Source organism: Rutidosis leptorrhynchoides, chromosome 11 (genome assembly GCF_046630445.1).
Source record: "Rutidosis leptorrhynchoides isolate AG116_Rl617_1_P2 chromosome 11, CSIRO_AGI_Rlap_v1, whole genome shotgun sequence".
Lineage (NCBI taxonomy): Eukaryota > Viridiplantae > Streptophyta > Magnoliopsida > Asterales > Asteraceae > Rutidosis > Rutidosis leptorrhynchoides.
The window spans coordinates 5,537,957-5,682,135 of NC_092343.1; the positions used below are offsets into that span (position 1 = coordinate 5,537,957).

The 144,179-nt window shown below is 33.5% G+C and overlaps 1 non-coding gene across 1 annotated transcript; it reads left to right on the top strand.

Moving 5' to 3' along the window:
• Positions 1-107,395: 107,395 nt before the first annotated feature.
• On the top strand, positions 107,396-107,502 carry LOC139879292 (small nucleolar RNA R71). The gene has a single exon (XR_011770140.1). It is a non-coding gene; the product is annotated as a small nucleolar RNA R71 (small nucleolar RNA).
• The last annotated feature ends 36,677 nt before the right edge of the window (positions 107,503-144,179 follow it).

The following is a 144,179-nucleotide window of genomic DNA, read 5'->3' on the forward strand; positions in this document are numbered from 1 at the left end:
TCGGGTCTACCACCTCATCGACCGGTAGAATTCCAAATCGATCTTATTCTGGGAGCTGCACCCGTAGCACGTGCACCGTATAGACTTGGTCCCTCCAAAATGCAAGAATTGCAAAGTCAAATTCAAGAACTACTTGACCGTGGTTTTATCCAACCTAGCCATTCACCATGGGGCGCTTCGATTTTGTTTGTTAAAAAGAAAGATGGATCCCTACGAATGTGCATCGATTATCGTGAACTAAATAAATTGACGGTTAAAAACTGATATCCTCTTCCACGCATCAATGACCTCTTTGATCAATTACAAGGATCTTGTGTATATTCGAAAATCGATCTCCGCTCGGGCTATCATCAACTAAGGGTTAAGGGGGAAGATGTCTCCAAAACCGCTTTTTAGACTCGTTATGGTAGTTATGAATTTCTTGTTATGCCATTTGGTCTCACTAACGCACCGGTGGTGTTCATGGACCTTATGAACCGCGTGTACAAACCGTATCTCGATAAATTTGTTATTGTGTTCATCGATGACATCTTGGTCTATTCTAAAAGCTAAGAAGAGCACGAACAACACCTTCGACTCGTACTCGAAATCCTTAGACAAGAACAACTCTACGCCAAATTCTCTAAGTGTGAATTTTGGTTGAAGGAAGTTCAATTTCTTGGTCATGTTGTAAGCGATCAAGGTATTAAGGTCTGTCCTTCAAAAATCGAAGTCATTAGCAAATGGGAGACTCCTATTACTCCTACTCACATACGTCAATTCTTGGGTCTCGCCGGGTACTATCGTAGATTCATTGAAAATTTCTCTTTGGTTGCTCGTCCCCTAACCGCGTTAACTCACAAGGGAAAGAAATTTATTTGGGCAACCGAGCAAGAATCCGCATTCCAAATCTTGAAGACAAAGCTAACCACCGCTCCTATTTTGTCACTTCCCGAAGGCAATGATGATTTTGTTGTATATTGCGATGCCTCTAAACATGGTTTTGGGTGTGTATTGATGCAATGAAAGAAAGTCATTGCTTATGCCTCTCGACAATTGAAAATTCAGGAACGGAACTACACGACACATGATCTCGAACTTGGAGCCATTGTCTTTGCACTTAAAATGTGGAGGCACTACCTTTATGGAACCAAAAGTACCATCTTCACTGATCACAAAATCCTTCAACACATCTTCGATCAAAAACAACTAAACATGAGACAACGATAGTGAATTGAAACATTGAACGATTATGATTACGAGCTTCGTTACTATCCTGGAAAGGCAAACATAGTAGCCGATGCCTTAAGTCGAAAGGAAAGAGCGGTGCCTCTTCGCGTCCGAGCTTAAAACATCACCATCTACACCAATCTTAATAATCAAATTCGTGTAGCCCAAGATGAGGCTCTCAAGGATGAAAACATCTCTCTCGAACACTTGAACGTCCTCACCTCTCGATTCGAAGTTAAAGAAACTGGACTCCGATATTTCGCCAGAAGAATTTGGGTACCTAGTTATGGGGACTTACGAAGCCTTATTTTAGATGAAGCCCATAAGTCAAGATATTCGATTCACCCTGGTGCCAATAAGATGTACCACGACCTCAAGGAAAAATATTGGTGGCCGAACATTAAGAGGGACATTGCTACTTATGTTGGAAAGTGCCTAACTTGCTCCAAAGTCAAAGCCGAACATCAAAGACCGTCCGGTCTACTTCAATAACCCGAGATCCTGCAATGGAAGTGGGAAAGGATAACGATGGATTTTATCACCAAACTACCAAAGACGGTGGCCGGTTATGATACTATTTGGGTTATTGTTGACTATCTTACCAAATCCGCACATTTCATCGCTATGAAGGAGACCGGCAACATGGAAAAACTTGCACAACTTTACATTAAAGAGATCGTGGCCCGTCACGGTGTACCTTTATCGATAATTTCTGACCGAGATGGCCGTTTTGTTTCTAGATTTTGGCGTACTTTACAAGAAGCGTTGGGAACGCGTTTAGACATGAGCACCGCATATCATCTACAAACCGATGGACAAAGCGAACGCACAATTCAAACTTTGGAAGATATGCTATGAGCTTGAGTTACCGATTTCGGAAAATCTTAGAACAAGCACTTGCCTCTTGCCAAATTCTCCTACAACAATAGTTACCACGCGAGTATCAACGCCGCATCTTTCAAAGCGTTATATGGCCTAAAATGTCATTCACCTCTTTGTTGAGCTGAAGTAGGCGACACACAAATCACCAGACCCGAACTCATTCATGAAACAACCGAAAAGATCGCTCAAATCCGAGATAGGTTTAGGATGGCCCGTAGTCGTCAAAAGAGCTATACCGACACTAGATGCAATGACCTCGAATTCCAAATCGGTGATCACGTAATGTTAAAAGTCGCACCTTGTAAAGGTGTAATCCGTTTCGGGAAACGCGGGAAACTAAATCTACGGTATATTGGTCCTTTCGAAATCTTGGAGTGTGTTGGAACCGTTGCTTATCGTTTAGATCTTCTGCCTCAATTGAGCTCCGTGCATCCTACTTTCCATGTCTCAAATTTGAAGAAGTGTCTCGCCAAACCCGAAATCGTCATCCCTCATGAGGAGCTTACTATTGATGACAAACTTCATTTTGTGGAGGAACCGGTTGAAATTGTGGACCACTCCGTCAAAACGCTAAAACAAAGCCGAATTCCAATTGTCAAGGTCCGTTGGAACGCCAAAAGGGGACCCGAGTTTACTTGGGAGAGACTAGATCAAATGAAAAGGAAATACACTCATCTATTCGTGAATTCGAAAATGCAAGATCCCAAGGAAGAAACAACGACTACTACGCCTACCTAAATTTCGGGACGAAATTTCTTTTATGGAGTAGGTAATGTAACATCCCGCCTTTTTCCGTTTACCTTCCGTTATACTATTTTAAAGTCCATTATATAATTATAACATCTTCCGTTAATACGCGTATTAAAATATCTCGTTTAGGTAATTCAAGCACCCGCTTTTTAAACTTGAGGGACTAAACTTGCCAAGATGCCAAAGTTTTGACTAGGTCAAAGTGGTCAACGCATTCTCCTCCATTCATTCATCCTCCTCTTTTTCTCTTACTTCCAAACTTTTGCTCTCAAACCCTTAAACAAAGAATCTTCATCTAAATCCGATCTAGCAAGCGTTCATCAAAACAAATTACATATTCGGAATCCTTGCATCTTCCTCTTCGAATTCATACCAACTTTATTGCATTTGGGTAACTTTCTAAAAATACTAGATTTTGTGTTCTTGATGTTTTTAACTTATAGAAGTGTTAATTAGTGTCTATGGCTCAAGTCTAACATGATTATGTGATTTATATGCTCGATCTCGTTATTTTAGTGTAACTAGCATGAACTTGAAAAGTGTGTGTTTGATCTTGAGTTTTGGATGATTAAATTTTGTTGATATGCTAAAGTGCAAGTATTAATTGTGTTACTAGCATCAATAGCTTCATTTTGATGTGTAGGTTGATTGAGAAAACTTCAATAACATGATTTATGAGTTTATGATTTTTGGTTAGGGTTTGGTGGTCTTCAATGTGAATTTTGATACATTAAATGCTTGACAATGTTGCTTGTAAGTGTTTAGTTGCATGTGTGATTAATTACCTTCGAAACGGCATATCATTTATGTAAAATGGCTCACCGAATCATGAAATGAGAGTTATGAACTTGGATGCAATTAATGATGAGCATTAAATGTGGTTTTGGTTGTTGTAAGTGGTAGATTGACTGATGAAATGTGTTTAGTTGTTTTCCTCGTCAAATTACCTTTCCAACGGTATAAGATACATGTTTTGATTGTTTGCGGATCATAAAATGTGTTTGTTTGGGTTTTGGTTCGTGCACTTGTGCAAAATTAGCAATCAGACCTGAGCACTGATCTGGACGCCATCCAGATTCCTGGATGCCATCCAGGCCTTCACATCTGGACGCCGTCCAGCCAATCTGGACGCTGTCCAGATGAACTGTCAGGTTCTGATTTAGTTGGTCATTTTTCATTTAATTCTAAGTATATGCTACGCACCTCCGATTCACATGTAACTTGTTCTAACATGCTTATATATGATTAAAAACCTCAGAAAAATAGTTCGGGACCCGACCCGAACGTGTTGACTTTTTCGTTGACTTTGACCCGGCCAAAGTTGACTTTTGATCAAACTTAACCAAATACTTATGCAATCGTTCTAACGTGCTTTCATACTTGTATCTTGCATAAAACTTGACAACGTAACTTACATGCTATATCATCAAGTCGTAACGAGCCATAGGACTAATTGAACACTTTGACCGACTGTGTTTACCGATATTGATACGAACCTATTTGTTTAGGTCAATACTAGCATTCCTTCTTTCACACGTTACTTTGTAAAGTACATTATACTATTCGTGAAACCAAGGTGAGATCATAGTCCCACCTTTTCAACAACTTTTACTCTTTAAACTATGGGATGAGAAACATATACGTATTATACTTTTATGCTTTGAACACAAGTACGAAAATAAACATTCCACGTGCGAGTTAGAGCAAAAAGGCCTCAATTCAATTATCATTAGTTACACTTGCAGGGTGTAAACGTGAATTTAGGTTATGTGATCACATGGGCTTGACAAGCCCTCATTCGGACGGTTCGCTACCATGTAAGACCCGAATATTTTCCTTGTTCATATGTGTAATTAGGTTGAATGAATTGTGGGGTTTCTTTGTATATTTTAAAAAAGAGAAAAGAGTTCTGCCCAGGCTATCTGCGCGCCGCGCAGGATTATGGCGCGCCGCGCCATCTGCTGTGACAGCTCACCCTTATCTTTTTAAATTAGATATTTTGAGGGCTTTTTGGTAATTACACATGGGGGCCCGAATTAAAGGCCCTAGATCAGTCCTGGAGCTTCATTTACTCCATCTTCAACAACCCTTATCACCTCCATTTAATATCTAGAGAGAGAGTAAGATTCTAGTGTGAGAAAACTCATTTTGGAGAAGAAGAAGAAGAAGGAATCTTGCTTAAGCTCAGGTTATAAAGTTGTTCATCTACTTCCTAGCTACATTTTGAGTGTAGTGGTATGCTTTAATCTTAATTTCCATGTTATTTTGATTAAGGGTTAGGGTTTGGGGTAAATGATGAACTTAAAAGCCATTTGTGGGTGAATTGGGTGTTTTGGGTGAAATTGGGTCATGTAGACTCAAAGATGACTAACTAGGGTTTTCAAAGTGTTAGATTGATGTTTATGAACTTAAATTAGTTAGTAAATTGCTAGCACACCTATATATATGTAAGTGGGCGTTGTGTGGGTTAGTGGATGACCCGAAATGGGTGTGTTGACTTTAAATTGGTCAAATGGGTCAAAATGGACCTAAGTTAGTTAATGTTTGTGATTAATGCATAAACCTTGTGTTGAAATGTGTTTTAAACCTATCTTGGTTAATGTTAGGGTTTTGGTCTGAGTTGACCCGATTTTAGGGTTAAGTGTCCAAATGGGTCAAAATGACCTAGTAATGGTGAGTGTTGTGAGTTTGACCAACTTGAATGAATGTTTGATTATATGTACATTGTAACAGGTGTGTTACCTTGAAGTTTCAAGCTTGGTTTATTGATTCACCGAAGACTTTGAGGTGAGTGGAATAAGTATACATGTACGTATATGATGTGTTTATTTGTATGAATGGATATGTGTTATCCAAGATTAGTGATATATGCGTTGTACACTAACGGTTTTATGGATGGATATGTGTTGTCCAATTTAGTGCTATATGTGTTGTACACTAATGATTTTGATGAATGGATATGTGTTGTCCAGGGGTTAGTGATATATGTGTTGTGCACTAATGGTTGTTATGAATGCCGGTGGGAAATTGGAGTACCATTCCTCTTACGATTGGTTAACCATGGTTGTGTGAGTTGTGCATTAGCATATTCAATTGTGAACTATATGATATTGTGGTCGCTAGCTTATTATGTATTGCGGATATTGGTTTGTGCATGATGGTTGCATATTTGTGAAATTGCTAGCTTGTTATCCGGTATTGTGTAAGTGAATGCAAGTAGATAGATTATATATGCATATGTATAATTATTGCATTCACTAAGCTTTGCTTACCCTCTCATTGTTTACCTTTTTATAGGTTCGATTGTGGACAAGGGTAGGGGCATTATCTTGGGTTAGAGATCCCGCTTTGTTGTTGGGGGACGCTATTTGGATGAGTTAGCTTTTGTATTTCGACCGAGACTTGGGTAGTTTAACCCCAAACACCATGCTCGTAGTTTCGTTTGGAAATTAAACTAATGTGGCCGAAACTCAAACTTTTGTATGAAACTCGTAAAACGGCCGATGTGGGCCAAGCTTTGTAAAACTCATTTTATGTTTGAATCGTGTTAGTTTTACATGTTTGAATATGTTGTTAAAAGCGTTTCGTCTAAATGTGTCGGGAAGTGGGCGATCTTTTTCACAAAAAAGGAAAAGTTGGACAGAACGTTTTGGGGCGCCGCGCAGGCCTTTGGAGCGCCGCGCCACTATGCTGAACAAAATAATTTTTTTTTATTTTGCATATTTTTGACTGCGATTTGATTTGGGTTGTTACAATTGGTATCAGAGCATGGTCTAAGGGATTTAGGCGACTTGAGATAGGTGCCTAGACTTAGACTTTCTTGTGTGTGCGCGTTATGCGGGACTTGTAGGACTTTGGGTCGTAACGGGAATTGCTAGTGCTAGTTTTTATGTGAATTAACCTTGCACTAACTGTTTTGTGTTGTTTTAGCAATCATCAAGCGAGATAGACGTTGTACTAGCGAATTAATGCGACGTGATTGATAGTTAAAGCTAAGGGGTATAAAATACTATTAATTTTTAGCAGAAAATACTATTAAATACGATACAATTTTACACAAGATATTTATTTATTTATAGAATGGATATACTTAAACCTTGCTACAACACTTATAGGCAGTGTACCTAATCGTACAGTAGTGTAGTTTTTAGTAAGTCCGGTTCGTTCCACAGGGAAAATCTTTAAACAAAGCTTAACGCTATATTAGTTTACTTTTATAAAAATACAAATATATATATAAGTAATATTATTATTATAAAGGGGGGTTTTTACTGTTTAATGACCGGTTTGTCGATTTTAAAACTTTAGTCGCAGTTAAAACCAAATGTAAAATAATAAATAAATACAAGACTTAATTTAAAGCGTAAAGTAAATAACGATAATGAAATTGCGAATAATAAAAGTGCGATAAAATAAACTTGCGATAATTAAAAAGTACGATAATTAAAAGTGCAATTAAATACAATAACAATAAAAATGCGATAATTAGAAGTGCAATTAAATATAAAATAAAAGAAATTAAATATGAAATAAAAGAATTATGCTTATTTAAACTTCCGTAACCATGATGTTTGACGTGTTGATTTTAGTTTTATGCCCATGGGTTAATTGTCCTTTGTCCTGGATTATTTAATATGTCCCTCTGGTTTTTGTCCATAACAGTCCATCAGTCATAAATATAAAGTGCGAGTGTCCTCGTCAAATTATCCTTATACCCGAAGTTAAATATTCCAACTAATTGGGGATTCGAATTGTAACAGGGTTTTAATACTTTGTTTAATGAATACACCAGGTTATCGACTGCGTGTAAACCAAGGTTTTACTACTTTGTTAACAATTACACCAATTACCCTTGAATGTAATTCACCCCTGTTTCAACAAGTCTATTAACTATTAATCCAGTTCCGTATCCGGTAAAATGAATAATTATTGGTATTTATAGATATCCCGCCCACCGTACCCAGTCAGGCGTATGTGGTTATATATAAATACGTCGAATTATAAGTTTGTATATTAAATTAACAAGGTATTGTTTAGTTAATATAAAACCCATTAATAGCCCATAGTCTAATTTCCATAAGTGTCGTTCTTTTATCCAAACCCCAATTATGGTACAAAGCCCAATTACCCAATTTTAGTAATTAGCCCAACATCATGATTACTTCGGTATTAAATAAGCATAATAATAACTTAGCTATGAGACATTAAATTAAAAAGTTTGAACATAACTTACAATGATTAAAAATAGCGTAGCGTTACACGGACAGAATTTCGACTTACACCCTTACAACATTCGCTAACATACCCTTATTATTAGGATTAAAATTAAAATTAAAATTAAAATATAAATTATAAATATAAATATTACGTATATAGATAGAGAGATTGATGGATATTGGATAATTTTTGCGATCAGAATTCGTTTGCTTTTATAGGGAGTTTCAGTTTTTGGGGCTCCGCGACTTGCGGCAATTTTTGCCTTCAAACTCTGCGACTCGCGGAGTTTGAAAATACAGCTCACCCTCCTTTGGCTTCTTTCTTGCCGACGATTTATAAATATATTATAATATATATATTAATTTTAAGAATTAATTATATATTATATTATATTTATGTACATAGTTGACTCGTAATTTTTAGTCCATTGCGTCGAGCGTTGAGAGTTGACTCATGTCCCGGTTCCGGATTTTCGAACGTCCTTGCGTACAATTTAATATCTTGTACTTTACGTTTTGAATCTTGTACTCTTGTAATTTCGAGACGTTTCTTATCAATAATTGGAACCTCTTTGATTGTCTTTTGTACTTTTGAGCTTTTTGGTCGTTTGCGTCTTCAATTCGTCAAATCTGTCTTTTGTCTTCACCTTTTATTATTTAAACGAATATCACTTGTAAATAGAACAATTGCAACTAAAAGCTTGTCTTTCTTGAGGAATAATGCTATGAAATATATGTTCGTTTTTAGCATTATCAAATATTCTCACACTTGAGCGTTGCTTGTCCTCAAGCAATATCGTCTTGAAATACTAGAATCACTTCTTTATTCTTCACACTTTGTACATCAGTGATTTCTATACGGCGGTATAAACAATTGTAGTAACGATATGGTTTACAGTCCCACATGACTATAAAAATTTAGATCCATTAAGGAAATTGGATCTTTATGAAAACATTTGATCTTTTGAAAATTAAATCTAGTTTTTACCCTAGATAAGTTTTCCGGAATAACCCTTCACCGGTGTTTGCAAAATATTTTTGTGGGTTTGGTGGGTTTCAGATTTGAAAATTTTAGCTCAAAACTTATGGTTTTGTGTCACCCACTTGCTAACCTTGTATTTGGAAAGCAACACGTCCAGTTTACTTGTCCCGTATATTACCTTTCGGTAAACTACCGTCCTGTTGTAAAGGAAAGCTTTGAACAAGCAACTGTGAGGGCAATGTCCCCTGACATGCTTTTAATTATGGTCTATAACGTGTCAGACGCAATTACTATCCTTGGTAGGAGCAATAGTAAAGCTCACCCTTATAATTTGTAGGTTTGGCACAAGGTCCTGTCTTTGACCACTATGCGACCACCGTTCTTACGGTTGACACCCAATTTGGTTCAGGTGACCTAATGAATTCCAGGTGAATTCCTAGGATTTTACGTTCAATGGTAATGAACGCATTGAAAATGGGTTTTTAGAAAACAAATCGGTTTGTAATTTTGATCAAAATATTTTCTCGTTCAGGCTCGAGTTTGGATATCATTGAATTCCATGAGTTTGTAATTCTCAATCTTTAAGGTCAATCTCAAGGATTGAGTAATATCAGGCTTAAAAGCTGATTTTTGATCTTTTAAGGAGATTATCCTTTCTGGGGATCTGATTCATTAGTCTTATCCAGCTAATTTGCATGGTGCCCCCCATTGTACGAGATAAATCCTTCTCATGGTTAGGATAAATCTGACCACTTGGCGACCCTGTTTAATGCTGAGGTCCGTGGATTTCCTGCTGATTTTAGTGATGACTTTTCTAGGTTTTTCGTCAACCTACAGTTGGTCTGGACGACAACTTCCTGACCTAAATCAAGAAGCGCGTTTCTTTTTCGGAAGACTTTACTTCCTTTTAATGATGGAATTGATTCATCGTGTAGATCCATCTCTTCTTTTCTTTCATCGGGTAAAACAGTTTAGTTTAGTCCAAAGCAAAAGTGTTTTCAGTTATTTGTACAAAAATATGTGACATATGTTTTGAATAACTTGGAGAATTTTCCCACACTTGGCTTTTATTTTCCTTTTTATTGTCCTCTATTCCATTTTAAATGAATTTTAACATTTTGGTTTGTTTATCAATTTATGTCCTTTCCGAGGTAACAATAATTTCGGTGTTAAAACCTAGTTTTATCATTCATAAATATGTATAAACATGATTTTGAGTTCATTTAATTAAAAATTTTGAAAATTTTTACTAGAATTGGGTAGTCAGTATATAAGACTAGGGCTGTTCTTTATTATCAGAGAGCACTAGATTCTAATACAACTACTACTTTACTAGTATTTCTAATGGTAACCAAGTGTATAAAGTAAAAATTTTAAAATCCGAAAGAATTTAACCCCTTCCCACACTTAAGATCTTGCAATGCCCTCATTTGCAAGAAATCAGTAACAATTTAAATTATTGAGGGTGATTTGTGTGAAAATGATTAAATTTTACCAAAGTTTCCAAACATTTTTGTGTTTGTTTGCTGAATGATAAATGGTGCACATCATTTGTTCATTCCGTCTTGTTGTTATTTCACATATATTTTGCATCTTGTCGTCAAAATTAGTTGCTTTTGCTGAACTTAATGCCAGTCTTTGAAAATGCGTTGTTTTACCCTATTGTGTACATAAGATAAACTGCATACATATATACATATTTTTGAAGTTTGGTATATTACCCTACATTCAAAAATTATTAAAATCTAAGAATAAAAGTTAGAAAATTATAAAAACTATTACAATATTAAATAAGTATTAAACGTATCAACATTACAAATTACAAAATAAATAAAACTAAGTAGACTAGGGATGATACTGATACCAGTAGGGGTTCCATGCATAACCATAGGTGCTATAAAATGCTTCGGCTGGGTTATACGTAGGATACGGTGGTTGAATCTCTATAGACCAGGGAGGGAATATGGGCTTTGGAGTAGGAATATAGTTTCTACCTATATGTTGGCAATAAGCTATGATTTGGTTTTGATGAACTTGCCAATATTCAAATGCTCTATGTCTAGCATTTTCGTACTCCTGTGAAGCTATAAACCTTTGTATTTCTTGCATTTCATTTCCCCCTCCTACATTACCTTGCTGTTGGTTTCTCTCAACCTGTGGATGTCTACCATGGTATTGTACTGCGGCGTTATTTCGCCTCTTCAAAAACTTTCGCACCATGGTATACATTTAAACCTATTGTATCGCGGGGTTCTGGTTCTTCGACTAATAATCCCCCCCGACTTATATCCACACCGAGATATTCAGCAATCAAAGTAATAAATATACCACCTCCTATTATGCTATGCGGTCTCATCCCCCTAACCATAGCTGATAAATAATAACCCATACAATAAGGTATACTTACAGCGCTTTGTGGGTCTCGAATACACATATGGTAAAACAAATCCTGTTCATTTACCTTTTCCTTGTTCTTACCTCTTTGTGTAATCGAATTAGCTAAAAACCTATGAATTACTCTTAATTCAGCTCTATCTATATCCAAATAAGAGTAATTTTCCCCTTTGAATCGGTGATGGCTTGTCATTTGACTCCATACACCATGTGTATCAAAATTTTCATCTATCTTTCTACCATTTAGTATCAACCCTCTACAATCGGCAGATGCTAACTTCTCAGGCATATATATACGTAAAGCCTGAGCCATGTCTAGTAAAGACATGTGGCGCATCGAACCTCCTAACAAAAATCTAATAAAAGATCGATCGGTTAAACTAGCTACCCGATCATTTAATTCTATACTACACAACAATTCTTCACACCATACTTTATATACAGGTCTACGCATGGTGAATAAACGTACCCAGTCGTTAAAAGTAGAATTACCATACCTCTGTGCAAGTAATTCCCTAATTGGCCCGGCCAATTCTACAGCTTCTAATGGTCCCCATTCTATGACCCTAGGTACCTCAACAACTTTAGAATGAAGAGTATGCAAACCCCTTTGGTATTTTGGATAATCTATCCAAAGTCTGTCAAATCTCAGGTTTGGGTGCAAATCTTCCAAGTGCATATCAGAAAATGTCATGACTGGATGAGGTATATCTTGTTTGTAGTAGTTATCCACCTCCCGTTGTTCCGCATTCTCAGCAGGAGCATTGCGAGTTTGGGATGAAGATTCACCCCTTTCAGTCTGCAAAACACATCAAACACAATTTTTGTGCATCCAATTATGCATTAGTGTCAGCAAAATCATCAATAAAAATACTTACAATGACATGATCAATTTATATCAAACTTAAGCTCATTTTCACATTTTTATCACATCTACACTTTTTCAAATAAGCATATACGAAAATGTTCACCAAGTTCATAAGCATTCAACTCAAATAACATGTCAAAATAATCATCACTAGCAATTAAACAAGTTTCAAATGACATTATCTCTCAAAAATCAAGTTCATGAATTTTAGACTTGAAAAAGTCCACTTTAATTCTCAAAATCATGTTTAGGCTCAAAGTTTGGATCATTTAACTACCTAAACATGTTACACTACTTAATTTAGCAACAATTCATGACAAAAATCGGCCATAACCTGTTTATATCAAAAAGCCCCAAATTTGCTCAAGAACACAAACCCTAGATTACTCAAAATTTGAAGTTTAAGGCTTCTAATCATGTTAAATAGCATCAATCTAGGTTATACAAGCATAATACATAAACAATTGAAGCATAATTACACTAAAAAGCATCAAAATCGAATTGGGTATAAAATTGCTCAAGAACACTAATTTTCGGATTAAATGGTGTTTAGGTGTAGAAATTTACCGTTTTTCTTGAGTAATTCCTTGATAGCATCCTTCTCAACATGATTTTAGTAAAAGATTTGATGATTAATGGTGAAAAAATTCGATTTTTGTGTGATATTTTCGGGTTTTTTCGCAGTATGTTTTGTGGGTATTGTGTGGACTGAGCTGTTCCAGCTCCTTTATTTTTTTCTGTAATTCGGTCCCTCCGCGAGTCGCGGAGTTTGTATTTTTTTTTTTAACATCTTATACTAATTAAAACAATTAAGTAATTAATTTTAAAATTTTGTTTCCCTTGTTATTTAGTACGATGTCGTTTCGGATCGATGTCCTAGTCCGTCCTTCGACAAAATTTTAAAATTTGTCTTTTTGTAGCGATTGTTTTAAAAGCTAAGATTTTTGGGGTTTTTTTTTAATGTTTTTGATATACTTTAATTCAATAAGATTAAAAATAATGATAATAAAAGTTCTCGTCCCTCCCTTGGGTAAAGCAATTTCGGTTCAAAGACCTAGTCTTCAACTTACGACGAATTTTAAAAATCATATTTTTAACTTAATGAGATAAAGTAAATTTTTGTTTTTAAATTCACACAATTTAAATATAAAATTTAAAATTAATATTAAAAATTCACACCAAACTTACAATTTAAAATGCATAAAAATAAAATTCATATTTTAAAAATTAAAAATTCACACCAAACTTAATTTAAAAATTCATATTATAAATTCACACCAAACTTATATTAATTTTTCAAATATTTACAATTTTAAATATATTATTTTTACAAAGTTTACAATATTAATTTAAGATTTATATATTAATTTTAAAAACATGGTAAAAATAAAATTAAAAATCTTTTTGGCTTTTTATCCCACTTTAATCAATCAAATATTATCAAAAATATGCGCCCCTCTTTTCGGTAAAGTAATTTCGGTTCCAAGACCTAATTTAACTCATGACGAATTTTTGAAATATTTTGGGTTGATTGATTAAAGATATTTATACCTTAAGAATAAACGTTAAATTTCGCAGTGATGTAATAAATTTTTGTATGATATCAATAATTTCGGTCGCCAAACCTAATTTTATTCAATACCAATTTAATACTTTATAGCGAACAAATTAGCGTTTATTATCAAAAGGTTAAAAAAAAAATTAAAAATAAAAACTGTACAGACTTACCTGTGATATAGTATTCTTAGTTATACGATCTATCACATTCATAAGATAGTCGGTTTAATTGGTTTTCCATGGCTACATAGGCGTAACCTCGAGCATTCAGTGTTTTTTCTTCTAAACATATGAACGGTCCGTCTCTGCATAAAGTAACAAATTCGGTATTTGAATAGGTTTGATTATTTGAACATTTACCTCCATGTGACCATTTTCCGCATTTGTGACATCTTTCTAGGTGTCGTGCTCTTCTTTTCGCTGCGGATTTTGATGTTCCTTTACCAAATTGTAACTTATTATCTTCGCATCTGGATTCTTTTCTTACTCCGTCCAATCTTTCTCCAATCTTTTCTTACTCCGTCCAATCTTTTCTTACTACGTTTAGTGATCAAAGCGTGTAGCATTAGACCATGGTTTAGTTCACAGGCAGTCTTCATTTTGTAAAAACCTAAAAAAATAAAAATTCAGAATGGGGGGAGAAGACTAGTTCTTTAGGGCCTGCTAGGGAAAGACCATTCGGGTTCCATTTTCGAGAACTACACGAAAACAGACAATGTAACTCTAACAGAAATACATATTATCCTTTAAAGACTTGATTCTCCCCACACTTAGTTAGCTGTGGTGTCGAAATTGTGATTAACTTCGTTGTCAACTTCCATCGGACCATGTATGTAATGTTTAACTCTGTGACCATTAACTTTAAATTCAATCCCATTTGAATTTATTAATTCTATCGTTCCGTATGGAAAAACTCTTTTAACTATGAATGGTCCAGACCATCTTGATTTCAATTTTCCAGGAAATAGCTTAAATCGTGAATTGAAAAGAAGAACTCTGTCTCCTTCTTTAAATTCTTTTGAACTTCTGATTCTTTTATCATGCCATTTCTTCATTCTTTCTTTATAGATTAACGAATTTTCGTATGCTTCATGTCTTAATTCTTCTAATTCGTTTAGTTGACTTAATCGTAGACGTCCGGCTTCATGTAAATCAAGATTACATGTCTTCAAAGCCCAAAATGCTTTGTGCTCAATTTCTACTGGAAGATGACATGCTTTTCCATAAACAAGTCTAAAAGGTGTGGTTCCAATTGGAGTTTTGTAGGCTGTTCTAAAAGCCCAGAGTGCATCCTCCAATTTAATGGACCATTCCTTCGGATTTGATCCTACGGTTTTCTCTAGAATACGTTTTAAAGCTCGGTTGGTATTTTCAACTTGTCCACTTGTTTGTGGATGATATGCGGTGGAGATTTTATGAGTTACTCCATATCTTTTAAGAACTTTCTCAAGTTGATTATTACAGAAATGAGTACCCCGATCACTTATTAAAGATTTCGGTGTTCCAAACCTTGCAAAAAGACGTTTTAAAAAGTTGACTACAACTCGTGCATCGTTAGTTGGGAGAGCTTGTGCTTCCGCCCATTTAGATACATAATCAATGGCTACGAGAATATAGAGATTATTATGAGATTTTGGAAATGGACCCATAAAGTCAATACCCCAAATGTCAAATACTTCACATACTTGGATTGAAATGTCCCGTTCTTAATGATTAAAAACGTTCCATATTAATTGATTTCGTTGCGAGGTTTTGACCTCTATATGAGACGTTTTTCAAAGACTGCATTCATTTTAAAACAAACCATAACCTTTATTTCATCAATAAAGGTTTAAAAAGCTTTACGTAGATTATCAAATAATGATAATCTAAAATATCCTGTTTACACACGACCATTACATAATGGTTTACAATACAAATATGTTACAACAAAATAAGTTTCTTGAATGCAGTTTTTACACAATATCATACAAGCATGGACTCCAAGTCTCGTCCTTATTTAAGTATGCGACAGCGGAAGCTCTTAATAATCACCTGAGAATAAACATGCTTAAAACGTCAACAAAAATGTTGGTGAGTTATAGGTTTAACCTATATATATCAAATCATAATAATAGACCACAAGATTTCATATTTCAATACACATCCCATACATAGAGATAAAAATCATTCATATGGTGAACACCTGGTAACCGACATTAACAAGATGCATATATAAGAATATCCCCATCATTCCGGGACACCCTTCGGATATGATATAAATTTCGAAGTACTAAAGCATCCGGTACTTTGGATGGGGCTTGTTGGGCCCGATAGATCTATCTTTAGGATTCGCGTCAATTAGGGTGTCTGTTCCCTAATTCTTAGATTACCAGACTTAATAAAAAGGGGCATATTCGATTTCGATAATTCAACCATAGAATGTAGTTTCACGTACTTGTGTCTATTTTGTAAATCATTTATAAAACCTGCATGTATTCTCATCCCAAAAATATTAGATTTTAAAAGTGGGACTATAACTCACTTTCACATATTTTTTACTTCGTCGGGAAGTAAGACTTGGCCACTGGTTGATTCACGAACCTATAACAATATATACATATATATCAAAGTATGTTCAAAATATATTTACAACACTTTTAATATATTTTGATGTTTTAAGTTTATTAAGTCAGCTGTCCTCGTTAGTAACCTACAACTAGTTGTCCACAGTTAGATGTACAGAAATAAATCGATAAATATTATCTTGAATCAATCCACGACCCAGTGTATACGTATCTCAGTATTGATCACAACTCAAACTATATATATTTTGGAATCAACCTCAACCCTGTATAGCTAACTCCAACATTCACATATAGAGTGTCTATGGTTGTTCCGAAATATATATAGATGTGTCGACATGATAGGTCGAAACATTGTATACGTGTCTATGGTATCTCAAGATTACATAATATACAATACAAGTTGATTAAGTTATGGTTGGAATAGATTTGTTACCAATTTTCACGTAGCTAAAATGAGAAAAATTATCCAATCTTGTTTTACCCATAACTTCTTCATTTTAAATCCGTTTTGAGTGAATCAAATTGCTATGGTTTCATATTGAACTCTATTTTATGAATCTAAACAGAAAAAGTATAGGTTTATAGTCGGAAAAATAAGTTACAAGTCGTTTTTGTAAAGGTAGTCATTTCAGTCGAAAGAACGACGTCTAGATGACCATTTTAGAAAACATACTTCCACTTTGAGTTTAACCATAATTTTTGGATATAGTTTCATGTTCATAATAAAAATCATTTTCTCAGAATAATAACTTTTAAATTAAAGTTTATCATAGTTTTTAATTAACTAACCCAAAACAGCCCGCGGTGTTACTACGACGGCGTAAATCCGGTTTTACGGTGTTTTTCGTGTTTCCAGGTTTTAAATCATTAAGTTAGCATATCATATAGATATAGAACATGTGTTTAGTTAATTTTAAAAGTCAAGTTAGAAGGATTAACTTTTGTTTGCGAACAAGTTTAGAATTAACTAAACTATGTTCTAGTGATTACAAGTTTAAACCTTCGAATAAGATAGCTTTATATGTATGAATCGATTGATGTTATGAACATCATTACTACCTTAAGTTCCTTGGATAAACCTACTGGAAAAGAGAAAAATAGATCTAGCTTCAACGGATCCTTGGATGGCTCGAAGTTCTTGAAGCAGAATCATGACACGAAAACAAGTTCAAGTAAGATCATCACTTGAAATAAGATTGTTATAGTTATAGAAATTGAACCAAAGTTTGAATATGATTATTACCTTGTATTAGAATGATAACCTACTGTAAGAAACAAAGATTTCTTGAGGTTGGATGATCACCTTACAAGATTGGAAGTGAGCTAGCAAACTTGAAAGTATTCTTGATTTTATGTAACTAGAACTTGTAGAATATATGAAGAACACTTAGAACTTGAAGATAGAACTTGAGAGAGATCAATTAGATGAAGAAAATTGAAGAATGAAAGTGTTTGTAGGTGTTTTTGGTCGTTGGTGTATGGATTAGATATAAAGGATATGTAATTTTGTTTTCATGTAAATAAGTCATGAATGATTACTCATATTTTTGTAATTTTATGAGATATTTCATGCTAGTTGTCAAATGATGGTTCCCACATGTGTTAGGTGACTCACATGGGCTGCTAAGAGCTGATCATTGGAGTGTATATACCAATAGTACATACATCTAAAAGCTGTGTATTGTACGAGTACGAATACGGGTGCATACGAGTAGAATTGTTGATGAAACTGAACGAGGATGTAATTGTAAGCATTTTTGTTAAGTAGAAGTATTTTGATAAGTGTCTTGAAGTCTTTCAAAAGTGTATGAATACATATTAAAATACTACATGTATATACATTTTAACTGAGTCGTTAAGTCATCGTTAGTCGTTACATGTAAATGTTGTTTTGAAACCTTTAGGTTAACGATCTTGTTAAATGTTGTTAACCCAATGTTTATAATATCAAAAGAGATTTTAAATTATTATATTATCATGATATTATGATGTACGAATATCTCTTAGTATGATATATATACATTAAATGTCGTTACAACGATAATCGTTACATATATGTCTCGTTTCAAAATCATTAAGTTAGTAGTCTTGTTTTTACATATGTAGTTCATTGTTAATATACTTAATGATATGTTTACTTATCATAATATCATGTTAACTATATATATAACCATATATATGTCATCATAAAGTTTTTACAAGTTTTAAACGTTCGTGAATCACCGGTCAACTTGGGTGGTCAATTGTCTATATGAAACCTATTTCAATTAATCAAGTCTTAACAAGTTTGATTGCTTAACATGTTGGAAACATTTAATCATGTAAATATCAATCTCAATTAATATATAAACATGGAAAAGTTCGGGCCACTACAGTACCTACCCGTTAAATAAATTTCGTCCCGAAATTTTAAGCTGTTGAAGGTGTTGACGAATCTTCTGGAAATAGATGCGGGTATTTCTTCTTCATCTGATCTTCACGCTCCCAGGTGAACTCGGGTCCTCTACGAGCATTCCATCGAACCTTAACAATTGGTATCTTGTTTTGCTTAAGTCTTTTAACCTCACGATCCATTATTTCGACGGGTTCTTCGATGAATTGAAGTTTTTCGTTGATTTGGATTTCATCTAACAGAATAGTGAGATCTTCTTTAGCAAAACATTTCTTCAAATTCGAGACGTGGAAAGTGTTATGTACAGCCGCGAGTTGTTGAGGTAACTCAAGTCGGTAAGCTACTGGTCCGACACGATCAATAATCTTGAATGGTCCAATATACCTTGGATTTAATTTCCCTCGTTTACCAAATCGAACAACGCCTTTCCAAGGTGCAACTTTAAGCATGACCATCTCTCCAATTTCAAATTCTATATCTTTTCTTTTAATGTCAGCGTAGCTCTTTTGTCGACTTTGGGCGGTTTTCAACCGTTGTTGAATTTGGATGATCTTCTCGGTAGTTTCTTGTGTAATCTCCGGACCCGTAATCTGTCTATCCCCCACTTCACTCCAACAAATCGGAGACCTGCACTTTCTACCATAAAGTGCTTCAAACGGCGCCATCTCAATGCTTGAATGGTAGCTGTTGTTGTAGAAAAATTCTGCTAACGGTAGATGTCGATCCCAACTGTTTCCAAAATCAATAACACATGCTCGTAGCATGTCTTCAAGCGTTTGTATCGTCCTTTCGCTCTGCCCATCAGTTTGTGGATGATAGGCAGTACTCATGTCTAGACGAGTTCCTAATGCTTGCTGTAATGTCTGCCAGAATCTTGAAATAAATCTACCATGCCTATCAGAGATAATAGAGATTGGTATTCCATGTCTGGAGACGACTTCCTTCAAATACAGTCGTGCTAACTTCTCCATCTTGTCATCTTCTCTTATTGGCAGGAAGTGTGCTGATTTGGTGAGACGATCAACTATTACCCAAATAGTATCAAAACCACTTGCAGTCCTTGGCAATTTAGTGATGAAATCCATGGTAATGTTTTCCCATTTCCATTCCGGGATTTTGGGTTGTTGATGTAGACCTGATGGTTTCTGATGCTCAGCTTTGACCTTAGAACACGTCAAACATTCTCCTACGTATCTAGCAACATCGGTTTTCATACCCGGCCACCAAAAATGTTTCTTGAGATCCTTGTACATCTTCCCCGTTCCAGGATGTATTGAGTATCTGGTTTTATGAGCTTCTCTAAGTACCATTTCTCTCATATCTCCAAATTTTGGTACCCAAATCCTTTCAGCCCTATACCGGGTTCCGTCTTCCCGAATATTAAGATGCTTCTCCGATCCTTTGGGTATTTCATCCTTTAAATTTCCCTCTTTTAAAACTCCTTGTTGCGCCTCCTTTATTTGAGTAGTAAGGTTATTATGAATCATTATATTCATAGATTTTACTCGAATGGGTTCTCTGTCCTTCCTGCTCAAGGCATCGGCTACCACATTTGCCTTCCCCGGGTGGTAACGAATCTCAAAGTCGTAATCATTCAATAATTCAATCCACCTACGCTGCCTCATATTCAGTTGTTTCTGATTAAATATGTGTTGAAGACTTTTGTGGTCGGTATATATAATACTTTTGACCCCATATAAGTAGTGCCTCCAAGTCTTTAATGCAAAAACAACCGCGCCTAATTCCAAATCATGCGTCGTATAATTTTGTTCGTGAATCTTCAATTGTCTAGACTCATAAGCAATCACCTTCGTTCGTTGCATTAATACACAACCGAGACCTTGCTTTGATGCGTCACAATAAATCACAAAATCATCATTCCCTTCAGGCAATGACAATATAGGTGCCGTAGTTAGCTTTTTCTTCAATAACTGAAACGCTTTCTCTTGTTCATCATTCTATTCAAATTTCTTCCCTTTATGCGTTAATGCAGTCAAGGGTTTTGCTATTCTGGAAAAGTCTTGGATGAACCTTCTGTAGTAACCAGCTAGTCCTAAAAACTGGCGTATGTGTTTCGGAGTTTTTGGGGTTTCCCACTTTTCAACAGTTTCTATCTTTGCCGGATCCACCTTAATACATTCTTTGTTCACTATGTGACCGAGGAATTGAACTTCTTCCAACCAAAATGCACACTTTGAAAACTTAGCGTACAATTCTTCCTTCCTCAATACTTCTAACACCTTTCTCAAATGTTCACCGTGTTCTTGGTCATTCTTTGAGTAAATAAGTATGTCATCAATGAAAACAATGACAAACTTGTCAAGGTATGGTCCACACACTCGGTTCATAAGGTCCATGAACACAGCTGGTGCATTAGTTAAACCAAACGGCATGACCATAAACTCGTAATGACCGTAACGTGTTCTGAAAGCAGTCTTTGGAATATCATCTTCTCTCACCCGCATTTGATGATACTCGGAACGTAAGTCAATCTTTGAATAAACAGACGAGCCTTGTAGTTGATCAAATAAGTCGTCGATTCTCGGCAGTGGGTAGCGATTCTTAATGGTAAGTTTGTTCAACTCTCGGTAGTCGATACACAACCTGAATGTACCATCTTTCTTCTTGACAAACAAAACAGGAGCTCCCCACGGTGATGTGCTTGGTCGAATGAAACCACGCTCTAAAAGTTCTTGTAATTGGCTTTGCAGTTCTTTCATCTCGCTGGGTGCAAGTCTGTAAGGAGCATGAGCTATTGGTGCAGCTCCTGGTACAAGATCTATTTGAAATTCAACGGATCGTTGTGGGGGTAATCCCGGTAATTCTTTCGGAAATACATCGGGAAATTCTTTTGCAATGGGAACATCATTGATGCTCTTTTCTTCAGTTTGTACTTTCTCGACGTGTGCTAGAACAGTATAGCAACCTTTTCTTATTAGTTTTTGTGCCTTCAAATTACTAATAAGATGTAGCTTCGTGTTGCCCTTTTCTCCGTACACCATTAAGGGTTTTCCTTTTTCTCGTATAATGCGAATTGCATTTTTGTAACAAACGATCTCTGCTTTCACTTCTTTCAACCAGTCCATACCGATTATCACATCAAAACTCCCTAACTCTACTGGTATCAAATCAATCTTAAATGTTTCGCTAACCAGTTTAATTTCTCGATTCCGACATATATTATCTGCTGAAATTAATTTACCATTTGCTAATTCGAGTAAAAATTTACTATCCAAAGGCGTCAATGGACAACTTAATTTAGCACAAAAATCTCTACTCATATAGCTTCTATCCGCACCCGAATCAAATAAAACGTAAGCAGATTTATTGTCAATAAGAAATGTACCCGTAACAAGCTCCGGGTCTTCTTGTGCCTCTGCCGCATTAATATTGAAAACTCTTCCGCGGCCTTGTCCATTCGTGTTCTCCTGGTTCGGGAAATTTCTAATGATGTGGCCCGGTTTTCCACATTTATAACAAACTATATTGGGATAACTTGCTCCGACACTACTTGCTCCGCCATTACTCGTTCCGACACCATTTGTTCCTTTCGTTCTATTAACCCCTGGTCCGTAGACCTCACACTTCGCCGCACTATGACCATTTCTTTTACACTTGTTGCAAAATTTGGTGCAGAACCCCGAGTGATACTTTTCACACCTTTGGCATAGCTGCTTCTGATTGTTGTTGTTGTTGCGGTTATTATTGTTGTTGGGATGATTGTTGTAGTTGCTGCTGTTGTTGTTGTTGTTGTTGTTGTTGTTGTTGTTGTTGTTGTTGTTGTTGTTGTTGTTGGGCCGTTTGTTGTAGTTGCGATTGATGTTGCGATTGCTGGGATAATTGTTGCGATTATTGTTGTAATTGCTGTTGTTGTTGTATTGGTGATTCTTATCACCGTTTTCCTCCCATTTTCTTTTAACTTGCTTCACATTGGCCTCTTCAGCAGTCTGTTCTTTAATTCTTTCTTCAATCTGGTTCACTAGTTTGTGAGCCATTCTACATGCCTGTTGTATGGAGGCGGGCTCGTGTGAACTTATATCTTCTTGGATTCTTTCCGGTAATCCTTTCACAAACGCGTCGATCTTCTCTTCCTCATCTTCGAATGCTCCCGGACACAATAGGCACAATTCTGTGAATCGTCTTTCGTACGTGGTAATATCAAATCCTTGGGTTCGTAACCCTCTAAGTTCTGTCTTGAGCTTATTGACCTCGGTTCTGGGACGGTACTTCTCATTCATCAAGTGCTTGAATACTGACCACGGTAGTGCGTACGCATCGTCTTGTCCCACTTGCTCTAGATAGGTATTCCACCATGTTAACGCAGAACCTGTGAAGGTATGCGTAGCGTACTTTACTTTGTCCTCTTCAGTACACTTACTTATGGCAAACACCGATTCGACCTTCTCGGTCCACCGTTTCAATCCGATCGGTCCTTCGGTTCCATCAAATTCCAAAGGTTTGCAGGCAGTGAATTCTTTGTAGGTACATCCTACACGATTTACAGTACTGCTAGATCCAAGGTTATTGTTGGTATGTAGCGCAGCCTGTACTGCGGCTATGTTTGAAGCTAGAAAAGTACGGAATTCCTCTTCATTCATATTCACGGTGTGTCGAGTAGTCGGTGCCATTTCCTTCAAAATAGTCAAATGGAACAAGTTAATCATATAGAATATTAAGAGTAGTTAATAGTATTTCGTAGCATAATATGAACTCATTTATAAAAGTTTTTTCTTCATATTAGCGTTTTATAAGTTTAAATTCGGGTAGTACCTACCCGTTAAGTTCATACTTAGTAGCTAATATACAATTCAACTACTACAATTCTATATGAAAAACTGATTATAATAATATTTCGCGTTCAAACTTTTATACAATATTTTACAAACTTACAATACCGCTTATTTTACATAAAGAATGAAATATAGCACACAATAACTTTGATACAAGATAGTTGTGAAGATAATTCTAGCTAGTACACAAGTCGTTCAGCAAAGGCAATAAAGACACGTAATTCATACGTCCAGAAACAAGTCATGCATTCTGGTTTTACTAGGACTACTTCCCATCCTTGGTCTTGTGGAACATAACCGTTATGGCCGTTGATAAGACAGCGTGTTGTAACGTCGTCAAAGGGACGAGGGTTACGTAATGTCCAACAGTCCTGTAACAATCTAAAAACCTCATTTCTTACCCCAATTACCGACTCCGTCACTTGTGGGAACGTTTTGTTTAATAGTTGTAGGCCGATGTTCTTGTTCTCACTTTGGTGAGAAGCGAACATTACTAATCCGTAAGCATAACATGCTTCTTTATGTTGCATGTTAGCCGCTTTTTCTAAATCACGAAGTCCAATATTCGGATATATTGAGTCAAAATAATTTCTTAACCCATTGCGTAAAATAGCATTTGGGTTCCCCCCAATATATGCTTCAAAGTAAACACATCGTAACTTATGGATTTCCCAATGTGATATCCCCCATCTTTCGAACGAAAGCCTTTTATAAACCAAGGCATTCTTGGAACGTTCTTCGAATGTCTTACAAACTGATCTCGCCTTACATAGTTGTTCCGAAGAATGCTGACCGACTCTAGACAAGATTTCATCAATCATGTCTCCGGGTAGGTCTCTTAAAATATTGGGTTGTCTATCCATTTTGTGTTTTTATACTGTAAAATAGACAAGAGTTAGATTCAAAAAAAAAAAAATATACTTATTAATACAAGTAATTTTTACATATATCATAAAGCATAAGCACACTATATTACATATATTACACCACACGAATACAACTATCTTATTCCGACTCGCTTGTTTCTTCTTCTTCTTCGGTTTTGGTTCGTTTTGCCAAGTTTCTAGGGATATATGAAGTTCCCCTAATACGAGCCGTAATTTTCCACATTGGTTTAGAAAAACCCGGTGGTTTAGAGGTTCCCGGGTCATTGTTACAACTTAAGGACTTCGGGGGTTGACGATACATATAAAGTTCATCGGGGTTGGAATTAGATTTCTCTATTTTTATGCCCTTTCCCTTATTATTTTCTTTTGCCTTTTTAAATTCAGTTGGGGTAATTTCTATAACATCATCGAAATTCTCGTCGGAATCCGATTCATCGGAGAATTGGTAATCCTCCCAATATTTTGCTTCCTTGGCGGAAACACCATTGACCATAATTAACCTTGGTCGGTTGGTTGAGGATTTTCTTTTACTTAACCGTTTTATTATTTCCCCCACCGGTTCTATTTCTTCATCCGGTTCCTCCTCTTCCGGTTCTGATTCTTCTTCCGGTTCCGACTCTTCTTCCGGTTCCTCTTCGGGAACTTGTGAATCAGTCCACGAATCATTCCAATTTACATTTGACTCTTCATTATTATTAGGTGAGTCAATGGGACTTGTTCTAGAGGTAGACATCTATCACATAATATCAAACGCGTTAAGAGATTAATATATCACATAATATTCACATGTTAAAAATATATAGTTTCCAACAAAATTTGTTAAGCAATCATTTTTCAAGTAAACACGGTCGAAGTCCAGACTCACTAATGCATCCTAACAAACTCGATAAGACACACTAATGCAAAATTCTGGTTCTCTAAGACCAACGCTAAGATACCAACTGAAATGTCCCGTTCTTAATGATTAAAAACGTTCCATATTAATTGATTTCGTTGCGAGGTTTTGACCTCTATATGAGACGTTTTTCAAAGACTGCATTCATTTTAAAACAAACCATAACCTTTATTTCATCAATAAAGGTTTAAAAAGCTTTACGTAGATTATCAAATAATGATAATCTAAAATATCCTGTTTACACACGACCATTACATAATGGTTTACAATACAAATATGTTACCACAAAATAAGTTTCTTGAATGCAGTTTTTACACAATATCATACAAGCATGGACTCCAAATCTCGTCCTTATTTAAGTATGCGACAGCGGAAGCTCTTAATAATCACCTGAGAATAAACATGCTTAAAACGTCAACAAAAATGTTGGTGAGTTATAGGTTTAACCTATATATATCAAATCATAATAATAGACCACAAGATTTCATATTTCAATACACATCCCATACATAGAGATAAAAATCATTCATATGGTGAACACCTGGTAACCGACATTAACAAGATGCATATATAAGAATATCCCCATCATTCCGGGACACCCTTCGGATATGATATAAATTTCGAAGTACTAAAGCATCCGGTACTTTGGATGGGGCTTGTTGGGCCCGATAGATCTATCTTTAGGATTCGCGTCAATTAGGGTGTCTGTTCCCTAATTCTTAGATTACCAGACTTAATAAAAAGGGGCATATTCGATTTCGATAATTCAACCATAGAATGTAGTTTCACGTACTTGTGTCTATTTTGTAAATCATTTATAAAACCTGCATGTATTCTCATCCCAAAAATATTAGATTTTAAAAGTGGGACTATAACTCACTTTCACAGATTTTTTACTTCGTCGGGAAGTAAGACTTGGCCACTGGTTGATTCACGAACCTATAACAATATATACATATATATCAAAGTATGTTCAAAATATATTTACAACACTTTTAATATATTTTGATGTTTTAAGTTTATTAAGTCAGCTGTCCTCGTTAGTAACCTACAACTAGTTGTCCACAGTTAGATGTACATAAATAAATCGATAAATATTATCTTGAATCAATCCACGACCCAGTGTATACGTATCTCAGTATTGATCACAACTCAAACTATATATATTTTGGAATCAACCTCAACCCTGTATAGCTAACTCCAACATTCACATATAGAGTGTCTATGGTTGTTCCGAAATATATATAGATGTGTCGACATGATAGGTCGAAACATTGTATACGTGTCTATGGTATCTCAAGATTACATAATATACAATACAAGTTGATTAAGTTATGGTTGGAATAGATTTGTTACCAATTTTCACGTAGCTAAAATGAGAAAAATTATCCAATCTTGTTTTACCCATAACTTCTTCATTTTAAATCCGTTTTGAGTGAATCAAATTGCTATGGTTTCATATTGAACTCTATTTTATGAATATAAACAGAAAAATTATAGGTTTATAGTCGGAAAAATAAGTTACAAGTCGTTTTTGTAAAGGTAGTCATTTCAGTCGAAAGAACGACGTCTAGATGACCATTTTAGAAAACATACTTCCACTTTGAGTTTAACCATAATTTTTGAATATAGTTTTATGTTCATAATAAAAATCATTTTCTCAGAATAACAACTTTTAAATCAAAGTTTATCATAGTTTTTAATTAACTAACCCAAAACAGCCCGCGGTGTTACTACGACGGCGTAAATCCGGTTTTACGGTGTTTTTCGTGTTTCCAGGTTTTAAATCATTAAGTTAGCATATCATATAGATATAGAACATGTGTTTAGTTAATTTTAAAACTCAAGTTAGAAGGATTAACTTTTGTTTGCGAACAAGTTTAGAATTAACTAAACTATGTTCTAGTGATTACAAGTTTAAACCTTCGAATAAGATAGCTTTATATGTATGAATCGAATGATGTTATGAACATCATTACTACCTTTAGTTCCTTGGATAAACCTACTGGAAAATAGAAAAATGGATTTAGCTTCAATGGATCCTTGGATGGCTCGAAGTTCTTGAAGCAGAATCATGACACGAAAACAAGTTCAAGTAAGATCATCACTTGAAATAAGATTGTTATAGTTATAGAAATTGAACCAAAGTTTGAATATGATTATTAACTTGTATTAGAATGATAACCTACTGTAAGAAACAAAGATTTCTTGAGGTTGGATGATCACCTTACAATATTGGAAGTGAGCTAGCAAACTTGAAAGTATTCCTGATTTTATGAAACTAGAACTTTTGGAATTTATGAAGAACACTTAGAACTTGAAGATAGAACTTGAGAGAGATCAATTAGATGAAGAAAATTGAAGAATGAAAGTGTTTGTAGGTGTTTTTGGTCGTTGGTGTATGGATTAGATATAAAGGATATGTAATTTTGTTTTCATGTAAATAAGTCATGAATGATTACTCATATTTTTGTAATTTTATGAGATATTTCATGCTAGTTGTCAAATGATGGTTCCCACATGTGTTAGGTGACTCACATGGGCTGCTAAGAGCTGATCATTGGAGTGTATATACCAATAGTACATACATCTAAAAGCTGTGTATTGTACGAGTACGAATACGGGTGCATACGAGTAGAATTGTTGATGAAACTGAACGAGGATGTAATTGTAAGCATTTTTGTTAAGTAGAAGTATTTTGATAAGTGTCTTGTAGTCTTTCAAAAGTGTATGAATACATATTAAAACACTACATGTATATACATTTTAACTGAGTCGTTAAGTCATCGTTAGTCGTTACATGTAAATGTTGTTTTGAAACCTTTAGGTTAACGATCTTGTTAAATGTTGTTAACCCAATGTTTATAATATCAAAAGAGATTTTAAATTATTATATTATCATGATATTATGATGTACGAATATCTCTTAATATGATATATATACATTAAATGTCGTTACAATGATAATCGTTACATATATGTCTCGTTTCAAAATCATTAAGTTAGTAGTCTTGTTTTTACATATGTAGTTCATTGTTAATATACTTAATGATATGTTTACTTATCATAATATAATGTTAACTATATATATAACCATATATATGTCATCATATAGTTTTTACAAGTTTTAAACGTTCGTGAATCACCGGTCAACTTGGGTGGTCAATTGTCTATATGAAACCTATTTCAATTAATCAAGTCTTAACAAGTTTGATTGCTTAACATGTTGGAAACATTTAATCATGTAAATATCAATCTCAATTAATATATATAAACATGGAAAAGTTCGGGTCACTACATGGATGATATTTTGTGGCATTTCATCACGTTGACTTATTTTTTCGGCCCTTTGACAAGCATCACATGATTTGCAAAGAAGGTGTGCGTCTTTGTAAATTGTAGGCCAATAGAATCCAGCATCATAAACTTTTCTTGCTGTTAGTTGAGGCCCATAATGCCCTCCTGTTGGTCCTGTGTGACAATGGTTTAAAATTTTACTAGCTTCATCTCCAAATACACATCGGCGTATTATTCCATCGGGACAACTTTTAAACAGATGTGGATCTTCCCAAAAATAGTGTTTTATATCACTGAAGAATTTCTTTCGTTTTTGGTACGATAATCCTTTTTCAAGGAATCCACAAACTAAGTAGTTTGCATAGTCTGCAAACCATGGAATTTCTTTATAATCTATCTTCATTAGATATTCATCAGGAAAGTTGTCTTGTATGGCCGATTCATTTAGAACTTCTAATTCGGGATTTTCAAGACGAGAAAGATGATCAGCGGCGAGATTTTTTGCTCCTCTTTTATCTCGGATTTCAATATCAAACTCTTGTAAGAGTAAGATCCAACGAATTAATCTTGGTTTAGCATCTTGTTTCGAAAATAGGTATCTAAGAGCAGAATGGTCGGTATAGACCACCGTTTTTGCTAGAACGAGATATGATCAAAATTTGTCAAACGCAAAGACAATAGCAAGGAGTTCTTTTTCAGTAGTTGTATAGTTCGTTTGTGCTCCTTGTAACATCTTACTAGCATAATATATAGGTTGAAATCATTTTTCAATCCTTTGTCCTAAAACGGCTCCCATTGCAAAATCACTTGCATCGCACATTAGTTCAAATGGTAGATTCCAATTTGGTGTTATCATGATCGGCGCATTAGTGAGTTTCTCTTTAAGAATATTAAAAGATTTGATACACTCATCTGAAAAGATGAATGGAGCATCCTTTTCTAGGAGTTTATTCATAGGAGTGGCAATTTTAGAAAAATCTTTTATGAAACGTCTGTAAAAACCGGCATGCCCTAGAAAACTCCTAACTCCTCTAACATTGGTGGGATGTGGAAGTTTAGCAATTACATCTACTTTAGCTCTATCCACTTCAATTCCTTCTTTTGAAATTTTATGTCCAAGAACGATGCCTACTTTAACCATGAAATGGCATTTCTCCCAATTAAGTACTAGATTTGATTGTTCGCATCTAATAAGCATTCGTTCCAGATTAACTAGACATGATTCAAATGTATCACCGAAGACTGAAAAGTCATCCATGAAAACTTCCATGCATTCTTCTATCATGTCGTGAAAAATCGCCATCATACACCTTTGAAAGGTTGCAGGGGCGTTGCAAAGTCCAAATGGCATGCGTTTGTAAGCAAAAGTACCATAAGGGCACGTGAATGTGGTTTTCTCTTGATCTTCGGGTGCTATTGGAATTTGAAAATATCCGAAAAATCCATCTAGAAAACAATAGTAACTATTTCCGGCTAATCTTTCCAACATTTGATCAATAAAAGGTAAGGGAAAGTGATCTTTTCTGGTGGCGTCATTTAATTTTCTATAATCAATACACACACGCCATCCTGTTACAGTCCTAGTAGGAATAAGCTCATTTTTCTCATTTGTAATGACAGTGATGCCACCCTTCTTAGGCACGCATTGAACTGGGCTTACCCATGGACTATCAGAGATTGGATAAATTAGACCTGCGTCTAGCAGTTTAATAATTTCTTTTTAACTACATCTTGCATATTAGGATTTAGTCTTCAATAGCGTTGCACATACGTTTTATGACCTTCTTCCATAAGGATTTTATGTGTGCAATACGAAGGACTTATTCCTTTAATATCATGAATCTTCCATGCAATGGCTGGTTTATGAGCTTTCAACACAGAAATGAGCTGTGATTTCTCATTTTCAGTAAGAGAAGACGATATTATTACAGGTAATTCAGATTCACCATGTAAATAAGCGTATTCCAAATGGTTTGGAAGTGGCTTTAATTCTAATTTCGGTGGTTCTTCTATTGATGATTTATATCGATATCTGTCTTCTTCCTTTAGCATTTAAATTTCTTCTATTGTTGGTTCATATCCATTAGCTATAAGTGTAGCTAACATTTCAGCTTCATCAATTGGTTCATTACCTTCTCCTAAAGAACATTCTCCTGTTCCTTGTAATTCTGGAAATTCTTCTAATAATTCTGCATGTGCATCTATAATTTGAATATAATAACATGTATCATCTGCAGATTGTGGTTGTTGCATTGCTCTATCAACTGAAAAGGTAACACTCTCGTCCTCTATACTTAGGGTCAATTTCTTACCGAACACGTCTATCATTGCTTTAGCCGTATTTAAGAATGGTCTTCCTAATATGAGAGGAACTTGAGAATCTTCTTCCATGTCTAGAGCAACAAAATCTACTGGAAATACTAAAATACCAACTTTAACTAGCATGTTCTCCATTATCCCTCTAGGATATTTTATTGATCGATCGGCTAGTTGTATACTTATTCTAGTTGGTTTCAATTCTCCAAGGTCTAGTTTAGCGTATAGTGAATACGGCATTAAATTTATACTAGCACCTAAGTCTGCCAATGCTTCTATTGAACTAAGGCTACCCAGAAAACATGGAATTGTGAAACTTCCTGGATCAGATAATTTTTCTGGTATCTTATTCAACAGCACTGCTGAACAATTAGCGTTCATAGTAACAGCCTAGAGTTCTTCCATTTTCTTTCTATTCGAGATTAGATCTTTCAAGAATTTAGCATATCTAGGCATTCCTGAAATCACATCAATGAAAGGAAGATTTACATTTATTTGTTTAAACATATCCAAGAATTTGGATTGCTCGGCTTCAAGTTTCTCTTTCTTCATTTTACTCGGATAAGGAAGTGGTGGTTGGTATGGTTTAACATAAGGTTTAGCCTTAACTGTGTTATCTTCATTAACCTTTTCAACTACCGGTTCTTTTTCCTTATCTTGATCAGGTTGTGGTTCTTGTGGAGTAGGAATAGCTTCATCAGAAGTTACAAGTATTTCAGGTGGTTTAAGTGTTGTACCACTTCTTGTGGTAATGGCTTTAGCTGTTTCATTCCGGGGGTTAGCATTTGTATCACTAGGTAGACTTCTCGGTTTTCTTTCACCTATTAACCTTGCTAGGTTACTTACTTCTTGTTCCAGATTTTGAATAGAAGCCTGTTGATTTCTAAATGCTTGAGCATTTTGTTCATTAGTTTGTTTCTGAGATGTGAAAAACTGCGTTTGAGTTTCAACTAGCTTCGTCATCATATCTTCTAAATTCGGCTTTTTATCATCGGTTTGTTGTGGTGGTTTGTTTGGAAAATTAGGTCTTTGCTGGTTGTAAGTATTATTGGATACTTGTTGATTGCTAGGACCTTGTTGGTTGTTGTATAGAATATTTCGGTTATAATTCTGGTTTTGATTGTAAATGGGTCTTGGCGGTTGATAATTATTCTGATAATTATTTCCAGGCCTTTGGTTTATGTATGAAATATTCTCTCTTTGTTCCATTGTTAATTCAATACTGAGACAATCTTTTGTCAAATGTGGTCCTCCACACTGCTCACAACTAATTCGTATTGAGTGAATATCTTTAGTCATCTTTTCCATTCGTCTCTCAACAGCATCTATCTTTGCGGAAATGGAATCTAAGTCATGGCTAGAATCGGCTCTAGCTGCTTTAGATGATCTAACGATATCTTTTTCTTGGTGCCACTCATGTGAGTGGGAAGCAGTGTTATTAATAATTTTGTAAGCATCAGTTTCGGTTTTCTTCATAATAGAACCACCAGCTGCTATATCTATGTCTTTCCTTGTAGTGATGTCGCATCCTTGGTAGAATATTTGTACTATTTGACAGGTGTCTAAACCATGTTGCGGACATCCTCTTAATAACTGATAATGCTAAAAAAGAACATATATTTCATAGCATTATTCCTCAAGAAAGACAAGCTTTTAGTTGCAATTGTTCTATTTACAAGTGATATTCGTTTAAATAATAAAAGGTGAAGACAAAAGACAGATTCGACGAATTGAAGACGCAAATGACCAAAAAGCTCAAAAGTACAAAAGACAATCAAAGAGGTTCCAATTATTGATAAGAAACGTCTCGAAATTACAAGAGTACAAGATTCAAAATGCAAAGTACAAGATATTAAATTGTACGCAAGGACGTTCGAAAATCCGGAACCGGGACCAGAGTCAACTCTCAACGCTTGACGCAACGGACTAAAAATTACAAGTTAACTATGTATATAAATATAATATAATATATAATTAATTATATATATATATATTTAATTATATATATATATATATTATATTTATATAATAAACCGTCGGTAAACAAAGAGCCAAAATGGAGTGAGCTGTATTTACAAACTCCGCGACTCGCGGAGTTTGAAGAAGGAATGGGCCGCGAGTCGCGGAGCCCCAAAAACTGAAACTCCCTATAAAGCCCAACGAATTCTGATCAATTTTGAATCCAATATCCATCAATCTCTCTATCTATATACGTAATATTTATATTTATAATTTATAATTTAATTTTAATTTTAATTTTAATCCTAATAATAAGGGTATGTTAGCAAATGTTGTAAGGGTGTAAGTCGAAATTCTGTCCGTGTAAAGCTACGCTATTTTTAATCATTGTAAGTTATGTTCAACCTTTTCAATTTAATGTCTCGTAGCTAAGTTATTATTATGCTTATTTAATCCGAAGTAATCATGATGTTGGGCTAATTACTAAAATTGGGTAATTGGGCTTTGTACCATAATTGGAGTTTGGACAAAAGAACGACACTTGTGGAAATTAGACTATGGCTATTAATGGGCTTTATATTTGTTTAACTAAATGATATTTTGTTAATGTTAATATAAAGATTTACAATTGGGCGTCCCTATAAATTACCATATACACTCGATCGGACACGATGGGCGGGGTATTTATATGTACAAATAATCGTTCATTTAACCGGACACGGGAATGGATTAATAGCCACTAGAATAATTAAAACAGGGGTGAAATTATGTACAAGGACACTTGGTATAATTGATAACAAAATATTAAAACCTTGGGTTACACTCAGTCGACATCCTGATGTAATTATTAAACAAAGTATTAAAATCTTGTTACAGTTTAAGTCCCCAATTAGTTGGAATATTTAACTTCGGGTATAAGGATAATTTGACGAGGACACTCGCACTTTATATTTATAACTGATGGACTGTTATAGACAAAAACCAGACGGACATATTAAATAATCCAGGACAAAGGACAATTAACCCATGGGCATAAAACTAAAATCAACATGTCAAACATCATGATTACGGAAGTTTAAATAAGCATAATTATTTTATTTCATATTTAATTTCCTTTATTTTATATTTAATTGCACTTCTAATTATCGCATTTTTATTATTGTATTTAATTGCACTTTTAATTATCGCATTTTTATTATTGTATTTAATTGCACTTTTAATTATCGTACTTTTTAATTATCGCAAGTTTATTTTATCGCACTTTTATTATTCGCAATTTCATTATCGTTATTTACTTTACGCTTTAAATTAAGTCTTTTATTTATTTAATATTTTACATTTTGTTTTAACTGCAACTAAAGTTTTAAAATCGACAAACCGGTCATTAAACGGTAAAAACCCCCTTTATAATAATAATATTACTTATATATATTTGTATTTTTATAAAAGTAAACTAATATAGCGTTAAGCTTTGTTTAAAGATTTTCCCTGTGGAACGAACCGGACTTACTAAAACCTACACTACTGTACGATTAGGTACACTGCCTATAAGTGTTGTAGCAAGGTTTAAGTATATCCATTCTATAAATAAATAAATATCTTGTGTAAAATTGTATCGTATTTAATAGTATTTCCTGCTAAAAATTAATAGTATTTTATACCCCTTAGCTTTAACTATCAAGTATTTTTGGCGCTGCTGCCGGGGATTCGCTTAAAAACCGGAAGCGCAACGCTAATATAAAAAAAAAGATTTTTATTTTTAGTTTACTTTTATAAAAATACGTTTTTGTAAAAAAATACGTTTTTAATTATTCGAAAATATAAAAAGAAAATAAAAATATAAATATTTTTAAGAGTTTGTTAAATATTTAAGTTTTATAAAGTTTCTTTATTTTTATTTTATAAAAATATAAGTTTTATTTAAATATTTTGTGTTTATTTAGAACATAAAAAAAAACCGAAAAAAAAATTTAATATATATATAAATCTATTTTTAAGATATTTTTAAAATTATAAAGTAGTTCTATTTTTATTTTAGTTTTTAAATATAAGTTTTTATTATATAAATATTTTGATTTAAACAGAAAATATAAAACAGAAAAAAAAAGTCGAATTAAAAAACTGTACCAGAGTTGAATTTTGAAACCCCGCGACTCGCGGAGTTTGCAGCCTCGAATACCGCGACTCGCTGAGACAGTCTGACACGGGTACACAGAAGCCGTAGCAGCATTAATTACAGGTTTTTTATTAATTATATTTAAACTTAAACCCTAATTAGGGTATATTTATTATAATATTTAGTTTTTATTAGTTTATTTTGTTTTAATTAGTTTAATAAAATATAAAATTAATAGTTTTAATAAATAATTAATATAAAAATAATATTTTTATAAAAATTGTACTTTTTGCAACTTTTTGTATATTTTTATATTTTGTCCCTTTTTAATCGTTTTAGCGTAATATTTGTATTTTTCGCTCGTATTTAGTTTTAATTCATAGTTTTTGCCATAGTTATTTTTATTTATAGATTTTTAGGCTTTGCCTTAAAATCCCTTAAGTGTTTTTCTTTAGACTAAGATTTAGGTACTTTAGAATTTTGCGATACCTTTTTAAGTTTTAGTTTCTTTTTAAGTTATTGCAATTTGGGATATAGTTTTTCTTGTAAGCTTTAATATTTTTAGACACCTTTTACTATGTATCAATTATCATTCCAATTAGTAATCTCAATTTGCGATTATAATTTTAAGTTAGTGGTAGTAATAAGGTTGGGTTATTCTAGTGTTTTTAAGTTCTATAAGTCACTCTTTTTCTTTCTTATTTTTATTTTTCGATCTTTTTCCGACACGCTCTTTTTCTTTCTTATTTCTCGCTATTCTAGTTTTTAGGACATAGATTTTTATTCTACTTCTTATCTAAATTTCTTAAAATTACGAAAATTTATTTTAAGTGGTTAAATTGATAGACATCAAAATTTTCTGGTTCGTAGTAATAGTTGGATTTGTACGTGGACCGGGTTATTGGACCCAAACAGTCCTCAATTATATTGAGACCAAACGAATCCTGCCCCTCTGCTGCATCTTTTGGCTATTCGAAACGTGGGCAAAATCAGAAAAGTCTATTGATTGGATAACTTATTATAATTTTTCTTTCCTTTTAAAAACTAATAGGATATTCAGTGAATGCACCGAGCAAGACGTTCACCACCTTTTGTACGTTCACCACCTGTAACTAGATCAAGACATTTAGCAAATATTACTGCCGTTGATTTTTCTTTAGAATCGTCATCCAATCGACCAAGTACTCCAGTTCAAATTTCCGATAATCCATTTTTTGAACCCGACCTCACAATTGAGAATCCGGAGAATATTCAGGGACGATTCGTAGATCCTGAACCACTAAACTTTCCTCCGGAACCACCAATCATTCAAACAGAGATTGTTGAGGAACGAACCATTAAATCAGAATCCTCTAGTGATTCCGATTCAACAAATTCAATTATGGAAGTAACAGAACCATTAAGTATGGAAGACCGAATGAGAGCTAAACGCACTGGCCAAGGTCACGCAATTACTCATCCAGACATTAATGCGCCAGATTATGAAATCAAAGGACAAATTCTACACATGGTGACTAATCAATGCCAATTTAGTGGTGCGCCGAAGGAAGATCCAAATGAACATCTACGTACCTTTAATAGGATCTGCACACTATTTAAAATCCGAGAAGTGGAGGATGAACAGATATATCTCATGTTATTTCCCTGGACTTTAAAGGGAGAAGCCAAAGATTGGTTGGAATCGTTACCTGAAGGGGCGATTGATACATGGGACGTTTTAGTTGAAAAATTTCTTAAACAATTCTTTCCTGCATCTAAAGCCGTAAGACTTCAAGGAGAAATTGTTACATTCACACAGAAGCCGAATGAAACTCTATATGAGGCATGGACTAGATTTGGAAAGTTGTTAAGAGGATGTCCGCTACATGGTTTAGACACCTGTCAAATAGTACAAATATTCTACCAAGGATGCGACATCACTACAAGGAAAGACATAGATATAGCAGCTGGTGGTTCTATTATGAAGAAAACCGAAACTGATGCTTACAAAATTATTGATAACACTGCTTCCTACTCACATGAGTGGCACCAAGAAAAATATATCGTTAGATCATCTAAAGCAGCTAGAGCCGATTCTAGCCATGACTTAGATTCCATTTCCGCAAAGATAGATGCTGTTGAGAGACGAATGGAAAAGATGACTAAAGATATTCACTCAATACGAATTAGTTGTGAGCAGTGTGGAGGACCACATTTGACAAAAGATTGTCTCAGTATTGAACTAACAATGGAACAAAGAGAGAATATTTCATACATAAACCAAAGGCCTGGAAATAATTATCAGAATAATTATCAACCACCAAGACCGACTTACAATCAAAACCAGAATTATAACCGAAATATTCCATACAACAACCAACAAGGTCCTAGCAATCAACAAGTATCCAATAATACTTACAACCAGCAAAGACCTAATTTTCAAAACAAACCACCACAACAAACTGATGATAAAAAGCCGAATTTAGAAGATATGATGACGAAGCTAGTTGAAACTCAAACGCAGTTTTTCACATCTCAGAAACAAACTAATGAACAAAATGCTCAAGCATTTAGAAATCAACAAGCTTCTATTCAAAATCTGGAACAAGAAGTAAGTAACCTAGCAAGGTTAATAGGTGAAAGAAAACCGGGAAGTCTACCTAGTGATACAAATGCTAACCCCCAGAATGAAATAGCTAAAGCCATTACCACAAGAAGTGGTACAACACTTAAACCACCTGAAATACCTGTAACTTCTGATGAAGCTATTCCTACTCCACAAGAACCCCAACCTAATCAAGATAAGGAAAAAGAACCGGTAGTTGAAAAGGTTAATGAAGATAACACAGTTAAGGCTAAACCTTATGTTAAACCATACCAACCACCACTTCCTTACCCGAGTAAAATGAAGAAAGAGAAACTTGAAGCCGAGCAATCCAAATTCTTGGATATGTTTAAACAGATAAATGTAAATCTTCCTTTCATTGATGTGATTTCAGGAATGCCTAGATATACTAAATTCTTGAAAGATCTAATCTCAAATAGAAAGAAAATGGAAGAACTCTCGGCTGTTACCATGAATGCTAATTGTTCAGCAGTGCTGTTGAATAAGATACCAGAAAAACTATCTGATCCAGGAAGTTTCACAATTCCATGTTTTTCGGGTAGTCTTAGTTCAATAGAAGCATTGGCAGACTTAGGTGCTAGTATAAATTTAATGCCGTATTCACTATACACTAAACTAGACCTTGGAGAATTGAAACCAACTAGAATAAGTATACAACTAGCCGATCGATCAATAAAATATCCTAGAGGGATAATGGAGAATATGCTAGTTAAAGTTGGTACTTTAGTATTTCCAGTAGATTTTGTTGTTCTGGACATGGAAGAAGATTCTCAAGTTCCTCTCATATTAGGAAGACCATTCTTAAACACGGCTAAAGCAATGATAGACGTGTTCGGTAAAAAATTGACCCTAAGTATAGAGGATGAGAGTGTTACCTTTTCAGTTGATAGAGTAATGCAACAACCACAATCTGCAGATAATACATGTTATTATATTCAAACTATAGATGCACATGCAGAATTATTAGAAGAATTTCCAGAATTACAAGGAACAGGAGAATGTTCTTTAGGAGAAGGTAATGAACCAATTGATGAAGCTGAAATGTTAGCTACACTTATAGCTAATGGATATGAACCAACAAAAGAAGAAATTCAAATGCTAAAAGAAGAAGACAGATATCGATATAAATCATCAATAGAAGAACCTCCGAAATTTGAGTTAAAGCCACTTCCAAACCATTTGGAATACGCTTATTTACATGGTGAATTTGAATTACCTGTAATAATATCGTCTTCTCTTACTGAAAATGAGAAATCACAACTCATTTCTGTGTTGAAAGCTCATAAACCAGCCATTGCATGGAAGATTCATGATATTAAAGAATAAGTCCTTCGTATTGCACACATAAAATCCTTATGGAAGAAGGTCATAAAACGTATGTGCAACGCCAACGAAGACTAAATCCTAATATGCAATATGTAGTTAAGAAAGAGATTATTAAACTGCTAGATGCAGGTTTGATATATCCAATCTCTGATAGTCCATGGGTAAGCTCAGTTCAATGCGTGCCTAAGAAGGGTGGCATGACTGTCATTACAAATGAGAAAAATGAGCTTATTCCTACTAGGACTGTAACAGGATGGCGTGTGTGTATTGATTATAGAAAATTAAATGACGCCACCAGAAAAGATCACTTTCCCTTACCTTTTATTGATCAAATGTTGGAAAGATTAGCCAGAAATAGTTACTATTGTTTTCTAGATGGATTTTTCGGATATTTTCAAATTCCAATAGCACCCGAAGATCAAGAGAAAACCACATTCACGTGCCCTTATGGTACTTTTGCTTACAAACGCATGCCATTTGGACTTTGCAATGCCCCTGCAACCTTTCAAAGGTGTATGATGGCGATTTTTCATGACATGATAGAAGAATGCATGGAAGTTTTCATGGATGACTTTTCAGTCTTCGGTGATACATTTGAAACATGTCTAGCTAATCTTGAACGAATGCTTATTAGATGCGAACAATCAAATCTAGTACTTAATTGGGAGAAATGCCATTTCATGGTTAAAGAGGGCATCGTTCTTGGACATAAAATTTCAAAATAAGGAATTGAAGTGGATAGAGCTAAAGTAGATGTAATTGCTAAACTTCCACATCCCACCAATGTTAGAGGAGTTAGGAGTTTTCTAGGGCATGCCGGTTTTTACCGACGTTTCATAAAAGACTTTTCTAAAATTGCCACTCCTATGAATAAACTCCTAGAAAAGGATGCTCCATTCATCTTTTCAGATGAGTATATCAAATCTTTTAATATTCTTAAAGAGAAACTCACTAATGCGCCGATCATGATAACACCAAATTGGAATCTACCATTTGAACTAATGTGCGATGCAAGTGATTTTGCAATGGGAGCTGTTTTAGGACAAAGGATTGAAAAATGATTTCAACCTATATATTATGCTAGTAAGACGTTACAAGGAGCACAAACGAACTATACAACTACTGAAAAAGAACTCCTTGCTATTTTCTTTGCTTTTGACAAATTTCGTTCATATCTCGTTCTAGCAAAAACGGTGGTCTATACCGACCATTCTGCTCTTAGATACCTATTTTCAAAATAAGATGCTAAACCAAGATTAATCCGTTGGATCTAACTCTTACAAGAGTTTGATATTGAAATCCGAGATAAAAGAGGAGTAGAAAATCTCGCCGCTGATCATCTTTCTCGTCTTGAAAATCCCGAATTAGAAGTTCTAAATGAATCGGCCATACAAGACAACTTTCCTGATGAATATCTATTGAAGATAGATTATAAAGAAATTCCATGGTTTGCAGACTATGCAAACTACTTAGTTTGTGGATTCCTTGAAAAAGGATTATCGTACCAAAAACGAAAGAAATTCTTCAGTGATATAAAACACTATTTTTGGGAAGATCCACATCTGTTTAAAAGTTGTCCCGATGGAATAATACGCCGATGTGTATTTGGAGATGAAGCTAGTAAAATTTTAAACCATTGTCACACAGGACCAACAGGAGGGCATTATGGGCCTCAACTAACAGCAAGAAAAGTTTATGATGCTGGATTCTATTGGCCTACAATTTACAAAGACGCACACCTTCTTTGCAAATCCTGTGATGCTTGTCAAAGGGCCGGAAAAATAAGTCAACGTGATGAAATGCCACAAAATGTCATCCAAGTATGTGAAGTATTTGACATTTGTGGTATTGACTTTATGGGTCCATTTCCAAAATCTCATAATAATCTCTATATTGTCGTAGCCATTGATTATGTATCTAAATGGGCGGAAGCACAAGCTCTCCCAACTAACGATGCACGAGTTGTAGTCAACTTTTTAAAATGTCTTTTTGCAAGGTTTGGAACACCGAAAGATTTAATAAGTGATCGGGGTACTCATTTGAAAGGACCCGTCCTAATCCACCTGGACGAAGTCATCAACATTTGGTCTCATTGCGATGATCGGCTCCAAGTAGTGTCCTTATATTGAGCAAATGCACAGCGGAAGACTTAAATAGTACCTGAGAATAAACATGCTTTAAAGTGTCAACCAAAAGGTTGGTGAGTTCATAGGTTTATCGTAACAATCATTTCAATATGTTAATAGACCACAAGATTTCATAATCATAAACATAATACATCGCAAGTGTATGTAAAGCATTCTAAGTGGTTGAGCACTTGGTAACCATACTTAACATTTAATCAACGTCGCATATTCCCTTTATTATGAAATCTCACTACACCGTACCAAGTGTAGTCACCAAAACGAAGTACTGTGCAACCGTTGAATACTGGTCGTCCAGTCCGGTTGGGGTTGTCAGGCCCGATAGATCTATCAACAGGATTCGCGTTTACAATACCCATGTAAATAGTAGTTACCAAGCTACAGGAAAATATGCCAGTGGTACAACTCAACGTAGAATATATTTTTAAGTACTTGTGTCTATTTTGTAAACATTTATAAAAGCAGCGCATGTATTCTCAGCCCAAAAATATATATTGCAAAAGCAAATAAAAAGGGAGCAAATGAAACTCACTTTTGTCTTGAAGGTATTTAATTCGACTTGGTCTCCGATAGATATCACGAACCTAACCATATATATATAATATATCAACATATTTTCTTTTTAAGTAATCGTTACATATATATATACTTTTAATATTTTCTTAGTCCGTAGTTAGCAGTTCGATGTTAGTGGTCCACAATTAGTTGCTTAAATAAAATAAATAAAGACCCCATCGTATTCGTATTGATCAGAATTAATCTCGACCCATGGTACCATGTTGTCAAATGACGTGTTGCGTACATAAAGTACCGTGTTGTCAAATGACGTGTTGCGTACAATCATGAGGTCTTATGATTAATCTTCTCGTGTTGTTTACGGGTGGTCCTGAAATATATAAAATCAAATCATAAGTAATTATATATAAAATATCATATTAATTAGAAAAGATATGATTAATTTACTTTTTCTCCAAATATTTTCGTAGCTAAACTAGCTTCGGATACCCAATCTTGTTTTAGTTGTAGTTTCTTCATTACAACTCCGTTTTTGTTGGTTCAACTTGCCACTTCCTTGGATCGAGTCAAATTTTAAGAATATGAACTGAAAATACCTTAGTTTGTATTCGAAATCATAGGTTATAGGTCAAACTTTGGTGAAACTTATGAAAGTGATCATTTTCCATTATAAAAACAACATTTAATGATCATTTTTCTAAAAATACTTACACTTTGAGTTAAACCATGAAATTTTTATGTGTTAACATATTCATAAGAAATATGATTTTTCCAGAACATGAACTTCCAATTTAAAGTTCAAGATGGTTTTTAATTATCCAACCCAAAACAGCCCCCGGTTGCACTCCGACGACGTAGATTCAGTTTTTAAGATGTTCTTTGTAAAACCAAGTTATATCTTGTTAGTTTAGCATATCATTATGATATATTACAGGTCTTAAAGTGTTTTAAAAGTCAAGTTAGAAGGATCTATTTAGTTTACGAACAAGTTTGAAATCATTCAAACTATGTTCTTGTTGTTAAAATTTTATACCACAAAATAAGATAGCTATATGAATATGGATTGAATAAGATTATGAACAAGGTTACTACCTCAATTTACTTGGACAAAGTTACTGCAAAAGATAAGAAATAATCTTGGAATCAAAGAGTGGTGGAGTTAGATCAAAAGGTTGGAAGTAAACTTCTTCAAATGGGTGGTTATTTTGATATGTTCTTGAAAGAGTTTTCTTATGGTGTTTAAGGCTTGTAATTGAAGCTAAATGATGGGGAAAATGCTTAGAGATGATCAAGTATGAAGTTAGGAGTATTTTGAGAGAGAAATGAGGGTGTAGGTATGAGAAAATGGAGTGAAGAAATGGTGTTCATTTATAAAAACGTTTTAGTTTATAAAGAAAGAAAAGGATTCCTAATTTTGTTTTCTTACTAATAATTCATACTACTTGACAAATCCTAGTTACCTCATATCTAGGGCAGTAATAATGTTGATTAGGATGTTGATTTGATGTGTATATACCAATAGTAAATACGTATAGAAGCTGGGTATGATACAGGTACATATACCCTAGATATACGTATAGAAATCTTGAGGAAACGGAACGAGAATTCAAATATAGCTATCTTTTGTGAATATACTTATATTGTTTTATGTATTTAAGTCCTTAAAAAGTGATTAAATACATTATATATACGATACATGTATAAGCATTATAGATTATAAGTATATATATCAAAGAATGTTAAGTATAGTTATCGTTTTGAAAACTTAAGTTAGTAGTTTCAAAATATACTTATAACTCATTGTCATTAGTACACAATGAGATGTTAAACCATCCTTAGATCATGTTAAATATATATATATACATATATATACACAAACGTATAATTATCGTATGTTATATAGTTCGTGATATCATCGGTCATATTGGACGGTCAAACGTTGTGTAAATCTCTTTTCAAAAACACAAGTCTCAACAATTTGGATTGCTTATCATGTTGGTATGGTTTAATTTATGTAAATATTAATATCATAAGTATAGTTTGGTCGGAAAATTCTAGGTCATTACAGTACCTACCCGTTAAAGAAATTTCGTCCCCGAAATTTGATAGAGGTTGTTATGGATAACAATAAGAAGGTTTTCATGACAAATATAAGGTGATAATGGAGTTTTATCATCATTGAGTAATGTAGATAAAATGATTCGATTATGCGAAGAATATAAATGAGACTATCGTAAAAGAGTGAGATGCGTAAAATATATTCGTCTTAATCGATGACGTAGTTATGATTGATTTCCGAAATTTAAGGGATTTAAAGAGAATCTTACGTAATAAGATTTGGTTCTTTGGTGATTAAGGAAATCAGGATCTTCTTTGATTATATGCAATAATCTGTTTAGATTGCTCTGTCGGATATTTCACTATAAATTCACCCCTTCGTTTCCTTATTTTCCACGACTCACACCTTCTATTCTTTCTCCCTTGATTCTTACTTTAAAGCATTCATCAATACGCTCCTTCCAGTCCTGATTCTTGATATACTCCTAACTTTTATATCTGTCATTCTTCTTTTTCATCTACCACCAGAAGAATCTATTTACTTCTACTATACTCTTGTATTTATAGTGTTTCTAATTCTCCCGTGTCTCTATATTGCTATCTGCATCGATATACACTGTGTGTAATTTCGGGGTTATTATCGGAGTTTATATTCTTTATTATTTTTCGGAGCTTCATGCTTTCGTTTTCTCTTCCCGACTTCGAGTCAAGCGAGTAATGGTCCGGAATTCGTAGATATTAAATTCAGAATGAACATAGCTAATGCTCTAAGAAGAAAATGGTAATAGAATGATTTTGATTTGTTAAATTACCAGAATACCCTGGAGAAGACCGGGTCATCCAGAAAAATATTCTCTTGATATGTTTAGAGATTAGATAGAATATAAGAGTCGTGTAAATGGAACATGATGACGGTACTGTGAATCATCATGCTTCATTAGAAACTCAGCATGACTTACTGTAATATAATGACGTTGATCAAGTGTCATTATATTATACTAATCCATGCTTCAGTTCTCAACACTACTTCAAAACATTCATATTTTAAACTTGAAGGTTTCAGAATTTAGAAACTAACACAGTTTCTTTTATGTTGTAGATATTACGGAGAGATAAATGATCTCAGATAAGAATAGTTGTGAAAATATCGCCAGAAATATGGAGGATATTTATAATAGAACATACGAGAATATCTTAGAATTTCTAATATCAATGGATGATGAAGAAGATTTGTCTGTGAAGGTTTAGAATGAGAAATAAGATGTTTGCTAACGATTTCAGCAGGCACAGAATCATTTGGATTCTTTGAAGGCAAACTTATTCTTTGTGATTTGTCCACGGCTTTCTTCATAGTTTCGCATAATCCACTTTTCGGTACTAAATTTTCTATCAAGCGTTCCTAACACTCCTTTCTTTATCATCCAACTTTTGGCCATTAAGATCATCTACAACATGCTGCTTCGTCAGCATTTTCAAAGTTAACTGATCTGGGTCATCGGTTATCAAACCGAGGTAGATTCAGGAGAATTGTGTTTTTAGAATGATTAATCACTGATGGTAATATTGTGGAATATAAAAGGTTCCCCAGTAACAATAAAGAGTACGCATATATATTGCGGTTATAATAAAGTTGTTTCGGATGAAAAGTCGGAGTTGACTTGCTGGAGCTGTAACAAAATTAGCTACTTTGGAAAGGGATTGCAAAACGATCTTCGGTAATAACAATGGCAAAGGAACTAGAACAGATACGTGTCAAACGTTTACTCAGTTTCCGAGAGTTTTTCAGGTGCATAACTATATGCATCAATATTTTCTTCCGTAGATGAAGTGCGGTTGGTTTATCCTCTCGATTGAGGTGTTTTTAAGAATCATGATAGATTTGAACGCTGATTGCAATCGTCGAGATACAATGAGGTTTAAGATGAAATCAAGTGGCAATCTTGAAGAAATGTTTAGTTTCCTATGTTATAATCAATATTTTAATTCATTTTAATTGTCCAATGTCATTAGTCCACAGTCGATAGTCCACAGTAACAGTCCAATAATTCATATATAGTTTAATATATAATATACGAATTAATTAATACATGTCGTGACCCGTATACGTCTCAGACTCGATCACAACTCAAACTATATATATTATTGTAGAATCAACCTCAACCCTGTATAGAGAACTCGATCATTACTGCATATAGAGTGTCTATGATGATTCCAAATAATATATATAGATGCGTCGATATGATATGTCAAAACATTGTATACGTGTCCCGATATTTAAAGTGCGTAAAATAATTACAGAAATTAAATGACGATAAATAAAAGTACGATAATTAAATTGCGATAAATAAACTGCGATAAATAAAATGTAATCAGTTAGCTAGGAACAGTTAGCTGGAACAGTTAGCGTGGATTCTTAACAAAATTTTTCATAGTTAATTTGTTTGTTTCTAACAGATTTTATTTTGTCATATGTTTTCTTCATATGCTACTTGTTGGATTCTGGGAAGTGAAAATCCAAATATGAATTGAATAAAAATGGTTATTCTGCGGTGAACGGATACATATATCGGTGGTTGTAAGTAGGATAGTAAATGACTGTTGAATCAGCTTCGGCGAATGTACAATGTAACTTATTAAGATGAAATCTAATTATTCCTCGGGTATTACCTACCCGTTAAAAAAAAAATTTCACCATTAATATTTTGTACAAAAGAACTTTTAATTACAATCTTTATGAAAACATATATACATATATATTTTCTTCAGATGAAATCATGAATTTAATGAGTTAATATGATATTAATCTCATTTGCTTTTCGGTTTGAGCTAGAATAAGAAATCTCTAAAACTTTTTGAAACCACATATTCTTCGCAGAATATCAATGAAGTTATGGATCAATACTTCATCGTTCATTATTGTTGGTACTCCTGGTTATCTATGGTGCGTATGATGTTGATGTTTGTGGGACAGATTATGATGTCGAGACGTGTGATGCGGATGTTGTTTGTTAGTGGTGATGATGGTATTGTTGATGTTATTGATGGTGGTGCTGATTATACTGCTGGTGCTGCTGCCGGTGTTTGCAACCTTCGCACCATGTTCTCCAAAGCCATCACGCGAGCGCGAAGTTCGTTAACTTCTGCTAGTACACCGGGATGATTGGCGGTTGGAGTGAGCGAATGAACAAGATTTGTAATATGGGATAGTATATAATCGTGACGAGATACTCTAGAAATGAGAGAAAAAAATGGTGTTTCGAATAGGTTCGCCGGTAAGTGCTTCAGGTTCATCGCCAAGAGGGAAATTTGGTGGATGGAATGGATCACCTTCTTCTTGTCTCCAGTGATTTAGTATATTACGAACCCATCCCCAATTCATCCAGAATAGATGATGGGAAATTGGTTGATCCATTCCGGTGACACTGCTTTCGGAGCCCGAATGGAAATTCATATCGGCATAACTGTCGGAATCTGAAGAATTCGAACTAGTTGCGGAATCCATCTTGTATAATGGGGAAAATGAATTTTTGGTATGGAATAGATTATAGGAGTTAGATTTGGTACTCTTTAATACATAATTTACATATGTATATATAATACCAAAATCCCGTAAATTACGGAGAATCTTTGAAAAGATATCAGTCAAAGTTCGCAATAACAGATATGCTAAGATAAGAATTCATCTATACACTATCAATGCAGTAAATGCAGTAAAACATGTCTAGACTTATGAATGATAAGCAGGTAATTTCCTAAGGATGATAAGCAGATTATTTTCGACTAGAAATGATAAGCAAAACTTTTGACATGTAGACATGGTCGAAGTCCAGACTCATTAATGCATCCTAACAACTACTAGTTAGACACACTAATGCAAGACCTGGTTCGTTACGACCACCGCTCTGATACCAACTGAAAGTTGGGGATGCATCCCACTCAGTGCCTTCTCAGCTAACCGCCTGTGACCACTAAGCGTACCTCAGACACTGATTTTATGGCCCGCCTCTCGACAGTACAGCCAACCCTAATAGGGACCGCGAGGAGTAAGAGCCAATGCTTCGTCACAGGTAACACTGTGAGAACCCCCTCTACGATTAACCCGCTAATAAACGGCATTAAACCAGCTCTGATACCAACTGAAAGGACCCGTCCTAATCCACCTGGACGAAGTCATCAACATTTGGTCCCATTGCGATGATCGGCTCCAAGTAATGTCCTTATATTGAGCAAATGCACAGCGGAAGACTTAAATAGTACCTGAGAATAAACATGCTTTAAAGTGTCAACCAAAAGGTTGGTGAGTTCATAGGTTTATCGTAACAATCATTTCAATATGTTAATAGACCACAAGATTTCATAATCATAAACATAATACACTCGCAAGTGTATGTAAAGCATTCTAAGTGGTTGAGCACTTGGTAACCATACTTAACATTTAATCAACGTCGCATATTCCCTTTATTATGAAATCTCACTACACCGTACCAAGTGTAGTCACCAAAACGAAGTACTGTGCAACCGTTGAATACTGGTCGTCCAGTCCGGTTGGGGTTGTCAGGCCCGATAGATCTATCAACAGGATTCGCGTTTACAATACCCATGTAAATAGTAGTTACCAAGCTACAGGGAAATATGCCAGTGGTACAACTCAACGTAGAATATATTTTTAAGTACTTGTGTCTATTTTGTAAACATTTATAAAAACAGCGCATGTATTCTCAGCCCAAAAATATATATTGCAAAAGCAAATAAAAAGGGAGCAAATGAAACTCACTTTTGCCTTGAAGGTATTTAATTCGACTTGGTCTCCGATAGATATCACGAACCTAACCATATATATATAATATATCAACATATTTTCTTTTTAAGTAATCGTTACATATATATATATATATATATACTTTTAATACTTTTAATATTTTCTTAGTCCGTAGTTAGCAGTCCGATGTTAGTGGTCCACAATTAGTTTCTTAAATAAAATAAATAAAGACCCCATCGTATTCGTATTGATCAGAATTAATCTCGACCCATGGTACCATGTTGTCAAATAACGTGTTGCGTACATAAAGTACCGTGTTGTCAAATGACGTGTTGCGTACAATCATGAGGTCTTATGATTAATCTTCTCGTGTTGTTTACGGGTGGTCCTGAAATATATAAAATCAAATCATAAGTAATTATATATAAAATATCATATTAATTAGAAAAGATATGATTAATTTACTTTTTCTCCAAATATTTTCGTAGCTAAACTAGCTTCGGATACCCAATCTTGTTTTAGTTGTAGTTTCTTCATTACAACTCCGTTTTTGTTGGTTCAACTTGCCACTTCCTTGGATCGAGTCAAATTTTAAGAATATGAACTGAAAATACCTTAGTTTGTATTCAAAATCATAGGTTATAGGTCAAACTTTGGTGAAACTTATGAAAGTGATCATTTTCCATTATAAAAACAACATTTAATGATCATTTTTCTAAAAATATTTACACTTTGAGTTAAACCATGAAATTTTTATGTGTTAACATATTCATAAGAAATATGATTTTTCCAGAACATGAACTTCCAATTCAAAGTGCAAGATGGTTTTTAATTATCCAACCCAAAACAGCCCCTGGTTGCACTCCGACGACGTAGATTCAGTTTTTAAGATGTTCTTTGTAAAACCAAGTTATATCTTGTTAGTTTAGCATATAATTATGATATATTAAAGGTCTTGAAGTGTTTTAAAAGTCAAGTTAGAAGGATCTATTTAGTTTGCGAACAAGTTTGAAATCATTCAAACTATGTTCTTGTTGTTAAAATTTTATACCACAAAATAAGATAGCTATATGAATATGGATTGAATAAGATTATGAACAAGGTTACTACCTCAAGTTACTTGGACAAAGTTACTGCAAAAGATAAGAAATAATCTTGAAATCAAAGAGTGGTGGAGTTAGATCAAAAGGTTGGAAGTAAACTTCTTCAAATGGGTGGTTATTTTGATATGTTCTTGAAAGAGTTTTCTTATGGTGTTTAAGGCTTGTAATTGAAGCTAAATGATGGGGAAAATGCTTGGAGATGATCAAGTATGAAGTTAGGAGTATTTTGAGAGAGAAATGAGGGTGTAGGTATGAGAAAATGGAGTGAAGAAATGGTGTTCATTTATAAAAATGTTTTTAGTTTATAAAGAAAGAAAAGGATTCCTAATTTTGTTTTCTTACTAATAATTCATACTACTTGACAAATCCTAGTTACCTCATATCTAGGGCAGTAATAATGTTGATTAGGATGTTGATTTGATGTGTATATACCAATAGTAAATACGTATAGAAGCTGGGTATGATACGGGTACATATACCCTAGATATACGTATAGAAATCTTGAGGAAACGGAACGAGAATTCAAATATAGCTATCTTTTGTGAATATACTTATATTGTTTTATGTATTTAAGTCCTTAAAAAGTGATTAAATACATTATATATACGATACATGTATAAGCATTATAGATTATAAGTATATATATCAAAGAATGTTAAGTATAGTTATCGTTTTGAAAACTTAAGTTAGTAGTTTCAAAATATACTTATAACTCATTGTCATTAGTACACAATGAGATGTTAAACCATCCTTAGATCATGTTAAATATATATAAATACATATATATACACAAACGTATAATTATCGTATGTTATATAGTTCGTGATATCATCGGTCATATTGGACGGTCAAACGTTGTGTAAAACTCTTTTCAAAAACACAAGTCTCAACAATTTGGATTGCTTATCATGTTGGTATGGTTTAATTTATGTAAATATTAATCTCATAAGTATAGTTTGGTCGGAAAATTCTGGGTCATTACATCATTTCTGTAATAATCAACTTGAGAAAGTTCTTAAAAGATATGGAGTAACTCATAAAATCTCCACCGCATATCATCCACAAACAAGTGGACAAGTTGAAAATACCAACCGAGCTTTAAAACGTATTCTAGAGAAAACCGTAGGATCAAATCCGAAGGAATGGTCCATTAAATTGGAGGATGCACTCTGGGCTTTTAGAACAGCCTACAAAACTCCAATTGGAACCACACCTTTTAGACTTGTTTATGGAAAAGCATGTCATCTTCTAGTAGAAATTGAACACAAAGCATTTTGGGCTTTGAAGACATGTAATCTTGATTTACATGAAGCCGGACGTCTACGATTAAGTCAACTAAACGAATTAGAAGAATTAAGACATGAAGCATACGAAAATTCGTTAATCTATAAAGAAAGAACGAAGAAATGGCATGATAAAAGAATCAGAAGTTCAAAAGAATTTAAAGAAGGAGACAGAGTTCTTCTTTTCAATTCACGATTCAAGCTATTTCCTGGAAAATTGAAATCAAGATGGTCTGGACCATTCATAGTTAAAAGAGTTTTTCCATACGGAACGATAGAATTAATAAATTCAAATGGGATTGAATTTAAAGTTAATGGTCACAGAGTTAAACATTACATACATGGTCCGATGGAAGTTGACAACAAAGTTAATCACAATTTCGACACCACAACTAACTAAGTGTGGGGAGAATCAAGTCTTTAAAGGATAATATGTATTTCTGTTAGAGTTAGATTGTCTGTTTTCATGTAGTTCTCGAAAATGGAACCCGAATGGTCTTTCCCTAGCAGACCCTAAAGAACTAGTCTTCTCCCCCCATTCTGAATTTTTATTTTTTTAGGTTTTTACAAAATGAAGACTGCCTGTGAACTAAACCATGGTCTAATGCTACACGCTTTGATCACTAAACGTAATAATGACACACTACCAAGTGAAATAGTATCGGTAATCAGAGAAAGATTGGACGGAGTTAGAAAAGAATCCAGATGCGAAGATAATAAGTTACAATTTGGTAAAGGAAAATCAAAATCCGCAGCGAAAAGAAGAGCACGACACCTAGAAAGATGTCACAAATGCGGAAAATGGTCACATGGAGGTAAATGTTCAAATAATCAAACCTATTCAAACACCGAATTTGTTACTTTATGCAGAGACGGACCGTTCATATGTTTAGAAGAAAAAACACTGAATGCTCGAGGTTACGCCTATGTAACCATGGAAAACCAATTAAGGATAAACCTTATGTCACAGGTATGTTTGTACAGTTTTTATTTTTTTTTATTTTTATTTTTAACCTTTTGATAATAAACGCTAATTTGTTCGCTATAAAGTATTAAATTGGTATTGAATAAAATTAGGTTTGGTGACCGAAATTATTGATATCATTTAAAAATTTATTACATCATTGCGAAATTTAACGTTTATTCTTAAGGTATAAATATCTTTAATCAATCAACCCAAAATATTTCAAAAATTCGTCATGAGTTAAATTAGGTCTTGGAACCGAAATTACTTTACCGAAAAGAGGGGCGCATATTTTTGATAATATTTGATTGATTAAAGTGGGATAAAAAGCCAAAAAGATTTTTAATTTTATTTTTACCATGTTTTTAAAATTAATATATAAATCTTAAATTAATATTGTAAACTTTGTAAAAATAATATATTTAAAATTGTAAATATTTGAAAAATTAATATAAGTTTGGTGTGAATTTATAATATGAATTTTTAAATTAAGTTTGGTGTGAATTTTTAATTTTTAAAATATGAATTTTATTTTTATGCATTTTAAATTGTAAGTTTGGTGTGAATTTTTAATATTAATTTTGAATTTTATATTTAAATTGTGTGAATTTAAAAACAAAAATTTACTTTATCTCATTAAGTTAAAAATATGATTTTTAAAATTCGTCGTAAGTTGAAGACTAGGTCTTTGAACCGAAATTGCTTTACCCGAGGGAGGAACGAGAACTTTTATTATCATTATTTTTAATCTTATTGAATTAAAGTATGCCAAAAACATTAAAAAACTAAAAAAATCTAAGCTTTTAAAACAATCGCTTGAAAAAGACAAATTTTAAAATTTTGTCGAAGGACGGACTAGGACATCGATCCGAAACGACCTCGTCCTAAATAACAAGGGAAACAAAATTTTAAAATTAATTACTTAATTGTTTTAATTAGTATAAGATATAAAAAAATAAATAAATACAAACTCCGCGACTCGCGGAGTTTGATGGGTCAAACACCGCGACTCGCGGAGGGACCGAAATACAGAAAAAAATAAAACGCCAGAACAGCTCAGTTGCACACCACAACACAGAAAATACTGCGAAAACAAACCGCAAAAACCCGAAAAAACACCCCCAAATTCACAATTTTTGACCGTTAATCATCAAATCTTTTACTAAAATCATGTTGAGAAGGATGCTATCAAGGAATTACTCAAGAAAAACGGTAAATTTCTACACCTAAACACCATTTAATCCGAAAATTAGTGTTCTTGAGCAATTTTTTGCCCAATTTGATTTTGATGCTTTTTAGTGTAATTATGCTTAAATTGTTTATGTATTATGCTTGTATAACCTAGATTGATGCTATTCAACATGATTAGAAGCCTTAAACTTCAAATTTTGAGTAATCTAGGGTTTGTGTTCTTGAGCAATTTGGGGCTTTTTGATATAAACAGGTTATGGCCGATTTTTGTCATGAATTGTTGCTAAATTAAGTAGTGTAACATGTTTAGGTAGTTAAATGATCCAAACTTTGAGCCTAAACATGATTTTGAGAATTAAAGTGGACTTTTTCAAGTCTAAAATTCATGAACTTGATTTTTGAGAGATAATGCCATTTGAAACTTGTTTAATTGCTAGTAATGATTATTTTGACATGTTATTTGAGTTGAATGCTTATGAACTTGGCAAACATTTTCGTATATGCTTATTTGAAAAAGTGTAGATTTGATGAAAATATGAAAATGAGCTTAAGTTTGATATAAATTGATCATGTGATTGTAATTATTTTGATTGATGATTTTGCTGACACTAATGCATATTTGGATGCACAAAAATTGTGTTTGATGTGTTTTGCAGACTGAAAGGGGTGAATCTTCATCCCAAGCTCGCAATGCTCCTGCTGAGAATGCGGAACAACAGGAGGTGGATAACTACTACAAACAAGATATACCTCATCCAGTCATGACATTTTCTGATATGCACTTGGAAGATTTGCACCCGAACCTGAGATTTAACAGACTTTGGATAGATTATCCAAAATACCAAAGGGGTTTACATACTCTTCATTCTAAAGTTGTTGAGGTACCTAGGATCATAGAATGGGGACCATTAGAAGCTGTAGAATTGGCCGGGCCAATTAGGGAATTACTTGCACAGAGGTATGGTAATTCTACTTTTAACGACTGGGTACGTTTATTCACCATGCGTAGACCTGTATATAAAGTATGGTGTGAAGAATTGTTGTGTAGTATAGAATTAAATGATCGGGTAGCTAGTTTAACCGATCAATCTTTTATTAGATTTTTGTTAGGAGGTTCGATGCGCCACATGTCTATACTAGACATGGCTCAGGCTTTACGTATATATACGCCTGAGGAGTTAGCATCTGCCGATTGTAGAGGGTTGATACTAAATGGTAGAAAGATAGATGAAAATTTTGATACACATGGTGTATGGAGTCAAATGACAAGCCATCACCGATTCAAAGGGGGAAATTACTCTTATTTGGATATAGATAGAGCTGAATTAAGAGTAATTCATAGGTTTTTTAGCTAATTCGATTACACAAAGAGGTAAGAACAAGGAAAAGGTAAATGAACAGGATTTGTTTTACCACATGTGTATTCGAGACCCACAAATCGCTGTAAGTATACCTTATTGTGTGGGTTATTATTTATCAGCTATGGTTAGGGGGATGAGACCACATAGCATAATAGGAGGTGGTATATTTATTACTTTGATTTCTGAATATCTCGGTGTGGATATAAGTCGGGGGGGATTATTAGTCGAAGAACCAGAACCCCGCGATACAATAGGTTTAAATGTATACCATGGTGCGAAAGTTTTGAAGAGGCGAAATAACGCCGCATTACAATACCATGGTAGACATCCACAGGTTGAGAGAAACCAACAGCAAGGTAATGTAGGAGGGGGAAATGAAATGGCAGAAATGCAAAGGTTTATAGCTTCACAAGAGTAAGAAAATGCTAGACATAGAGCATTTGAAGATTGGCAAGTTCATCAAAACCAAATCATAGCTTATTGCCAACATATAGGTAGAAACTATATTCTTACTCCAAAGCCCATATTCCCTCCCTGGTCTATAGAGATTCAACCACCGTATCCTACGTATAACCCAGCCGAAGCATTTTATAGCACCTATGGTTATGCATGGAACCCCTACTGGTATCAGTATCATCCCTAGTCTACTTAGTTTTATTTATTTATTTAGAGAATGGATATACTTAAACCTTGCTACAACACTTATCGGCAGTGTACCTAATCGTACAGTAGTGTAGTTTTTAGTAAGTCCGGTTCGTTCCACAGGGAAAATCTTTAAACAAAGCTTAACGCTATATTAGTTTACTTTTAAAAAAAATACAAATATATATATAAGTAATATTATTATTATAATGGGGGGTTTTTACCGTTTAATGACCGGTTTGTCGATTTTAAAACTTTAGTCGCAGTAAAAACCAAATGTAAAATATTAAAAATAAATACAAGACTTAAATTAAAGCGTAACGTAAATAACGATAATGAAATTGTGAATAATAAAAGTGCGATAAAATAAACTTGCGATAATTAAAAAGTACGATAATTAAAATTGCAATTAAATACAATAACAATAAAAATGCGATAATTAGAAGTGCAATTAAATATAAAATAAAGGAAATTAAATATGAAATAAAAGAATTATGCTTATTTAAACTTCCGTAATCATGATGTTTGACGTGTTGATTTTAGTTTTATGCCCATGGGTCAATTGTCCTTTGTCCTGGATTATTTAATATGTCCATCTGGTTTTTGTCCATAACAGTCCATCAGTCATAAATATAAAGTGCGAGTGTCCTCGTCAAATTATCCTTATACCCGAAGTTAAATATTCCAACTAATTGGGGACTTAAATTGTAACAAGATTTTAATACTTTGTTTAATAATTACACCAGGATGTCGACTGAGTGTAACCCAAGGTTTTAATATTTTGTTATCAATTATACCAAGTGTCCTTGTACATAATTTCACCCCTGTTTTAATTATTCTAGTGGCTATTAATCCATTCCCGTGTCCGGTTAAATGAACGATTAAGCGTTACACCCAATTACCCCGCCCATCGTGTCCGATCGAGTGTATATGGTAATTTATAGGGATGCCCAATTGTAAATCTTTATATTAACATTAACAAACTATCATTTAGTTAAACAAATATAAAGCCCATTAATAGCCCATAGTCTAATTTCCACAAGTGTCGTTCCTTTGTCCAAACCCCAATTATGGTACAAAGCCCAATTACCCAATTTTAGTAATTAGCCTAACATCATGATTACTTCGTTTTAAATAAGCATAATAATAACTTAGCTACGAGACATTAAATTAAAAAGGTTGAACATAACTTGCAATGATTAAAAATAGCGTAGCGTTACACGGACAGAATTTCGACTTACACCCTTACAATATTCGCTAACATACCCTTATTATTAGGATTAAAATTAAAATTAAAATTAAAATTAAAATATAAATATAAATATTTACGTATAGATATAGAGAGGATGGATATATATGTTGGTTTTTGCGATCAGAATTCGTTTGCTTTTATAGGGAGTTTCAGAATTTGGGGCTCCGCGACTCGCGGCCCTTTTTGCCTTCAAACTCCGCGAGTCGCGGAGTTTGTAAATACAGCTCACTCCATTTTGGCTCTTTGTTTACCGACGGTTTTAAATATAAATATAATATATTAAATAATTATAAGAATTATTTAAATATTATATTATATTTATGTGCATAGTTGACTTGTAATTTTTAGTCCGTTGCGTCGAGCGTTGAGAGTTGACTCTGGTCCCGGTTCCGGATTTTCGAACGTCCTTGCGTACAATTTAATATCTTGTACTTTGCGTTTTGAATCTTGTACTCTTGTAATTTCGAGACGTTTCTTATCAATAATTGGAACCTCTTTGATTGTCTTTTGTACTTTTGAGCTTTTTAGTCTTTTGCGTCTTCAATTCGTCGAATCTGTCTTTTGTCTTCACCTTTTATTATTTAAACGAATATCACTTGTAAATAGAACAATTGTAACTAAAAGCTTGTCTTTCTTGAGGAATAATGCTATGAAATATATGTTCGTTTTTAGCATTTTCAAATATTCCCACACTTAAGCGTTGCTTGTCCTCAAGCAATATCGTCTTGAAATACTAGAATCACTTCTTTATTCTTCACACTTTGTACATCAGTGATTTCTATACAGCGGTATAAACAATGGTAGTAACGATATGGTTTACAGTCCCACATGACTATAAAAATTTAGATCCATTAAGGAAATTGGATCTTTATGAAAACATTTGATCTTTTGAAAATTAAATCTAGTTTTTACCCTAGATAAGTTTTCCGGAATAACCCTTTATCGGTGTTTGCAAAATATTTTTGTGGGTTTGGTGGGTTTCAGATTTGAAAATTTTAGCTCAAAACTTGCGGTTTTGTGTCACCCACTTGCTAACCTTGTATTTGGAAAGCAACACGTCCAGTTTACTTGTCCCGTATATTACCTTTCGGTAAACTACCGTCCGGTTGTAAAGGAAAGCGTTGAACAAGCAACTGTTAAGGCAATGTCCCCTGACATGCTTTTAATTATGGTCTATAACATGTCGGACGCAATTACTATCCTTGGTAGGAGCAATAGTAAAGCTCACCCTTATGATTTTTCGGTCTGGCACAAGGTCCTGTCTTTGACCATTATGCAACCACCGTTCTTACGGTTGATACCCGATTTAGTTCAGGTGACCTAATGAATTCCAGGTGAATTCCTAGGATTTTACGTTCAATGGTAATGAACGCATTGAAAATAGGGTTTTCAGAAAACAAATCGGTTTGTAATTTTGATCAAAATATTTTCTCGTTCAAGCTCGAGTTTAGATATCATTGAATTTCATGAGTTTGTAATTCTCAATCTTTAAGGTCAATCTCAAGGATTGAGTAATATCAGGCTTAAAAGCTGATTTTTGATCTTTTAAGGAGATTATCCTTTCTGGGGATCTGATTCATTAGTCTTATCCAGCTAATTTTCATGGTGCCCCCCCATTTTACGAGATAAATCCTTCTCATGGTTAGGATAAATCTGACCACTTGGCGACCCTGTTTAATGCTGAGGTCCGTGGATTTCCTGCTGATTTTAGTGATGACTTTTCTAGATTTTTCGTCAACCTACAGCTGGTCTGGACGACAACTTCTTGACCTAAATCAAGAAGCGCGTGTCTTTTTCGGAAGACTTTACTTCCTTTTAATGATGGAATTGATTCATCGTGTAGATCCATCTTTCTTACAGTAAATCAGGTAAAACTTTTTAGTTTAGTCCAAAGCAAAAGTATTTTCAGTTATTTGTACAAAAATATGTGATATATGTTTTGAATAACTTGGAGAATTTTCCCACACTTGGCTTTTATTTTCCTTTTTATTGTCCTCTATTCCATTTTAAATGAATTTTAACATTTTCGTTTGTTTTTCAATTTATGTCCTTTCCGAGGTTACAATAATTTCGGTGTTAAAACCTAGTTTTATCGTTCATAAATATGTATAAACATGATTTTGAGTTCATTTAATTGAAAATTTTGAAAATTTTTACTAGAATTGGGTAGTCAGTATATAAGACTAGGGTTGTTCTTTATTATCAGAGAGCACTAGATTCTAATACAACTACTGCTTTTCTAGTATTTTTAATGGTAACCCAGTGTTTAAGATAAAAATTTTAAAATCCGAAAGAATTTAACCCCTTCCCACACTTAAGATCTTGCAATGCCCTCATTTGCAAGAAATCAGTAACAATTTAAATTATTGTGGGTGATTTGTGTGAAAATGATTAAATTTTACCAAAGTTTCCAAATATATTGGCGTTTGTTTGCTGAATGATAAATGATGCACATCATTTGTTCATTCCGTCTTGTTGTTATTTCACATATATTTTGCATCTTGTAGTCAAAATTAGTTGCTTTTGCTGAACTTAATGCCAGTCTTTGAAAATGCGTTGTTTTACCCTGTTGTGTACATAAGATAAACTGCAAACATATATATATATATATTTTTGAAGTTTGGTATATTACCCCACATTCAAAAATTATTAAAATCTAAGAATAAAAGTTAGAAAATTATAAAAACTATTACAATATTAACATAAGTATTAAACGTATCAACATTACAAATTACAAAATAAATAAAACTAAGTAGACTAGGGATGATACTGATACCAATAGGGGTTCCATGCATAACCATAGGTGCTATAAAATGCTTCGGCTGGGTTATACGTAGGATACGGTGGTTGCATCTCTATCGACCAGGGAGGGAATATGGGTTTTGGAGTAGGAAAATAGTTTCTACCTATATGTTGGCAATGAGCTATGATTTGGTTTTGATGAACTTGCCAATCTTCAAATGCTCTCTGTCTAGCATTTTCGTACTCCTGTGAAGCTATAAACCTTTGCATTTCTTGCATTTCATTTCCCCCTCCTACATTACCTTGCTGTTGGTTTCTCTCAACCTGTGGATGTCTACCATGGTATTGTACTGCGGCGTTATTTTGCCTCTTCAAAACTTTCGCACCATGGTATACATTTAAACCTATTGTATCGCGGGGTTCTGGTTCTTCGACTAATAATCCCCCCCGACTTATATCCACACCGAGATATTCAGCAATCAAAGTAATAAAAATACCACCTCCTATTATGCTATGCGGTCTCATCCCCCTAACCATAGCTGATAAATAATAACCCACACAATAAGGTATACTTACAGCGCTTTGTGGGTCTCGAATACACATATGGTAAAACAAATCCTGTTCATTTACCTTTTCCTTGTTCTTACCTCTTTGTGTAATCGAATTAGCTAAAAACCTACGAATCACTCTTAATTCAGCTCTATCTATATCCAAATAAGAGTAATTTCCCCCTTTGAATCGGTGATGGCTTGTCATTTGACTCCATACACCATGTGTATCAAAATTTTCATCTATCGTTCTACCATTTAGTATCAACCCTCTACAATCGGCAGATGCTAACTCCTCAGGCGTATATATACGTAAAGCCTGAGCCATGTCTAGTAAAGACATGTGGCGCATCGAACCTCCTAACAAAAATCTAATAAAAGATCGATCGGTTAAACTAGCTACCCGATCATTTAATTCTATACTACACAACAATTCTTCACACCATACTTTATATACAGGTCTACGCATGGTGAATAAACGTACCCAGTCATTAAAAGTAGAATTACCATACCTCTGTGCAAGTAATTCCCTAATTGGCCCGGCCAATTCTACAGCTTCTAATGGTCCCCATTCTATGACCCTAGGTACCTCAACAACTTTAGAATGAAGAGTATGTAAACCCCTTTGGTATTTTGGATAATCTATCCAAAGTCTATCAAATCTCAGGTTCGGATGCAAATCTTCCAAGTGCATATCAGAAAATGTCATGACTGGATGAGGTATATCTTGTTTGTAGTAGTTATCCACCTCCTGTTGTTCCGCATTCTCAGCAGGAGAATTGCGAGCTTGGGATGAAGATTCACCCCTTTCAGTCTGCAAAACACATCAAACACAATTTTTGTGCATCCAAATATGCATTAGTGTCAGCAAAATTATCAATCAAAATAATTACAATGACATGATCAATTTATATCAAACTTAAGCTCATTTTCACATTTTTAGCAAATCTACACTTTTTCAAATAAGCATATACGAAAATGTTCGCCAAGTTCATAAGCATTCAACTCAAATAACATGTCAAAATAATCATTACTAGCAATTAAACAAGTTTCAAATGGCATTATCTCTCAAAAATCAAGTTCATGAATTTTAGACTTGAAAAAGTCCACTTTAATTCTCAAAATCATGTTTAGGCTCAAAGTTTGGATCATTTAACTACCTAAACATGTTACACTACTTAATTTAGCAACAATTCATGACAAAAATCGGCCATAACCTGTTTATATCAAAAAGCCCCAAATTGCTCAAGAACACAAACCCTAGATTACTCAAAATTTGAAGTTTAAGGCTTCTAATCATGTTAAATAGCATCAATCTAGGTTATACAAGCATAATACATAAACAATTTAAGCATAATTACACTAAGAAGCATCAAAATTAAATTGGGGAAAAAATTGCTCAAGAACACTAATTTTTGGATTAAATGGTGTTTAGGTGTAGAAATTTACCGTTTTTCTTGAGTAATTCCTTGATAGCATCCTTCTCAACATGATTTTAGTAAAAGATTTGATGATTAACGGTTAAAAATTGTGATTTTGGGGGTGTTTTCTCGTGTATTTTCGGGTTTTATTTTCGCAGTATTTGGTTTTGTGGTGTGTGGACTGAGCTGTTCGTTCAGCTTTTATTTTTTTCTGTATTTTGGTCCTCCCGCGAGTCGCGGGGTTTAAACCTTCAAACTCCGCGAGTCGCGGAGTTTGTTATTTTTTTTATATATCTTATACTAATTAAAACAATTAAGTAATTAATTTTAAAATTTTGTTTCCCTTGTTATTTAGGACGAAGTCGTTTCGGATCGATGTCCTAGTCCGTCCCTCGACAAAATTTTAAAATTTGTCTTTTTGTAGCTATTGTTTTAAAAGCTAAGATTTTTGGTTTTTTAAAGTTTTTGGCATACTTTAATTCAATAAGATTAAAAATAATGATAATAAAAGTTCTCGTCCCTCCCTTGGGTAAAGCAATTTCGGTTCAAAGACCTAGTCTTCAACTTACGACGAATTTTAAAAATCATATTTTTAACTTAATGAGATAAAGTAAATTTTTGTTTTTAAATTCACACAATTTAAATATAAAATTCAAAATTAATATTAAAAATTCACACCAAACTTTAAAATTTGAAATGCATAAAATTAAAAATTCATATTTTTAAAAATTAAAGATTCACACCAAACTTAATTTAAAAATTCATATTATAAATTCACACCAAACTTATATAAAATTTTCAAATATTTACAATTTTAAATATATTGTTTTTACAAAGTTTACAATATTAATTTAAGATTTATATATTAATTTTAAAAACATGGTAAAAATAAAATTAAAAATCTTTTTGGCTTTTTATCCCACTTTAATCAATCAAATATTATCAAAAATATGCGCCCCTCTTTTCGGTAAAGTAATTTCGGTTCCAAGACCTAATTTAACTCATGACGAATTTTTGAAATATTTTGGGTTGATTGATTAAAGATATTTATACCTTAAGAATAAACGTTAAATTTCGCAGTGATGTAATAAATTTTTGAATGATATCAATAATTTCGGTCTCCAAACCTAATTTTATTCAATACTATTTAATACTTTATAGCGAACAAATTAGCGTTTATTATCAAAAGGTTAAAAATGAAAATAAAAATAAAGACTGTACAGACTTACCTGTGAAATAGATTTCTTAGTTATATGATCTATCTCATTCATAAGATAGTCGGTTTAATTGGTTTTCCATGGCTACATAGGCGTAACCTCGAGCATTCAGTGTTTTTTCTTCTAAACATACGAACGGTCCGTCTCTGCATAAAGTAACAAATTCGGTATTTGAATAGGTTTGATTATTTGAACATTTACCTCCATGTGACCATTTTCCGCATTTGTGACATCTTTCTAGGTGTCGTGCTCTTCTTTTCGCTGCGGATTTTGATTTTCCTTTACCAAATTGTAACTTATTATCTTCGCATCTGGATTCTTTTCTAACTCCGTCCAATCTTTCTCTGATTACTGATACTATTTCACTCGGAAGTGTGTCATTATTACGTTTAGTGATCAAAGCGTGTAGCATTAGACCATGGTTTAGTTCACAGGCAGTCTTCATTTCCTAAAAAAAATAAAAATTCAGAATGGGGGGAGAAGACTAGTTCTTTAGGGTCTGCTAGGGAAAGACCATTCGGGTTCCATTTTCGAGAACTACACGAAAACAGACAATCTAACTCTAACAGAAATACATATTATCCTTTAAAGACTTGATTCTCCCCACACTTAGTTAGCTGTGGTGTCGAAATTGTGATTAACTTCGTTGTCGACTTCCATCGGACTATCTATGTAGTGTTTAACTCCGTGACCATTAACTTTAAATTCAATCCCATTTGAATTTATTAATTCTATCGTTCCGTATGGAAAAACTCTTTTAACTATGAATGGTCCAGACCATCTTGATTTCAATTTTCCAGGAAATAGCTTGAATCGTGAATTGAAAAGAAGAACTCTGTCTCCTTCCTTAAATTCTTTTGAACTTCTGATTCTTTTATCATGCCATTTCTTCGTTCTTTCTTTATAGATTAACGAATTTTCGTATGCTTCATGTCTTAATTCTTCTAATTCGTTTAATTGACTTAATCGTAGACGTTCGGCTTCATGTAAATCAAGATTACATGTCTTCAAAGCCCAAAATGCTTTGTGTTCAATTTCTAATGGAAGATGACATCCTTTTCCATAAACAAGTCTAAAAGGTGTGGTTCCAATTGGAGTTTTGTAGGCTGTTCTAAAAGCCCAGAGTGCATCCTCCAATTTAATGGACCATTCCTTCGGATTTGATCCTACGGTTTTCTCTAGAATACGTTTTAAAGCTCGATTTGTATTTTCAACTTGTCCACTTGTTTGTGGATGATATGCGGTGGAGATTTTATGAGTTACTCCATATCTTTTAAGAACTTTCTCAAGTTGATTATTACAAAAATGAGTACCCCGATCACTTATTAAAGCTTTCGGTGTTCCAAACCTTGCATAAAGACGTTTTAAAAAGTTGACTACAACTCGTGCATCGTTAGTTGGGAGAGCTTGTGCTTCCGCCCATTTAGATACATAATCAATGGCTACGAGTATATATAGATTATTATGAGATTTTGGAAATGGACCCATAAAGTCAATACCCTAAATGTCAAATACTTCACATACTTGGATGACATTTTGTGGCATTTCATCACGTTGACTTATTTTTTCGGCCCTTTGACAAGCATCACAGGATTTGCAAAGAAGGTGTGCGTCTTTGTAAATTGTAGGCCAATAGAATCCAGCATCATAAACTTTTCTTGCTGTTAGTTGAGGCCCATAATGCCCTCCTGTTGGTCCTGTGTGACAATGGTTTAATATTTTACTAGCTTCATCTCCAAATACACATTGGCGTATTATTCCATCGGGATAACTTTTAAACAAATGTGGATCTTCCCAAAAATAGTGTTTTATATCACTGAAGAATTTCTTTCGTTTTTGGTACGATAATCCTTTTTCAAGGAATCCACAAACTAAGTAGTTTGCATAGTCTGCAAACCATGGAATTTCTTTATAATCTATCTTCAATAGATATTCATCAGGAAAGCTGTCTTGTATGGCCGATTCATTTAGGACTTCTAACTCAGGATTTTCAAGACGAGAAAGATGATCAGCGGCGAGATTTTCTGCTCCTCTTTTATCTCGGATTTCAATATCAAACTCTTGTAAGAGTAAGATCCAACGGATTAATCTTGGTTTAGCATCTTGTTTTGAAAATAGGTATCTAAGAGCAGAATGGTCGGTATAGACCACCGTTTTTGCTAGAACGAGATATGATCGAAATTTGTCAAAAGCAAAGACAATAGCAAGGAGTTCTTTTTCAGTAGTTGTATAGTTCGTTTGTGCTCCTTGTAACGTCTTACTAGCATAATATATAGGTTGAAATCGTTTTTCAATCCTTTGTCCTAAAACGGCTCCCATTGCAAAATCACTTGCATCGCACATTAGTTCAAATGGTAGATTCCAATTTGGTGTTATCATGATCGGCGCATTAGTTAGTTTCTCTTTAAGAATATTAAAAGATTTGATACACTCATCTGAAAAGATGAATGGAGCATCCTTTTCTAGGAGTTTTAAAATTGCTAAAATATAATAGCTATTTCCGTGTAACGCTACGCTATTTTTAATCATTGTAAGTTATGTTCAACCTTTTTAATTTAATGTCTCGTAGCTAAGTTATTATTATGCTTATTTAAAACGAAGTAATCATGATGTTGGGCTAATTACTAAAATTGGGTAATTGGGCTTTGTCCAAACCCCAATTATGGTACAAAGCCCAATTACCCAATTTTAGTAATTAGCCCAACATCATGATTACTTCGTTTTAAATAAGCATAATAATAACTTAGCTACGAGACATTAAATTAAAAAGGTTGAACATAACTTACAATGATTAAAAATAGCGTAGCGTTACACGGACAGAATTTCGACTTACACCCTTACAATATTCGCTAACATACCCTTATTATTAGGATTAAAATTAAAATTAAAATTAAAAATAAATATAAATATTTACGTATAGATATAGAGAGGATGGATATATATGTTGGTTTTTGCGATCAGAATTCATTTGCTTTTATAGGGAGTTTCAGAATTTGGGGCTCCGCGACTCGCGGCCCTTTTTGCCTTCAAACTCCGCGAGTCGCGGAGTTTGTAAATACAGCTCACTCCATTTTGGCTCTTTGTTTACCGACGGTTAATTATATAAATATAATATATATATAATTTATATAATTAATTATATATTATATTATATTTATATACATAGTTAACTTGTAATTTTTAGTCCGTTGCTGATGTGGTAGCGGAGTAGTATATAAAATAGCTTATATTTTTACAGAAAATACTATTAAATACGATACAATTTTACACAAGTTATTTATTTATTTATAGAATGGATATACTTAAACCTTGCTACAACACTTATAGGCAGTGTACCTAATCGTACAGTAGTTTAGTTTTTAGTAAGTCAGGTTCGTTCCACAGGGAATCTTTTTAAACAAAGCTTAACGCTATATTAGTTTACTTTTATAAAAATACAAAAATATATATATATATATATATATATATATATATATATATATATATATATATATATATATATATATAAGTAATATTATTATTATAAAGGGGGGTTTTTACCATTTAATGACCGGTTTGTCGATTTTAAAACTTTAGTCGCAGTTAAAACCAAATGTAAAATATTAAAAATAAATACAAGACTTAAATTAAAGCATAAAGTAAATAACGATAATGAAATTGCGAATAATAAAAGTGCGATAAAATAAACTTGCGATAATTAAAAAGTACGATAATTAAGAGTGTAATTAAATACAATAACAATAAAAATGCGATAATTAGAAGTGCAATTAAATATAAAATAAAGGAAATTAAATATGAAATAAAAGAATTATGCTTATTTAAACTTCCGTAATCATGATGTTTGACGTGTTGATTTTAGTTTTATGCCCATGGGTTAATTGTCCTTTGTCCTGGATTATTTAATATGTCCGTCTGGTTTTTGTCCATAACAGTCCATCAGTTATAAATATAAAGTGCGAGTGTCCTCGTCAAATTATTCTTATACCCGAAGTTAAATATTCTAACTAATTGGGGACTTAAACTGTAACAAGATTTTAATACTTTATTTAATAATTACACCAGGATGTCGACTGAGTGTAACCCAAGGTTTTAATATTTTGTTATCAATTATACCAAGTGTCCTTGTACATAATTCACCCCTGTTTTAATTATTCTAGTGACTATTAATCCATTCCCGTGTCCGGTTAAATGAACGATTATTCGTACATATAAATACCCCGCCCATCGTGTCCGATTGAGTGTATATGGTAATTTGTAGGGACGCCCAATTGTAAATCTTTATATTAACATTAACAAACTATCATTTAGTTAAATAAATATAAAGCCCATTAATAGCTCATAGTCTAATTTCCACAAGTCTCATTCTTTTGTCCAAACCCCAATTATGGTACAAAGTCCAATTACCCAATTTTAGTAATTAGCCCAACATCATGATTACTTCGGATTAAATAAGCATAATAATAACTTAGCTACGAGACATTAATGTAAAAAGGTTGAACATAACTTACAATGATTAAAAATAGCGTAGCGTTACACGGACAGAATTTCGACTTACACCCTTACAACATTCGCTAACATACCCTTATTATTAGAATTATAATTAAAATATAAATTATAAATATATATATATATATATATATATGTATATATATGTATATATATATATATATATATATATATTACGTATGAATGAGGAGAAGAAAAAGATTATATTTTTACGATCAGAATGCGCGAGCTTTATAGGGAGTTTCTGAAATTGGGGTTCCGCGACTCGCGGCCATTTTGGCCTTCAAACTCCGCGAGTCGCGGAGTTTACTTTTACAGCTCACACAAGCTTGGCTCTTTGTTTACCGACGGTTTTAAATATAAATATAATATATTAAATAATTATAAGAATTATTTAAATATTATATTATATTTATGTGCATAGTTGACTTGTAATTTTTAGTCTGTTGCGTCGAGCATTGAGAGTTGACTCTGGTCCCGGTTCCGGATTTTCGAACGTCCTTGCGTACAATTTAATATCTTGTACTTTGCGTTTTGAATCTTGTACTCTTGTAATTTCGAGACGTTTCTTATCAATAATTGGAACCTCTTTGATTGTCTTTTGTACTTTTGAGCTTTTTGGTCGTTTGCGTCTTCAATTCGTCGAATCTGTCTTTTGTCTTCACCTTTTATTATTTAAACGAATATCACTTGTAAATAGAACAATTGCAACTAAAAGCTTGTCTTTCTTGAGGAATAATGCTATGAAATATATGTTCGGATTTTAAAATTTTTTACTTTATACACTTGGTTACCATTAAAAATACTAGTAAAGCAGTAGTTGCTTGTCCTCAAGCAATATCGTCTTGAAATACTAGAATCACTTCTTTATTCTTCACACTTTGTACATCAGTGATTTCTATACGGTGGTATAAATAATAGTAGTAACGATATGGTTTACAGTCCCACATGACTATAAAAATTTAGATCCATTAAGGAAATTGGATCTTTATGAAAACATTTGATCTTTTGAAAATTAAATCTAGTTTTTACCCTAGATAAGTTTTTCGGAATAACCCTTTACCGGTGTTTGCAAAATATTTTTGTAGGTTTGGTGGGTTTCAGATTTGAAAATTTTAGCTCAAAACTTGCGGTTTTGTGTCACCCACTTGCTAACCTTGTATTTGGAAAGCAACACGTCCAGTTCACTTGTCCCGTATATTACCTTTCGGCAAACTACCGTCCGGTTGTAAAGGAAAGCGATGAACAAGCAACTGTTAAGGCAATGTCTAATGACATGCATTTGATTATGGTCCAAAAACGTGTCGGATGCTATTACTATCCTTTGTAGGAGCAAAAGTAAAGATCATCCTATGATTTTTCGGTATGGCACAAGGTCCTGTCTTTGACCACTATGCAACCACCGTTCTTACGGTTGACACCCGTTTTAGTTCAGGTGACCTAATGAATTCCAGGTGAATTCCTAGGATTTTACGTTCAATGGTAATGAACGCATTGAAAATAGGGTTTTCAGAAAACAAATCGGTTTGTAATTTTGATCAAAATATTTTCTCGTTCAAGCTCGAGTTTAGATATCATTGAATTTCATGAGTTTGAATTCTCAATCTTTAAGGTCAATCTCTAGGATTGAGTAATATCAGGCTTAAAAGCTGATTTTTAATCTTTAAGGAGATTATCCTTTCTGGGGATCTGATTCATTAGTCTTATCCAGCTAATTTGCATGGTGCCCCCCCATTTTACGAGATAAATCCTTCTCATGGTTAGGATAAATCTGACCACTTGGCGACCCTGTTTAATGCTGAGGTCCGTGGATTTCCTGCTGATTTTAGTGATGACTTTTCTAGATTTTTCGTCAACCTACAGCTGGTCTGGACGACAACTTCATGACCTAAATCAAGAAGCGCGTTTCTTTTTCGGAAGACTTTACTTCCTTTTAATGATGGAATTGATTCATCGTGTAGATCCATCTCTTCTTTTCTTTCATCGGGTAAAACAGTTTAGTTTAGTCCAAAGCAAAAGAATTTTCAGTTATTTGTTACAGATATATGTGACATATGTTTAAGATAACTTGGTAAATTTTCCCACACTTGGCTTTTATTTTTCTTTTTATCGTCCTCTATTCCATTTTAAATGAATTTTAACATTTTGGTTTGTTTCTCAATTTATGTCCTTTCCGAGGTAACAATAATTTCGGTGTTAAAACCTAGTTTTATCGTTCATAAATATGTATAAACATGATTTTAAGTTCATTTAATTGAAAATTTTGAAAAATTTTACTAGAATTGGGTAGTCAGTATATAAGACTAGGGCTGTTCTTTTTTATCAGAGAGCACTAGATTGTTTTAAAAGCTAAGATTTTTGGGTTTTTTTTATTGTTTTTGGCATACTTTAATTCAATAAGATTAAAAATAATGATAATAAAAGTTCTCGTCACTCCCTCGGGTAAAGCAATTTCGGTTCAAAGATCTAGTCTTCAACTTACGACGAATTTTAAAAATCATATTTTTAACTTAATGAGATAAAGTAAATTTTTGTTTTTAAATTCACACAACTTAAATATAAAATTCAAAATTAATATTAAAAATTCACACCAAACTTAAAATTTGAAATGGATAAAATTAAAAATTCATATTTTAAAAATTAAAAATTCACACCAAACTTAATTTAAAAATTCATATTATAAATTCACACCAAACTTATATTAATTTTTCAAATATTTACATTTTTAAAAATATTGTTTTTACAAAGTTTACAATATTAATTTAAGATTTAAATATTAATTTTAAAAACATGGTAAAAATAAAATTAAAAATCTTTTTGGCTTTTTATCCCACTTTAATCAATCAAATATTATCAAAAATATGCGCCCCTCTTTTCGGTAAAGTAATTTCGGTTCCAAAACCTAATTTAACTCATGACGAATTTTTGAAATATTTTGGGTTGATTGATTAAAGATATTTATACCTTAAGAATAAACGTTAAATTTCGCAGTGATGTAATAAATTTTTGAATGATATCAATAATTTCGGTCGCCAAACCTAATTTTATTCAATACTAATTTAATACTTTTTAGCGAACAAATTAGCGTTTATTATCAAAAGGTTAAAAATAAAATAAAATAAAAACTGTACAGACTTACCTGTGAAATAGATTTCTTAGTTATATGATCTATCCCATTCATAGGATAGTCGGTTTAATTGGTTTTCCATGGCTACATAGGCGTAACCTCAAGCATTCAGTGTCTTTTCTTCTAAACATATGAACGGTCCGTCTCTGCATAAAGTAACAAATTCGGTATTTGAATAGGTTTGATTATTTGAACATTTACCTCCATGTGACCATTTTCCGCATTTGTGACATCGTTCTAGGTGTCGTGCTCTTCTTTTTGCTGCGGATTTTGATTTTCCTTTACCAAATTGTAACTTATTATCTTCGCATCTGGATTCTTTTCTAACTCCGTCCATTCTTTCTCTGATTACTGATACTAATTCACTCGGGAGTATGTCATTATTACGTTTAGTGATCAAAGCGTGTAGCATTAGACCATGGTTTAGTTCACAGGCAGTCTTCATTTTGTAAAAACCTAAAAAAAATAAAAATTCAGAATGGGGGAAGAAGACTAGTTCTTTAGGGTCTGCTAGGGAAAGACCATTTGGGTTCCATTTTCGAGAACTACACGAAAATAGACAATCTAACTCTAACAGAAATACATATTATCCTTTAAAGACATGATTCTCCCCACACTTAGTTAGCTGTGGTGTCGAAATTGTGATTAACTTCGTTGTCGACTTCCATCGAACCATGTATGTAATGTTTAACTCTGTGATCATTAACTTTAAATTCAATCTCTTTTAAATTTATCAATTCTACCGTTCTGTATGGGAAAACTCTTTTGACTATGAATGGTCCAGACCATCTTGATTTCAATTTTCCAGGAAATAGCTTGAATCGTGAATTGAAAAGAAGAACTCTGTCTCCTTCTTTAAATTCTTTTAAACTTCTGATTCTTTTATCATGCCATTTCTTCGTTCTTTCTTTATAGATTAACGAATTATCGTATGCTTCATGTCTTAATTCTTCTAATTCGTTTAGTTGACTTAATCGTAGACGTCCAGCTTCATGTAAATCAAGATTACATGTTTTCAAAGCCCAAAATGCTTTGTGTTCAATTTCTACTAAAAGATGACATGCTTTTCCATAAACAAGTCTAAAAGGTGTGGTTCCAATTGGAGTTTTGTAGGCTGTTCTAAAAGCCCAGAGTGCATCCTCCAATTTAATGGACCATTCCTTCGGATTTGATCCTACGGTTTTCTCTAGAATACGTTTTAAGGCTCGGTTGGTATTTTCAACTTGTCCATTTGTTTGTGGATGATATGCGGTGGAGATTTTATGAGTTACTCCATATCTTTTAAGAACTTTCTCAAGTTGATTATTACAGAAATGAGTACCCCGATCACTTATTAAAGCTTTCGGTGTTCCAAACCTTGCAAAAAGACGTTTTAAAAAGTTGACTACAACTCGTGCATCGTTAGTTGGGAGAGCTTGTGCTTCCGCCCATTTAGATACATAATCAATGGCTACGAGTATATATAGATTATTATGAGATTTTGGAAATGGACCCATAAAGTCAATACCCCAAATGTCAAATACTTCACATACTTGGATGACATTTTGTGGCATTTCATCACGTTGACTTATTTTTCCGGCCCTTTGACAAGCATCACAGGATTTGCAAAGAAGGTTTGCGTCTTTGTAAATTGTAGGCCAATAGAATCCAGCATCATAAACTTTTCTTGCTGTTAGTTGAGGCCCATAATGCCCTCCAGTTGGTCCTGTGTGACAATGGTTTAAAATTTTACTAGCTTCATCTCCAAATACACATCGGCGTATTATTCCATCGGGACAACTTTTAAACAGATGTGGATCTTCCCAAAAATAGTGTTTTATATCACTGAAGAATTTCTTTCGTCTTTGGTACGATAATACTTTTTCAAGGAATCCACATACTAAATAGTTTGCATAGTCTGCAAACCATGGTATTTCTTTATAATCTATCTTCAATAGATATTCATCAGGAAAGTTGTCTTGTGTGGCCGATTCATTTAGAACTTCTAATTCGGGATTTTCAAGACGAGAAAGATGATCAGCGGCGAGATTTTCTGCTCCTCTTTTATCTCGGATCTCAATATCAAACTCTTGTAAGAGTAAGATCCAACGGATTAATCTTGGTTTAGCATCTTGTTTTGAAAATAGGTATCTAAGAGCAGAATGGTCGGTATAGACCACCGTTTTTGCTAGAACGAGATATGATCGAAATTTGTCAAAAGCAAAGACAATAGCAAGGAGTTCTTTTTCAGTAGTTGTATAGTTCGTTTGTGCTCCTTGTAACGTCTTACTAGCATAATATATAGGTTGAAATCGTTTTTCAATCCTTTGTCCTAAAACGGCTCCCATTGCAAAATCACTTGCATCGCACATTAGTTCAAATGGTAGATTCCAATTTGGTGTGATCATGATCGGCGCATTAGTGAGTTTTTCTTTAAGAATATTAAAAGATTTGATACACTCATCTGAAAAGATGAATGGAGCATCCTTTTCTAGGAGTTTATTCATAGGAGTGGCAATTTTAGAAAAATCTTTTATGAAACGTCGGTAAAAACCGGCATGCCCTAGAAAACTCCTAACTCCTCTAACATTGGTGGGATGTGGAAGTTTAGCAATGACATCTACTTTAGCTCTATCCACTTCAATTCCTTCTTTTGAAATTTTATGTCCAAGAACGATGCCTTCTTTAACCATGAAATGGCATTTCTCCCAATTAAGTACTAGATTTGATTTTTCGCATCTAAGAAGCATTCGTTCCAGATTAACTAGACATGATTCAAATGTATCACCGAAGACTGAAAAGTCATCCATGAATACTTCCATGCATTCTTCTATCATGTCGTGAAAAATCGCCATCATACACCTTTGAAAGGTTGCAGGGGCGTTGCAGAGTCCAAATGGCATGCGTTTGTAAGCAAAAGTACCATAAGGGCACGTGAATGTGGTTTTCTCTTGATCTTCGGGTGCTATTGGAATTTGAAAATATCCGGAAAATCCATCTAGAAAACAATAGTAACTATTTCCGGCTAATCTTTCCAACATTTGATCTATGAAAGGTAAGGGAAAGTGATCTTTTCTGGTGGCGTCATTTAATTTTCTATAATCAATACACACACGCCATCCTGTTACAGTCCTAGTAGGAATAAGCTCATTTTTCTCATTTGTAATGACAGTCATGCCACCCTTCTTAGGTACGCATTGAACTGGGCTTACCCATGGACTATCAGAGATTGGATAAATTAGACCTGCATCTAGCAGTTTAATAATCTCTTTCTTAACTACATCTTGCATATTAGGATTTAGTCTTCGTTGGCGTTGCACATACGTTTTATGACCTTCTTCCATAAGGATTTTATGTGTGCAATACGAAGGACTTATTCCTTTAATATCATGAATCTTCCATGCAATGGCTGGTTTATGAGCTTTCAACACAGAAATGAGTTGTGATTTCTCATTTTCAGTAAGAGAAGACGATATTATTACAGGTAATTCAGATTCACCATGTAAATAAGCGTATTCCAAATGGTTTGGAAGTGGCTTTAATTCTAATTTCGGAGGTTCTTCTATCGATGATTTATATCGATATCTGTCTTCTTCTTTTAGCATTTGAATTTCTTCTGTTGTTGGTTCATATCCATTAGCTATTAGTGTAGCTAATATTTTAGCTTCATAAATTGGTTCATTACCTTCTCCTAAAGAACATTCTCCTGTTCCTTGTAATTCTGGAAATTCTTCTAATAATTCTGCATGTGCATCTATAGTTTGAATATAATAACATGTATCATCTGCAGATTGCGGTTGTTGCATTGCTCTATCAACTGAAAAGGTAACACTCTCATCCTCTATACTTAGGGTCAATTTCTTACCGAACACGTCTGTCATTGCTTTAGCCGTGTTTAAGAATGGTCTTCCTAATATGAGAGGAACTTGAGAATCTTCTTCCATGTCCAGAACAACAAAATCTACTGGAAATACTAAAGTACCAACTTTAACTAGCATGTTCTCCATTATCCCTCTAGGATATTTTATTGATCTATCGGCTATTGTATGCTTATTCTGGTTGGTTTCAATTCTCCAAGGTCTAGTTTAGTGTATAGTGAATACGGCATTAGATTTATACTAGCACCTAAGTCTGCCAATGCTTCTATTGAACTAAGACTACCCAGAAAACATAGAATTGTGAAACTTCCTGGATCAGATAGTTTTTCTGGTATCTTATTCAACAGCACTGCTGAACAATTAGCATTCATAGTAACAGCCGAGAGTTCTTCCATTTTCTTTCTATTTGAAATTAGATCTTTCAAGAATTTAGCATATCTAGGCATTCCAGAAATCACATCAATGAAAGGAAAATTTACATTTATCTGTTTAAACATATCCAAGAATTTGGATTGCTCGGCTTCAAGTTTCTCTTTCTTCATTTTACTCGGGTAAGGAAGTGGTGGTTGGTATGGTTTAACATAAGGTTTAGCCTTAACTGTGTTATCTTCATTAACCTTTTCAACTACCGGTTCTTTTTCCTTATCTTGATCAGGTTGTGGTTCTTGTGGAGTAGGAATAGCTTCATCAGAAGTTACAGGTATTTCAGGTGGTTTAAGTGTTGTACCACTTCTTGTGGTAATGGCTTTAGCTGTTTCATTCCGGGGGTTAGCATTTGTATTACTAGGTAGACTTCCTGGTTTTCTTTCACCTATTAACCTTGCTAGGTTACTCACTTCTTGTTCCAGATTTTGAATAGAAGCTTGTTGATTTCTAAATGCTTGAGCATTTTGTTCATTGGTTTGTTTTTGAGATGTGAAAAACTGTGTTTGAGTTTCAACTAGCTTCGTCATCATATCTTCTAAATTCGGCTTTTTATCATCGGTTTGTTGTGGTGGTTTGTTTTGAAAATTAGGTCTTTGCTGATTGTAAGTATTATTGGATACTTGTTGATTGCTAGGACCTTGTTGGTTGTTGTATGGAATATTCCTGTTATAATTCTGGTTTTGATTGTAAATCGGTCTTGGCGGTTGATAATTATTCTGATAATTATTTCCAGGCCTTTGGTTTATGTATGAAATATTCTCTCTTTGTTCCATTGTTAATTCAATACTGAGACAATCTTTTGTCAAATGTGGTCCTCCACACTGCTCACAACTAATTCGTATTGAGTGAATATCTTTAGTCATCTTTTCCATTCGTCTCTCCACAGCATCTATCTTTGCGGAAATGGAATCTAAGTCATGGCTAGAATCGGCTCTAGCTGCTTTAGATGATCTAACGATATCTTTTTCTTGGTGCCACTCATGCGAGTGGGAAGCAGTGTTATCAATAATTTTGTAAGCATCAGTTTCGGTTTTCTTCATAATAGAACCACCAGCTGCTATATCTATGTCTTTCCTTGTAGTGATGTCGCATCCTTGGTAGAATATTTGTACTATTTGACAGGTGTCTAAACCATGTTGCGGACATCCTCTTAACAACTTTCCATATCTAGTCCATGCCTCATATAGAGTTTCATTCGGTTTCTGTGTAAACGTAACAATTTCTGCTTGAAGTCTTACGGCTTTAGATGCAGGAAAGAATTGTTTAAGAAAATTTTCAACTAAAACGTCCCATGTATCGATCGCCCCTTCAGGTAACGATTCCAACCAATCTTTGGCTTCTCCCTTTAAAGTCCAGGGAAATAACATGAGATATATCTGTTCATCCTCCACTTCTCGGATTTTAAATAGTGTGCAGATCCTATTAAAGGTACGTAGATGTTCATTTGGATCTTCCTTCGGCGCACCACTAAATTGGCATTGATTAGTCACCATGTGTAGAATGTGTCCTTTGATTTCATAATCTGGCGCATTAATGTCTGGATGAGTAATTGCGTGACCTTGGCTAGTGCGTTTAGCTCTCATTCGGTCTTCCATACTTAAAGGTTCCAGATTCTCCATAATTGAATTTGTTGAATCGGAATCACTAGAGGATTCTGATTTAATGGTTCGTTCCTCAACAATCTCTGTTTGAATGATTGGTGGTTCCGGAGGAAAGTTTAATGGTTCAGGATCTACGAACCGTTCCTGAATATTCTCCGGATTCTCAATTGTGAGGTCGGGTTCAAAAAATGGATTATCGGAAATTTGAACTGAAGTACTTGGTCGACTGGATTACGATTCTAAAGAAAAATCAACGGCGGTTATATTTGCTAAATGTCTTGATCTAGTTATAGGTGGTGAACGTACAAAAGGTGGTGATCGTCTTGCTCGGTGCATTCACTGAATATCCTATTAGTTTTTAAATGGAAAGAAAAATTATAATAAGTTATCCAATCAATAGACTTTTCTGATTTTGCCCACGTTTTGAATAGCCAAAAGATGCAGCAGAGGGGCAGGATTCGTTTGGTCTCAATATAATTGAGGACTGTTTGGCTCCAATAACCCGGTCCACGTACAAATCCAACTATTACTACGAACCAGAAAATTTTGATGTCTATCAATTTAACCACTTAAAATAAATTTTCGTAATTTTAAGAAATTTAGATAAGAAGTAGAATAAAAATCTATGTCCTAAAAACTAGAATAGCGAGAAATAAGAAAGAAAAAGAGTTCGTCGAAAAAGATCGAAAAAGAAAAATGGTTGAAAAATAAAAGGTGATGGAAAAATTAAAGAAACTTATAAAACTTAAAAGTACTTGACTAACCTAACCTTATTACTACAACTAACTTAAAATTATAATCGCAAATTGAAATTACTAATTGGAATGATAATTGATACATAGGTAAAAGGTGTCTAAAAATATTAAAGCTTACAAGAAAAACTATATCCCAAATGGAAATAACTTAAAAAGAAACTAAAACTTAAAAAGGCGTCGCAAAATTCTAAAGTACCTAAATCTTAGTCTAAAGAAAAAGTACTTAAGGAATTCTACGGCAAAGCCTAAAAATCTAGAAGTAAAAAACTAAATATGAGCTAAAAATACAAATATTACGCTAAAACAATTAAAAAGGGATAAAATATAAAAATATACAAAAAGTTGTAAAAAGTACAATTTTTATAAAAATATTATTTTTATATTAATTATTTATTTAATAAAACTACTAATTTTACAATTTAATTAAACTAATTTAACTAAATTAAACAAATTAAATAAAAAATAAAACTTAAAATAAAACTAATTATAATAATAATAATAATTAGGGTTAATAATAATAATAATAATTAATTACCCGTAATTAATTTCAGTTTAGGGTTTCTGTCAGTGTCATAGAAACTCCGCGAGTTGCGGTATTCAAGGCATCAAACCCCGCGAGTCGCGAGGTTCAAAAATTCAACTCTGGTACAGTTTGAATTTGACGCGTTTTTTTCTTTTTTAATTTTTTTTCTGTTTTTAATTTTTCTGTTTATATATTTAAAAAAAAATATGTGTATAATAAAAACTTATATTTTAAAAACTTAAATAAAATAGAACTACTTTATAATTTTAATAAATAAAATGCTTAAAACTAGATTTATAAATGTTAAATTTTTTTTTTCTGTTTTATATTTATTTCTGTTTTTATATAAATAAAAGATATTTAAATAAAACTTATTATCTTTATAAACTAAAATAAAAATAAAGAAACTTATAAAACTTAAATATTTAACAAAATCTTAAAAATACATAAATTTTTTTTTTTTTGTTTTTCTTTTTATATTTTCGAATATTTAAAACGTACTTTTATAAAAACGAAGTTTAATAAAAGTAAAATAAAAATCTTTTTTTTTATGTAGCGTTGCGCTTCCGGCTTTTAAGAGATTCCCCGGCAGCGGCGCCAAAAATACTTGATGTGGTAGCGGAGTAGTATATAAAATAGCTTATATTTTTACAGAAAATACTATTAAATACGATACAATTTTACACAAGTTATTTATTTATTTATAGAATGGATATACTTAAACCTTGCTACAACACTTATAGGCAGTGTACCTAATCGTACAGTAGTATAGTTTTTAGTAAGTCCGGTTCGTTCCACAGGGAATCTTTTTAAACAAAGCTTAACGCTATATTAGTTTATTTTTATAAAAATACAAATATATATATATATATAAGTAATATTATTATTATTATAAAGGGGGGTTTTTACCGTTTAATGACCGGTTTGTCGATTTTAAAACTTTAGTCGCAGTTAAAACCAAATGTAAAATATTAAAAATAAATACAAGACTAAAATTAAAGCATAAAGTAAATAACGATAATGAAATTGCGAATAATAAAAGTGCGATAAAATAAACTTGCGATAATTAAAAAGTACGATAATTAAGAGTGCAATTAAATACAATAACAATAAAAATGCGATAATTAGAAGTGCAATTAAATATAAAATAAAGGAAATTAAATATGAAATAAAAGAATTATGCTTATTTAAACTTCCGTAATCATGATGTTTGACGTGTTGATTTTAGTTTTATGCCCATGGGTTAATTGTCCTTTGTCCTGGATTATTTAATATGTCCGTCTGGTTTTTGTCCATAACAGTCCATCAGTTATAAATATAAAGTGCGAGTGTCCTCGTCAAATTATTCTTATACCCGAAGTTAATCATGATTACTTCGGATTAAATAAGCATAATAATAACTTAGCTACGAGACATTAATGTAAAAAGGTTGAACATAACTTACAATGATTAAAAATAGCGTAGCGTTACACGGACAGAATTTCGACTTACACCCTTACAACATTCGCTAACATACCCTTATTATTAGAATTATAATTAAAATATAAATTATAAATATATATATATATTTTACGTATGAATGAGGAGAAGAAAAAGATTATATTTTTACGATCAGAATGCGCGAGCTTTATAGGGAGTTTCTGAAATTGGGGTTCCGCGACTCGCGGCCATTTTGGCCTTCAAACTCCGCGAGTCGCGGAGTTTACTTTTACAGCTCACACAAGCTTGGCTCTTTGTTTACAGACGGTTTTAAATATAAATATAATATATTAAATAATTATAAGAATTATTTAAATATTATATAATATTTATGTGCATAGTTGACTTGTAATTTTTAGTCCGTTGCGTCGAGCGTTGAGAGTTGACTCTGGTCCCGGTTCCGGATTTTCGAACGTCCTTGCGTACAATTTAATATCTTGTACTTTGCGTTTTGAATCTTGTACTCTTGTAATTTCGAGACGTTTCTTATCAATAATTGGAACCTCTTTGATTGTCTTTTGTACTTTTGAGCTTTTTGGTCGTTTGCGTCTTTAATTCGTCGAATCTGTCTTTTGTCTTCACCTTTTATTATTTAAACGAATATCACTTGTAAATAGAACAATTGCAACTAAAAGCTTGTCTTTCTTGAGGAATAATGCTATGAAATATATGTTCGGATTTTAAAATTTTTATTTTATACACTTGGTTACCATTAAAAATACTAGTAAAGCAGTAGTTGCTTGTCCTCAAGCAATATCGTCTTGAAATACTAGAATCACTTCTTTATTCTTCACACTTTGTACATCAGTGATTTCTATACGGTGGTATAAACAATGGTAGTAACGATATGGTTTATAGTCCCACATGACTATAAAAATTTAGATCCATTAAGGAAATTGGATCTTTATGAAAACATTTGATCTTTTGAAAATTAAATCTAGTTTTTACCCTAGATAAGTTTTCCGGAATAACCCTTTACCGGTGTTTGCAAAATATTTTTGTGGGTTTGGTGGGTTTCAGATATGAAAATTTTAGCTCAAAACTTGCAGTTTTGTGTCACCCACTTGCTAACCTTGTATTTGGAAAGCAACACGTCCAGTTCACTTGTCCCGTATATTACCTTTAGGCAAACTACCGTCCGGTTGTAAAGGAAAGCGATGAACAAGCAACTGTTAAGGCAATGTCTAATGACATGCATTTGATTATGGACCAAAAAACGTGTCGGATGCTATTACTATCCTTTGTAGGAGCAAAAGTAAAGATCATCCTATGATTTTTCGGTATGGCACAAGGTCCTGTCTTTGACCACTATGCAACCACCGTTCTTACGGTTGACACCCGTTTTAGTTCAGGTGACCTAATGAATTCCAGGTGAATTCCTAGGATTTTACGTTCAATGGTAATGAACGCATTGAAAATAGGGTTTTCAGAAAACAAATCGGTTTGTAATTTTGATCAAAATATTTTCTCGTTCAAGCTTGAGTTTAGATATCATTGAATTCCATGAGTTTGAATTCTCAATCTTTAAGGTCAATCTCTAGGATTGAGTAATATCAGGCTTAAAAGCTGATTTTTAATCTTTAAGGAGATTATCCTTTCTGGGGATCTGATTCATTAGTCTTATCCAGCTAATTTGCATGGTGCCCCCCCATTTTATGAGATAAATCCTTCTCATGGTTAGGATAAATCTGACTACTTGGCGACCCTGTTTAATGCTGAGGTCCGTGGATTTCCTGCTGATTTTAGTGATGACTTTTCTAGATTTTTCGTCAACCTACAGCTGGTCTGGACGACAACTTCATGACCTAAATCAAGAAGCGCGTTTCTTTTTCGGAAGACTTTACTTCCTTTTAATGATGGAATTGATTCATCGTGTAGATCCATCTCTTCTTTTCTTTCATCGGGTAAAACAGTTTAGTTTAGTCCAAAGCAAAAGTATTTTCAGTTATTTGTTACAGATATATGTGACATATGTTTAAGATAACTTGGTAAATTTTCCCACACTTGGCTTTTATTTTTCTTTTTATCGTCCTCTATTCCATTTTAAATGAATTTTAACATTTTGGTTTGTTTCTCAATTTATGTCCTTTCCGAGGTAACAATAATTTCGGTGTTAAAACCTAGTTTTATCGTTCATAAATATGTATAAACATGATTTTGAGTTCATTTAATTGAAAATTTTGAAAAATTTTACTAGAATTGGGTAGTCAGTATATAAGACTAGGGCTGTTCTTTTTTATCAGAGAGCACTAGATTCTACAAATTGATTCAATCATCCCTTAATTTCTACAATGATTGCTTTGTTTATTATCAATTAAAAACTGTACGGGGTAATATATACACATTAGATATGCATATTGATATAATCACACATACACACTATAACACCATCTCCCTAACTCTTTCTCTATATCACCGAGTACATCATCGGTTAACCACCATCATAAACAAATGCTAATCCTTCTTGTTGATTGATTTTCGATTAACACCATAGAACCAAAACTCATACTAATACTACTAATATTGTTTCTTATTATTGGTTGCTCGACACCAATACCCTTACGAAACCATCTCAACTTGCAACCCGAACCATTTTTGATCGAAGTTATATCACCATCATCAAGTTTTGGCCATTACCATTCATTCAACTTCGCATGACCAACAACCCAAAACCACCACTTACAACTTATCTCTATTGTTCATTTTCCCTCTTACTTATGTTACTCAAAAGCCAAAGAACACCACTAATGAACTACTGCTGCATAATTTATATGTTTTCTACTACTTTTGATATTCATTGCTACTCAAAACCCAAACCAAAAATCAAACACCATTCTTGTTTTCTTGTTGTTATCCGAAAACCATTAAACTATCAACTTCGGTTTCCTTCGTACACCCACCCAACGAAACGGATCATCTTGTTTCTCGATTCTGTTATTGACACAAATAACCACTAACCACCATCGTTTTCTAATTATATATTACTTGTACTGCTGCTACGATTGAATGCTTCTGTTTTGTCGAACAACCATGAACCCAAAGCTCCCTCATTCGAAACCCATCACTAAAACTATCAATATTTAGTATGTTAATTGTTTGCCTAGTATGAGGAATTTAGCTCATACTTGATGTTTTAGCAGAGTAGTATATAAAATAGCTTATATTTTTACAGAAAATACTATTTAATACGATACAATTTTACACAAGTTATTTATTTATTTATAGAATGGATATACTTAAACCTTGCTACAACACTTATATGCAGTGTATCTAATCGTACAGTAGTGTAGTTTTTAGTAAGTCCGGTTCGTTCCACAGGGAATCTTTTTAAACAAAGCTTAACGCTATATTAGTTTACTTTTATAAAAATACAAATATATATATATATATAAGTAATATTATTATTATAAAGGGGGGTTTTTACCGTTTAATGACCGGTTTGTCGATTTTAAAACTTTAGTCGCAGTTAAAACCAAATGTAAAATATTAAAAATAAATACAAGACTTAAATTAAAGCATAAAGTAAATAACGATAATGAAATTGCGAATAATAAAAGTGCGATAAAATAAACTTGCGATAATTAAAAAGTACGATAATTAAGAGTGCAATTAAATACAATATCAATAAAAATGCGATAATTAGAAGTGCAATTAAATATAAAATAAAGGAAATTAAATATGAAATAAAAGAATTATGCTTATTTAAACTTCCGTAATCATGATGTTTGACGTGTTGATTTTAGTTTTATGCCCATGGGTTAATTGTCCTTTGTCCTGGATTATTTAATATGTCCGTCTGGTTTTTGTCCATAACAGTCCATCAGTTATAAATATAAAGTGCGAGTGTCCTCGTCAAATTATTCTTATACCCGAAGTTAAATATTCCAACTAATTGGGGACTTAAACTGTAACAAGATTTTAATACTTTGTTTAATAATTACACCAGGATGTCGACTGATTGTAACCCAAGGTTTTAATATTTTGTTATCAATTATACCAAGTGTCATTGTACATAATTTCACCCCTGTTTTAATTATTCTAGTGACTATTAATCCATTCCCGTGTCCGGTTAAATGAACGATTATTCGTACATATAAATACCCCGCCCATCGTGTCTGATTGAGTGTATATGGTAATTTATAGGGACGCCCAATTGTAAATCTTTATATTAACATTAACAAACTATCATTTAGTTAAACAAATATAAAGTCCATTAATAGCTCATAGTCTAATTTCCACAAGTGTCGTTCTTTTGTCCAAACCCCAATTATGGTACAAAGCCCAATTACCCAATTTTAGTAATTAGCCCAACATCATGATTACTTCGGATTAAATAAGCATAATAATAACTTAGCAACGAGACATTAATGTAAAAAGGTTGAACATAACTTACAATGATTAAAAATAGCGTAGCGTTATACGGACAGAATTTCGACTTACACCCTTACAACATTCGCTAACATACCCTTATTATTAGAATTATAATTAAAATATAAATTATAAATATATATATATATATATATATATATATATATATATATTTTACGTATGAATGAGGAGAAGAAAAAGATTATATTTTTACGATCAGAATGCGCGAGCTTTATAGGGAGTTTCTGAAATTGGGGTTCCGCGACTCGCGGCCATTTTGGCCTTCAAACTCTGCGAGTTGCGGAGTTTACTTTTACAGCTCACACAAGCTTGGCTCTTTGTTTTACCGACGGTTTTAAATATAAATATAATATATTAAATAATTATAAGAATTATTTAAATATTATATTATTTTTATGTGCATAGTTGACTTGTAATTTTTAGTCCGTTGCGTCGAGCGTTGAGAGTTGACTCTGGTCCCGGTTCCGGATTTTCGAACGTCCTTGCGTACAATTTAATATCTTGTACTTTGCGTTTTGAATCTTGTACTCTTGTAATTTCGAGACGTTTCTTATCAATAATTGGAACCTCTTTGATTGTCTTTTGTACTTTTGAGCTTTTTGGTCGTTTGCGTCTTCAATTCGTCGAATCTGTCTTTTGTCTTCACCTTTTATTATTTAAACGAATATCACTTGTAAATAGAACAATTGCAACTAAAAGCTTGTCTTTCTTGAGGAATAATGCTATGAAATATATGTTCGTTTTTAGCATTATCAGTTGCGTCGAGCGTTGAGAGTTGACTCTGGTCCCGGTTCCGGATTTTTGAATGTCTTTGCGTACAATTTAATATCTTGTACTTTGCGTTTTGAATCTTGTACTCTTGTAATTTCGAGACGTTTCTTATCAATAATTGGAACCTCTCTGATTGTCTTTTGTACTTTTGAGCTTTTTGGTCGTTTGCGTCTTCAATTCGTCGAATCTGTCTTTTGTCTTCACCTTTTATTATTTAAACGAATATCACTTGTAAATAGAACAATTGCAACTAAAAGCTTGTCTTTCTTGAGGAATAATGCTATGAAATATATGTTCGTTTTTAGCATTATCAAATATTCCCACACTTAAGCGTTGCTTGTCCTCAAGCAATATCGTCTTGAAATACTAGAATCACTTCTTTATTCTTCACACTTTGTACATCAGTGATTTCTATACGGCGGTATAAACAATGGTAGTAACGATATGGTTTACAGTCCCACATGACTAAAAAAATTTAGATCCATTAAGGAAATTGGATCTTTATGAAAACATTTGATCTTTTGAAAATTAAATCTAGTTTTTACCCTAGATAAGTTTTCCAGAATAACCCTTTACCGGTGTTTACAAAATATTTTTGTGGGTTTGGTGGGTTTCAGATTTGAAAATTTTAGCTCAAAACTTGCGGTTTTGTGTCACCCACTTGCTAACCTTGTATTTGGAAAGCAACACGTCCAGTTTACTTGTCCCGTATATTACCTTTCGGTAAACTACCGTCCGGTTGTAAAGGAAAGCGTTGAACAAGCAACTGTTAAGGCAATGTCCCCTGACATGCTTTTAATTATGGTCTATAATGAAATGTCCCGTTCTTATTGATTAAAAACGTTCCATATTAATTGATTTCGTTGCGAGGTTTTGACCTCTATATGAGACGTTTTTCAAAGACTGCATTCATTTTTAAAACAAACCATAACCTTTATTTCATAAATAAAGGTTTAAAAAGCTTTACGTAGATTATCAAATAATGATAATCTAAAATATCCTGTTTACACACGACCATTACATAATGGTTTACAATACAAATATGTTACATCGAAATCAGTTTCTTGAATGCAGTTTTTACACAATATCATACAAACATGGACTCCAAATCTTGTCCTTATTTTAGTATGCAACAGCGGAAGCTCTTAATATTCACCTGAGAATAAACATGCTTAAAACGTCAACAAAAATGTTGGTGAGTTATAGGTTTAACCTATATATATCAAATCATAATAATAGACCACAAGATTTCATATTTCAATACACATCCCATACATAGAGATAAAAATCATTCATATGGTGAACACCTGGTAACCGACATTAACAAGATGCATATATAAGAATATCCCCATCATTCCGGGACACCCTTCGGATATGATATAAATTTCGAAGTACTAAAGCATCCGGTACTTTGGATGGGGCTTGTTGGGCCCGATAGATCTATCTTTAGGATTCGCGTCAATTAGGGTGTCTGTTCCCTAATTCTTAGATTACCAGACTTAATAAAAAGGGGCATATTCAATTCCGATAATCCAACCATAGAATGTAGTTTCACGTACTTGTGTCTATTTTGTAAATCATTTATAAAACCTGCATGTATTCTCATCCCAAAAATATTAGATTTTAAAAGTGGGACTATAACTCACTTTCACAGATTTTTACTTCGTCGGGAAGTAAGACTTGGCCACTGGTTGATTCACGAACCTATAACAATATATACATATATATCAAAGTATGTTCAAAATATATTTACAACACTTTTAATATATTTTGATGTTTTAAGTTTATTAAGTCAGCTGTCCTCGTTAGTAACCTACAACTAGTTGTCCACAGTTAGATGTACAGAAATAAATCGATAAATATTATCTTGAATCAATCCACGACCCAGTGTATACGTATCTCAGTATTGATCACAACTCAAACTATATATATTTTGGAATCAACCTCAACCCTGTATAGCTAACTCCAACATTCACATATAGAGTGTCTATGGTTGTTCCGAAATATATATAGATGTGTCGACATGATAGGTCGAAACATTGTATACGTGTCTATGGTATCTCAAGATTACATAATATACAATACAAGTTGATTAAGTTATGGTTGGAATAGATTTGTTACCAATTTTCACGTAGCTAAAATGAGAAAAATTATCCAATCTTGTTTTACCCATAACTTCTTCATTTTAAATCCGTTTTGAGTGAATCAAATTGCTATGGTTTCATATTGAACTCTATTTTATGAATCTAAACAGAAAAGTATAGGTTTATAGTCGGAAAAATAAGTTACAAGTCGTTTTTGTGAAGGTAGTCATTTCAGTCGAAAGAACGACGTCTAGATGACCATTTTAGAAAACATACTTCCACTTTGAGTTTAATCATAATTTTTGGATATAGTTTCATGTTCATAATAAAAATCATTTTCTCAGAATAAAAACTTTAAAATCAAAGTTTATCATAGTTTTTAATTAACTAACCCAAAACAGCCCGCGGTGTTACTACGACGGCGTAAATCCGGTTTTACGGTGTTTTTCGTGTTTCCAGGTTTTAAATCATTAAGTTAGCATATCATATAGATATAGAACATGTGTTTAGTTGATTTTAAAAGTCAAGTTAGAAGGATTAACTTTTGTTTGCGAACAAGTTTAGAATTAACTAAACTATGTTCTAGTGATTACAAGTTTAAACCTTCGAATAAGATAGCTTTATATGTATGAATCGAATGATGTTATGAACATCATTACTACCTTAAGTTCCTTGGATAAACCTACTGGAAAAGAGAAAAATGGATCTAGCTTCAATGGATCCTTGGATGGCTCGAAGTTCTTGAAGCAGAATCATGACACGAAAACAAGTTCAAGTAAGATCATCACTTGAAATAAGATTGTTATAGTTATAGAAATTGAACCAAAGTTTGAATATGATTATTACCTTGTATTAGAATGATAACCTACTGTAAGAAACAAAGATTTCTTGAGGTTGGATGATCACCTTACAAGATTGGAAGTGAGCTAGCAAACTTGAAAGTATTCTTGATTTTATGTAACTAGAACTTGTAGAATATATGAAGAACACTTAGAACTTGAAGATAGAACTTGAGAGAGATCAATTAGATGAAGAAAATTGAAGAATGAAAGTGTTTGTAGGTGTTTTTGGTCGTTGGTGTATGGATTAGATATAAAGGATATGTAATTTTGTTTTCATGTAAATAAGTCATGAATGATTACTCATATTTTTGTAATTTTATGAGATATTTCTTGCTAGTTGCCAAATGATGGTTCCCACATGTGTTAGGTGACTCACATGGGCTGCTAAGAGCTGATCATTGGAGTGTATATACCAATAGTACATACATCTAAAAGCTGTGTATTGTACGAGTACGAATACGGGTGCATACGAGTAGAATTGTTGATGAAACTGAACGAGGATGTAATTGTAAGCATTTTTGTTAAGTAGAAGTATTTTGATAAGTGTATTGAAGTCTTTCAAAAGTGTATAAATACATATTAAAACACTACATGTATATACATTTTAACTGAGTCGTTAAGTCATCGTTAGTCGTTACATGTAAGTGTTGTTTTGAAACCTTTAGATTAACGATCTTGTTAAATGTTGTTAACCCAATGTTTATAATATCAAATGAGATTTTAAATTATTATATTATCATGATATTATCATGTATGAATATCTCTTAATATGATATATATACATTAAATGTCTTTACAACGATAATCGTTACATATATGTCTCGTTTAAAAATCATTAAGTTAGTAGTCTTGTTTTTACATATGTAGTTCATTGTTAATATACTTAATGATATGTTTACTTATCATAGTATCATGTTAACTATATATATATCCATATATATGTCATCATATAGTTTTTACAAGTTTTAACGTTCGTGAATCACCGGTCAACTTGGGTGGTCAATTGTCTATATGAAACATATTTCAATTAATCAAGTCTTAACAAGTTTGATTGCTTAACATGTTGGAAACATTTAATCATGTAAATATCAATCTCAATTAATATATATAAACATGGAAAAGTTCGGGTCACTACAGTACCTACCCGTTAAATAAATTTCGTCCCGAAATTTTAAGCTGTTGAAGGTGTTGACGAATCTTCTGGAAATAGATGCGGGTATTTCTTCTTCATCTGATCTTCACGCTCCCAGGTGAACTCGGGTCCTCTACGAGCATTCCATCGAACCTTAACAATTGGTATCTTGTTTTGCTTAAGTCTTTTAACCTCACGATCCATTATTTCGACGGGTTCTTCGATGAATTGAAGTTTTTCGTTGATTTGGATTTCATCTAACGGAATAGTGAGATCTTCTTTAGCAAAACATTTCTTCAAATTCGAGACGTGAAAAGTGTTATGTACAGCCGCGAGTTGTTGAGGTAACTCAAGTCGGTAAGCTACTGGTCCGACACGATCAATAATCTTGAATGGTCCAATATACCTTGGATTTAATTTCCCTCGTTTACCAAATCGAACAACGCCTTTCCAAGGTGCAACTTTAAGCATGACCATCTCTCTAATTTCAAATTCTATATCTTTTCTTTTAATGTCAGCGTAGCTCTTTTGTCGACTTTGGGCGGTTTTCAACCGTTGTTGAATTTGGATGATCTTCTCGGTAGTTTCTTGTATAATCTCCGGACCTGTAATCTGTCTATCCCCCACTTCACTCCAACAAATCGGAGACCTGCACTTTCTACCATAAAGTGCTTCAAACGGCGCCATCTCAATGCTTGAATGGTAGCTGTTGTTGTAGGAAAATTCTGCTAACGGTAGATGTCGATCCCAACTGTTTCCGAAATCAATAACACATGCTCGTAGCATGTCTTCAAGCGTTTGTATCGTCCTTTCGCTCTGCCCATCAGTTTGTGGATGATAGGCAGTACTCATGTCTAGACGAGTTCCTAATGCTTGCTGTAATGTCTGCCAGAATCTTGAAATAAATCTACCATCCCTATCAGAGATAATAGAGATTGGTATTCCATGTCTGGAGACGACTTCCTTCAAATACAGTCGTGCTAACTTCTCCATCTTGTCATCTTCTCTTATTGGCAGGAAGTGTGCTGATTTGGTGAGACGATCAACTATTACCCAAATAGTATCAAAACCACTTGCAGTCCTTGGCAATTTAGTGATGAAATCCATGGTAATGTTTTCCCATTTCCATTCCGGGATTTCGGGTTGTTGAAGTAGACCTGATGGTTTCTGATGCTCAGCTTTGACCTTAGAACACGTCAAACATTCTCCTACGTATTTAGCAACATCGGCTTTCATACCCGGCCACCAAAAATGTTTCTTGAGATCCTTGTACATCTTCCCCGTTCCAGGATGTATTGAGTATCTGGTTTTATGAGCTTCTCTAAGTACCATTTCTCTCATATCTCCAAATTTTGGTACCCAAATCCTTTCAGCCCTATACCGGGTTCCGTCTTCCCGAATATTAAGATGCTTCTCCGATCCTTTGGGTATTTCATCCTTTAAATTTCCCTCTTTTAAAACTCCTTGTTGCGCCTCCTTTATTTGAGTAGTAAGGTTATTATGAATCATTATATTCATAGATTTTACTCGAATGGGTTCTCTGTCCTTCCTGCTCAAGGCATCGGCTACCACATTTGCCTTCCCCGGGTGGTAACGAATCTCAAAGTCGTAATCATTCAATAATTCAATCCACCTACGCTGCCTCATATTCAGTTGTTTCTGATTAAATATGTGTTGAAGACTTTTGTGGTCGGTATATATAATACTTTTGACCCCATATAAGTAGTGCCTCCAAGTCTTTAATGCAAAAACAACCGCGCCTAATTCCAAATCATGCGTCGTATAATTTTGTTCGTGAATCTTCAATTGTCTAGACGCATAAGCAATCACCTTCGTTCGTTGCATTAATACACAACCGAGACCTTGCTTTGATGCATCACAATAAATCACAAAATCATCATTCCCTTCAGGCAATGACAATATAGGTGCCGTAGTTAGCTTTTTCTTCAATAACTGAAACGCTTTCTCTTGTTCATCACTCCATTCAAATTTCTTCCCTTTATGCGTTAATGCAGTCAAGGGTTTTGCTATTCTGGAAAAGTCTTGGATGAACCTTCTGTAGTAACCAGCTAGTCCTAAAAACTGGCGTATGTGTTTCGGAGTTTTCGGGGTTTCCCACTTTTCAACAGTTTCTATCTTTGCCGGATCCACCTTAATACCTTCTTTGTTCACTATGTGACCGAGGAATTGAACTTCTTCCAACCAAAATGCACACTTTGAAAACTTAGCGTACAATTCTTCCTTCCTCAATACTTCTAACACCTTTCTCAAATGTTCACCGTGTTCTTGGTCATTCTTTGAGTAAATAAGTATGTCATCAATGAAAACAATGACAAACTTGTCAAGGTATGGTCCACACACTCGGTTCATAAGGTCCATGAACACAGCTGGTGCATTAGTTAAACCAAACGGCATGACCATAAACTCGTAATGACCGTAACGTGTTCTGAAAGCAGTCTTTGGAATATCATCTTCTTTCACCCGCATTTGATGATACCCGGAACGTAAGTCAATCTTTGAATAAACAGACGAGCCTTGTAGTTGATCAAATAAGTCGTCGATTCTCGGTAGTGGGTAGCGATTCTTGATGGTAAGTTTGTTCAACTCTCGGTAGTCGATACACAACCTGAATGTACCATCTTTCTTCTTGACAAACAAAACTGGAGCTCCCCACGGTGATGTGCTTGGTCGAATGAAACCACGCTCTAAAAGTTCTTGTAATTGGCTTTGCAGTTCTTTCATCTCACTGGGTGCGAGTCTGTAAGGAGCACGAGCTATTGGTGCAGCTCCTGGTACAAGATCTATTTGAAATTCAACGGATCGATGTGGGGGTAATCCCGGTAATTCTTTCGGAAATACATCGGGAAATTCTTTTGCGACGGGAACATCATTGATGCTCTTTTCTTCAGTTTGTACTTTCTCGACGTGTGCTAAAACAGCATAGCAACCTTTTCTTATTAGTTTTTGTGCCTTCAAATTACTAATAAGATGTAGCTTCGTGTTGCCCTTTTCTCCGTACACCATTAAGGGTTTTCCTTTTTCTCGTATAATGCGGATTGCATTTTTGTAACAAACGATCTCTGCTTTCACTTCTTTCAACCAGTCCATACCGATTATCACATCAAAACTCCCTAACTCTACTGGTATCAAATCAATCTTAAATGTTTCGCTAACCAGTTTAATTTCTCGATTCCGACATATATTATCTGCTGAAATTAATTTACCATTTGCTAATTCGAGTAAAAATTTACTATCCAAAGGCGTCAATGGACAACTTAATTTAGCACAAAAATCTCTACTCATATAACTTCTATCCGCACCCGAATCAAATAAAACGTAAGCAGATTTATTGTCAATAAGAAACGTACCCGTAACAAGCTCCGGGTCTTCCTGTGCCTCTGCCGCATTAATATTGAAAACTCTTCCGCGGCCTTGTCCATTCGTGTTCTCCTGGTTCGGGCAATTTCTAATAATGTGGCCCGGTTTTCCACATTTATAACAAACTACATTGGCATAGCTTGCTCCGACACTACTTGCTCCGCCATTACTCGTTCCGACACCATTTGTTCCTTTTGTTCTATTAACCCCTGGTCCGTAGACCTCACACTTCGCCGCGCTATGACCATTTCTTTTACACTTGTTGTAAAATTTGGTGCAGAACCCCGAGTGATTCTTTTCACACCTTTGGCATAGCTGCTTCTGATTGTTGTTGTTGTTGCGGTTATTATTGTTGTTGGGATGATTGTTGTAGTTGTTGTTGTTGTTGTTGTTGTTGTTGTTGTTGTTGGGCCGTTTGTTGTAGTTGCGATTGATGTTGCGATTGTTGGGAAAATTGGTGCGATTATTGTTGTAATTGCTATTGTTGTTGTATTGGTGATTCTTATCACCGTTTTCCTCCCACTTTCTTTTGACTTGCTTCACATTGGCCTCTTCAGCAGTCTGTTCTTTAATTCTTTCTTCAATCTGGTTCACGAGTTTGTGAGCCATTCTACATGCCTGTTGTATGGAGGCGGGCTCGTGTGAACTTATATCTTCTTGGATTCTTTCCGGTAATCCTTTCACAAACGCGTCGATCTTCTCTTCCTCATCTTCGAATGCTCCCGGACACAATAGGCACAATTATGTGAATCGTCTTTCGTACGTGGTAATATCAAATCCTTGGGTTCGTAACCCTCTAAGTTCTGTCTTGAGCTTATTGACCTCGGTTCTGGGACGGTACTTCTCATTCATCAAGTGCTTGAATGCTGACCACGGTAGTGCGTACGCATCGTCTTGTCCCACTTGCTCTAGATAGGTATTCCACCATGTTAACGCAGAACCTGTGAAGGTATGCGTAGCGTACTTTACTTTGTCCTCTTCAGTACACTTACTTATGGCAAACACCGATTCGACCTTCTCGGTCCACCGTTTCAATCCGATCGGTCCTTCGGTTCCATCAAATTCCAAAGGTTTGCAGGCAGTGAATTCTTTGTAGGTGCATCCTACACGATTTCCTGTACTGCTAGATCCAAGGTTATTGTTGGTATGTAGCGCAGCCTGTACTGTGGCTATGTTTGAAGCTAGAAAAGTACGGAATTCCTCTTCATTCATATTCACGGTGTGTCGAGTAGTCGGTGCCATTTCCTTCAAAATAGTTAAATGGAATAAGTTAATCATACAGAATATTAAGAGTAGTTAATAGTATTTCGTAGCATAATATGAACTCATTTATAAAAGCTTTTTCTTCATATTAGCGTTTTATAAGTTTAAATTCGGGTAGTACCTACCCGTTAAGTTCATACTTAGTAGCTAATATACAATTCAACTACTACAATTCTATATGAAAAACTGATTATAATAATATTTCGCGTTCAAACTTTTATACAATATTTTACAAACTTACAATACCGCTTATTTTACATAAAGCATGAAATATAGCACACAATAACTTTGATACAAGATAGTTGTGAAGATAATTCTAGCTAGTACACAAGTCGTTCAGCAAAGGCATTAAAGACACGTAATTCATACGTCCAGAAACAAGTCATGCATTCTGGTTTTACTAGGACTACTTCCCATCCTTGGTCTTGTGCAACATAACCGTTATGGCCGTTGATAAGACAGCGTGTTGTAACATCATCAAAGGGACGAGGGTTACGTAATGTCCAACAGTCCCGTAATAATCTAAAAACCTCATTTCTTACCCCAATTACCGACTCCGTCACTTGTGGAAACGTTTTGTTTAATAGTTGTAGCCCGATGTTCTTGTTCTCACTTTGGTGAGAAGCGAACATTACTAATCCGTAAGCATAACATGCTTCTTTATGTTGCATGTTAGCCGCTTTTTCTAAATCACGAAGTCCAATATTCGGATATATTGAGTCAAAATAATTTCTTAACCTGTTGCGTAAAATAGCATTTGGGTTCCCCGCAATATATGCGTCAAAGTAAACACATCGTAACTTATGGGTTTCCCAATGTGATATCCCCCATTTTTCAAACGAAAGTCTCTTATAAACCAAGACATTCTTGGAACGTTCTTCGAATGTCTTACAAACTGATCTCGCCTTAAATAGTTGTGCCGAAGAATTCTGGCCGACTCTAGACAAGATTTCATCAATCATGTCTCCGGGTAGGTCTCTTAAAATATTGGGTTGTCTATCCATTCTGTGTTTTTAAACTGTAAAATAGACAAGAGTTAGATTCATAAAAAAAAATACTTATTAATACAAGCAATTTTTACATATATCATAAAGCATAAGAACACTATATTACATATATTACACCACACGAATACAACTATCTTATTCCGACTCGCTCGTTTCTTCTTCTTCGGTTTTGGTTCGTTTTGCCAAGTTTCTAGGGATATATGATGTTCCCCTAATACGAGCCGTCGTTGTCCACATTGGTTTAGAAAAACCTGGTGGTTTAGAGGTTCCCGGGTCATTGTTACAACTTAAGAACTTCGGGCGTTGACGATACATATAAAGTTCATCGGGGTTGGAATTAGATTTCTCTATTTTTATGCCCTTTCCCTTATTATTTTCTTTTGCCTTTTTAAATTCAGTTGGGGTAATTTCTATAACATCATCGGAATTCTCGTCGGAATCCGATTCATCGGAGAATTGGTAATCCTCCCAATATTTTGCTTCCTTGGCGGAAACACCATTGACCATAATTAACCTTGGTCGGTTGGTTGAGGATTTTCTTTTACTTAACCGTTTTATTATTTCCCCCACCGGTTCTATTTCTTCATCCGGTTCCGATTCTTCTTCCGGTTCCAATTCTTCTTCCGGTTCCGACTCTTCGGGAACTTGTGAATCAGTCCACGAATCATTCCAATTTACATTTGACTCTTCATTATTATTAGGTGAGTCAATGGGACTTGTTCTAGAGGTAGACATCTATCACATAATATCAAACGCGTTAAGAGATTAATATATCACATAATATTCACATGTTAAAAATATATAGTTTCCAACAAAATTTGTTAAGCAATCATTTTTCAAGTAAACACGGTCGAAGTCCAGACTCACTAATGCATCCTAACAAACTCGATAAGACACACTAATGAAAAATTCTGGTTCTCTAAGACCAACGCTCGGATACCAACTGAAATGTCCCGTTCTTATTGATTAAAAACGTTCCATATTAATTGATTTCGTTGCGAGGTTTTGACCTCTATATGAGACGTTTTTCAAAGACTGCATTCATTTTTAAAACAAACCATAACCTTTATTTCATAAATAAAGGTTTAAAAAGCTTTACGTAGATTATCAAATAATGATAATCTAAAATATCCTGTTTACACACGACCATTACATAATGGTTTACAATACAAATATGTTACATCGAAATCAGTTTCTTGAATGCAGTTTTTACACAATATCATACAAACATGGACTCCAAATCTTGTCCTTATTTTAGTATGCAACAGCGGAAGCTCTTAATATTCACCTGAGAATAAACATGCTTAAAACGTCAACAAAAATGTTGGTGAGTTATAGGTTTAACCTATATATATCAAATCATAATAATAGACCACAAGATTTCATATTTCAATACACATCCCATACATAGAGATAAAAATCATTCATATGGTGAACACCTGGTAACCGACATTAACAAGATGCATATATAAGAATATCCCCATCATTCCGGGACACCCTTCGGATATGATATAAATTTCGAAGTACTAAAGCATCCGGTACTTTGGATGGGGCTTGTTGGGCCCGATAGATCTATCTTTAGGATTCGCGTCAATTAGGGTGTCTGTTCCCTAATTCTTAGATTACCAGACTTAATAAAAAGGGGCATATTCGATTTCGATAATCCAACCATAGAATGTAGTTTCACGTACTTGTGTCTATTTTGTAAATCATTTATAAAACCTGCATGTATTCTCATCCCAAAAATATTAGATTTTAAAAGTGGGACTATAACTCACTTTCACAGATTTTTACTTCGTCGGGAAGTAAGACTTGGCCACTGGTTGATTCACGAACCTATAACAATATATACATATATATCAAAGTATGTTCAAAATATATTTACAACACTTTTAATATATTTTGATGTTTTAAGTTTATTAAGTCAGCTGTCCTCGTTAGTAACCTACAACTAGTTGTCCACAGTTAGATGTACAGAAATAAATCGATAAATATTATCTTGAATCAATCCACGACCCAGTGTATACGTATCTCAGTATTGATCACAACTCAAACTATATATATTTTGGAATCAACCTCAACCCTGTATAGCTAACTCCAACATTCACATATAGAGTGTCTATGGTTGTTCCGAAATATATATAGATGTGTCGACATGATAGGTCGAAACATTGTATACGTGTCTATGGTATCTCAAGATTACATAATATACAATACAAGTTGATTAAGTTATGGTTGGAATAGATTTGTTACCAATTTTCACGTAGCTAAAATGAGAAAAATTATCCAATCTTGTTTTACCTATAACTTCTTCATTTTAAATCCGTTTTGAGTGAATCAAATTGCTATGGTTTCATATTGAACTCTATTTTATGAATCTAAACAGAAAAGTATAGGTTTATAGTCGGAAAAATAAGTTACAAGTCGTTTTTGTGAAGGTAGTCATTTCAGTCGAAAGAACGACGTCTAGATGACCATTTTAGAAAACATACTTCCACTTTGAGTTTAATCATAATTTTTGGATATAGTTTCATGTTCATAATAAAAATCATTTTCTCAGAATAACAACTTTAAAATCAAAGTTTATCATAGTTTTTAATTAACTAACCCAAAACAGCCCGCGGTGTTACTACGACGGCGTAAATCCGGTTTTACGGTGTTTTTCGTGTTTCCAGGTTTTAAATCATTAAGTTAGCATATCATATAGATATAGAACATGTGTTTAGTTGATTTTAAAAGTCAAGTTAGAAGGATTAACTTTTGTTTGCGAACAAGTTTAGAATTAACTAAACTATGTTCTAGTGATTACAAGTTTAAACCTTCGAATAAGATAGCTTTATATGTATGAATCGAATGATGTTATGAACATCATTACTACCTTAAGTTCCTTGGATAAACCTACTGGAAAAGAGAAAAATGGATCTAGCTTCAATGGATCCTTGGATGGCTCGAAGTTCTTGAAGCAGAATCATGACACGAAAACAAGTTCAAGTAAGATCATCACTTGAAATAAGATTGTTATAGTTATAGAAATTGAACCAAAGTTTGAATATGATTATTACCTTGTATTAGAATGATAACCTACTGTAATAAACAAAGATTTCTTGAGGTTGGATGATCACCTTACAAGATTGGAAGTGAGCTAGCAAACTTGAAAGTATTCTTGATTTTATGTAACTAGAACTTGTAGAATATATGAAGAACACTTAGAACTTGAAGATAGAACTTGAGAGAGATCAATTAGATGAAGAAAATTGAAGAATGAAAGTGTTTGTAGGTGTTTTTGGTCGTTGGTGTATGGATTAGATATAAAGGATATGTAATTTTGTTTTCATGTAAATAAGTCATGAATGATTACTCATATTTTTGTAATTTTATGAGATATTTCTTGCTAGTTGCCAAATGATGGTTCCCACATGTGTTAGGTGACTCACATGGGCTGCTAAGAGCTGATCATTGGAGTGTATATACCAATAGTACATACATCTAAAAGCTGTGTATTGTACGAGTACGAATACGGGTGCATACGAGTAGAATTGTTGATGAAACTGAACGAGGATGTAATTGTAAGCATTTTTGTTAAGTAGAAGTATTTTGATAAGTGTATTGAAGTCTTTCAAAAGTGTATAAATACATATTAAAACACTACATGTATATACATTTTAACTGAGTCGTTAAGTCATCGTTAGTCGTTACATGTAAGTGTTGTTTTGAAACCTTTAGATTAACGATCTTGTTAAATGTTGTTAACCCAATGTTTATAATATCAAATGAGATTTTAAATTATTATATTATCATGATATTATCATGTATGAATATCTCTTAATATGATATATATACATTAAATGTCTTTACAACGATAATCGTTACATATATGTCTCGTTTAAAAATCATTAAGTTAGTAGTCTTGTTTTTACATATGTAGTTCATTGTTAATATACTTAATGATATGTTTACTTATCATAGTATCATGTTAACTATATATATATCCATATATATGTCATCATATAGTTTTTACAAGTTTTAACGTTCGTGAATCACCGGTCAACTTGGGTGGTCAATTGTCTATATGAAACATATTTCAATTAATCAAGTCTTAACAAGTTTGATTGCTTAACATGTTGGAAACATTTAATCATGTAAATATCAATCTCAATTAATATATATAAACATGGAAAAGTTCGGGTCACTACATATAACGTGTCGGACGCAATTACTATCCTTGGTAGGAGCAATAGTAAAGCTCACCCTTATGATTTTTCGGTCTGGCACAAGGTCCTGTCTTTGACCACTATGCAACCACCGTTATTACGGTTGACACCCGATTTAGTTCAGGTGACCTAATGAATTCCAGGTGAATTCCTAGGATTTTACGTTCAATGGTAATGAACGCATTGAAAATAGGGTTTTCAGAAAACAAATCGGTTTGTAATTTTGATCAAAATATTTTCTCGTTCAAGCTCGAGTTTAGATATCATTGAATTCCATGAGTTTGTAATTCTCAATCTTTAAGGTCAATCTCAAGGATTGAGTAATATCAGGCTTAAAAGCTGATTTTTGATCTTTTAAGGAGATTATCTTTTCTGGGGATCTGATTCATTAGTCTTATCCAGCTAATTTGCATGGTGCCCCCCCATTTTACGAGATAAATCCTTCTCATGGTTAGGATAAATCTGACCACTTGGCGACCCTGTTTAATGCTGAGGTCCGTGGATTTCCTGCTGATTTTAGTGATGACTTTTCTAGATTTTTCGTCAACCTACAGCTGGTCTGGACGACAACTTCTTGACCTAAATCAAGAAGCGCGTGTCTTTTTCGGAAGACTTTACTTCCTTTTAATGATGGAATTGATTCATCGTGTAGATCCATCTTTCTTACAGTAAATCAGGTAAAACTTTTTAGTTTAGTCCAAAGCAAAAGTATTTTCAGTTATTTGTACAAAAATATGTGATATATGTTTTGAATAACTTGGAGAATTTTCCCACACTTGGCTTTTATTTTCCTTTTTATTGTCCTCTATTCCATTTTAAATGAATTTTAACATTTTGGTTTGTTTCTCAATTTATGTCCTTTCCGAGGTTACAATAATTTCGGTGTTAAAACCTAGTTTTATCGTTCATAAATATGTATAAACATGATTTTGAGTTCATTTAATTGAAAATTTTGAAAAATTTTACTAGAATTGGGTAGTCTGTATATAAGACTAGGGCTGTTCTTTATTATCAGAGAGCACTAGATTCTAATACAACTACTGCTTTACTAGTATTTTTAATGGTAACCCAGTGTTTAAGATAAAAATTTTAAAATCCGAAAGAATTTAACCCCTTCCCACACTTAAGATCTTGCAATGCCCTCATTTGCAAGAAATCAGTAACAATTTAAATTATTGAGGGTGATTTGTGTGAAAATGATTAAATTTTACCAAAGTTTCCAAATATATTGGCGTTTGTTTGCTGAATGATAAATGGTGCACATCATTTGTTCATTCCGTCTTGTTGTTATTTCACATATATTTTGCATCTTGTCGTCAAAATTAGTTGCTTTTGCTGAACTTAATGCCAGTCTTTGAAAATGCGTTGTTTTACCCTGTTGTGTACATAAGATAAACTGCAAACATATATACATATTTTTGAAGTTTGGTATATTACCCCACATTCAAAAATTATTAAAATCTAAGAATTAAAGTTAGAAAATTATAAAAACTATTACAATATTAACATAAGTATTAAACGTATCAACATTATAAATTACAAAATAAATAAAACTAAGTAGACTAGGGATGATACTGATACCAATAGGGGTTCCATGCATAACCATAGGTGCTATAAAATGCTTCGGCTGGGTTATACGTAGGATACGGTGGTTGCATCTCTATAGACCAGGGAGGGAATATGGGTTTTGGAGTAGGAATATAGTTTCTACCTATATGTTGGCAATGAGCTATGATTTGGTTTTGATGAACTTGCCAATCTTTAAATGCTCTCTGTCTAGCATTTTCGTACTCCTGTGAAGCTATAAACCTTTGCATTTCTTGCATTTCATTTCCCCCTCCTACATTACCTTGCTGTTGGTTTCTCTCAACCTGTGGATGTCTACCATGGTATTGTACTGCGGCGTTATTTCGCCTCTTCAAAACTTTCGCACCATGGTATACATTTAAACCTATTGTATCGCGGGGTTCTGGTTCTTCGACTAATAATCCCCCCCCCCCCCCGACTTATATCCACACCGAGATATTCAGCAATCAAAGTAATAAAAATACCACCTCCTATTATGCTATGCGGTCTCATCCCCCTAACCATAGCTGATAAATAATAACCCACACAATAAGGTATACTTACAGCGCTTTGTGGGTCTCGAATACACATATGGTAAAACAAATCCTGTTCATTTACCTTTTCCTTGTTCTTACCTCTTTGTGTAATCGAATTAGCTAAAAACCTACGAATCACTCTTAATTCAGCTGTATCTATATCCAAATAAGAGTAATTTCCCCCTTTGAATCGGTGATGGCTTGTCATTTGACTCCATACACTATGTGTATCAAAATTTTCATCTATCTTTCTACCATTTAGTATCAACCCTCTACAATCGGCAGATGCTAACTCCTCAGGCGTATATATACGTAAAGCCTGAGCCATGTCTAGTAAAGACATGTGGCGCATCGAACCTCCTAACAAAAATCTAATAAAAGATCGATCGGTTAAACTAGCTACCCGATCATTTAATTCTATACTACACAACAATTCTTCACACCATACTTTATATACAGGTCTACGCATGGTGAATAAACGTACCCAGTCGTTAAAAGTAGAATTACCATACCTCTGTGCAAGTAATTCCCTAATTGGCCCGACCAATTCTACAGCTTCTAATGGTCCCCATTCTATGACCCTAGGTACCTCAACAACTTTAGAATGAAGAGTATGCAAACCCCTTTGGTATTTTGAATAATCTATCCAAAGTCTGTCAAATCTCAGGTTCGTATGCAAATCTTCCAAGTGCATATCAGAAAATGTCATGACTGGATGAGGTATATCTTGTTTGTAGTAGTTATCCACCTCCTGTTGTTCCGCATTCTCAGCAGGAGAATTGCGAGCTTGGGATGAAGATTCACCCCTTTCAGTCTGCAAAACACATCAAACACAATTTTTGTGCATCCAAATATGCATTAGTGTCAGCAAAATCATCAATCAAAATAATTACAATGACATGATCAATTTATATCAAACTTAAGCTCATTTTCACATTTTTATCAAATCTACACTTTTTCAAATAAGCATATACGAAAATGTTCACCAAGTTCATAAGCATTCAACTCAAATAACATGTCAAAATAATCATTACTAGCAATTAAACAAGTTTCAAATGGCATTATCTCTCAAAAATCAAGTTCATGAATTTTAGACTTGAAAAAGTCCACTTTAATTCTCAAAATCATGTTTAGGCTCAAAGTTTGGATCATTTAACTACCTAAACATGTTACACTACTTAATTTAGCAACAATTCATGACAAAAATCGGCCATAACCTGTTTATATCAAAAAACCCCAAATTGCTCAAGAACACAAACCCTAGATTACTCAAAATTTGAAGTTTAAGGCTTCTAATCATGTTAAATAGCATCAATCTAGGTTATACAAGCATAATACATAAATAATTTAAGCATAATTACACTAAGAAGCATCAAAATCAAATTGGAGAAAAAATTGCTCCAGAACACTAATTTTCGGATTAAATGGTGTTTAGGTGTAGAAATTTACCGTTTTTCTTGAGTAATTCCTTGATAGCATCCTTCTCAACATGATTTTAGTAAAAGATTTGATGATTAACGGTTAAAAATTGTGATTTTGGGGGTGTTTTCTCGTGTATTTTCGGGTTTTATTTTCGCAGTATTTGGTTTTGTGGTGTGTGGACTGAGCTGTTCGTTCAGCTTTTATTTTTTTCTGTATTTTGGTCCTCCCGCGAGTCGCGGGGTTTAAACCTTCAAACTCATCGAGTCGCGGAGTTTGTTATTTTTTTTTATATATCTTATACTAATTAAAACAATTAAGTAATTAATTTTAAAATTTTGTTTCCCTTGTTATTTAGGACGAGGTCGTTTCGGATCGATGTCCTAGTCCGTCCCTCGATAAAATTTTAAAATTTGTCTTTTTGTAGCTATTGTTTTAAAAGCTAAGATTTTTGGTTTTTTAATGTTTTTGGCATACTTTAATTCAATAAGATTAAAAATAATGATAATAAAAGTTCTCGTCCCTCCCTTGGGTAAAGCAATTTCGGTTCAAAGACCTAGTCTTCAACTTACGACGAATTTTAAAAATCATATTTTTAACTTAATGAGATAAAGTAAATTTTTGTTTTTAAATTCACACAATTTAAATATAAAATTCAAAATTAATATTAAAAATTCACACCAAACTTTAAAATTTGAAATGCATAAAATTAAAAATTCATATTTTTAAAAATTAAAGATTCACACCAAACTTAATTTAAAAATTCATATTATAAATTCACACCAAACTTATATAAAATTTTCAAATATTTACAATTTTAAATATATTGTTTTTATAAAGTTTACAATATTAATTTAAGATTTATATATTAATTTTAAAAACATGTAAAAATAAAATTAAAAATCTTTTTGGCTTTTTATCCCACTTTAATCAATCAAATATTATCAAAAATATGCGCCCCTCTTTTCGGTAAAGTAATTTCGGTTCCAAGACCTAATTTAACTCATGATGAATTTTTGAAATATTTTGGGTTGATTGATTAAAGATATTTATACCTTAAGAATAAACGTTAAATTTCGCAGTGATGTAATAAATTTTTGAATGATATCAATAATTTCGGTCGCCAAACCTAATTTTATTCTATACCAATTTAATACTTTATAGCGAACAAATTAGCTTTTATTATCAAAAGGTTAAAAATGAAAATAAAAATAAAGACTGTACAGACTTACCTGTGAAATAGATTTCTTAGTTATATGATCTATCTCATTCATAAGATAGTCGGTTTAATTGGTTTTCCATGGCTACATAGGCGTAACCTCGAGCATTCAGTGTTTTTTCTTCTAAACATACGAACGGTCCGTCTCTGCATAAAGTAACAAATTCGGTATTTGAATAGGTTTGATTATTTGAACATTTACCTCCATGTGACCATTTTCCGCATTTGTGACATCTTTCTAGGTGTCGTGCTCTTCTTTTCGCTGCGGATTTAGATTTTCCTTTACCAAATTGTAACTTATTATCTTCGCATCTGGATTCTTTTCTAACTCCGTCCAATCTTTCTCTGATTACTGATACTATTTCACTCGGAAGTGTGTTATTATTACGTTTAGTGATCAAAGCGTGTAGCATTAGACCATGGTTTAGTTCACAGGCAGTCTTCATTTCCTAAAAAAAAATAAAAATTCAGAATGGGGGGAGAAGACTATTTCTTTAGGGTCTGCTAGGGAAAGACCATTCGGGTTCCATTTTCGAGAACTACACGAAAACAGACAATCTAACTCTAACAGAAATACATATTATCCTTTAAAGACTTGATTCTCCCCACACTTAGTTAGCTGTGGTGTCGAAATTGTGATTAACTTCGTTGTCGACTTCCATCGGACTATCTATGTAGTGTTTAACTCTGTGACCATTAACTTTAAATTCAATCCCATTTGAATTTATTAATTCTATCGTTCCGTATGGAAAAACTCTTTTAACTATGAATGGTCCAGACCATCTTGATTTCAATTTTCCAGAAAATAGCTTGAATCGTGAATTGAAAAGAAGAACTCTGTCTCCTTCCTTAAATTCTTTTGAACTTCTGATTCTTTTATCATGCCATTTCTTCGTTCTTTCATTATAAATTAACGAATTATCGTATGCTTCATGTCTTAATTCTTCTAATTCGTTTAGTTGACTTAATCGTAGACGGCTGGCTTCATGTAAATCAAGATTACATGTCTTCAAAGCCCAAAATGCTTTGTGTTCAATTTCTACTGGAAGATGACATGCTTTTCCATAAATAAGTCTAAAAGGTGTGGTTCCAATTGGAGTTTTGTAGGCTGTTCTAAAAGCCCAGAGTGCATCCTCCAATTTAATGGACCATTCCTTCGGATTTGATCCTACGGTTTTCTCTAGAATACGTTTTAAAGCTCGGTTGGTATTTTCAACTTGTCCACTTGTTTGTGGATGATATGCGGTGGAGATTTTATGAGTTACTCCATATCTTTTAAGAACTTTCTCAAGTTGATTATTACAAAAATGAGTACCCCGATCACTTATTAAAGCTTTCGGTGTTCCAAACCTTGCAAAAAGACGTTTTAAAAAGTTGACTACAACTCGTGCATCGTTAGTTGGGAGAGCTTGTGCTTCCGCCCATTTAGATACATAATCAATGGCTACGAGTATATATAGATTATTATGAGATTTTGGAAATGGACCCATAAAGTCAATACCCCAAATGTCAAATACTTCACATACTTGGATGACATTTTGTGGCATTTCATCACGTTGACTTATTTTTCCGGCCCTTTGACAAGCATCATAGAATTTGCAAAGAAGGTGTGCGTCTTTGTAAATTGTAGGCCAATAGAATCCAGCATCATAAACTTTTCTTGCTGTTAGTTGAGGCCCATAATGCCCTCCTGTTGGTCCTGTGTGACAATGGTTTAATATTTTACTAGCTTTATCTCCAAATACACATCGACGTATTATTCTATCGGGACAACTTTTAAACAGATGTGGATCTTCCCAAAAATAGTGTTTTATATCACTGAAGAATTTCTTTCGTCTTTGGTACGATAATCCTTTTTCAAGGAATCCACAAACTAAGTAGTTTGCATAGTCTGCAAACCATGGAATTTCTTTATAATCTATCTTCAATAGATATTCATCAGGAAAGTTGTCTTGTATGGCCGATTCATTTAGAACTTCTAAATCGGGATTTTCAAGACGAGAAAGATGATCATCGGCGAGATTTTCTGCTCCTCTTTTATCTCGGATTTCAATATCAAACTCTTGTAAGAGTAAGATCCAACGGATTAATCTTGGTGTTATCATGATCGGCGCATTAGTTAGTTTCTCTTTAAGAATATTAAAAGATTTGATACACTCATCTGAAAAGATGAATGGAGCATCCTTTTCTAGGAGTTTATTCATAGGAGTGGCAATTTTAGAAAAATCTTTTATGAAACGTCGGTAAAAACCGGCATGCCCTAGAAAACTCCTAACTCCTCTAACATTGGTGGGATGTGGAAGTTTAGCAATTACATCTACTTTAGCTCTATCCGTTTCAATTCCTTCTTTTGAAATTTTATGACCAAGAACGATGCCTTCTTTAACCATGAAATGGCATTTCTCCCAATTAAGTACTAGATTTGATTGTTCGCATCTAATAAGCATTCGTTCCAGATTAACTAGACGTGATTCAAATGTATCACCGAAGACTGAAAAGTCATCCATGAAAACTTCCATGCATTCTTCTATCATGTCGTGAAAAATCGCCATCATACACCTTTGAAAGGTTGCAGGGGCGTTGCAAAGTCCAAATGGCATGCGTTTGTAAGCAAAAGTACCATAAGGGCACGTGAATGTGGTTTTCTCTTGATCTTCGAGTGCTATTGGAATTTGAAAATATCCGGAAAATCCATCTAGAAAACAATAGTAACTATTTCCGGCTAATCTTTCCAACATTTGATCAATGAAAGGTAAGGGAAAGTGATCTTTTCTGGTGGCGTCATTTAATTTTCTATAATCAATACACACACGCCATCCTGTTACAGTTCTAGTAGGAATAAGCTCATTTTTCTCATTTGTAATGACAGTCATGCCACCCTTCTTAGGCACGCATTGAACTGGGCTTACCCATGGACTATCAGAGATTGGATATATCAAACCTGCATCTAGTAGTTTAATAATCTCTTTCTTAACTACATCTTGCATATTAGGATTTAGTCTTCCTTGGCGTTGCACATACGTTTTATGACCTTCTTCCATAAGGATTTTATGTGTGCAATATGAAGGACTTATTCCTTTAATATCATGAATCTTCCATGCAATGACTGGTTTATGAGCTTTCAACACTGAAATGAGTTGTGATTTCTCATTTTCAGTAAGAGAAGACGATATTATTACAGGTAATTCAGATTCACCATGTAAATAAGCGTATTCCAAATGGTTTGGAAGTGGCTTTAACTCTAATTTCGGAGGTTCTTCTATCGATGATTTGTATTGATATCTATCTTCTTCTTTTAGCATTTGAATTTCTTCTGTTGTTGGTTCATATCCATTAGCTAACATTACCTTCTCCTAAAGAACATTCTCCTGTTCCTTGTAATTCTGGAAATTCTTCTAATAATTCTGCATGTGCATCTATAGTTTGAATATAATAACATGTATCATCTGCAGATTGTGGTTGTTGCATTGCTCTATCAACTGAAAAGGTAACACTCTCATCCTCTATACTTAGGGTCAATTTCTTACCGAACACGTCTCTCATTGCTTTAGCCGTGTTTAAGAATGGTCTTCCTAATATGAGAGGAACTTGAGAATCTTCTTCCATGTCCAGAACAACAAAATCTACTGGAAATACTAAAGTACCAACTTTAACTAGCATGTTCTCCATTATCCCTCTAGGATATTTTATTGATCTATCGGCTAGTTGTATGCTTATTCTGGTTGGTTTCAATTCTCCAAGGTCTAGTTTAGCGTATAGTGAATACGGCATTAGATTTATACTAGCATCTAAGTCTGCCAATGCTTCTATTGAACTAAGACTACCCAGAAAACATGGAATTGTGAAACTTCCTGGATCAGATAATTTTTCTGGTATCTTATTCAACAGCACTGCTGAACAATTAGCATTCATGGTAACAGCCGAGAGTTCTTCCATTTTCTTTCTATTTGAGATTAGATCTTTCAAGAATTTAGCATATCTAGGCATTCCTGAAATCACATCAATGAAAGGAAGATTTACATTTATCTGTTTAAACATATCCAAGAATTTGGATTGCTCGGCTTCAAGTTTCTCTTTCTTCATTTTACTCGGGTAAGGAAGTGGTGGTTGGTATGGTTTAACATAAGGTTTAGCCTTAACTGTGTTATCTTCATTAACCTTTTCAACTACCGGTTCTTTTTCCTTATCTTGATTAGGTTGAGGTTCTTGTGGAGTAGGAATAGCTTCATCAGAAGTTACAGGTATTTCAGGTGGTTTAAGTGTTGTACCACTTCTTGTGGTAATGGCTTTAGCTGTTTCATTCCGGGGGTTAGCATTTGTATCACTAGGTAGACTTCCCGATTTTCTTTCACCTATTAACCTTGCTAGGTTACTTACTTCTTGTTCCAGATTTTGAATAGAAGCTTGTTGATTTCTAAATGCTTGAGCATTTTGTTCATTAGTTTGTTTCTGAGATGTGAAAAACTGCGTTTGAGTTTCAACTAGCTTCGTCATCATATCTTCTAAATTCGGCTTTTTATCATCGGTTTGTTGTGGTGGTTTGTTTTGAAAATTAGGTCTTTGCTGATTGTAATTATTATTGGATACTTGTTGATTGCTAGGACCTTGTTGGTTGTTGTATGGAATATTTCGGTTATAGTTCTGGTTTTGATTGTAAATTGGTCTTAGCGGTTGATAATTATTCTGATAATTATTTCCAGGTCTTTGGTTTATGTATGAAATATTCTCTCTTTGTTCCATTATTAATTCAATACTGAGACAATCTTTTGTCAAATGTGGTCCTCCACACTGCTCACAACTAATTCGTATTGAGTGAATATCTTTAGTCATCTTTTCCATTCGTCTCTCGACTTGATCTATCTTTGCAGAAATGGAATCTAGGTCATGGCTAGAATCGGCTCTAGCTGCTTTAGATGATCTAACGATATCTTTTTCTTGGTGCCACTCATGTGAGTGGGAAGCAGTGTTATCAATAATTTTGTAAGCATCAGTTTCGGTTTTCTTCATAATAGAACCACCAGCTGCTATATCTATGTCTTTCCTTGTAGTGATGTCGCATCCTTGGTAGAATATTTGTACTATTTGACAGGTGTCTAAACCATGTTGCGGACATCCTCTCAACAACTTTTCAAATCTTGTCCACGCCTCATATAGAGTTTCATTTGGTTTCTGTGTGAACGTAACAATTTCTCCTTGAAGTCTTACGGATTTAGATGCAGGAAAGAATTGTTTAAGAAATTTTTCAACTAAAACATCCCATGTATCAATCGCCCCTTCAGGTAACGATTCCAACCAATCTTTGGCTTCTCCCTTTAAAGTCCAGGGAAATAACATGAGATATATCTGTTCATCCTCCACTTCTCGGATTTTAAATAGTGTGCAGATCCTATTAAAGGTACGTAAATGTTCATTTGGATCTTCCTTCGGCGCACCACTAAATTGGCATTGATTAGTCACCATGTGTAGAATTTGTCCTTTGATTTCATAATCTGGCGCATTAATGTCTGGATGAGTAATTGCGTGACCTTGGCCAGTGGGTTTAGCTCTCATTCGGTCTTCCATACTTAATGGTTCCAGATTCTCCATAATTGAATTTGTTGAATCGGAATCACTAGAGGATTCTGATTTAATGGTTCGTTCCTCAACAATCTCTGTTTGAATGATTGGTGGTTCCGGAGGAAAGTTTAGTGGTTCAGGATCTATGAATCGTCCCTGAATATTCTCCGGATTCTCAATTGTGAGGTCGGGTTCAAAAAATGGATTATCGGAAATTTGAACTGTAGTACTTGGTCGACTGGATGACGATTCTAAAGAAAAATCAACGGCGGTAATATTTGCTAAATGTCTTGATCTAGTTACAGGTGGTGAACGTATAAAAGGTGGTGAACGTCTTGCTCGGTGCATTCACTGAATATCCTATTAGTTTTTAAAAGGAAAGAAAAATTATAATAAGTTATCCAATCAATAGACTTTTCTGATTTTGCCCACGTTTCGAATAGCCAAAAGATGCAGCAGAGGGGCAGGATTCGTTTGGTCTCAATATAATTGAGGACTGTTTGGCTCCAATAACCCGGTCCACGTACAAATCCAACTATTACTACGAACCAGAAAATTTTGATGTCTATCAATTTAACCACTTAAAATAAATTTTCGTAATTTTAAGAGAATTATGAAATGTCCCGTTCTTATTGATTAAAAACGTTCCATATTAATTGATTTCGTTGCGAGGTTTTGACCTCTATATGAGACGTTTTTCAAAGACTGCATTCATTTTTAAAACAAACCATAACCTTTATTTCATAAATAAAGGTTTAAAAAGCTTTACGTAGATTATCAAATAATGATAATCTAAAATATCCTGTTTACACACGACCATTACATAATGGTTTACAATACAAATATGTTACATCGAAATCAGTTTCTTGAATGCAGTTTTTACACAATATCATACAAACATGGACTCCAAATCTTGTCCTTATTTTAGTATGCAACAGCGGAAGCTCTTAATATTCACCTGAGAATAAACATGCTTTAAACGTCAACAAAAATGTTGGTGAGTTATAGGTTTAACCTATATATATCAAATCGTAACAATAGACCACAAGATTTCATATTTCAATACACATCCCATACATAGAGATAAAAATCATTCATATGGTGAACACCTGGTAACCGACAATAACAAGATGCATATATAAGAATATCCCCATCATTCCGGGACACCCTTCGGATATGATATAAATTTCGAAGTACTAAAGCATCCGGTACTTTGGATGGGGTTTGTTAGGCCCAATAGATCTATCTTTAGGATTCGCGTCAATTAGGGTGTCTGTTCCCTAATTCTTAGATTACCAGACTTAATAAAAAGGGGCATATTCGATTTTCGATAATTCAACCATAGAATGTAGTTTCACGTACTTGTGTCTATTTTGTAAATCATTTATAAAACCTGCATGTATTCTCATCCCAAAAATATTAGATTTTAAAAGTGGGACTATAACTCACTTTCACAGATTTTTACTTCGTCGGGAAGTAAGACTTGGCCACTGTTGATTCACGAACCTATAACAATATATACATATATATTAAAGTATGTTCAAAATATATTTACAACACTTTTAATATATTTTGATGTTTTAAGTTTATTAAGTCAGCTGTCCTCGTTAGTAACCTATAACTAGTTGTCCACAGTTAGATGTACAGAAATAAATCGATAAATATTATCTTGAATCAATCCACGACCCAGTGTATACGTATCTCAGTATTGATCACAACTCAAACTATATATATTTTGGAATCAACCTCAACCCTGTATAGCTAACTCCAACATTCACATATAGAGTGTCTATGGTTGTTCCGAAATATATATAGATGTGTCGACATGATAGGTCGAAACATTGTATACGTGTCTATGGTATCTCAAGATTACATAATATACAATACAAGTTGATTAAGTTATGGTTGGAATAGATTTGTTACCAATTTTCACGTAGCTAAAATGAGAAAAATTATCCAATCTTGTTTTACCCATAACTTCTTCATTTTAAATCCGTTTTGAGTGAATCAAATTGCTATGATTTCATATTGAACTCTATTTTATGAATCTAAACAGAAAAAGTATAGGTTTATAGTCGGAAAAATAAGTTACAAGTCGTTTTTGTAAAGGTAGTCATTTCAGTCGAAAGAACGACGTCTAGATGACCATTTTAGAAAACATACTTCCACTTTGAGTTTAACCATAATTTTTGGATATAGTTTCATGTTCATAATAAAAATCATTTTCTCAGAATAACAACTTTTAAATCAAAGTTTATCATAGTTTTTAATTAACTAACCCAAAACAGCCCGCGGTGTTACTACGACGGCGTAAATCCGGTTTTACGGTGTTTTTCGTGTTTCCAGGTTTTAAATCATTAAGTTAGAATATCATATAGATATAGAACATGTGTTTAGTTGATTTTAAAAGTCAAGTTAGAAGGATTAACTTTTGTTTGCGAACAAGTTTAGAATTAACTAAACTATGTTCTAGTGATTACAAGTTTAAACCTTCGAATAAGATAGCTTTATATGTATGAATCGAATGATGTTATGAACATCATTACTACCTTAATTTCCTTGGATAAACCTACTGGAAAAGAGAAAAATGGATCTAGCTTCAATGGATCCTTGGATGGCTCGAAGTTCTTGAAGCAGAATCATGACACGAAAACAAGTTCAAGTAAGATCATCACTTGAAATAAGATTGTTATAGTTATAGAAATTGAACCAAAGTTTGAATATGATTATTACCTTGTATTAGAATGATAACCTACTCTAAGAAACAAAGATTTCTTGAGGTTGGATGATCACCTTACAAGATTGGAAGTGAGCTAGCAAACTTGAAAGTATTCTTGATTTTATGAAACTAGAACTTTTAGAATTTATGAAGAACACTTAGAACTTGAAGATAGAACTTGAGAGAGATCAATTAGATGAAGAAAATTGAAGAATGAAAGTGTTTGTAGGTGTTTTTGGTCGTTGGTGTATGGATTAGATATAAAGGATATGTAATTTTGTTTTCATGTAAATAAGTCATGAATGATTACTCATATTTTTGTAATTTTATGAGATATTTCATGCTAGTTGCCAAATGATGGTTCCCACATGTGTTAGGTGACTCACATGGGCTGCTAAGAGCTGATCATTGGAGTGTATATACCAATAGTACATACATCTAAAAGCTGTGTATTGTACGAGTACGAATACGGGTGCATACGAGTAGAATTGTTGATGAAACTGAACGAGGATGTAATTGTAAGCATTTTTGTTAAGTAGAAGTATTTTGATAAGTGTATTTAAGTCTTTCAAAAGTGTATAAATACATATTAAAACACTACATGTATATACATTTTAACTGAGTCGTTAAGTCATCGTTAGTCGTTACATGTAAGTGTTGTTTTGAAACCTTTAGGTTAACGATCTTGTTAAATGTTGTTAACCCAATGTTTATAATATCAAATGAGATTTTAAATTATTATATTATCATGATATTATCATGTATGAATATCTCTTAATATGATATATATACATTAAATGTCTTTACAACGATAATCGTTACATATATGTCTCGTTTAAAAATCATTAAGTTAGTAGTCTTGTTTTTACATATGTAGTTCATTGTTAATATACTTTATGATATATTTTCTTATAATAGTATCATGTTAACTATATATATATATATATATATCCATATATATGTCATCATATAGTTTTTACAAGTTTTAACGTTCGTGAATCACCGATCAACTTGGGTGGTCAATTGTCTATATGAAACATATTTCAATTAATCAAGTCTTAACAAGTTTGATTGCTTAACATGTTGGAAACATTTAATCATGTAAATATCAATCTCAATTAATATATATAAACATGGAAAAGTTCGGGTCACTACAGTACCTACCCGTTAAATAAATTTCGTCCCGAAATTTTAAGCTGTTGAAGGTGTTGACGAATCTTCTGGAAATAGATGCGGGTATTTCTTCTTCATCTGATCTTCACGCTCCCAGGTGAACTCGGGTCCTCTACGAGCATTCCATCGAACCTTAACAATTGGTATCTTGTTTTGCTTAAGTCTTTTAACCTCACGATCCATTATTTCGACGGGTTCTTCGATGAATTGAAGTTTTTCGTTGATTTGGATTTCATCTAACGGAATAGTGAGATCTTCTTTAGCAAAACATTTCTTTAAATTCGAGACGTGGAAAGTGTTATGTACAGCTGCGAGTTGTTGAGGTAACTCTAGTCGGTAAGCTACTGGTCCGACACGATCAATAATCTTGAATGGTCCAATATACCTTGGATTTAATTTCCCTCGTTTACCAAATCGAACAACGCCTTTCCAAGGTGCAACTTTAAGCATGACCATCTCTCCAATTTCAAATTCTATATCTTTTCTTTTAATGTCAGCGTAGCTCTTTTGTCGACTTTGGGCGGTTTTCAACCGTTGTTGAATTTGGATGATCTTCTCGGTAGTTTCTTGTATAATCTCCGGACCCGTAATCTGTCTATCCCCCACTTCACTCCAACAAATCGGAGACCTGCACTTTCTACCATAAAGTGCTTCAAACGGCGCCATCTCAATGCTTGAATGGTAGCTGTTGTTGTAGGAAAATTCTGCTAACGGTAGATGTCGATCCCAACTGTTTCCGAAATCAATAACACATGCTCGTAGCATGTCTTCAAGCGTTTGTATCGTCCTTTCACTCTGCCCATCAGTTTGTGGATGATAGGCAGTACTCATGTCTAGACGAGTTCCTAATGCTTGCTGTAATGTCTGCCAGAATCTTGAAATAAATCTGCCATCCCTATCAGAGATAATAGAGATTGGTATTCCATGTCTGGAGACGACTTCCTTCAAATACAGTCGTGCTAACTTCTCCATCTTGTCATCTTCTCTTATTGGTAGGAAGTGTGCTGATTTGGTGAGACGATCAACTATTACCCAAATAGTATCAAAACCACTTGCAGTCCTTGGCAATTTAGTGATGAAATCCATGGTAATGTTTTCCCATTTCCATTCCGGGATTTCGGGTTGTTGAAGTAGACCTGATGGTTTCTGATGCTCAGCTTTGACCTTAGAACACGTCAAACATTCTCCTACGTATTTAGCAACATCGGCTTTCATACCCGGCCACCAAAAATGTTTCTTGAGATCCTTGTACATCTTCCCCGTTCCAGGATGTATTGAGTATCTGGTTTTATGAGCTTCTCTAAGTACCATTTCTCTCATATCTCCAAATTTTGGTACCCAAATCCTTTCAGCCCTATACCGGGTTCCGTCTTCCCGAATATTAAGATGCTTCTCCGATCCTTTGGGTATTTCATCCTTTAAATTTCCCTCTTTTAAAACTCCTTGTTGCGCCTCCTTTATTTGAGTAGTAATGTTATTATGAATCATTATATTCATAGATTTTACTCGAATGGGTTCTCTGTCCTTCCTGCTCAAGGCATCGGCTACCACATTTGCCTTCCCCGGGTGGTAACGAATCTCAAAGTCGTAATCATTCAATAATTCAATCCACCTACGCTGCCTCATATTCAGTTGTTTCTGATTAAATATGTGTTGAAGACTTTTGTGGTCGGTATATATAATACTTTTGACCCCATATAAGTAGTGCCTCCAAGTCTTTAATGCAAAAACAACCGCGCCTAATTCCAAATCATGCGTCGTATAATTTTGTTCGTGAATCTTCAATTGTCTAGACGCATAAGCAATCACCTTCGTTCGTTGCATTAATACACAACCGAGACCTTGCTTTGATGCGTCACAATAAATCACAAAATCATCATTCCCTTCAGGCAATGACAATATAGGTGCCGTAGTTAGCTTTTTCTTCAATAACTGAAACGCTTTCTCTTGTTCATCATTCCATTCAAATTTCTTCCCTTTATGCGTTAATGCAGTCAAGGGTTTTGCTATTCTGGAAAAGTCTTGGATGAACCTTCTGTAGTAACCAGCTAGTCCTAAAAATTGGCGTATGTGTTTCGGAGTTTTCGGGGTTTCCCACTTTTCAACAGTTTCTATCTTTGCCGGATCCACCTTAATACCTTCTTTGTTCACTATGTGACCGAGGAATTGAACTTCTTCCAACCAAAATGCACACTTTGAAAACTTAGCGTACAATTCTTCCTTCCTCAATACTTCTAACACCTTTCTCAAATGTTCACCGTGTTCTTGGTCATTCTTTGAGTAAATAAGTATGTCATCAATGAAAACAATGACAAACTTGTCAAGGTATGGTCCACACACTCGGTTCATAAGGTCCATGAACACAGCTGGTGCATTAGTTAAACCAAACGGCATGACCATAAACTCGTAATGACCGTAACGTGTTCTGAAAGCAGTCTTTGGAATATCATCTTCTTTCACCCGCATTTGATGATACCCGGAACGTAAGTCAATCTTTGAATAAACAGACGAGCCTTGTAGTTGATCAAATAAGTCGTCGATTCTCGGTAGTGGGTAGCGGTTCTTGATGGTAAGTTTGTTCAACTCTCGGTTGTCGATACACAACCTGAATGTACCATCTTTCTTCTTGACAAACAAAACAGGAGCTCCCCACAGTGATGTGCTTGGTCGAATGAAACCACGCTCTAAAAGTTCTTGTAATTGGCTTTGCAGTTCTTTCATCTCGCTGGGTGCGAGTCTGTAAGGAGCACGAGCTATTGGTGCAGCTCCTGGTACAAGATCTATTTGAAATTCAACGGATCGATGTGGGGGTAATCCCGGTAATTCTTTCGGAAATACATCGGGAAATTCTTTTGCAATGGGAACATCATTGATGCTCTTTTCTTCAGTTTGTACTTTCTCGACGTGTGCTAGAACAGCATAGCAACCTTTTCTTATTAGTTTTTGTGCCTTCAAATTACTAATAAGATGTAGCTTCGTGTTGCCCTTTTCTCCGTACACCATTAAGGGTTTTCCTTTTTCTCGTATAATGCGAATTGCATTTTTGTAACAAACAATCTCCGCTTTCACTTCTTTCAACCAGTCCATACCGATTATCACATCAAAACTCCCTAACTCTACTGGTATCAAATCAATCTTAAATGTTTCGCTAACCAGTTTAATTTCTCGATTCCGACATATATTATCTGCTGAAATTAATTTACCATTTGCTAATTCGAGTAAAAATTTACTATCCAAAGGCGTCAATGGACAACTTAATTTAGCACAAAAATCTCTACTCATATAGCTTCTATCCGCACCCGAATCAAATAAAACGTAAGCAGATTTATTGTCAATAAGAAACGTACCCGTAACAAGCTCCGGGTCTTCCTGTGCCTCTACCGCATTAATATTGAAAACTCTTCCACGGCCTTGTCCATTCGTGTTCTCCTGGTTCGGGCAATTTCTAATAATGTGGCCTGGTTTTCCACATTTATAACAAACTACATTGGCATAACTTGCTCCGACACTACTTGCTCCGCCATTACTCGTTCCGACACCATTTGTTCCTTTCGTTCTATTAACCCCAGGTCCGTAGACCTCACACTTCGCCGCGCTATGACCATTTCTTTTACACTTGTTGCAAAATTTGGTGCAGAACCCCGAGTGATTCTTTTAACACCTTTGGCGTAGCTGCTTCTGATTGTTGTTGTTGTTGCGGTTATTATTGTTGTTGGGATGATTGTTGTAGTTGCTGTTGTTGTTGTTGTTGGGCCGTTTGTTGTAGTTGCGATTGATGTTGCGATTGTTGGGATAATTGTTGCGATTATTGTTGTAATTGCTGTTGTTGTTGTATTGGTGATTCTTATCACCGTTTTCCTCCCACTTTCTTTTGACTTGCTTCACATTGGCCTCTTCAGCAGTCTGTTCTTTAATTCTTTCTTCAATCTGGTTCACTAGTTTGTGAGCCATTCTACATGCCTGTTGTATGGAGGCGGGCTCGTGTGAACTTATATCTTCTTGGATTCTTTCCGGTAATCCTTTCACAAACGCGTCGATCTTCTCTTCCTCATCTTCGAATGCTCCCGGACACAATAGGCACAATTCTGTGAATCGTCTTTCGTACGTGGTAATATCAAATCCTTGGGTTCGTAACCCTCTAAGTTCTGTCTTGAGCTTATTGACCTCGGTTCTGGGACGGTACTTCTCGTTCATCAAGTGCTTGAATGCTGACCACGGTAGTGCGTACGCATCATCTTGTCCCACTTGCTCTAGATAGGTATTCCACCATGTTAACGCAGAACCTGTGAAGGTATGTGTAGCGTACTTCACTTTGTCCTCTTCAGTACACTTACTTATGGCAAACACCGATTCAACCTTCTCGGTCCACCGTTTCAATCCGATCGGTCCTTCGGTTCCATCAAATTCCAAAGGTTTGCAGGCAGTGAATTCTTTGTAGGTGCATCCTACACGATTTCCTGTACTGCTAGATCCAAGGTTATTGTTGGTATGTAGCGCAGCCTGTACTGCGGCTATGTTTGAAGCTAGAAAAGTACGGAATTCCTCTTCATTCATATTCACGGTGTGTCGAGTAGTCGGTGCCATTTCCTTCAAAATAGTTAAATGGAACAAGTTAATCATACAGAATATTAAGAGTAGTTAATAGTATTTCGTAGCATAATATGAACTCATTTATAAAAGCTTTTTCTTCATATTAGCGTTTTATAAGTTTAAATTCGGGTAGTACCTACCCGTTAAGTTCATACTTAGTAGCTAATATACAATTCAACTACTACAATTCTATATGAAAAACTGATTGTAATAATATTTCGCGTTCAAACTTTTATACAATATTTTACAAACTTACAATACCGCTTATTTTACATAAAGCATGAAATATAGCACACAATAACTTTGATACAAGATAGTTGTGAAGACAATTCTAGCTAGTACACAAGTCGTTCGGCAAAGGCAATAAAGACACGTAATTCATACGTCCAGAAACAAGTCATGCATTCTGGTTTTACTAGGACTACTTCCCATCCTTGGTCTTGTGCAACATAACCGTTATGGCCGTTGATAAGACAGCGTGTTGTAACGTCATCAAAGGGACGAGGGTTACGTAATGTCCAACAGTCCCGTAATAATCTAAAAACCTCATTTCTTACCCCAATTACCGACTCCGTCACTTGTGGAAACGTTTTGTTTAATAGTTGTAGCCCGATGTTCTTGTTCTCACTTTGGTGAGAAGCGAACATTACTAATCCGTAAGCATAACATGCTTCTTTATGTTGCATGTTAGCCGCTTTTTCTAAATCACGAAGTCCAATATTCGGATATATTGAGTCAAAATAATTTCTTAACCCGTTGCGTAAAATAGCATTTGGGTTCCCCGCAATATATGCGTCAAAGTAAACACATCGTAACTTATGGGTTTCCCAATGTGATATCCCCCATCTTTCAAACGAAAGTCTCTTATAAACCAAGACATTCTTGGAACGTTCTTCGAATGTCTTACAAACTGATCTCGCCTTAAATAGTTGTGTCGAAGAATTCTGGCCGACTCTAGACAAGATTTCATCAATCATGTCTCCGGGTAGGTCTCTTAAAATATTGGGTTGTCTATCCATTTTGTGTTTTTAAACTGTAAAATAGACAAGAGTTAGTTTCATAAAAAAAATACTTATTAATACAAGCAATTTTTACATATATCATAAAGCATAAGAACACTATATTACATATATTACACCACACGAATACAACTATCTTATTCCGACTCGCTCGTTTCTTCTTCTTCGGTTTTGGTTCGTTTTGCCAAGTTTCTAGGGATATATGATGTTCCCCTAATACGAGCCGTCATTGTCCACATTGGTTTAGAAAAACCTGGTGGTTTAGAGGTTCCCGGGTCATTGTTACAACTTAAGGACTTCGGGGGTTGACGATACATATAAAGTTCATCGGGGTTGGAATTAGATTTCTCTATTTTTATGCCCTTTCCCTTATTATTTTCTTTTGCCTTTTTAAATTCAGTTGGGGTAATTTCTATAACATCATCGGAATTCTCGTCGGAATCCGATTCATCGGAGAATTGGTAATCCTCCCAATATTTTGCTTCCTTGGCGGAAACACCATTGACCATAATTAACTTTGGTCGGTTGGTTGAGGATTTTCTTTTACTTAACCGTTTTATTATTTCCCCCACCGGTTCTATTTCTTCATCCGGTTCCGATTCTTCTTCCGGTTCCGATTCTTCTTCCGGTTCCGACTCTTCTTCCGGTTCCTCTTCGGGAACTTGTGAATCAGTCCACAAATCATTCCAATTTACATTTGACTCTTCATTATTATTAGGTGAGTCAATGGGACTTGTTCTAGAGGTAGACATCTATCACATAATATCAAACACGTTAAGAGATTAATATATCACATAATATTTATATGTTAAAAATATATAGTTTCCAACAAAAATGTTAAGCAATCATTTTTAAAGAAAACACGGTCGAAGTCCAGACTCACTAATGCATCCTAACAAACTCGATAAGACACACTAATGCAAATTTTCTGGTTCTCTAAGACCAACGCTCGGATACCAACTGAAATGTCCCGTTCTTATTGATTAAAAACGTTCCATATTAATTGATTTCGTTGCGAGGTTTTGACCTCTATATGAGACGTTTTTCAAAGACTGCATTCATTTTTAAAACAAACCATAACCTTTATTTCATAAATAAAGGTTTAAAAAGCTTTACGTAGATTATCAAATAATGATAATCTAAAATATCCTGTTTACACACGACCATTACATAATGGTTTACAATACAAATATGTTACATCGAAATCAGTTTCTTGAATGCAGTTTTTACACAATATCATACAAACATGGACTCCAAATCTTGTCCTTATTTTAGTATGCAACAGCGGAAGCTCTTAATATTCACCTGAGAATAAACATGCTTTAAACGTCAACAAAAATGTTGGTGAGTTATAGGTTTAACCTATATATATCAAATCGTAACAATAGACCACAAGATTTCATATTTCAATACACATCCCATACATAGAGATAAAAATCATTCATATGGTGAACACCTGGTAACCGACAATAACAAGATGCATATATAAGAATATCCCCATCATTCCGGGACACCCTTCGGATATGATATAAATTTCGAAGTACTAAAGCATCCGGTACTTTGGATGGGGTTTGTTAGGCCCAATAGATCTATCTTTAGGATTCGCGTCAATTAGGGTGTCTGTTCCCTAATTCTTAGATTACCAGACTTAATAAAAAGGGGCATATTCGATTTTCGATAATTCAACCATAGAATGTAGTTTCACGTACTTGTGTCTATTTTGTAAATCATTTATAAAACCTGCATGTATTCTCATCCCAAAAATATTAGATTTTAAAAGTGGGACTATAACTCACTTTCACAGATTTTTACTTCGTCGGGAAGTAAGACTTGGCCACTGTTGATTCACGAACCTATAACAATATATACATATATATTAAAGTATGTTCAAAATATATTTACAACACTTTTAATATATTTTGATGTTTTAAGTTTATTAAGTCAGCTGTCCTCGTTAGTAACCTATAACTAGTTGTCCACAGTTAGATGTACAGAAATAAATCGATAAATATTATCTTGAATCAATCCACGACCCAGTGTATACGTATCTCAGTATTGATCACAACTCAAACTATATATATTTTGGAATCAACCTCAACCCTGTATAGCTAACTCCAACATTCACATATAGAGTGTCTATGGTTGTTCCGAAATATATATAGATGTGTCGACATGATAGGTCGAAACATTGTATACGTGTCTATGGTATCTCAAGATTACATAATATACAATACAAGTTGATTAAGTTATGGTTGGAATAGATTTGTTACCAATTTTCACGTAGCTAAAATGAGAAAAATTATCCAATCTTGTTTTACCCATAACTTCTTCATTTTAAATCCGTTTTGAGTGAATCAAATTGCTATGATTTCATATTGAACTCTATTTTATGAATCTAAACAGAAAAAGTATAGGTTTATAGTCGGAAAAATAAGTTACAAGTCGTTTTTGTAAAGGTAGTCATTTCAGTCGAAAGAACGACGTCTAGATGACCATTTTAGAAAACATACTTCCACTTTGAGTTTAACCATAATTTTTGGATATAGTTTCATGTTCATAATAAAAATCATTTTCTCAGAATAACAACTTTTAAATCAAAGTTTATCATAGTTTTTAATTAACTAACCCAAAACAGCCCGCGGTGTTACTACGACGGCGTAAATCCGGTTTTACGGTGTTTTTCGTGTTTCCAGGTTTTAAATCATTAAGTTAGAATATCATATAGATATAGAACATGTGTTTAGTTGATTTTAAAAGTCAAGTTAGAAGGATTAACTTTTGTTTGCGAACAAGTTTAGAATTAACTAAACTATGTTCTAGTGATTACAAGTTTAAACCTTCGAATAAGATAGCTTTATATGTATGAATCGAATGATGTTATGAACATCATTACTACCTTAATTTCCTTGGATAAACCTACTGGAAAAGAGAAAAATGGATCTAGCTTCAATGGATCCTTGGATGGCTCGAAGTTCTTGAAGCAGAATCATGACACGAAAACAAGTTCAAGTAAGATCATCACTTGAAATAAGATTGTTATAGTTATAGAAATTGAACCAAAGTTTGAATATGATTATTACCTTGTATTAGAATGATAACCTACTGTAAGAAACAAAGATTTCTTGAGGTTGGATGATCACCTTACAAGATTGGAAGTGAGCTAGCAAACTTGAAAGTATTCTTGATTTTATGAAACTAGAACTTTTAGAATTTATGAAGAACACTTAGAACTTGAAGATAGAACTTGAGAGAGATCAATTAGATGAAGAAAATTGAAGAATGAAAGTGTTTGTAGGTGTTTTTGGTCGTTGGTGTATGGATTAGATATAAAGGATATGTAATTTTGTTTTCATGTAAATAAGTCATGAATGATTACTCATATTTTTGTAATTTTATGAGATATTTCATGCTAGTTGCCAAATGATGGTTCCCACATGTGTTAGGTGACTCACATGGGCTGCTAAGAGCTGATCATTGGAGTGTATATACCAATAGTACATACATCTAAAAGCTGTGTATTGTACGAGTACGAATACGGGTGCATACGAGTAGAATTGTTGATGAAACTGAACGAGGATGTAATTGTAAGCATTTTTATTAAGTAGAAGTATTTTGATAAGTGTATTGAAGTCTTTCAAAAGTGTATAAATACATATTAAAACACTACATGTATATACATTTTAACTGAGTCGTTAAGTCATCGTTAGTCGTTACATGTAAGTGTTGTTTTGAAACCTTTAGGTTAACGATCTTGTTAAATGTTGTTAACCCAATGTTTATAATATCAAATGAGATTTTAAATTATTATATTATCATGATATTATCATGTATGAATATCTCTTAATATGATATATATACATTAAATGTCTTTACAACGATAATCGTTACATATATGTCTCGTTTAAAAATCATTAAGTTAGTAGTCTTGTTTTTACATATGTAGTTCATTGTTAATATACTTTATGATATATTTTCTTATCATAGTATCATGTTAACTATATATATATATATATATATCCATATATATGTCATCATATAGTTTTTACAAGTTTTAACGTTCGTGAATCACCGATCAACTTGGGTGGTCAATTATCTATATGAAACATATTTCAATTAATCAAGTCTTAACAAGTTTGATTGCTTAACATGTTGGAAACATTTAATCATGTAAATATCAATCTCAATTAATATATATAAACATGGAAAAGTTCGGGTCACTACAAATTAGATAAGAAGTAGAATAAAAATCTATGTCCTAAAACTAGAATAGCGAGAAATAAGAAAGAAAAAGAGCGTGTCGGAAAAAGCTCGAAAAAGAAAAATGGTTGAAAAATAAAAGGTGACGGAAAAATAAAAGAAACTTATAACACTTAAAAACACTTGACTAACCTAACCTTATTACTACAACTAACTTAAAATTATAATCGCAAATTGAGATTACTAATTGGAATGATAATTGATACATAGGAAAAAGTCGTCTAAAAATATTAAAGCTTACAGGAAAAACTAAATCCCAAATAGAAATAACTTAAAAAGAAACTAAAACTTAAAAAGGCGTCTCAAAATTCTAAAGCACCTAAATCTTAGTCTAAAGAAAAAGCACTTAAGGAATTCTACGGCAAAGCCTAAAAATCTAGAAGTAAAAATAACTATGGCAAAAACTAAGTTTAAAACTAAATATGAGCTAAAAATACAAATATTACGCTAAAACGATTAAAAAGGGACAAAATATAAAAAGTTACAAAAAGTTGTAAAAAGTTACAAATTTTTATAAAAATATTATTTTTATATTATTTTATAAAAGCATTAATTTTTATATATTAAAACTAATTATAATTAATTATACTAATTAAATTAAAACTTAAACTAAATTATAATAATAATTAAACTAATTAGGGTTAAAATAAAAATAATAATTAATTACTCCTAATTAAATGCAGATTAGGGTTTCTGTCGGTGTCAGAGTGGCTCCGCGAGTTGCGGTAGTCGAGGCAGCAAACTCCGCGAGTCGCGGGGTTCCAGAATTCAACTCAGGTACAGTTTTTAATTCGACGTGTTTTTTTTTTATGTTTTATGTTTTAAATAAAAACAAAATACTTAAATAAAACTTATATAAAAATAAAGAAACTTTATAAAACTTAAATATTTAACAAAATCTTAAAAATACTTATATTTTTGTTTTCTTTTTATATTTTCGAATATTTAAAACGTATTTTTATAAAAACGAATTTTAATAAAAGTAAACTAAAAATCTTTTTTTTTTATTAGCGTTGCGCTTCCGGCTTTTAAACGATTCCCCGGCAGCGGCGCCAAAAATACTTGATAGTTATGCGAGGTGTATATAAAATAGCTATTATATTTTAGCAGAAAATACTATTAAATACGATACAATTTTACTCAAGATATTTATTTATTTAGAGAATGGATATACTTAAACCTTGCTACAACACTTATAGGCAGTGTACCTAATCGTACAGTAGTGTAGTTTTTAGTAAGTCCGGTTCGTTCCACAGGGAAAATCTTTAAACAAAGCTTAACGCTATATTAGTTTACTTTTATAAAAATACAAATATATATATAAGTAATATTATTATTATAAAGGGGGGTTTTACCGTTTAATGACCGGTTTGTCGATTTTAAAACTTTTGTCGCAGTTAAAACCAAATGTAAAATATTAAAAATAAATACAAGACTTAAATTAAAGCGTAACGTAAATAACGATAATGAAATTGCGAATAATAAAAGTGCGATAAAATAAACTTGCGATAATTAAAAAGTACGATAATTAAAAGTGCAATTAAATACAATAACAATAAAAATGCGATAATTAGAAGTGCAATTAAATATAAAATAAAGGAAATTAAATATGAAATAAAATATATTATGCTTATTTATACTTCCGTAATCATGATGTTTGACGTGTTGATTTTTAGTTTATTCCCATGGGTTAATTGTTCTTTGTCCTGGATTATTTAATATGCCCGTCTGGTTTTTGTCCATAACAGTCCATCGGTCATAAATTTAAAGTGCGAGTGTCCTCGTCAAATTATCCTTATACCCGAAGTTAAATATTCTAACTAATTGGGGACTTAAACTGTAACAAGGTTTTATTACTTTGTTTAATAATTATACCAGGATATCGACTGCGTGTAACCCAAGGTTTTAATACTTTGTTATCAATTATGCCAAGTGTCCTTGTACATAATTTCACCCCTGTTTTAATAAGTCCATAGACTATTAATCTATTCCCGTGTCCGGTTAAATGAACTATTATTCGTACATATAAATACCCCGCCCATCGTGTCCGATCGAGTGTATATGGTTATTTATAGGGACGTCCAATTGTAAATCTTTATATTAAAATTAACAAACTATCATTTAGTTAAACAAATATAAAGCCCATTAATAGCCCATAGTCTAATTTCCACAAGTGTCGTTCTTTTGTCCAAACCCCAATTACGGTACAAAGCCCAATTACCCAGTCTTTAATATTTAGTCCAACATCATGATTACTTTGGCTCAAATAAGCATAATAATAACTTAAGTATGAGACATTAATTTAAAAAGGAGAACATAACTTACATTGAGTATTTATCGCGTAGTGTTACACGGACAGAATTTCGACTTCAAAAACCCGTAAAATAACCTTTACATAACCCGAACTAATCTAATATAAAACTACCCTATACTATATATATATTATATATATTATATATTTATTTATTTATTTATTATCGAGTATTATTATTATTATTTATTTATATTTTTACTCGCAGAATTCGTGACCTTTTATAGGCATTTTGGAATTTGGCAGCTCCGCGAGTCGTGGAGTTTTTGGCCTTCAAACTCCGCGAGTCGTGGAGTTTGAAAATCCAGCTCACAAACTTTTGGCTCCTAGCTTGTCGACATAATAAATATATAAATATAAAATATAAATAATTAATATAATTATTTATATATTATATTATATTCTTGTGCATAGTTGACTTGTAATTTTTGGTCCGTTGCGTCGGGCGTTGATAGTTGACTCATGTCCCGGTTCCGGATTTTCGAACGTCCTTGCGTACAATTTAATATCTTGTACTTTGCGTTTTGTAACTTGTACTCTTGTCATTTTTAGACGTTTTTCATCAATAAATTGAACCTTTTGAATTGTATCTTGTACATTTGAGCTTTTTGAACGTTTGTGTCTTCAAATCTTCGTTTTCGCCTTTTGTCTTCGCACTTATTTATTTAAACAATTACAATGAAAATATAATACAATTACATATGAAAACCTATTATTTAGGAGGGATATTGCTATGAAATATATGTTCCTTTTAGCCTTATCAATATAATTGTAAGGGTACTTTATATTTTAGTACAATTGGGTGAAAATATTTGTATCTTTTTAATCGGTTAATCGTAATATTTGTATTTTTATCGTTCGTAATCCTAGTTTTAAGTTTAGTTTGCAGTAGATTATTTTTATTTCTAGATTTTTTAGGCTTTGCCGTAAAATCTCTTAAATACTTTTTCTTTAGATTAAGATTTAGGCGCTTTAGAATTTTGCGACGCCGTTTTTAGATTTTAGTGCCTTTTTAAGTTATTGCCATTTGGGATATAGTATTTCTTTTAAGCTTTAATATTTTAAGACGCAACTTTTAATTCTTAGTTTTTAGTTTTTTTTTAAGTTTCGACGCGCTACTTTCTAATTTTTATTTTTCGACGCCTATTATTTTTCGACCTTTTATTTTTCAACATTTTTCGACGCGTAATCTTTTTCTTTCTTATTTCTCGACACGCTAGTTTTTAGGACTTAGAAATTTTCTCTATTTCTTATCTAATATCTCAAACGGAAAGAAAAATTATTTAAGTGGTTAAATTAATGGACGTTGACAATTTTCTGCTTCGTAGTAATAGTTGGATTTGTTAGTGGCTGAGTTGTGAGCTTCCGATTTAAAGGGTTCTGGCTCCCTGCTGCATCTTTTGGCTATTCGAAACGTGGGCAAAAGCAGAAAAGTCTATTAATTGGACAACTTATATAAGTTTTTCTATTTTTATAACTAATAGGATAATTAGTAAATGCACCACATTGTAGCTAAAATTTGGTCATCGCAATAAAATGGAAAATTTTGAAAACAAGGCTATGGAAACTCTTTTTGATATCCAAAATCAATTAAATCAATACTCTCAAACGGGTGTTAATGACAATTCGTTCGGTCAATCTTGGATCACGAATGACGAAACAATAACTGGTTGTGAAATCTGTGGAGATTATCACTCAACATGAAAATGTTATTATTACGTTCCTATGGAAAATTACGCACCCATAGAACCTGAATGGAATGATTATGAAGAATACAATCCAAATTGGGATTATTCCCAAGAATGTATCCAAACGCAACAACCAGAAGACGAGGAAAATTATGTGCCTGAAAATTCTTTAGATAATATGAAAATCAAACTCGAAGAACTCAATGCTCAAAATGAACAAATGAGAGAGTTTGTAAACCGGCAAGCTGAAACTCTATCAGACTACACACCTGTTGATCTGAGGAGTATTGTGCAAGAAAATCTCATATCATCGAATTTTGATGAATTCGAGAGCTCCGAAATCACCAACTATCCCGATGATACTTTTTATTCAGTTTTACCAATTTCACAACATATCGACACATTAGCCTCTACCGAAAAAATCATCGATCCATCAATGAATGAAAAAGAAGTAAGGGTGACAAATTGGTACTCTTGGGAAAACGATAACGTTGAAAATTTTACCCCCGAGACCAAAATGGTGAGACCAATAAGTACCATTAATGAAGAAGAATTTGCTTTGATCCCGAAATTCACCATTCCACAACCTTCCAACCCAATATTCTCAATAGACGAGTCATCCACCGGAAATGAACTACGAGCTGTAATAGATAATGGCACCTCAGATTTTACCCAATTGGGTAATAGAGGTGAAAACTTTGATCCCGAGAATGAACGGAAGGAAATGTTAGGAATTGTCCACCCTATAATATGTATGTCGGTGTATATCGATCCATTTGACCAAGAACCAGAAAAGAGATATATCCATTTACTAAAAGCTACACTTAAAAAAGAATTAAGTAGTGACAATCGGGCTAGTCTAAACTTTAAACCCATTGATATATTATACACCACCCGAGATGTAAATAACTGGCTCACTATTTTAATTCGTGGAACTTATTCTTCCGACTTCACATGTCGTCAGCTAAGTGTGGGGAAGTTTAACCCCACTTAACGTTAAATTCGGGGTTCGGGTTAGTGCATAACTCGTTAAATAAACATGCATAATAAGTAAGGGTAAAAGACGCATTTTCAAATATTAGCAAACAGTTCAGAAAAGCAACCGTTTTTGAAGGAAAAAAAAAGCGTGTGTGATAAAACAAGAAGGAATGAACGATGAGGCACGCCATCTATCATTCGACGAGCTTTGTAATTACAAACGGAGTATTTTCAATCATTTTTCTACACTAATCACCCTCATGAATTTATAATTAGAGTCTGATTTCATGCAAATGAGGGCATTGCATGATCTCAAGTGTGGGGAAGGGTTATAAATTCTCTCGGGTTTATACTTGGTTTAATTGCCAAATTTTATGAAAATTTGAAAAATTTTCAACTAAATGAATTTAAAATCATGTTTATATATATTTATGAACGGTGAAAATTAGGTGTTAATACCGAAATTATCGTTACCTCGGAAAGGACATAAATTGAGAAACAACCTAAAACGCTTGAATTCATTTAAAATGGAATATAAGAGAATAAAAAGGCAAAGAACATAATAAATAAAAGCCAAGTGTTGGGAGAATATACCAAGTTACTCAAAAAAAAAATTATCTATCACATGTTTCCGTAAAGTTATTGCAGGTGCTTTTGTTTTGGACTAAATTAACTATTTTACCCGATGAAAGAAAAGAAAAGATGGATCTACATGATGAATCAATTCCATCAATAAAAGAAAGTAAAGTCTTCCGAAAAAGATACGCGCTTCTTGATTTAGGTCAAGAAGTTGTCGTCCAGACCAGCTGTAGGTTGACGAAAAATCTGGAAAAGTCATCACTAAAATCAGCAGGAAATCCACGGACCTCAGCATCAAATAGGGTCGCCAAGTGGTCAGACTTATCCTAACCATGAGAGGATCTGTCTTGTAAAATGGGGAGGGCACCGTGCAAATTAGCTTGATAAGACTAATGAATCAGATCCCCAGAAAGGATAATCTCCTTAAAGATCAAAAATCAGCTTTTAAGACTGATATTACTCAATCTTTGAGATTGACCTTAAAGATTGAGAATTACAAACTCATGGAATTCAATGATATCTAAACTCGAGCTTGAACGAGAAAATATTTTGATCAAAAATACAAATCGATTTGTTTTCTGAAAAACCATTTTCAATGCGTTCATTACCATTGAACGTAAAATCCTAGGAATTCACCTTGAATTCATTAGGTCACCTGAACCTAATCGGGTGTCAACCGTAAGAACGGTGGTTGCATAGCATGGTCGGAGACAGGACCTTGTGCCAGACCAAAAAATTATAGGATGATCTTTACTATTGCTCCTACAAAGGATAGTAATAGCATCCGACACGTTTATAGACCATAATCAAAAGCAAGTCACGGGACATTGCCTTAACAGTTTCTTGTTCATCGCTTTCCTTTACAACCGGACGGTAGTTTACTGAAAGGTAATATACGGAGCAAGTATACTGGACGTGTTGCTTTCCCAATACAAGGTTAGCAAGTGGGTAACACAAAATCACAAGTGTGGAGCTAAAATTTTCAAATCTGAAACCCACACAACCCACACAAAAAAAAAAAAAAAAAAAAAAAAAATTTGTAAACACCGGTGAAGGGTTATTCCGGAAAACTTATCTAGGGTAAAAGCTAGATTGAATTTTCAAAAGATCAAATATTTTCATAAAGATCCAATTTCCTTAAGGATCTACATTTTCATAGTCATGTGGGACTGTAAACCGCCTTTCAAATGTGCACTTTGCTTTGGAAACCGAAAGTAAATCGGCTATTTGATTGCAAGTGTCGTTGACCTAAACCCGAGGCAACTGTAGATGGCACACCCACCTTTAACCATGGTTCTATCGTTACTATCATTGTTTATACCGCCGTATCAAAATCACTGATGTATAAAGTGTGAGAATAAAAAAGTGATTCGAGTGAAGTGTGATTTTATTTCAAGTTATGTATTGCTTGAGGACAAGCAACGCTCAAGTGTGGGGATATTTGATAAGGCTAAAAAGGAACATATATTTCATAGCAATATCCCTCCTAAATAATAGGTTTTCATATGTAATTGTATTATATTTTCATTTTAATTGTTTAAATAAATAAGTGCGAAGACAAAAGGCGAAAACGAAGATTTGAAGACACAAAAGTCCAAAAAGCTCAAATGTACAAGATACAATTTCAAAAGGTTCAATTTATTGATGAAAAACGTCTAAAAATGACAAGAGTACAAGTTACAAAACGCAAAGTACAAGATATTAAATTGTACGCAAGGACGTTCGAAAATCCGGAACCGGGACATGAGTCAACTATCAACGCCCGACGCAACGGACCAAAAATTACAAGTCAACTATGCACAAGAATATAATATAATATATAAATAATTATATTAATTATTTATATTTTATATTTATATATTTATTATGTCGACAAGCTAGGAGCCAAAAGTTTGTGAGCTGGATTTTCAAACTCCACGACTCGCGGAGTTTGAAGGCCAAAAACTCCACGACTCGCGGAGCTGCCAAATTCCAAAATGCCTATAAAAGGTCACGAATTCTGCGAGTAAAAATATAAATAAATAATAATAATAATACTCTGTAATAAATAAATAAATATATATATATATATATATATATAATATATATATATATATATAGTATAGGGTAGTTTTATATTAGATTAGTTCGGGTTATGTAAAGGTTATTTTACGGGTTTTTGAAGTCGAAATTCTGTCCGTGTAACACTACGCGATAAATACTCAATGTAAGTTATGTTCTCCTTTTTAAATTAATGTCTCATACTTAAGTTATTATTATGCTTATTTGAGCCAAAGTAATCATGATGTTGGACTAAATATTAAAGACTGGGTAATTGGGCTTTGTACCGTAATTGGGGTTTGGACAAAAGAACGACACTTGTGGAAATTAGACTATGGGCTATTAATGGGCTTTATATTTGTTTAACTAAATGATAGTTTGTTAATTTTAATATAAAGATTTACAATTGGACGTCCCTATAAATAACCATATACACTCGATCGGACACGATGGGCGGGGTATTTATATGTACGAATAATAGTTCATTTAACCGGACACGGGAATAGATTAATAGTCTATGGACTTATTAAAACAGGGGTGAAATTATGTACAAGGACACTTGGCATAATTGATAACAAAGTATTAAAACCTTGGGTTACACGCAGTTGATATCCTGGTGTAATTATTAAACAAAGTAATAAAACCTTGTTACAGTTTAAGTCCCCAATTAGTTAGAATATTTAACTTCGGGTATAAGGATAATTTGACGAGGACACTCGCACTTTAAATTTATGACCGATGGACTGTTATGGACAAAAACCAGACGGTCATATTAAATAATCCAGGACAAAGAACAATTAACCCATGGGAATAAACTAAAAATCAACACGTCAAACATCATGATTACGGAAGTATAAATAAGCATAATATATTTTATTTCATTTTCCTCGTACTTTTATTTATTGTCATTTTAATTATTGTTATTTATTTTATATTGTTATTTAAATATCATCATTTACTATACGCTTCGCTTAAAATATAAATCGACAAACCGGTCATTAAACGGTAAACCCCCTTTTATATATTATTATATATAATTATATATATTTTGTACAAATATAGTTGTTTAAAAATATAGTGTGCAATAATCCCGCTCCCTGTGGAACGAACCGGACTTACTAAAAACTATACTACTCTACGATTAGGTACACTGCCTATAGTGTTGTAGCAAGGTTTAGGTATATCCATTTTGTAAATAAATAATTAAAACTTGTGTAATTTGTATCGCTTTTCCTAGTAAAAATATAAAGTATTTCACGTACACCTCGCACGACATCAAGTTTTAAAATACCTAAAATATATTAGCTATTATACTTGAATAAGACTAAAATTAAATAAATAAATATTTACCCTTACAATTATATTTTATAAGGCTAAAAAGGAACATATATTTCATAGCAATATCTCTCCTAAATAATAGGTTTTCATATGTAATTGTATTATATTTTCATTGTAATTGTTTAAGTAAATAAGTGCTATCGAATACTTGATAGTTTGAGCATAAAAATACTTGATAGTTTGAGCAGAGTGTATATAATACTATTAAATTTTACAAGGAAATACTATTAAATACGATACAATTTTACACAAGATATTTATTTATTTAGAGAATGGATATACTTAAACCTTGCTACAACACTTATAGGCAGTGTACCTAATCGTACAGTAGTGTAGTTTTTAGTAAGTCCGGTTCGTTCCACAGGGAAAATCTTTAAACAAAGCTTAACGCTATATTAGTTTACTTTTGTAAAAATACAAATATATATATAAGTAATATTATTATTATAAAGGGGGGTTTTTACCGTTTAATGACCGGTTTATCAATTTTAAAACTTTAGTCGCAGTTAAAACCAAATGTAAAATAATAAATACAAGACTTAATTTAAAGCGTAAAGTAAATAACGATAATGAAATTGCGATTAATAAAAATGCGATAAAATAAACTTGCGATAATTAAAAAGTACGATAATTAAAAGTGCAATTAAATACAATAACAATAAAAATGCGATAATTAGAAGTGCAATTAAATATAAAATAAAGGAAATTAAATATGAAATAAAAGAATTATGCTTATTTAAACTTCCGTAATCATGATGTTTGACGTGTTGATTTTAGTTTTATGCCCATGGGTTAATTGTCCTTTGTCCTGGATTATTTAATATGTCCGTCTGGTTTTTGTCCATAACAGTCCATCAGTCATAAATATAAAGTGCGAGTGTCCTCATCAAATTATCCTTATACCCGAAGTTAAATATTCCAACTAATTGGGGACTTAAACTGTAACAAGATTTTAATACTTTGTTTAATAATTACACCAGGATGTCGACTGAGTGTAACCCAAGGTTTTAATATTTTGTTATCAATTATACCAAGTGTCCTTGTACATAATTTCACCCCTGTTTTAATTATTCTAGTGGCTATTAATCCATTCTCGTGTCCGGTTAAATGAACGATTAAGCGTTACACTCAATTACCCCGCCCATCGTGTCCGATCGAGTGTATATGGTAATTTATAGGGACGTCCAATTGTAAATCTTTATATTAACATTAACAAACTATCATTTAGTTAAACAAATATAAAGCCCATTAATAGCCCATAGTCTAATTTCCACAAGTGTCGTTCCTTTGTCCAAACCCCAATTATGGTACAAAGCCCAATTACCCAATTTTAGTAATTAGCCGAACATCATGATTACTTCATTTTAAATAAGCATGATAATAACTTAGCTACGAGACATTAAATTAAAAAGGTTGAACATAACTTACAATGATTAAAAATAGCGTAGCGTTACACGGACAGAATTTCGACTTACACCCTTACAATATTCGCTAACATACCCTTATTATTAGGATTAAAATTAAAATTAAAATATAAATATAAATATTTACGTATAGATATAGAGAGGATATATTTACTTGATAGTTTGAGCATAATACTATGTAATTGTATTATATTTTCATATAAAAATACCACCTATAAATATAAAATATTGCTATCGAATTCTTTTAAATACTTGATAGTTTGAGCAGAGTGTATATAATACTATTAAATTTTACAAGGAAATACTATTAAATACGATACAATTTTACACAAGATATTTATTTATTTAGAGAATGGATATACTTAAACCTTGCTACAACACTTATAGGCAGTGTACCTAATCGTACAGTAGTGTAGTTTTTAGTAAGTCCGGTTCGTTCCACAGGGAAAATCTTTAAACAAAGCTTAACGATATATTAGTTTACTTTTGTAAAAATACAAATGTATATATAAGTAATATTATTATTATAAAGGGGGGTTTTTACCGTTTAATGACCGGTTTATCGATTTTAAAACTTTAGTCGCAGTTAAAACCAAATGTAAAATAATAAATACAAGACTTAATTTAAAGCGTAAAGTAAATAACGATAATGAAATTGCGATTAATAAAAATGCGATAAAATAAACTTGCGATAATTAAAAAGTACGATAATTAAAAGTGCAATTAAATACAATAACAATAAAAATGCGATAATTAGAAGTGCAATTAAATATAAAATAAAGGAAATTAAATATGAAATAAAAGAATTATGCTTATTTAAACTTCCGTAATCATGATGATTGACGTGTTGATTTTAGTTTTATGCCCATGGGTTAATTGTCCTTTGTCCTGGATTATTTAATATGTCCGTCTGGTTTTTGTCCATAACAGTCCATCAGTCATAAATATAAAGTGCGAGTGTCCTCGTCAAATTATCCTTATACCCGAAGTTAAATATTCCACCTAATTGGGGACTTAAACTGTAACAAGATTTTAATACTTTGTTTAATAATTACACCAGGATGTCGACTAAGTGTAACCCAAGGTTTTAATATTTTGTTATCAATTATACCAAGTGTCCTTGTACATAATTTCACCCCTGTTTTAATTATTCTAGTGGCTAGTAATCCATTCCCGTGTCCGGTTAAATGAACGATTATTCGTACATATAAATACCCCGCCCATCGTGTCCGATCGAGTGTATATGGTAATTTATAGGGACGCCCAATTGTAAATCTTTATATTAACATTAACAAACTATCATTTAGTTAAACAAATATAAAGCCCATTAATAGCCCATAGTCTAATTTCCACAAGTGTCGTTCCTTTGTCCAAACCCCAATTATGGTACACAGCCCAATTACCCAATTTTAGTAATTAGCCCAACATCATGATTACTTCGGATTAAATAAGCATAATAATAACTTAGCTACGAGACATTAAATTAAAAAGGTTGAACACAACTTACAATGATTAAAAATAGCGTAGCGTTACACGGATAGAATTTTGACTTACACCCTTACAACATTCGCTAACATACCCTTATTATTAGGATTAAAATTAAAATTAAAATTAAAATTAAAATATAAATATAAATATTTACGTATAGATATAGAGAGGATGGATATATGATGTGAAAAATGATCAGAATTCGGTTGGCTTTATAGGGAATTGAGTTTAGGGATACTTCGCGACTCGCGGCAATTTTTGCCTTCAAATTCCGCGAGTCGCGGAGTTTGAAAATACAGCTCACCAACTTTGGAGTCTTTCTTGCCGACGGATTTTTATTATTTATATAATATATAAATAATTATAAGAATTATTTAAATATTATATTATATTTATGTGCATAGTTGACTTGTAATTTTTAGTCCGTTGCGTCGAGCGTTGAGAGTTGACTCTGGTCCCGGTTCCGGATTTTCGAACGTCCTTACGTACAATTTAATATCTTGTACTTTGCGTTTTGAATCTTGTACTCTTGTAATTTCGAGACGTTTCTTATCAATAATTGGAACCTCTTTGATTGTATTTTGTACTTTTGAGCTTTTTGGTCGTTTGCGTCTTCAATTCGTCGAATCTGTCTTTTGTTTTCACCTTTTATTATTTAAACGAATATCACTTTTAAATAGAACAATTGCAACTAAAAGCTTGTCTTTCTTGAGGAATAATGCTATGAAATATATGTTCGTTTTTAGCATTATCAAATATTCCCACACTTGAGCGTTGCTTGTCCTCAAGCAATATCATCTTGAAATACTAGAATCACTTCTTTATTCTTCACACTTTGTACATCAGTGATTTCTATACGGTGGTATAAACAATGGTAGTAACGATATGGTTTACAGTCCCACATGACTATAAAAATTTAGATCCATTAAGGAAATTGGATCTTTATGAAAACATTTGATCTTTTGAAAATTAAATCTAGTTTTTACCCTAGATAAGTTTTTCGGAATAACCCTTCACCGGTGTTTGCAAAATATTTTTGTGGGTTTGGTGGGTTTCAGATTTGAAAATTTTAGCTCAAAACTTATGGTTTTGTGTCACCCATTTGCTAACCTTGTATTTGGAAAGCAACACGTCCAGTTTACTTGTCCCGTATATTACCTTTCGGTAAACTACCGTCCGGTTGTAAAGGAAAGCGTTGAACAAGCAACTGTTAAGGCAATGTCCCTTGACATGCTTTTAATTATGGTCTATAACGTGTCAGACGCAATTACTATCCTTGGTAGGAGCAATAGTAAAGCTCATCCTTATAATTTTTTGGTCTGGCACAAGGTCCTGTCTTTGACCACTATGCAACCACCGTTCTTACGGTTGACACCCGATTTGGTTCAGGTGACCTAATAAATTCCAGGTGAATTTCTAGGATTTTACGTTCAATGGTAATGAACGCATTGAAAATGGGTTTTCAGAAAACAAATCGGTTTATAATTTGATCAAAATATTTTCTCGTTCAAGCTCGAGTTTAGATATCATTGAATTCCATGAGTTTGAATTCTCAATCTTTAAGGTCAATCTCAAGGATTGAGTAATATCAGTCTTAAAAGCTGATTTTTAATCTTTAAGGAGATTATCCTTTCTGGGGATCTGATTCATTAGTCTTATCCAGCTACTTTGCATGGTGCCCCCCCATTGTACGAGATAAATCCTTCTCATGGTTAGGATAAATCTGACCACTTGGCGACCCTGTTTAATGCAGAGGTCCGTGGATTTCCTGCTGATTTTAGTGATGACTTTTCTAGATTTTTCGTCAACCTACAGCTGGTCTGGACGACAACTTCATGACCTAAATCAAGAAGCGCGTTTCTTTTTTGGAAGACTTTACTTCCTTTTAATGATGGAATTGATTCATCGTGTAGATCCATCTTTCTTACAGTAAATCAAGTAAAAATTTTTTAGTTTAGTCCAAAGCAAAAGTATTTTCAATTATTTGTACAAAGATATGTGACATATGTTTTGAATAACTTGGAGAATTTTCCCACACTTGGCTTTTATTTTCCTTTTTATTGTCCTCTATTCCATTTTAAATGAATTTTAACATTTTAGTTTGTTTCTCAATTTATGTCCTTTCCGAGGTAACAATAATTTCGGTGTTAAAACCTAGTTTTATCGTTCATAAATATGTATAAACATGATTTTGAGTTCATTTAATTGAAAATTTTAAAAAATTTTACTAGAATTGGGTAGTTAGTATATAAGACTAGGGATGTTCTTTATTATCAGAGAGCACTAGATTCTAATACAACTACTGCTTTACTAGTATTTTTAAAGGTAACCAAGTGTTTAAGATAAAAATTATAAAATCCGAAAGAATTTAACCCCTTCCCACACTTAAGATCTTGCAATGCCCTCATTTGCAAGAAATCAGTAACAATTTAAATTATTGAGGGTGATTTGTGTGAAAATGATTAAATTTTTACCAAAGTTTCCAAATATATTGGCGTTTGTTTGCTGAATGATAAATAGTGCACATCATTTGTTCATTCCGTCTTGTTGTTATTTCACATATATTTTGCATCTTGTCGTCAAAATTAGTTGCTTTTGCTGAACTTAATGCCAGTCTTTGAAAATGCGTTGTTTTACCCTGTTGTGTACATAAGATAAACTGCAAACATATATACATATTTTTGAAGTTTGGAATATTACCCCACATTCAAAAATTATTAAAATCTAAGAATAAAAGTTAGAAAATTATAAAAACTATTACAATATTAACATAAGTATTAAACGTATCAACATTACAAATAATAAAATAAAATAAAACTAAGTAGACTAGGGATGATACTGATACCAATAGGGGTTTCATGCATAACCATAGGTGCTATAAAATGCTTCGGCAGGGTTATACGTAGGATACGGTGGTTGCATCTCTATAGACCATGGAGGGAATATGGGCTTTGTAGTAGGAATATAGTTTCTACCTATATATTGGCAATAAGCTATGATTTGGTTTTGATAAACTTACCAATCTTCAAATGCTCTATGTCTAGCATTTTCGTACTCCTGTGAAGCTATAAACCTTTGCATTTCTTGCATTTCATTTCCCCCTCCTACATTACCTTGCTGTTGGTTTCTCTCAACCTGTGGATGTCTACCATGGTATTGTACTGCGGCGTTATTTCGCCTCTTCAAAACTTTCGCACCATGGTATACATTTAAACCTATTGTATCGCGGGGTTCTGGTTCTTCGACTAATAATCCCCTCGACTTATATCCACACCGAGATATTCAGCAATCAAAGTAATAAATATACCACCTCCTATTATGCTATGCGGTCTCATCCCCCTAACCATAGCTGATAAATAATAACCCACACAATAAGGTATACTTACAGCACTTTGTGGGTCTCCAATACACATATGGTAAAACAAATCCTGTTCATTTACCTTTTCCTTGTTCTTACCTCTTTGTGTAATCGAATTAGCTAAAAACCTATGAATTACTCTTAATTCAGCTCTATCTATATCCAAATAAGAGTAATTTCCCCCTTTGAATCGGTGATGGCTTGTCATTTGACTCCATACACCATGTGTATCAAAATTTTCATCTATCTTTCTACCATTTAGTATCAACCCTCTACAATCGGCAGATGCTAACTCCTCAGGCGTATATATACGTAAAGCCTGAGCCATGTCTAGTAAAGACATGTGGCGCATCGAACCTCCTAACAAAAATCTAATAAAAGATCGATCGGTTAAACTATCTACCCGATCATTTAATTCTATACTACACAACAATTCTTCACACCATACTTTATATACAGGTCTACGCATGGTGAATAAACGTACCCAGTCATTAAAAGTAGAATTACCATACCTCTGTGCAAGTAATTCCCTAATTGGCCCGGCCAATTCTACAGCTTCTAATGGTCCCCATTCTATGACCCTAGGTACCTCAACAACTTTAGAATGAAGAGTATGCAAACCCCTTTGGTATTTTGGATAATCTATCCAAAGTCTGTCAAATCTCAGGTTCGGATGCAAATCTTCCAAGTGCATATCAGAAAATGTCATGACTGGATGAGGTATATCTTGCTTGTAGTAATTATCCACTTCCTGTTGTTCCGCATTCTCAGCAGGAGCATTGCGAGCTTGGGATGAAGATTCACCCCTTTCAGTCTGCAAAACACATCAAACACAATTTTTGTGCATCCAAATATGCATTAGTGTCAACAAAATCATCAATCAAAATAATTACAATGACATGATCAATTTATATCAAACTTAAGCTCATTTTCATATTTTCATCAAATCTACACTTTTTAAAATAAGCATATACGAAAATGTTCGCCAAGTTCATAAGCATTCAACTTAAATAACATGTCAAAATAATCATTACTAGCAATTAAACAAGTTTCAAATGGCATTATCTCTCAAAAATCAAGTTCATGAATTTTAGACATGAAAAAGTCCACTTTAATTCTCAAAATCATGTTTAGGCTCAAAGTTTGGATCATTTAACTACCTAAACATGTTACACTACTTAATTTAGCAACAATTCATGACAAAAATCGGCCATAACCTGTTTATATCAAAAAGCCCCAAATTGCTCAAGAACACAAACCCTAGATTACTCAAAATTTAAAGTTTAAGGCTTCTAATCATGTTAAATAGCATCAATCTAGGTTATACAAGCATAATACATAAACAATTTAAGCATAATTACACTAAAAAGCATCAAAATCAAATTGGGTATAAAATTGCTCAAGAACACTAATTTTCGGATTAAATGGTGTTTATGTGTAGAAATTTACCGTTTTTCTTGAGTAATTCCTTGATAGCATCCTTCTCAACATGATTTTAGTAAAAGATTTGATGATTAACGGTTAAAAATTGTGATTTTGGGGGTGTTTTTGTGGGTTTTTGCGGGTATTATTTTTGCAGTATTTTTGAGTTGTGTGTGTGGTCTGAGCTGTTCTGCGTTTTTATTTTTGTTCTGATTTTTGGTCCCTCCGCGAGTCGCGGGGTTTTTAGCACGACATCAAGTATAGGGTAGCTAAAGCCATTACCACAAGAAGTGGTACAACACTTAAACCACCTGAAATACCTGTAACTTCTGATGAAGCTATTCCTACTCCACAAGAACCCCATTATATAAATTATATATATATATATATTATATTTATATAATGGGGTTCTTGTGGAGTAGGAATAGCTGTATCAGAAGTTACAGGTATTTCAGGTGGTTTAAGTGTTGTACCACTTCTTGTGGTAATGGCTTTAGCTGTTTCATTCCGGGGGTAGCATTTGTATCACTAGGAAGACTTCCCGGTTTTCTTTCACCTATTAACCTTGCTAGGTTACTTACTTCTTGTTCCAGATTTTGAATAGAAGCTTGTTGATTTCTAAATGCTTGAGCATTTTGTTCATTAGTTTGTTTCTGAGATGTGAAAAACTGCGTTTGAGTTTCAACTAGCTTCGTCATCATATCTTCTAAATTCGGCTTTTTATCATCGGTTTGTTGTGGTGGTTTGTTTTGAAAATTAGGTCTTTGCTGATTGTAATTATTATTGGATACTTGTTGATTGCTAGGACCTTGTTGGTTGTTGTATGGAATATTTCGGTTATAGTTCTGGTTTTGATTGTAAATTGGTCTTAGCGGTTGATAATTATTCTGATAATTATTTCCAGGTCTTTGGTTTATGTATGAAATATTCTCTCTTTGTTCCATTGTTAATTCAATACTGAGACAATCTTTTGTCAAATGTGGTCCTCCACACTGCTCACAACTAATTCGTATTGAGTGAATATCTTTAGTCATCTTTTCCATTCGTCTCTCGACAGCATCTATCTTTGCGGAAATGGAATCTAAGTCATGGCTAGAATCGGCTCTAGCTGCTTTAGATGATCTAACGATATCTTTTTCTTGGTGCCACTCATGTGAGTGGGAAGCAGTGTTATCAATAATTTTGTAAGCATCAGTTTCGGTTTTCTTCATAATAGAACCACCAGCTGCTATATCTATGTCTTTCCTTGTAGTGATGTCGCATCCTTGGTAGAATATTTGTACTATTTGACAGGTGTCTAAACCATGTTGCGGACATCCTCTCAACAACTTTCCAAATCTTGTCCACGCCTCATATAGAGTTTCATTTGGTTTCTGTGTGAACGTAACAATTTCTCCTTGAAGTCTTACGGCTTTAGATGCAGGAAAGAATTGTTTAAGAAATTTTTCAACTAAAACATCCCATGTATCAATCGCCCCTTCAGGTAACGATTCCAACCAATCTTTGGCTTCTCCCTTTAAAGTCCGGGGAAATAACATGAGATATATCTGTTCATCCTCCACTTCTCGGATTTTAAATAGTGTGCAGATCCTATTAAAGGTACGTAAATGTTCATTTGGATCTTCCTTCGGCGCACCACTAAATTGGCATTGATTAGTCACCGTGTGTAGAATTTGTCCTTTGATTTCATAATCTGGCGCATTAATGTCTGGATGAGTAATTGCGTGACCTTGGCCAGTGCGTTTAGCTCTCATTCGGTCTTCCATACTTAATGGTTCCAGATTCTCCATAATTGAATTTGTTGAATCGGAATCACTAGAGGATTCTGATTTAATGGTTCGTTCCTCAACAATCTCTGTTTGAATGATTGGTGGTTCCGGAGGAAAGTTTAGTGGTTCAGGATCTATGAATCATCCCTGAATATTCTCCGGATTCTCAATTGTGAGGTCGGGTTCAAAAAATGGATTATCGGAAATTTGAACTGGAGTACTTGGTCGACTGGATGACGATTCTAAAGAAAAATCAACGGCGGTAATATTTGCTAAATGTCTTGATCTAGTTACAGGTGGTGATCGTACAAAAGGTGGTGAACGTCTTGCTCGGTGCATTCACTGAATATCCTATTAGTTTTTAAAAGGAAAGAAAAATTATAATAAGTTATCCAATCAATAGACTTTTCTGATTTTGCCCACGTTTCGAATAACCAAAAGATGCAGCAGAGGGGCAGGATTCATTTGGTCTCAATATAATTGAGGACTGTTTGGCTCCAATAACCCGGTCCACGTACAAATCCAACTATTACTACGAACCAGAAAATTTTGATGTCTATCAATTTAACCACTTAAAATAAATTTTCGTAATTTTAAGAAAATTAGATAAGAAGTAGAATAAAAATCTATGTCCTAAAACTAGAATAGCGAGAAATAAGAAAGAAAAAGAGCGTGTCAGAAAAAGGTCGAAAAAGAAAAATGGTTGAAAAATAAAAGGTGACGGAAAAATAAAAGAAACTTATAACACTTAAAAACACTTGACTAACCTAACCTTATTACTACAACTAACTTAAAATTATAATCGCAAATTGAGATTACTAATTGAAATGATAATTGATACATAGGAAAAAGTCGTCTAAAAATATTAAAGCTTACAGGAAAAACTAAATCCCAAATGGAAATAACTTAAAAAGAAACTAAAACTTAAAAAGGCGTCGCAAAATTCTAAAGCACCTAAATCTTAGTCTAAAGAAAAAGCACTTAAGGAATTCTACGGCAAAGCCTAAAAATCTAGAAGTAAAAATAACTATGGCAAAAACTAAGTTTAAAACTAAATATGAGCTAAAAATATAAATATTACGCTAAAACGATTAAAAAGGGTTAAAAATATAAAAATATACAAAAAGTTGTAAAAAGTTACAAATTTTTATAAAAATATTATTTTTATATTATTTTATAAAAGCATTAATTTTTATATATTAAAACTAATTATAATTAATTATACTAATTAAATTAAAACTTAAACTAAATTATAATAATAATTAAACTAATTAGGGTTAAAATAATAATAATAATTAATTACTCCTAATTAAATGCAGATTTGGGTTTCTGTCGGTGTCAGAGTGGCTCCGCGAGTTGCGGCAGTCGAGGCAGCAAACTCCGCGAGTCGCGGGGTTCCAGAATTCAACTCAGGTACAGTTTTTAATTCGACGTATTTTTTTTTATGTTTTATGTTTTAAATAAAAACAAAATACTTAAATAAAACTTATATAAAAATAAAGAAACTTTATAAAACTTAAATATTTAACAAAATCTTAAAAATACTTATATTTTTGTTTTCTTTTTATATTTTCGAATATTTAAAACGTATTTTTATAAAAACGAATTTTAATAAAAGCGAACTAAAAATCTTTTTTTTTTTTATATTAGCGTTGCGCTTCCGGCTTTTAAGCGATTCACCGGCAGCGGCGCCAAAAATACTTGATATGAATGCGAGGTGTATATAAAATAGCTATTATATTTTAGCAGAAAATACTATTAAATACGATACAATTTTACACAAAATATTTATTTATTTAGAGAATGGATATACTTAAACCTTGCTACAACACTCATAGGCAGTGTACCTAATCGTACAGTAGTGTAGTTTTTAGTAAGTCCGGTTCGTTCCACAGGGATAATCTTTAAACAAAGCTTAACGCTATATTAGTTTACTTTTATAAAAATACAAATATATATATATAAGTAATATTATTATTATAAAGGGGGGTTTTTACCGTTTACTGACCGGTTTCTCGATTTTAAAACTTTAGCCGCAGTTAAAACCAAATGTAAAATATTAAAAATAAATACAAGACTTAAATTAAAGCGTAACGTAAATAACGATAATGAAATTGCGAATAATAAAAGTGCGATAAAATAAACTTGCGATAATTAAAAAGTACGATAATTAAAAGTGCAATTAAATACAATAACAATAAAAATGCGATAATTAGAAGTGCAATTAAATATAAAATAAAGGAAATTAAATATGAAATAAAATAATTATGCTTATTTAAACTTCCGTAATCATGATGTTTGACGTGTTGATTTTAGTTTTATGCCCATGGGTAAATTGTCCTTTGTCCTGGATTATTTAATATGTCCGTCTGGTTTTTGTCCATAACAGTCCATCAGTCATAAATATAAAGTGCGAGTGTCCTCGTCAAATTATCCTTATACCCGAAGTTAAATATTCCAACTAATTGGGGACTTAAACTGTAACAAGATTTTAATACTTTGTTTAATAATTACACCAGGATGTCGACTGAGTGTAACCCAAGGTTTTAATATTTTGTTATCAATTATACCAAGTGTCCTTGTACATAATTTCACCCCTGTTTTAATTATTCTAGTGGCTATTAATCCATTCCCGTGTCCGGTTAAATGAACGATTAAGCGTTACACCCAATTACCCCCGCCCATCGTGTCCGATCGAGTGTATATGGTAATTTATAGAGACGCCCAATTGTAAATCTTTATATTAACATTAACAAACTATCATTTAGTTAAACAAATATAAAGCCCATTAATAGCCCATAGTCTAATTTCCACAAGTGTCGTTCCTTTGTCCAAACCCCAATTATGGTACAAAGCCCAATTACCCAATTTTAGTAATTAGCCCAACATCATGATTACTTCGTTTTAAATAAGCATAATAATAACTTAGCTACGTGACATTAAATTAAAAAGGTTGAACATAACTTACAATGATTAAAAATAGCGTAGCGTTACACGGACAGAATTTTGACTTACACCCTTACAATATTCGCTAACATACCCTTATTATTAGGATTAAAATTAAAATTAAAATTAAAAATAAATATAAATATTTACGTATAGATATAGAGAGGATGGATATATATGTTGGGTTTTGCGATCAGAATTCGTTTGCTTTTATAGGGAGTTTCAGAATTTGGGGCTCCGCGACTCGCGGCCCTTTTTGCCTTCAAACTCCGCGAGTCGCGGAGTTTGTAAATACAGCTCACTCCATTTTGGCTCTTTGTTTACCGACGGTTTATTATATAAATATAATATATATATAATTTATATAATTAATTATATATTATATTATATTTATATACATAGTTAACTTGTAATTTTTAGTCCGTTGCGTCGAGCGTTGAGAGTTGACTCTGGTCCCGGTTCCGGATTTTCGAATGTCCTTGCGTACAATTTAATATCTTGTACTTTGCGTTTTGAATCTTGTACTCTTGTAATTTCGAGACGTTTCTTATCAATAATTGGAACCTCTTTGATTGTCTTTTGTACTTTTGAGCTTTTTGGTCGTTTGCGTCTTCAATTCGTCGAATCTGTCTTTTGTCTTCACCTTTTATTATTTAAACGAATATCACTTGTAAATAGAACAATTGCAACTAAAAGCTTGTCTTTCTTGAAGAATAATGCTATGAAATATATGTTCGTTTTTAGCATTATCATTGTATTAGAATCTAGTGCTCTCTGATGATAAAGAACAGCCCTAGTCTTATATACTGACTACCCAATTCTAGTAAAATTTTTCAAAATTTTCAATTAAATGAACTCAAAATCATGTTTATACATATTTATGAACGATAAAACTAGGTGTTAACACCGAAATTATTGTTACCTCAGAAAGGACATAAATTGAGAAACAAACTAAAATGTTAAAATTCATTTAAAATGGAATAGAGGACAATAAAAAGGAAAATAAAAGTCAAGTGTGGGAAAAATTACCAAGTTATCTTAAACATATGTCACATATTTCTGTAACAAATAACTGAAAATACTTTTGCTTTGGACTAAACTAAACTATTTTACCCGATGAAAGAAAAGAAGAGATGGATCTACACGATGAATCAATTCCATCATTAAAAGGAAGTAAAGTCTTCCGAAAAAGAAACGCGCTTCTTGATTTAGGTCATGAAGTTG